The following is a 134,642-nucleotide window of genomic DNA, read 5'->3' on the forward strand; positions in this document are numbered from 1 at the left end:
ATATTGAGAAAGTTTTGCAGAGATTCAAAATGGAAAATGCAAAAGCTGCATCAACTCCTCTGTCCCAGAGTTTTAAGCTTTCAAAGGAGCAGGCCCCTAAAACTAAGCAAGAGGCTGATGAGATGGAGGCTATCCCTTATGCCAGTGTGGTTGGAAGTGTTATGTACACTATGATTTGTACAAGACCAGATTTGGCACATGCTATCTCAGTGACTAGCAGATACATGGCTGACCCGGGGAAGGAGCATTGGAATGCTCTTAAGTGGATATTGAGGTACATGAAGTCAACTAAGGACTGGGGGATTGTGTTCAATGGCTGGGAAGGTGAATCTGAGGAGGTTGTGCAGGGCTATTGTGATGCAGACTATGCTGCAAACCTGGACAACAGAAAGTCCCAAACAGGTTATCTTTTCACCATGTTTGGAACTGTAATCAGCTGGAAGTCAGGGTTGCAAAGTGTTGTTGCTCTCTCAACAACAGAATCAGAGTATATAGCTCTCACTGCAGCTGTACAGGAGAGTTTTTGGATTCAGGGAGTGATTTCTGACTTTGGTTTTGACCAAAAGACAATGGTGATTCATTGTGACAGCAGCTCAGCTATGTGTTTGGCTAAACATCCGGGTTTTCATGAAAGGAGCAAGCACATAGACATAAAGTTGCATTTCATTAGAGATGAGATTGAAAAGGGGAGAGTGAAGGTAATTAAGATTAACACCTTGCACAATCCGGCTGACATGCTAACTAAGTCTCTAGGTAGAGACAAGTTTGATCATTGCAAGAAATTGATCAATGTTTGTGCAAGAACTGAGATGAGCCCTCAGGTGGAGAATTGTAATAATGGAGTGCTCATTTCAGTTGGAAGAAGCTCGGCTAGAAAGGAGTTCGGTAAGCTCGGCTTACCGAGCTGGAACTAGCCTGGAACTAGCCGAGAAGAAGAAGGCAGAAGTCGGTAAGCTCAGCGGTAAGGAAGCTCGGTAAGGAAGCTCGGTAAGGAAGCTCGGCGTTGAGCTGGAATGAGCCGAGAAGGAAGAGTTCGGTCTTGAGCCGAGGAAGGAGTTCGGTCTTGAACCGAGAAGGAAGAAGCAACCTAGCCGAACTAGCCGTTGGAGCAGCAGTTAGTTAGCTGAGATGTAGCGGTTATTCTTCTTGCTTTCTTGATTCTTCTTGTAGTTAGTTAGTAGCAGTTGCTACTTGATTGTAGAGCTTTAAATAGCTCACCGTGTATGTAGTTTAGTGTAGAGTTTAATCAATAAAGAGTTTTCCAGTTTCTCTCCAAGATTATCATCTTCAATACTCAAAGTGTGAGTGTGTGTGTTTCTGCAGTGTGTGATCTCATACAACAGTGAGTGTGTGTGTGATCTTCTTGAGTGTGTGAAAGCCTTGTGTGCGTAAATCCCAACAAATTACATTAAAAAAAAAGTACATTACTTAAAAAAAATCACTCGGTGGCTCCCTCGATTCCGTCGTCGCCGTCGCCGTCGCCACCGTCACCGCCGTCTCCGTCGCCACCGCCTCCGCCGCCTCCGTCGCCACTGTCACCGCTGCCTCCGCTGCCGCCTCCACCCAGATCGTCATTCATGCTCTTGAGCAATGTGAAGAGAAATCTCTTCTCCTGGGGGTCCGTCGCCGCTCGCCATTCGGCTAACGTCTTCACCATCATCTGGCGCGTTTGTTGACGCGCGAAGTACTTGAGATCCTCTGTAGACTGGCGGTCAAAGGGGGATGCCGACTGGACCTCCTGGGAACCCCCGACGACCCCCCTCACCGCCCGTTGCCCCCGCTTTTGCCCAACGGGGCTAGGTCGGCGGCCGAACGAACGAGGGTTGGGGAGCACCTGGTCCGTCTCGGGGAGGTCGTGGGAACCACCGCTGCTGCCGCTGAAATCCCCGGTATAGTTCAATCGTTGCCGTTTCAGCCAGCCAGCATCGACACCTACTCGGAATTTCTCAGAGTCGTTCAGCATAAGATAGCAGTTCCAGTAGGTGAAGTCCTTATACAACCCGGGCTGGGGGAAGGCTTTCTCCGCTATCCTCCTGCAGTCGTCCTCCGTTTGGCCACTACTCTGTATGCGGAGGGCGTTGGCGTACAAACCCGAAAATCGGGAGACGGCAACCCTGATTCGGTTCCACGCCTTCCGGCAATCCTCCCCGTTGTGTGGCCTCCCCTCCGGGCAATATCGCTGGTAGGCTGCTGCTACCTTGCCCCACATGTTGACGATCCTCTGGTTATTAGAAACAAGAGGATCGTCGCAAACACTCACCCACGCCCTTGACAGGGCAACGTTCTCCTCGTCCGTCCACCTTCCCCGTGCCGTGGGGTCATCCCCACCCGGCTGCGACGACTCCCCGACCTTCTTTCCCTTGCCCTTCTTCTTTGGGGTGCCACTACCCTGCACTGCTCCCCCCGTTTGAACGGGAGTTTCCGGAACTCCGAGACTATCAAACCCCAAATCCGCCAACGAAAATTCATCAAAACCGCTCGGCGTGAACTGCGCATCCGTTGGGGTCGATGTGTGCGACGAAGCAGTGCTGAAATCAAAACTGGGGCTATAGACGTTCCCCCGCGTCACCTGCGTCGCCGGTACTCCCCCCGGCGTCCCCTGCGTCGCAGGTACTCCCCCCAGCGTCCCCTGCGTCGCCGAACCTCCCCCGGGCATCATCTGCATATTGGGTGCCCACCCCGGCATCATCTGCATATTGGGTCCCCAACCCGGCATCGCCGGGAACCCCCCCGGCGGACTCCCTCCGGTCGGCATCCCGGGTAGCATCTGCTGCCACGGGTACATGTTGTAGTACCCGGGCATCTGATTCCATCCGCCTCCAACGGGGATTGGGGGAGTTTGAGAACCACTCGTCCCTGAACTAGGCTCGTTGTTTAGATCCATTTCTCGGTGTTGATCTTGTATAGAAATTAAGATAGAGAGAGTACTCGTTAATACAAGTGGTGCGAATGAAAATGAAGTGCAAATCGCGTATATATAGTGTCTCGAAAATTTTAAAAAAAAACAAAAAAACCGCTGGGCGATGCGTTGGGCGATCCCGACGCTGCAATGGCGCCGAGCGGATCGCCCAGAGCCCGTCGACCGCCTAGCGCTAGGCGATTTTTAATTCCGAAAAACCGCTCGGCGGTTTTCGGAAGCTGCAATGGTTCGCCTAGCAACCGCCTAGCGCCGGCGCTCGGCTAGGCGGTGCGCTAGGCGCCATTGTGGATAGCCTAAGGGATATTCTCTATGTAACTAATTAAAGACAAGAGAGAGAGAGTACCTTTTTAGTTAGAGAAATGTTGACATAATGGACCAATTTGTCTTCTTGGGCCTGCAACAGAAAGATATAGTCGTATACATTTTTAGTTGAAGAAAATATTTACACATAATGGGTCAATTTGATTTCTTTGCCCAGGAACAGAATGAACTCGTATGAAAAAGTATAGCCCATTGAAGACTTTCATGTATTACTTCCTTCGTCCTATAATAAGACTTCTATATTACCATTTTAGTTCACTCCATAATAAGAGTCATATTTCACATTTATCATAAATGGTAAGTAGACCTCACATTCCACTAACTTATCTTTACCATTCCACTAAATGGTAAGTAGAACTCACTTTTCTTTACATTTCTTAAAATCAGTGTCATACTTAAATAGGACTCCTATTCCGGGACGGAGGGAGTAATATTTAAATAAATGAAGAAAAAAATTGTTTATGAGAAGATACATCATAAGATAAAATGTTTCAATTGGTCTAGGAAGGAAATTATGTGTCACAAATATGAATACATGAAAAAATATTTTATAAATTCAGTATATGTGTTAGTATATATCTTGAATCTGTATTGTTTGTTGCTAGCCAAATGGGGGCACATAATTGTTATATTGGCCCTAGCCCGTCGTCTGGTGTCTATTTATATAGAAGTAGGGCACATAACTCTATAATCTGAAAATAATGTGAATACAATTTGTTCTTCTTTCCTGCTCGTGAATGTAGCCAAGACAAAATTGGTGAACCACGTAAATCAGTATCTCTTTACGTTTCTGTTTGTCTCGATTACACAATTACTCTATTTTGTTACAATAATATGCAATAGGCATGCACAAGGGTCAAAAACCGCCGGTTCAGGGTCATGAACCGGCGGTTCAAGGGTCGGGGAATGTATGAACCTGAACCAGCCCGCCTAGCTCCCGGCGGTTCCGGTTCCGGTTCAAAAAACCGGCGGGTTACGGGGCGGTTCAAAACCGCCGGTTTTAGGCTTGAACCGCCGGTTCCGGGCCGGTTCGACGGTCCGACGATTTTTTTTTTTTTTTTTTGCATTTTTCAACTTTTCAATTTTAATCAACTTACATTACACTTTTCAAGTTTGTTTTTTGTATGAAATGTGAGTAAATAAAATTGAAAAAAATACGGATAAAGTTGCAATTTTATTGAAATTGCATGTTTACAAATTACATGTTACAAGTTATCCAAGCCCCTTTGCCTAGCGGTAAAGGGTGCTGGATACCGCGTCCATCCTAGAGGTCTCGAGTTCGAACCCTAGGTGGCGTAATTTGTCTTTCCTCCTTGTTATAGGAGTTGATTTGTAATTTCCTCCTTCATATATATGATATAAATATATAAAGTTAATTTTTTTAAAAAAAAAATTACACGTTACAAGTTACAACAATTACAAATTGAAAACATATGGTGGTCTTGAAGTCTTAAACAAAATTTAAATACAAATGAGACTACTAGTGAAGAACTAATTACAAATGACAAGAAACGATGTTGAAGTTCTCAAACGTATAAGTGTAGTATATATATACTCTTAACCGGCGAAGAAGATCTTTCTACATAACTAAATTAAGGACACCTTTAGCAATTCAACTTTAAATGTTGAGTTTCGTCTAACAATCAACAAATATAGTAGAATTGTCAAAAGTTTCCCTCATTTAGCTGTATAGAGAAATATACTTCATCGACTAGAGTATATACAAATACAATTATGTAATTGTTTTTGCATATACAAAAACATATGGCGGTTCAACCCTAAACCGGCGGGTTGTCCACGGTTTCCGTCAGAAAACCGCCGGTTTCTGACCGGTTTTGCAGGCCTACACACTGACCCTACGGCCTAGCCTCTGAAAAGTTGCCGGAACCGTCAGAAACCGGCTCCCGAACCGGCGGTTTACCCCTCAAACCGGCGGTTTACCCCGCGAACCGCCGGTTCCAACGGCTATACTAAACCCCTACGCGAACCCTACGAACCCCTAACCTACGAAACACTATTTAACCCTTTGAACCGGCGGTTCGAACCGCCGGTTCAGGTTCAATATATTGCCGAACCTGAACCGGCCCTTCCGACCCTTCAACCCTTCTGCCGGTTCAACCCGCCGGTTCCGGGCCCGGTTCCGGTTCATGAACCGGCGGGCCCGAACCGGCGGTTAACCGCCGGGCCGGGTCGGTTTGTGTATGCCTAATATGCAACTAACCCTAATATATTGTTCGGATAGTAAAAATCATTTATGTTATTACTGCCAAATCAGAATAAATAGTTACTCCCACCGTCCTTGAAAATTTGTCACATTTCATTTTCTGCACTCATTTTTTAAAAAAATTATAATAAATAGCTAAAGCGGAGATAAAGTAAAGTAAGAGAGATAGTAACGTAGATGAGAGTCTTCTCCACATTATTCTCTCTCTTACTTTACTTTATCTCCGCTTTAGTTATTTATTATCATTTTTTAAAAATGAGTTCAGAAAATGAAATGTGACAAATTTTCAGGGAATGAGAATAAAATTTAGTATTTCATTTTTATTTTTATTTTAATCAATATTTTGTTTTATTAATAAAATGTGGCAGTGGTGTAATATTATAACCTCCATTTATATATGCATAGAGGTGACAAAAATGCTGGCCTGCTCCTGCTGTATTTATTGAATTTTTTGACCAATTCCGGTCATTTACTGCCTATAAATTTGATTGCCTTGCCACATACAACTTAAAGACAAAATAAAGACAGCTATAAGGCCACCCTCAACGCATCCCTTAGCCGTTCCTTATCTCGTCCCGGAGGGACAAAACGGATAAGGGACAGCGTTGCAGCCTTCCGTCTTCATCCCGTCACGGAGAAATGCCCGTCTTAGAGGGACAGCTCACGAGACGTCTCGCCAAGCGCGTTGGCGACGTGGCGAGCTCCGGTTCGTCCGTGACGCCCACTCGCCAGCCCGCGAGTGGGCGTCGTTTTTATCCGAAAAATGTTTTATTTTTTTTAAAATAAAATTCAGGAAGAATTCAAAAATTTTAAAATAAATCCCAAAAAGTATACTAGCCGTTTATAGGCATTTTTGCAAATTTTTAATTTTTTAAAATTTTTTTCAAGCCTCCAATCACTTCTATAAATATCAAATCATTCCCACAAATTAATCCACCATTAAAAAATATAATTTTTTTATTTAAATTATGTATTTTTAATTTTTTAGGATTTTCTTAATGAGGTTTTTAATTTTTTTAGAATTTTATGTTGTAATGTTATTTTATTTAATGAAGTGTGTTTTTACTAATTGAATTTGTTGGAAATCAAAAAATGAAATTGAATGAATAGTAATTTAAGAGACGGTTAAGGGATGAATAAGAGATGGAGGGTTGCAGGTTTCGTCCCTTAGTTAAGAGATGGAGTAAAAAAGTACAATGGAGCTCATGAATAATAATTTAAGAGACGGTTAAGGGACGGATAAGAGAGAGCATTGCAAATGGCCTTAAAATTGTAGGGATTCATTATGTGGAGTGTTTTGATTAGCTGTCACCTTTCTCAGAGCATCCGCAATGGTCTAGGACCTCCCATAGCCCTCACATAGCCTTCTCACTGCCACATCATCAGCACTAAAATTCTCCTGCCACATCATCTTGTCACATCAACTGGACATCAAATAGCCCTCACATAGCCTTCCCACTAGATATCCACATCACTAATAACAATTATATAATTTAATTTACAATCGTAGCAACATACGGAATTTAATTTACGAGACAAATACGGGAAATTCGAATAATACTATTAAAAATTAAATAAGTACAATAATTAAAAAAAGTACAAAAATTAAAAAGTACAATAAAAAAATACATAAAAATTTAATCTTGAGGGGTAATTACACTTCTAAAAGAGGAGAACCGGAGGAGTGCTTTGTTGAAAGAGACAACCTAGAATGATTTTTGTCCCATATCGAATGTGAACATAAAACATTCAAGGATGTCTCTATAAAAGAGAGACAACCTAGAATGGTTTTTGTCCCACATCGAATGTGAAACATAAAACATTCAAGGATGTCTCTATAAAAGAGAGACAACCTAGAATGATTTTTGTCCCACATCGAATGTGAAACATAAAACATTCAAAGATGTCTCTATAAAAGAGAGACAACATAAAATGATTTTTGTCCCACATCGAATGTGAAACATAAAACATTCAAGGATGTCTCTATAAAAGAGAGACAACCTAGAATGGTTTTTGTCCCAAATCGAATGTGAAACATAAAATATTCAAGGATGTCTCTATAAAAGACAGACAACCTAGAATGGTTTTCATAAATTCGCAAGCCTATTAAATATATATGGGCTATTACGAATTTCTTGTATAAATTTATTTGTAAAAATTGTTTTTAAATATAAAAACAATTTTCATAAATAAATAGTATTTTTTTAAATTTTGATTTTTTTTAAAATTCGAATTAAAAAAAATAAATTTGACACCGATCCGGGCATACAATGGCGCCCCGCGGATCGGTGTGGGAATCGGCGTCAGGCCAAGAATCGGCGTAGGCACGCCGATTTTGTCGCCGATTTCGCTGACGCCAGCTGCAATGGTTCGGCGTCAGCCCCGGCGTTAGCGAAAAATCGTCGTGCCTACGCTGACGCCGCCATAGCGGATGCTCTCATGAATATTGTACTATATTTCTGTTTCTTAAATACGAGATTGAAAAACAAATCCAGATAATAGTGACTAGATTAATTAATGATCAGGATGATGTGAGACACATAAAATACTGAATTTAATTTACTATATACATAGATATATTTTTTAAAATCTAATCACAACTTCAAAGTCTTCGTTATTAAAAAAAATATTCTTATTTTAGAGTATACTATTAAAGAGGAATGATATGCTACATACCTTATATAAGCTCCTTATGTGAGCACCGGTCTCATTTGATACACGTTTAACATTGTTCATTTCGATTTATATATTTAGTTTAATTCTAATACATTAAAAACTGTTATTGACATTTTTAATTTTACAAAATTCATAAAAATCAAAGCTTGATTTGTTATTTTATTAATTTATTCAGAATTATAGAGAAAACGAGCAAATTAAGTTTTGATTTTTTTAATTTTTGTGAAATTAAAAATTTCAATAACACTTTTTTAATGTATTAGAATCAAACTAAATATATAAATCGAAACGAACATCGCTAAACATGTATTAAACGGGAGTGGTGCTCACATAAGACATGTAGTATATCATTTCTCTACTATTAAATACTCCGTACTATAAAATACTTCTCACCAATTGTAATTAACATAGTAATAAATTAAATATGTTTTGATCAGTTCAACCTTTCTGGCAAAGTCATTTGAATTATTAATGGGATGGTCAATCACGCATGCATATCGGTTATTGTTTTTCTATTTTATGTTTCGTCTTTTTTTTTTCTTTTTTTTGGACATATGTGTTTGTAAAACTCCCTTCACATCAGAAACCACATAATTATAAGTTTGGAAAGATGATGGGAAACAGTAGATGTGGGATTTAGGGAAAAGAATACTACTCCTATTTTTCATCCATTAAATCTTTGTTAATTACTAAAAGAAATCTAAATATAATACTTTGATGTTCTACTATATCATGATCATTTTGTGTACATTTTCAATCTCTTAGTTTTGGCTTGGTGGGTGGAATTCCACCTATATCTACAATAATGCCATGATATGGATCAATATTCTCAATAGTATTTTTTATCATTTCATTCAATAATATCACGAACTAAGTCAGACATGCAAGTTGCAACCATGTTCTCAAAATTGGTAAGTGTACAAGTTTTAATAAAATAGTGATGTGGGGTTGAATCACAATGCACTATTTAACCCATCATTTTTTTTTTTTTTTTTTAAATTAACTTCATATATTTATATCATATATATGAAGGAGGAAATTACAAATCAACTCCTATAACAAGGAGGAAAGACAAATTACGCCACCCAAGGTTCGAACTCGAGACCTCCAGGATGGACGCGGTATCCAGCACCCTTTACCGCTAGGCCAAGGGGCTTGGATCTATTTAACCCATCATTTAAGGTGGGCGAGTTTCATTTTTAGTTTTTAGCATTGCCAAATGGAAACTTTATTATAAAAAAAGTCCTCACTATTTTTAATTCCGACATTGTGAAAGTGACGTATACCACCTCTTAACTAATCCCACTTAATCAAATCACTTTTTATTGGGCGATAAAAAGAGAAGATTTGATTGCACAAAGAAAACATTTAATTAATAAAAAATAATTAATTATGATTCTCATTCCTAAAATATTTAGATTTGAAAATGTTTTTAAATATTTTAAAATATACAATAATACTAGTATACTATAAAAATGAATGAAAATATTAAAAATAAGAAAATGAAATTGACTCAATCCTGCATTTAATGTGCTGTGTTTATCATTTATGTATAACATCTGCTGCTGTTATTTTTAAGATCCAACCCCAAATCTACAATTATGGGTTATCAGAGTTTGTAGCTAAGAAGAAATAACGGATTCTTTATAGTTATAAACGTTACTGTCTATACATACTAAATAAATAACGTTAATAATCATGAATATGAAACTATTATGTAAATCACATAGTAGGATAAATAAATAAAGCATAATAAAAATTCATATTCATATTCATATTCGAACTTCTTTAAATAAAATTAATTGAAATAAAATAAAATAGAATGAGAAAGGAGTAGTCCAACTGATTAAGTCAAAAAGACAAAATGTTAACCCACTCCATTGTCAAATTCATAAATATCTCTCTATCTCTAAACACTTTACACACACATATTGTCATTTTCCATTTTCTAACTTCAATTTTCCTTTGGATTTTCCCATAAATCTTAGGACTGAATAAAAATGGATGTGAACGTCTGTAGTGGAATCATCTCGTTTTAGGAATAAAACTATATTTTGAATTTGGGTCAAAAATCCAGTTGAGGCCAGGTCTGATCGCTTTTCGATTTGTTGTATTCATCCCATCTCCATTTTTTGGTTTCTTCCCCCTTTATTCATTCCCTCTCACCATTGCATTTGACTTTGTTCAACACAAATCTCGTTTCCCCATCGCCTCTCCCAGCTTTTATGTTATCAAAGGTGCAATCTTTATACATTTCACTTCAATTGCTGTCTTACTTCAATATTTGATGATGGGATTTGGGTTTTCAATTTGGGCTTTTTTGCTATTGAATCTCGTTTGCTGTTCAAGGGGATTCACACCCGTTGATCAATTCTATGTCAACTGTGGATCGTCGAGCGACGCCGTTGTGGGTAATATTACTTTCATTGCTGATAAATCTGCTGCGAAATATCTCTTAACCCCTCAAGAGATTTTAGCTGATAGCAATTTGAATTCGATAACTAGGGCTGATGATTCCCCTTTGTTTAGAACTGCTAGGATCTTCAATGGTCCTTCTAAGTATACGTTTCCGATTAGGCAAAGCGGTAGGCATTGGATCCGCCTCCATTTTTACCCTTTTACTTATCAAAATTATGATATGAAAACCGCTAGTTTCTCTGTTTTCTCTCAGACGACTACACTGCTTAGTAATTTCACCCCTAAGGGTGCTGTTGTTAGGGAATACTCTGTTAATGTGGAGAAGGGGGATCTCGTCATCGCCTTTTCGCCTTCTAGCAATTCGAACGCCTATGTTAATGCTATCGAGGTTGCATCCGTGCCCGATGAACTCATCGCGGATGCTGCGCAGCTCTATAGCTCTTCGGGGCAGTTTACTGGGCTGTCGGCTCAGTCCCTGCAGACGGTTGCCAGGTTGAATATGGGTGGCCCGTTCGTGTCATTGGTGAATGACACATTGGGGCGTAACTGGGAACCGGATGGTCCGTATTTGAAACAGCCAAATCTTGCTACTAGTAAATCTAATATCCCAGCTGTCCAGTACCCTAATGGTGGTGCATCGGCAGACACTGCTCCACCGACTGTTTATGGGACTTGCACGAAGATGAACTCTGATGGTGATCCGACGAGTAACTTCAATGTCACCTGGGACATCCCGGTGGATCCTGGTTTTCAGTACCTGATTCGGTTGCACTTCTGTGACATTGTGAGTGCATCACCTACCGATTCTGTGTTTGATGTTTACATTGACACATATATCGTTTATCAGGATCTAGAACTATCTACGAAACTTTATGGGAAGTTAGCCACTGCTTTCTATGCGGATTTTGTTACCCCGGTGCTTGATAGACCTAACGTTAGTGTAAGCATTGGTCCATCTCCTAGGAGTTCTTATCCTGATGCGTTTCTAAACGGTTTGGAGGTTATGAAAATAAGAAATAGCGAGGACAGCCTTGCTGGGGCATCTATTTTTCCGTCGTTTCCTAAATCGAAGAAGAATTTAGGAATTATCGTGGGTCTGAGCGTTGGAGTACCGGTAGCATTGATTTTGGTCGGAATTCTGTTTTGCATGCACAGAAGAAGGAAACGTCAACAACTGAAACTCTCAAAAACATGGGTTCCTATATCAGTTAATGGTGGAGCTTCTCACACCATGGGAAGCAAATATTCGACTGGCACAACCGTTAGTGTTGGTTCGAACATGAGCTATCGCATCCCTTTTGTAGCAGTGCAAGATGCAACAAACAACTTTGACGAGAGCTGGGTGATTGGAGTTGGTGGGTTTGGCAAGGTTTACAAGGGAGAATTACACGATGGTACGAAGGTAGCTGTTAAGAGAGGCAATCCCCGGTCCCAGCAAGGTTTAGCAGAATTCAGAACTGAAATCGAGATGCTTTCCCAGTTCCGCCATCGCCATTTGGTTTCCTTGATTGGTTATTGTGATGAGAAGAATGAGATGATTCTGGTGTACGAGTACATGGAAAATGGGACTGTCAAAAGCCATCTCTACGGTTCAGATCTTCCAAGTTTAGGCTGGAAAGAGAGGCTCGAGATATGCATTGGAGCTGCAAGAGGGTTGCACTATCTCCACACTGGCGATGCCAAAGCAGTTATTCATCGTGATGTGAAGTCGGCAAACATATTGGTGGACGAGAACTTGATGGCTAAGGTTGCTGACTTTGGACTCTCTAAGACAGGGCCAGAGCTTGATCAAACTCATGTAAGCACAGCTGTGAAAGGGAGCTTTGGTTACCTCGATCCTGAGTATTTCAGAAGGCAGCAGCTGACAGAGAAATCGGATGTTTACTCATTTGGCGTCGTCTTGTTTGAAGTTCTATGCGCCAGGCCTGTGATAGATCCATCTCTACCCCGAGAAAAGGTTAACTTAGCTGAATGGGCAATGAAGTGTCAGAAGAAGGGCCAACTTGATCAAATCATTGACCCGAATCTTGTGGGGAAGATAAAACCCGATTCACTCAGAAAGTTTGGAGAAACAGCAGAGAAATGCTTGGCGGATTATGGAGTGGACCGGCCTTCAATGGGCGATGTTCTTTGGAATCTTGAGTACGCCCTTCAGCTTCAAGAGGCAGTGATCCAGAATGATCCCGATGAGAACAGCACAAATGCTATCGGGCAGCTGTCTCCGCAAGTTGGTGAGTTCAACCACGTCGAGACTACCACTTCCGTTGCCCAGTTTGAGACCTCGAGTGTTGATGATCTTTCGGGTGTTTCGATGAGTAGAGTTTTCTCGCAGCTGGTGAAGTCTGAGGGCAGGTGATTTAAATGCTTGTAGATGATGTTTATGTTTGAGATTCCATTTGTCATTGTTCATGTATCGTTTTCAAGCAACATTCACATGTGTTTAATTGTTTGCGTTTCTTGCCTTCATATGGTATGGAAATTGAAACCGGAGTTGTATTAGATTTTGGAGGGCCTCTGCTCTATGTAATGAAATTTAGGTATCATTGGTTTTATTGCATTTTGTAATTTGTAATTTGTAATTTGTAATTTGTTATAATCAAGATTAGCAGATTTGATACGTAGATACACACTGGTAAATTGTACTATTAGTATTTTTTTATTTGGATATGGCATTTGACATTATGTTATGATTGAATTGGTGAGCTGTTTCCCCCTTATATATATGCCCATCTTAATATTTTGTTTTATATAGATCTACCTACCGTAAAGGTTGTATTCTATGAAAGATAAACATATCAATACTTAATTCTTGTTTTCGATAATTTTAGAGAAAAGGTTCCTAAATGGGAACTTTTTTGTATTCTATAAAGGATATACCTAACTGTCAAAAATTTGTTTAAAGAGAAAGTGTATTCTATATATATCCGGAAAACTGAAAAAATCGAACAAAAACCGAACCAAACTGATATTGTGTAACAAATATCCAAAATATAAACTTTCAGATTGGGCTCCAACTATTTTGTGTGCTACATGTATTTCAACGGTAAAAATGACGCAATTAAATTGTTTAACACTTTGTTAAGTTTTCTAATCAAATAGTTCACATAATTTTAGAGAAAGAAACATCGATAGATAATGATATTATTAAAAATGAAAACTACTAATAACTCAAGAGGGATTCACAAAAGGCAAAGTTGATGGCTTCTTAAACTCCACATGAGATAATAATTGTATCGTAGATCATAAAATTTGTAACTATTTGCTAGAAAGGACTAACATATAGTACTATAATATACGTGATGAATTGCAACCTTTTCCGGCGAGTGGGGAAAAATTACCCCAAAAAAAAAAAGTGAAATAAGATTATAGTGGCGACGAATCCAACGAAGTCGTGTATTGTAAGTTCCATAATTACAAGCATGTTTTTGAACTTTATGATAATGTATGGTTTTATGGTCGGCCCATTTCTTTCTCTTTTGGCCTACTCCTCCTTCTAATCATGCTTCCCACTCCATACCTTCTTATACTATTTATTACTACTATCATTTGGTCTCTTTGAAATTTTTGTTTTGTTATATCATAACTAATTGCATTGCTGGCCTAACTATATAAATCGGATTCTATAAAAATAAAAAATTATTTTCATTTTAGTTTGTCCTATGTAAATGGTTCACTTTCATTTTTTTTATCAATAATCATCGGCGGATCCAGGTGGGGTCGCACGGGGTCAGCCGACTCCACCGGCGGTCCACCGAACACTGCCGGAAAACATCATCTTCGACCTTTGACCTGGTGCAGTTCCGTCTCCGACCCCACGGCCAGCTTCAACTCTACCCGAAGCCTTCCGCCTTTTCCAAAAACTAAGAGGAGAAAGGAACAATACTAATAAGAATAGAGTAGAGATAGATAAGGGGAGGGGTTGCAGAAGATGCTGATGTATTCTCAACGAAGAAGATGAACAGAGAGGTTAATATTGATTTTTGGGCTGAGGAGTGGTTAATACTCCTATTGATTGTTGGGTTAGAAAATCTATAAGTAAAAAATCTAATTGATTGCCTCTGGTCACTCGCCGTTAATACTGCTTTTTCATTTAATTCGCCTGCCAATAATTTTCTAAGCCATGTAGTATTAACTTTTTTTCTCCTTAATTTTCCCACAAATTTACATAAATTCCTAATTTATTTAAGTTTATTAGTTAAAAAATTAGTCAATACTGTCCTTTTTAAATAATTTTATCTTTATTACAAGAGTTACAACTTTCTTTATAAATAAAAATTCTATATTTCTACCCAATTATTATTTTGATTAAATAGAAAGTTATAGTAGGAGACTAAGATTAAGATTTTTGAGGGGCATAGGCTTTGCACAAAAAAAATTGGTGCGTTATTGATATTCTTTTAATCATGTTTTATTATTTTTTTACTTTTATTTTGTTTATTTGACCTAATTTTTATGAATATAATAATTATATACTTATGTTTTTTTATTATTGATTTTAATTACCATCCATATTAAATTAATGGATAAATTTATTTTAAAAATATCTTGAGTTTGTATCTGTTCTCATGAGTTTTATCTGTTCTTCTGGTGCTAATGTTGAACACAATCAACGACTGGAAGATATGTTTGCAATTATTTCCAATGATAAAATTTCGGCCAGCTTCAAAATATGAGTATTCGTAAAAGTTAAAAATATAAACTCGTAAAAGTCAACTATCGTGATAAAACAAAGATAATTTTATTTGTAATGTATTTTTATAATATATATAATATTATTATATTAATTATCTCGTCCGACCCCACGATTTTTAAATCCAGGATCCGCCCATGTCTATAATGAGATGAGTCATATTCTCCACTAACATATTCTAATAACTTTTTTTCTATTTCTCTCATCCTTTATCAATTACACATTAAAATGTCACAAATCTATATTTTTGTGGGAGTAGGAGTATAATTTTCTCGATTTAGTTTCAATTTAAATGAATACAATATGAAAAAATCGATATGTTACTCCTAAATTTTGAGAATCTTTTGTTGGTATTGCTATAACGCTAATATTCTGTTTATGCTAGTATTTTCCTATATTATTTTTTTATTCTTATTCATTAATAGTAGTAATTGTTAGTATTAGGATTATCAACTTTATATATTATTATGTAAAACCTGGAAACCATTAAAATGAGGAAGTGAATAAATTGAGATTTGATTTTTAAATGAAAATATGAACTAATAAAATAAAAAACAATAAATAAATGGTAATATCATGAGCATGTAAAACTTGTGGAATGTCGGACAAGTTTTTATTCAAACAGCCAAACTTAGCCTGCGTATTAACACACCTTTTCCATATCTAAGCACTTCAAATTATTGTTCCAATATGATTGAAACAATATTCTTGTTATCTTAAATTAGTTAAATTACATTTTAATTAGTCACTTTCAAGTTTCAGTACACTAAAATTCCCTTTGCAGTGTCCTTTTACTCTACGGCGAAATCCGATTTTTTTAATGATGTAATCCCAATAAATAAAGAGCTAAATGAGATTATAGTCACGAAATGTGATCAATTATTTCACGAATATTATAAGAATAATTTCAATCATTTTACCAATTAAAATGACGCTCAAATTTGGTTTTAAAAATATCTATCTGTTTTCATGTTCGATGAAATTTCAATAAACTATAAAAGACTTATCTCTTTTGAAGGTTGCAATAAAAATAACAGTTGTATTCTAATAGTAAAATCTCTTAGTAATCAAGGATTCAAGATGGTTATCCAGAACAAAAGTACAATAATAAACAATGTTGAAAATTTTCAAAATAACAAACTAAAAGATTAACGAAAATATCCCGGCCCTTACAAATAACTGAGTCAATGCACATTATTTTTATTTGTATATGCATTTGTGAATATAAATACAATGATTGGTGGAGCTTAACTACTAACACTACGCTACTTTTTAAGTTAATTAAGAATTAGAGAAGAAATCCCACCATCAACATAATATTCTAATCCTCTTTTCTTATTTCAAAATTAAAGATTCCTTCGAAGGTTTTGATTTTGAACATAAATCAAATAATCATTGAGCAATAAATGTGTTTTAAATTTGTACTACTCCACAATTTAGTCAATGACGAAAGCTTAAAAGCTAAAAGGTCAAGTTTAAACCGCTATTTAATTCATAAAATCGTTAGTCTTTCAGTATTAGTAATACTTTTCCCCCTAATTAAACGAATAAAATATTAATAATGCAGCTTATTAAATGCATATTAATCCTGATATGAATAAATAACCATTGAGTCATATCTTAGGAGTAATTTACATAACCAAAATCAACTATAAGCTGAAGATCAAATAATTAGAAACCAATAATAATGTTATTTATTTATTTGCCTTTATTACGGAGAAAATTACTACCTCCACTTTTAAATAAGTTTCACACTTTAAAATTTGATAATTTAACCACGACATTCTTCTCATTTACCTTTTTGAAATTTCATAATTTTATATGTATTTATTATGATACTAGTATTAAGTAGTAATAAGATCTAGCGTAAATTTTTTATATTTTTTAATGTGTAGTTTGACGATTGGAGACACTTGTTAAAAAAGTGAGGGAGCATATGATACTAAATCTCTTTTATTAGTACTCCCTCGGTCCTTGCTAAGATAAAACATTTCTTGACTGACACGGGATTTTAGAAGTTATTGGTTAAAGTGTTAATTGGAGAGAGAAAATGTGGGTGTAGGTATTAAAATAGAGTGAGAAAGATGAATATTTTAATATGATTAAGAAAAACTGGTTGAGTGTATTAATTGGAGAGAGAAAATTTTCAAAAAAGTAAATGTGTCATCTTAGTTGGGACAAACTAAAAAGGAAAACGTGTCATCTTAAGCGGGACGAAGGGAGTATATTTTATTTTGAAGAAGGGAAATTCGATTAGATGAATCCTCAACACACACAAAAAGTTGTTATATCTGTTTTATTGATATAAAAAGATTGATGTGAGTCTACAAGTGCAACTGAATTCTAGTGGTGGACAATTTTAAATTCATACGAAGAAATTAAAAAATATAAAAAACCTTTTTATGAGGCAGACAAGTGATAACACTTTAGTGGAGGAGTAGGCTAAATTGAGGTTATATGAATCTGAAAATCGTCCATGGCTGTAAAATTGAGTGGTGGATAATTACGTGGAAAATGAAAAAGTATAATTGAAAATTACATTGGCCGACCCTTCCAAGCACTTCATGTGTTTTCTATTTGTATATAACAAAACAAAGTCATTCACGTAAATAGTAGATAAAGGCATATGTGATATGTTTCTTGCTTTTTGCATCTTTATCATTCTAGAAACTCTTTTGTAAAGTAGAGTATATCAATTTATCGATTAATGCCATATTTTAGTTCTGATCGATATCATATGACTATTTATTTATTTTTTTGCTTTAGAATTTAGATGATGCGTGCATGTTTTTGCATTCATAATTACATTATATGTATTTGACACGTTTTATTTTGAATCACTGATTTTTACATGTCATTATATGTAGTGTTCTTCCGAGATTACGCATTCCACATTTGTCCTCATGAGTCATCATCTTGCCTTAACTTTTTAACACTCGGTTGCGCCTTAACGTAACCTACATTAATTATATATTTTACGTCGTCGTGTTCAATTGTTATGACTCATTATCATATAATTATCCATCTAGAATTAACTTGTGAAATTTAATCTCATGAACTAAATATAAACTAATACACATTTAATCATGAAAATATAATCCGAATAACCCCTAATACACATCTTTAAACATTTATTTAGAATGCTGCTAATTGAATCTTTCAAATAATCAACAACGTTCATGAATCATTTATTAAAAAACGTTCATATTTCCTATGCATAATCCCTAAAATTATTTTCAAAACAAGACAAGATATCAATATACAAAACAAAACCAAATTATAAGAAATTATCCACCCATTATATATCCCATCAAAATAAGATTAAATTCTATGAAAAATAAGCATATATTTAATATATACTCACATTAAAAACAAAACTAAAAAAAACAAGAAAGCAAGAAATTTAGAAGAAAAAGAAAAAGATTACACAATGCATTAGTAGTACTTAATTAGCAACATCAATCTCTGTGGTGCAAGAGAGCAGCCGCCGGAAAATATAGGTCAAGGCGGAGCAGGACGCCGACTTGGCCTTCTTCAGCCCTTCCACCGGCTTCTTCTTCCGGTCATCATCTCGGTGGCCGGAGTTGTTTTTCTTTGCGCTGTCTTTGCCTCTGCCGAGGCACTTGACCTTTGCCTTCTCCTCTTTGTAGTCTTCCTCCCTCGAAAACGTGTAGCTTCTCAAATACATTTGCCTGCACGAGATGCTGTCCACCACTCTGGGGCGGCCGTGGCTGGAGTTGTGGGATTTGGAGCTCATCGACCTAACGAACTCGAAGTCGGATTCCGGCCATTTGTAGAGGTTCACGTAGGTCGCTCTCACCGGGACGCGGGCGTCGTCCACGCAGCTCGATATGCACACCGACGCCATCGTCCCCAGGTTTTTTTGATCGATTTTCTTTATTTTATGTAACAAGAAGACTCGCTCCGCCGGATGGAGAGAGAAGAAAGTAGAGAGGGAATGTTTGGCTGAGGTTTTGAGAAATAGAGAATAAACGTTTATAAGATTATAGTGGTGACCTATTAGGAGTACTCGATTTATTAAAATATAAATTGGGTTTTTAAACATAACCACACACGCACACATATTAATATACTCCCTATTTAAATATTATGATTTTTGAATTATAGAATAAATAGGAGTCCTGACTCTATTAGAATATGATATTCATATTCTAGTGCGATTTATTAAAGTTTAATTCAATTAAAAATATGTATATTGGAGAATGGGGCTGATTTGTCCTGATGTGATTGGTTGGAGAGGAATTGTAGTGGTCTTGATTTTGAGGATTTTTAGAGAAGATAGGGATAATTGGCTATAGCCATCGGGATTCATTGACTTTGACCTTTATTCGTGAATATCTTTTATGATTCTTATTTCTTTTCTATTTTTAAACTAGTCTATATATTACTCTCCATATATCGCCTGCACCGAAGCTATTAAATATATTCCTCGATTTTTTTTTATTTAAGGGGTATGATCTTGCCATAAATTACACTACTACTACTATTTTTAAACAAAATGTTAGATCTATTAAAAAAAAGTAGTATTGATTTTCCAACAATTCGGTTCCGCTTTGATTTTAAAATTTTTGATTTTTTTCGATTCAATTTAACGAAAACTTGCTAATCATATCGATTCAATTTCATTTCAGTATGTATTTAATCAGTCGAAATGCAAAATATTCTCAACCCTACCCTTAACCTCACTATTTACACAAGTTTGACGGCTGAGATGTATATAATAATAGAGACGATTTAATTAAATTTATAAAACAAATGCAAACAATTAATCTGTTACTATTATAACGTATTTGAAAGTCAAAATTTTAAACAGCGGCACAATTACTGAAAGTCAAAATTTGTACTACGATTCTTCATAGCTACTTGTAAAATTTGACCAAATATATATGGAATGGTCATAACATAATTTAATTAGTAAAAGGATTTTGATTTTATTATGGACATGGAGTATAATCTAATTATCAATAACAACAGCCAATAATTTAAATGATAAATCCACCATATGCAATAATAATGCGTAAAAATAATCTATTTATTTAGCTCATCAACGATGGATTAATCTATTTTAATAATTACGACATACCATAAATGGTTTGGAACCATAACCTCCACAAAATTTATAACCTCCTCAAAATTAATGCAATCAAGCACTACTTTAATAATATTTTGACACCCTATATCCATCGTGAAAAGATATACTACTATATGTGACTTGATTACTAAGCAAGTGCAGTAGCTAGATTCATATTACTAATAATTTGAGGTGAGCAATCATTTTTCTCAAATACTCCACTATATAAGATGATATCATAATTAAGTAGTTAATTCTAGACGAAATTCATGGAGTAATTAATAACTCAAAGATCGCAAATATTACTATTAGTTATCATGTTGATTGTGTTGAATAATTAGATGGATGATGATGAACGAGAATAAGCCCTTAATTGTGAAGTATAATCCATCAAGCTAATTACTTACTAATTAAATTACTAGTAGTATATATATTAATTCGGTCAGGTGCATGCATGGTAATTCATATGTGTGCATCATGTTTCATCTATACAATGAATGTAGTAAAATATAAGATCAATATAGAAGAGTAATTTAGTTTTCTAATTCTCTTCATACTTTTGCTTTATTATTTAATTAGTAATATTAATGTTTCCAAACTTCCTCTTATTACATTTTCCCTTTATGAGGTCATCTAATTAATTAAGGCTGCGAATTCTCCAGAGAAGACAATGATGAACTACCAACCCACTCCAAGAAATAAATTAGAGATTTTCCATCATTGCTAAAGCATTCTTCTTCTCTTCTCTTTTGATATGGAAACATCATTCATAATTGTTGATTGCAAACAAAAAATGGAGTACATATTTTGTCACAATATATGTTAACCTATTTTTTTCTGAAAGCATCTCCAATGGCGGACGTCCGGTCTGACATCCGCGACGGGCGACCGGGACGTCCGCCATTGTGGCATGGCAACTCGGATACGGACGTCCCGTAAGGACGTCGGATGTCCTCGGACGTGCGGGCGACGGGCGGGCAGACGTCCGCCATTGTGGCGTGGGTCGGACGTCCGGGTCGGACGTCCGGTATTTATTTTGTTTTATTACTATGTAATTTTTTTTTCGAATCATGTATGTTTTTTTTAATGAAATTGTTAATTTTTCCCATTCGTATGCGTGTTGAAATTTTATTTCCGTAAACGTAAATTGCTTTATTTGTGATTTTGTGATTTTTTTTATTGCGAGAAGTCCTAGTAGGAAGGGGCGATGGGAAGGGTGGATTGTGCAGGGGAAGTCCTAGTGACGTGGCAGTGGGATGAGAAGTCCTAGTGACGTGGCAGGAGGTGTTTTTAGGAAGTCCTAGTGGATGTCCGAGTGGGACATCCGTGCATTGGAGATGCTCTAATAAGTATTTCATGATTCCTATGTAAATGTATCGATCTCTTTGCTTGTAAATCATAGTACTGACGCCAGAAGGAAATGAGGAAAAAGTAAGAGGCTGTTCTTTATATCTCATGTTTGCAAACTAACACAATAATTTCAGATTTGGAGAAATTGGAAAATTGAACCTTATATAAATAAGGTTTGGGAAGCATATACTACTAGACTAGGTTGTTGGAAGCATAGAGGAAAAAGTTACAACATGGGCCGATAATTCTTTTGTGGTAAGCCCGTACAGTTTAATGGGCTTGGGCCTAGACTACAGACTAGGTTATTTTTTGCAATCCAAATTCTAATTTATATGCGCTAATCCAAAATCCTAATACTAGGGCGAGGGCGAGGTGGCTAATTCTAAAGAATCTAGTCATATAATCGTCGTTTTACTCTCTTTCATTACATCCATCAAATCCTAATACTAGGTAGCTACGGCGCGTGACACCCAGGTTTTTAGGCTTTTAAGTTTTTCTTTATGAACAATCATACATAACCACTAATTCTAGTGTAATGCAGCTTCTCCACAAATCTTCACCTCTTATTTTCTTCAAATAATGATTCGTGTTTACGAATTAATCCATCTTTGTTTCATTCAATTTGTGGATGTCCGTTTTTTCTTCCCAAGAAGAGAAGGATATACTCCCCTCCATTCCACAAGTTTCTTTTATCTTTTTCCTCCATTTTTAATTTCTATATTTTTTTTCAAGCTTTTTTAGTAGTACTACTATCAAAAGGGGTGAGGTGACTCTGCTCTACTCCTAATTATTGAGAAATAGAAGTTGGCCAGAAATTGAAAGAATTTTTAAGTTAAATTAAATTAGAAGAAAATTTAAAAATTAAAATAATTTTTTTTATTGAGATTAAAATAGTAAATGACTATTTAAATTTATTAAATTAATAAAAAAAATTACACATAATATGTTATTATTGACCAAAGACATTGATTTGGTTAAAGCTGAGTGTCTGTGCTAATGATTTTGTAACGCCAAGTCAAAAGTATTAAACACGATATTAGAGGTTCCCTCCCTCTCTAACAAAGCACCATTAGCACTAATACATGGTATAGATGGTTAGATAATGTCTCTTTCATCAATAATGTGGAATCAATAAAAAAGTTTTCTTTACAAGTCGAAGAACCTTGCGAATGCAATATTAACATTATCATAAAACCAACTTTACATCAACAATGAAATGAAAATAATTAAAATAGTTGTTTTATGACTTTAATAATTCTTGATGAAAATAATAGTTAAAGAAATCAACAATAAGATCAATTTATCAAAATGAAGATATTAACGCAAGATCAGATTTGTTGAGTGCATCAAGTATAGTAATCCAGCTTTGATAATCGTCCTCGTCTTCCTCTTGAAATGGACATTGAGTTGCTTTCTCTATCACATCATTTCTCGCAAATCTTCCCCTCACTCGCGGCCGACTGTCTGCCAAAGTCTTCCTACATTCATACTGTTTCAACCAAAAATCCAAATGTTTAATTACTTGCAAATAAAAATTTCACCATAACACATCTTAATTAGATCGATTGTTTATCTTTAAACTCGATGAGAACTTATAGATTCCATAAAAGCATAGTTAGGCAGTGAAACCTACTTAAGTGTGACAAGTGCCATCAATTAATTAGGAGTAATATTTTTTAAAGGTCAATTATAGAGTAAATACTATACGGATGTTTTATGCAAGTTATAGATTAAATACTACTCCACCCATCCCACGAGAGTGTACACTCTTGATTGGGCACGAGTTTTAGTGCACAATTAATAAAATTATTGTTAGTGGAGAATGTGTCACACCTTATTAGACAGAAAAGACTTTTTAAAATTAGAAAGTGCATACTCTTGTGAGACGGACTAAAAATAAAAGAGTGCATACTCTAATGGGACGGAGGGAGTATAACTACTTAGGTCATTATACGTGTTGCATGGAAGGATGTATAAAATAATGTAAATAATACTAATATGCTTTTATTAAAATAATTCAAGCTTTTATTAAATAATTCAAACAATGATTAGTAGTGGCCCCCCAAATAAGTAAAAAGTAAAAACGAACCTTGATTTTCTTGTTGAAGTTCCTGAGATTTCTCTTGCTTCTATATCTCTCAATTCTCTCTTTTTTCTCCTCTGGGCTGTAGGGAATGGCTCTATTCATGCTCTCAAATAAGCTATTCTCACTTGCAAATGAGCTATTTGACCACTTATAGCACTGTGGCATTTCCTATTAATTAGCCAATAAAACACAATTTAAGTTATTACTATGGTCTATAGTAATGAGATTGCAATAATAAAACAAAGTCTTGGATGATATGATACCTGGGAGCTGTCATGGCTATTTTCTGATTCAATGTTGTAATAGGCTTCCACATTTGTATCAATGAGATATTGGCAATTGATGAGAGTAGGACTGTGTGCTCCATAAGTAGTACTATTCGAGTTCGGGGAATCCACGTGGCTGCTGCTACCACTGCTGTTGTGCCCAATGGAATCGTAGTAGTCGCCACCGCCTAAGAGGGCCGGAGTGGGTAGGGGCGGATACACGAGCTCAGCTGCCGGTGCGTGGTGGAGTGAAAATTGGCCCCAATATGGTCCGGACATAATTTTTCTTGCTAGTGTTTAATGTTATGATTTTTGTGGGATAATATTATATGGAGTATATAAAAGGAATTAAATTAGGTAAGATTTTGATCAAAGGCCTTATCAATGGATGACGTCATGTCCGATTGGGCGTTGACTTGCCAATCTTGTCACTTGGCCTACCACATGACTAGGGATGGGGTGGTGGAAGTGGGGAAGGAAGATATTTAACAACTTATACAAATGGTAAATTTAAAATTCCTTAACAGAGGAAATATTTACTCATTGGGCTCAAAATCTGAATATTTAAGCTTATCTATCCCGATCAAATTCCTGCTACATCTAATTAGACACACTCAATTAACACGAAAACTCGAGCAGAGTTGACCCGAAAATCGATAGACTGATCCGCTTGACATTCCTAGTATTTTTTTTCTCTAATATTTCTTTTTTGGGTTTATTTTTTTGTAACGAATTGAGTTCTTTTAATATAAGAATATCTTTCTAAATGAATCTGTAAATTGCATAAATTTAGTGTTTAATACACTGGTGTTTCAATTTGTGTATGTGTTTCTCAAAATAGCAATTTTAGATGGTGAAATAGCACGTGTAACATAATAATGAATATAGGAGTATAAAAAATGCCCCCACCACTTACTTCAGTTACAAAATATGCTCTTTATATAGACTAGAGGTAGAGCCATGTGGGTAGCACACACCCTTCTTTACTCCAAAGTCTAAACTATATGCTATATATATAATCTAGCTTAGGCTTTCTAATTAATTTCTACTTTCATTTATTTCTTTATTTTGTTTTCGTTTTTGGATGTTAATGCCCTCATGTTGAATTGGGATCAAATTAGATATCATGTTGACCTAATATTTTGTTTATAATTACTCTTAGATACATGGAAAGGGTGGAATATGGATATGAAATAAATAACCAATCGATCCACTATGTTTTTTTCAAAATCTTCTATCGTTCGTATAATCGATGTTAAGATTTCATCAACGTATAATTTTATCAGAAGATGAATAACAGGATTAAAAAAATCTTTTTAATAGTACAATATTTTTTAAAAAAAATATGTATATTGAAGATATGTCTATGTCATGCTAGCCTTTTCTAAGACTAAATTGTTGCCACTACCATATTACTCATTTGATATTGATCAATTTGCAGAGTGCTTCCTGCCTTTTCTCTCCCCATTTAAAAAAAACAGTTGACAATATTCCTATGTAAAAAAACAAACATATAGTAACAAATTGCAACTTCAACTTGGAAGAGAATTCAAATATTGATCATTAGCCCTAGCTTGTATATATTCTAGCATGTGCTACTAGAAATTAAACATTTGATGTTTGATTGAGAAATGAAAATCATTTTGGGCCGTTTCATCACCAAGATATATATCTACGGCAGAAGCATCCACTTTAATGATAATATAAAAGCATCTCCTCAGTCCTCATTGTATAAATGCAACTATGTTAGTATATCTATATTGTAGACACCAACCTCTTTCTCTAGATTCTAGCAAGTGGATTGTGGAAGGCATTAACTCTTTGGAGAATCGTTTTGAACCAAAGTGGCCCAAAAATTAATTATTCAGTGCTTTTAGCAGCACTACTTAAAAGATAAATGGATTGTGATGTAGTTCGAAATAAGCCTATACTCTATGATAATAATTCATGATGCAACTACGATTAATACAGTTCACTAGTTTGAAAATTCGTAAAATATTGATAAGATTAGTATTATAGAATAAGCTTGATGGAAATGAACTTATTTAGTTTTATTAATTTTATTGATAAAACAATAGCACATGCATTAATTTTCATAAAATAGGACAAATTATAATATGATGAGGAGTAGAAGATGCATGGTAAACCCAAAGCAGAACAGCTGCCTTTCTCCGCATACAAAGAGCCCTTAGCTTTTCTGATTTTGACCTAAGCTTCTCCTTAATCACTAACTCTTTAATCAAACATTGCTGCCTCATATTATTATGTGGAATAAAAAAATTATTTGTACAGTACGTACCAGGTTCGGTAAATGTCAATTTTTGAAATCAGTGTGTAATTTTGACTTAATCTTCTGCACAGTATTGCAGAAATGATCATGTTTTTATAATAATATTAAGTGTTTAACAAAGTTGAAAATTGATTAGGCCTTTAATGGGTCCAAAGCCGAAAGTGAAAATTAAAAGTGGTTCAAATCACGCCTTTAGTGGTCACCGGAATCAAAAAAGTGGGCCGTGAGGCCCGTTACATAATTAGACACGAAAAAAACATGATTATAGTAAAATAAAAAAAAACATCTTGGATTATTCTGAGGTTCATTAGATTTCCTCAGTAAAAGACAGATTTAGCAATAATCACTTTCTATTTTTCAAGATTAATGAAACCCTTTCTATATATATATATAGTAGGAGTAGTATACAAATATGTTTCCAATTTATTTTATGTTACTAATAATAATAAGTTGAGTGATAGTATTAATTAGTTTTGACACAAAACACACAATGTGAAGCATTGAGTGCAGGAGTGGAGATTTCTACATCAGGTGAGAGGGGAGTGTTTTGAGTTGAAATAGAAGGAAGAAGAAAGAAGTGATATGCATGAATGATGAATCCAATTAGTCCAAGTCCAAGATAAGGCTAAAACAGCACTATAGTCGCTTTCGCATCTCCATTTTAATGCCAAAAGAGGAAAAATAGGAGAAAAAGGCGCAGCTATAAGGAATAGGCTTTTTGGTTAAAAGACAGCAACTATCTCAATCTATCAAAAACTATGGTGCTAATTAAGTCAACACTTGTAGTTGGTTAGGTTCCTGGTTATTATTATTATTATGCTCATTCTTGCAAGTTAGAAACTACTACTACTATAATAGACAATCACTTTCATTTTGAAAAATTTTGTAACTAATTATTTACTCCAACACATGAACATGCATGAGAGTTTGACACTATATCATTCTCTCTAGTCTAAGATTAGGGCTTCATCCTAAATTGTTTGTCTTAGCTCTTGCGTAGATGGTAGTATAAATTACTCATAATGGGAGGAGAGAGAGTTTTTGTATGTCGGCCCAGATTGAAGCTGAGCCCAATACTCAACGCATAGCAATTATGGGCTTTATCTTGGAAAAGGCTGAATTGAATCGTATATAGTTGTTAAAGATTTTGTACATGTAAGTCCGATAATATTCCAGTTTGTAGCAGGTAATCAGCAAGAGTTTAACGCCTCGACATCAAAATTGTCTTGATATGATAAATCTTTGTGTAGTCCAACAAATAAACATCATTTTTAAATGAATTTAAATGCTGTAGCAAAATACTCTTACGATATTGTATTTTACCGATAAAACAGTTTATGTTTAAAGAATCTATTCAGATAATCAAGCCTCATCGGTAATTGAAAAACATTGTGGGTGGATGCAACAAATTTTTTATATCAATAGATTTTTTTTTATAAAAAAAAGTACCACTAGCTTGTATGTAAATGACAAACAGTGTGAAGAGTATTACAAAAAATTGCGATTGCATTTTTAGTTGACCTCCGAAAAATTTGCAACCTCCGTAACTAAATTTGCTTGGCAAAAAGAAAGATCAATTCATAACTACCCAACATATATAGTATCAATGTTTTAATACTTTAATGTGTTAATTAATTGGAATAGGTTGAAGCAATGTGTATTTGGTATATATGGGTTACTAATTAAGTTTTGGGCCACCCAATCGTGAAAGTCAAAATTATTCGTAAAATCTCAAATCGCAAAAGAAAAAAAAGAATAATAAAATTTAGTAGTATCAATTGAAACGTAGATTTATTAGAAGAAAATGAGACATTAAACTTGCAGTGTTCAGTAATGAACTCTTTATTCACAGATCACACCTGATTTCTGGGACCATCTCCACCGTATTTCCCCCTTTCAACCAACGCAACCTTTCCAAATACATATATATATACCTCTCAACACACACACACACACACACAAACATGTGTTATGTATATATACATTAGTACTATGATTTGCTACACTTTACGCCATGTTATTGATTGGACCCCTTGCCCCCTTTTTGTGTCACGGGCAGTTGTGTTCATAGTCATATACTATTAGTTTATTTTTTATCGTATCATTTTCTTTGCCGCTTTTGTATTTATTGAAATACCTCGTTTAATATATGCTACCAGTACTCTTCTTCATGTAGTATTGTTTAAATATTATTGGGCTTGCTAGCCGGAATTGATGTTGCAAAAAAAAAAAGAACATTTGACATTTATTTTATTTACATAGTTTAAATTTCACATATGTTAGAGTTGAATATAAATTAGATTATATGTAGTAATAAATAAAGATAAATATTGGGGTGGGTCTAAATACGGATATGGCAAGGATTTTGACTGACACGTGCTTGTGATATCCTTAGAGCATCTGCAGCAGCGGGTGTCACGGCGGACGTCGGACCGGCGTAGCGGACGTCCGCCATTAGGCGTAAACCCGGCGGACGCGGATGTCGCTTGCGGACACCGGAGTTCCGCGGCTTTTCGACGACGTCCGTCGGGACGTCTGTCATTGCGGTGCCATGACGGACGTCCCGGTGGACGTCCCGATTTTTAATTTTTTTTAAAAAAAAACTCTATATACGGCTCGTTGAACTTCATTTCATTTCTTTTGAAGATATATGGAGCATCATAATAGTGATTCCCCCGCCACAAGCAAGTCACAAACGCCGACTTTTCCTGTTAGAGTTGGGGGATATGCCGGCGGAAGTACACCGATATCCGGGTTGATGCCCGGAATGGCGCCGATGATGCCCCAACCCCAAATGGCGGGGATGATGCCCGCAGGGACGGAACCAGAAATACAAATTAGCCGGTGCTGGAATTTAATAAAATTATAATAATATTTAAATAATTAAAATAATAATAATATTGAAGAATTATAATATAATAAAAAAGAGAGATGTAGTCAATTTATTTAATATGAGTAGTTGTTCTTTTAAAAATTAAATAAAACAAAAAAATATGATATCAAATTTAAAAATTAAAATTGTTTGAAATCTGAAAATAAGCATGATGTAGGGAAATAAAACATTAAGTTAAATGAAGTATTAGCTCGAAATACTTTTGTAAAAAGAGGTATTAGAATCAAAACTAATCTAAATTGTTATAATTTTGTTATTTCTCATTTAATTTGATTTTATGTATTTCAAGTAAGTTATTTATATACATATAATATATTATAATTCTTTTGTTTAAAGTATATCATACTATAATTTAATTGAATCCAATTAAATCTGTATTTAATGGAGTCGTTTAATTACGTGATACGTTTATTTAAATAAAATAAATTAATTAGTATATCTCAGTGACCAAACTTGTTTATTAACTCTTTAAATAGTAATGGGTTAATAAACTAAATCAATTTAAATTGGGGTAAAACCCATTTAAAAAGGCCCAATTGATCTAAACCTAATAAACACGCGCCGCCGTATCATCTTCTTCCTCCTTGTGAAAATCTACTCCGGTCTGCAATTGTTTTTCTTCTTCTTTCTTCTTTGTCGATGCAATTTACTCATTCTCTCTTCTCAAAATACAACAAAAATTAAGTCTTTCATGGATATTAAATTTATCAATATAACAGACACAACATCTGAACATGGTAGTCATGGCTGGGTAATGAGTTCGGCTCCGGCCAAGCCCCCGCTCGAGCGGTGGCTTGGCCAACGCTATCTCCGTCCCTGGATGCCCGTGTACTACAATACGTACCTCCCTTAGTGTGCAGGGATGGGTGGGATGATAGCTCAAATGCCTGGGATGAGTGTCGCGATGACGGGGATGATGCCCAAAATGCTCGGGATGAGTGCTGTGATGACGTGGATTATGCCCCAAATGCCCGGGATGATGATGCCCGGGATGATGCAAGGCATGCCTGCCGCTGCGGGGGGAGCAGGCAAGGGGTCCCCCAATCACCTGGGGACAATGTGTATCGCCCCTATATGGATTTATTGTCTAGTGATTCCCCCCAGAGTACTCATCTGGAGACTCAGTTCACCGACATTGAGACTTTCTCTTTTGAGGAGTTGGGGCTATCTCTGGTCAGGGAGTCTCCCACTGAGATGCCACTGGCGGCAGGGAGGATGCGGAAGCAAGGGAGAGGGAAGGGCAAGGGCAAGGGCACTACCTCGTCCTCGCGTGCGGGGAACGAGGGTGGGGCGGGGGCCGAGGAGGAGGGGGAGGAAGCCGGCGGGAGAAAGAGGACCATCTGGAGCATAAGGGAGTGCGTCGCGCTGGCGAAGGCCTGGATAAGTGTAGTCGATGATCTCTACGTCAGGGCTAACCAGCATATCGATAGAATGTGGTGGCGCATTAGCCAAAGATACCTCCAATTCAAACCGCCAGGTGAGAAGCCTCACGATGGAGAGCAATGCCGGAAACAGTGGGAGCGGCTGAGGAGGCAGCTCAGCCAATTTGTCGGCATCTACCAAAACAACCTCCGCACGGCAACCAGCGGCATGTCTGCCGATGATGTGAAGCTTTTGTCTCACCATCAGTTCCCCGACAGTGAATTAGGTTTCGGGGAATTCAAATATTGGGAGGTCTATCTTGTGGTGTAGACTTCCGCCAAGTTTAGTTCGGGTGTTGAAGCTGGCTGGCCGAAGCGGATGAAGATCAACGCCTCCGGGGAGTACAACAGCAGTGCCGGTTCCCACGAACTCCCTGACACCGAGGCATAGTTCCCGACCCCTCAATCGTCTTCCCGCTGCCGTCGTCCGGTTGGGAAAAGACCGCGATGATGGCTAGGGGAAGCACTAGCGGGTCCCCCGAGGTCCCAAGCATACAACAGCATGAGACCCTGATACATACCATGGATAAGTGGTATGCAGCGACTGACCCCTTATACAAGTTGATGTTGAAGGATGTCATCGACAGTATGCGGCGCGATTTGAGGATGCCATCCCTGCCCGTGAGTGACGCCTGGACCGGCCACGGGCACGACGGGACTGGCGGCGGGGACGACGAGGAGTGAGACGGGGGGCGCATTTGTCGAAACTTGAGGTTGTTTTTTTTTTAACTATGTATTTTTTTAATAATTATGTATGTTTTTTATTTTAAATAAAGAGGTTGCATTTTCTCTGTATTCGTGTCGAAATTTTAATTCTGTAAATTGTTTAATTTGGTGAATTTGTGAATTTTTATTATTGTAGATGTCCTTGGAGATGTCCGTCATTGTGCAGTGGGATGTTCTTATGACGTGACAGGAGGTGTTTTTGGGAAGTCCGCCGGGACTCCGTCTCACAGTGGATGCTCTTAGGTCAGATTAAGTATATCATATTTAGAGATAAACCCTTCTTTAACTTTTTTACTTTTTAGTTGGCCTTATGAAAAAAATGAGCAGAATGGATAGAAAGCATATGTAATGTTGTAGAGAATATTATAAACATATGTATGAGTTGCAACTGCACAACTAAAGCTGTCAGAGCATATATACATATACAATTGGAAGTACATGTACAATTGGAAGGATGTCAAATGTCACTCCTAAATTATACTACTACTATCATAAATGAATGTCTTATAGTAATATTAATATTAGTGAAAGGTTGAATGTTAAATAAAATAAATTATCAAAATGAATATATATGGGTTGGAGGACAGCAACCTTCCTCCCTACAACTCTTAAGTTTTGCATCTAAACTGCTTGACAAAACATTTCCTGTTTAAGAATTAAGAAAACTCCCCCTCATATAATTTTAAAAAATTTAAATCTTTAAATGGTGTTGGAAGTTCAAATAAAATAAAATATAGGAGTACTTATTTAGGAGGCAATATGATGATGTGAGGGGTCATATCACATGGGGGCACATTCCACACCACATATACAATCTATCTCTATCTCATTTGCTTGTGATGTTTTACCTTACATCTCAATTTCTTAGCCACAATGCCTTGTTAGGTTCTACTATATTACTAATATTTGGTGCAATTTCACCACACTGTTCACACCAAACCAAGGACTCCACTATCATGCTTCAATTTTTCGGTTTCATACCAAATTAAAATTCAATTACTAATTATCACTCCAAGTACAATGCTTTTATGTGGAATATATGTCATATATACTTGACAGAGATGGATAAACACTTGTTGAATGTTTGGGGTGACTAATCGATTTTATTTTTATTTTTTTTATAGAGGAAACAAGACCCTAGTCAGCTAGTCTGTCTAATTAAGATGATGTTCGTGCACTAAATTTTAAGTTAAAAGACAAAATTTTCCCAAAAAATGTGACATTGTTGGACTTGGACTATCTGAGCACTCATTATCTTGTCCCCATATACTGGGAATTTCGTCAGTCTGATAAACAAATCGTAAAGAAAAGGTAAAGCAATAGGCCTTTTTTATATTTTTTTTAAAATTTCAATCCTAATTGCATATTTGTATGGATCAAAATATCATTAGTACTGCATGCGTCAGTGTGTCACGCACACACTTTAGGCCATTCACGACGCTGTTTCTCCACCGTTCCTTAAACTACTATTTGCAGGCTCACCATACTTTTTTACTCTATTCTTTAACTAAGGAACGTAACTTGCAACCCTCCGTTTCCTATCTGTTCCTTAAATTACTATTCATTCAATTTCATTTTTTATTTTTATTTCCAACCCAATTCAATTAAAACAAACACACTTCATTAAATAAAATAAACATACAACATAAAATTCGTAAAAAAAACATCATTTAATAATTTCCTAAAAAATAAAAGTACACAATTTAATAATTTCCTAAAAAATAAAAGTACACAATTTAATAATTTCATCCGCCAAAGTTTGCTCAAATGTGCTCAATTAGATCCTCTTGGAGTTGGGTGTGGGCGCTAGAGTCGCGTGTCCTTGCACGAATAGATAACCGTTCTTGTATAGACGGATGCGCTCCACTTCGAGGCGGACTACTTGCGGTTGAGCTTCCGGGGGATTCGGGGTCGAACCAATTTCCCGCCTCGGATCCTTCGTCTTGGACAATCATGTTGTGCAAGATTATGCACGTATACATGAAGTCGACCATGTTCTCCATGAACCACGTACGGGCCGGGGCTTTGATGATGTTGAAGCGCGCTTGGAGAACCCCGAACGCCCTCTCCACATCCTTGCGAGCAGCCTCCTGCTTCTGCGCAAAAAGAACCTGCTTTGATTTGAGATGAAAATTGGGGTGCGAATAGAGAGGATTTGAGAGGAATAAATGTGTGTTTGTGAGTGAAATGAGTATGAAATAGGAGTATTTATAGAGTAAAAAAATTTAAAAAAATATATAAAACGGATAAAAAAAACGGTAACATTATCGTTGCAAAAAATAAAAAAAATTAATTAAATTTGAATTTTAAAAAAAAAAATGAATTATTGCGTCATCGTCACGAAACCCACTCGCGGGGCAGCGAGTGGGCGTCACGCATGCGCTGGGAGCTCGCCACGTCGCCTCGGCGCGTGGCGAGACGTGTCGTGCCGCGTCTCGCAGCTACGACACACGGCACGCCATAGGCACGGAATGGGCGGTTGCAACGCGTATTTCCGCGGTTTCGTTCCTCCGGAACGAAACGCGGCACCGCGAAGGCACGCGTTGCGGGTGCCCTTATCCATTGGGAGCATGTTGCTGTTGGGGCGTGCTTCCCTTCAACAATTTATTTTCCGTTTTGAAACATATCGAAAAAACAACATGTAATGACCAATTCACCATGCATTGTTGACGATAATTGATACCTTTAATGCTTAAATTTGAATTTTGCAAAAAACAAAATTAGGATTAACTATTATGCATTTGAATTTTTGTCCAATCCAATTTAATAATTCAAAAGTTCATGAAACAATGAACCTAATCCGATCCAAAAAATCCAATTACGTAAAAATATATATAAAAATTTGAAAATCAAAACCAAAATTTAATTAAAAAACTATTAGAATTTTTCAATACAAAAAGGTTTTATATGTATAAGAGATTTAAAATATTTGATCGGACCATCTTAAAATCATTAAAAACTAATCCAAACCAAAAATTTGAAAATAAATTTGGATTTGAATCAAATCGAATATTTGAATTTGGAATATTTTACTCATCAGCAGAAGGAAAAAGTCAAATTAATTTTTAGATGAAGTTGATTTCGTATTCGTTTTCAATTTCAAATATCTCGTGACTCGTGACTCGTAACGGCCATAGTTTTTTGAAGCTTCTACTCTTTCTCTCACTAGATTCTCTGTCTACTCTCTCTAATCTCTACTCTGCTTTAATTTTAAGATAATCGACAATTCTGAGACGGCCCCTGTTCAGCTCTTGTCTCTATAGCGTTGCCATTTGTACGTAATCACATTCTGCTTCTGCATTCCCAGATTGCCGCCCTCATCTCAACTCATCTCTAGGTACTATACTCCCCTCATCTTCTACACTTTTTCTTTTTTTTTTAATTAATTCCGATCTTCAAGGTGCTCTGTCATTTTACTAGATTCGATCACCCTTCCTTCATTTGCTCTACCTTGTTCCCTCCTTTCTATTTCTAAACTGTTTTGCTCAATCAAAAGTCAGAGATTTTCCGCGTTATATGCGGATTTTGCAATTTATGGTTTGAATTTTGAGATTTGAAAAAATGTGGGCTTCAGTTGACTGAGTTGAGATCGTCTCACTTGCAGTTCAGTGCAGGAGGAAAAGTAGGATTGATCCGTGAGATTTGGAGGGTTGAATTGCGATGGAAGCTACACAGAGAAGAGGAGGCGGTGGCGGTGGCGGAGGAGGAATGGTGCCGATTTCCCCATCGCAGACGCCGCGCTCGAGTGATAAGGCGGGGAGAGATCTGCGATCCGGGGAGGGGAGTTTCAATGGGAGGCCCGACAAAGAGAAAGGCGTCAATGTGCAGGTCATTGTTCGATGCAGGTTGGTGGCCTTTCGATTTTCTTAGCATTTTGATCTTTTCTTCCAATATATGAATATCTTTTTTATTTGTGTTGTATAGGCCGTTGAGCGAGGATGAGGCTAGAATACATACGCCTGTGGTGATTTCTTGCAATGATAACAAAAGAGAAGTCTGTGCTGTTCAGACTATTGCTAATAAGCAGATAGATAGGACTTTCCTTTTTGACAAGGTGTGTTTCTTCAGAATGCTACTTTGATTCATTATCTAAAAGGAGCAAACTTACTCTTAAAATTCCATCGAACTTCTGCTTTTGCGTTGTCTCATTTTATGTGTCATTGTAAAAATTGGATTTATGTGCTTCTGTTTAGGTCTTTGGTCCATCATCCCAGCAAAAGGATTTATATGAACAAGCAGTCTGCCCTATTGTGTTTGAGGTGCTAGAGGGGTATAACTGCACCATCTTTGCCTATGGGCAAACGGGAACTGGGAAGACGTATACTATGGAGGGTGGATCGAGGAAAAAGGTATTTGTCTGCTGCAACTAATGGACAATGTTGTATCTCATGTTTTTGCACTTTCATTCTTGTAACTTTAACTCTTCTTTCTGTTTAGAATGGTGAATATCCAAGCGATGCAGGAGTTATTCCAAGAGCTGTTCGACAAATTTTTGACATTTTAGAGGCTCAGCATGCTGAGTATAGCATGAAAGTCACATTCTTAGAACTATATAACGAGGAAATATCAGATCTTTTAGCACCAGAAGAAACTTCAAAATTTCCCGAGGACAAATCGAAGAAACCTATTGCGCTTATGGAGGATGGAAAAGGTGGAGTTTTTGTTCGGGGACTGGAGGAAGAGATTGTGACTACTGCGAATGAGATTTATAAGATCTTAGAGAAAGGTTCTGCTAAAAGGAAGACGGCGGAGACTCTTCTCAACAAACAGAGCAGTCGCTCTCACTCTATCTTTTCTATCACTATTCACATCAAGGAGTGTACCCCAGAAGGAGAGGAAATGATCAAATGTGGGAAGCTGAATCTCGTTGACCTTGCTGGTTCAGAGAATATTTCTCGCTCTGGCGCTAGAGAGGTGAGGAATGATTCATTATCCGAAGACTAGCCACCTCTTCCATTTATGTAATGCTCAGTGAAAGAAACAACGGAATATGCATAGTTGAACTTGTCGATACCATATAGCTGATAAAATAGTTGCTCTTGAAACGCATTTCTGCTGCATCATAGTCTGATAGATCCTCTATGATTTTTGAAAAGCTTTAATTACTTTTATAGGGCAGAGCAAGGGAAGCTGGTGAGATTAACAAGAGCTTGTTGACACTTGGTCGAGTTATAAATGCTTTGGTTGAGCATTCTGGTCATGTACCATATAGGTATAAAGATCTCACCTTGCTGGTCTGTGGTCAGGCATCTTTCAAATATATTACATAATGTTACCTTAAATTGCAGGGATAGCAAGTTAACAAGGTTGCTGAGAGATTCTCTGGGAGGAAAAACGAAAACATGTATAATTGCCACGGTATCCCCGTCCATACTTTGTTTGGAAGAGACACTCAGCACACTAGACTATGCACACCGAGCCAAAAATATAAAGAACAAACCTGAGGTTAGTACTCCTGGAATAGTTTCTTTTTTTGGCAGCTTTGCTACTCTTTATGTCAACTAATATGACTTATTTATTGGTTAAAATGATTACAGATCAACCAGAAGATGATGAAATCTGCTGTGATCAAGGATTTATATTTTGAAATTGATCGACTAAAGCAAGGTAACTCTTGTTCCTCCCCCTTCCTTTAGTACATCGTGTAATAAAATGTCAAACTTGGGTTCTTAATCATTTATGTATACTTTTTTTCTTGAAAACCATACGTTCTCAGAGGTTTATGCTGCAAGAGAGAAGAATGGAATATACATACCAAGAGATCGTTATCTCCAAGAGGAGGCAGAGAAAAAGGTTCCTTTTTTTCCTAACAAGTGCTTTTGATGTAATAACCAGGGAAGAATTTTCAAACTGATTCATATATATCGCAATCTTCCACTTGTTAGGCCATGTCAGAAAGGATAGAGCGTATGGAACTTGATCTAGATTCCAGGGACAAGGTATATTTAACAAAAAAATCTCACTGCATTGTTGGTTGTTCTCAGATGATATATAACTCATTATTAACTTGAAATTTATGAACAGCAACTAGCAGAACTCCAGGATTTGTACAACTCTCAGCAGCAGTCGACTGCTGAACTGAGTGATAAGCTTGAAAAGACTGAGGTAATATTCAATTAGTGCCCGTTCAAACTTAAAACATTTACTACTAATGTTACTGTCATGCAATAACTAGGCTTTGGGTCATAATACAGAAAAGGCTTCAGGAAACTGAGCATGTGTTGCTTGATCTTGAAGAAAGGCATATGCAGGCAAATGCAACAATAAAAGAAAAGGAGTTTTTGATTTCCAATCTTCTGAAGTCTGGTAGGTGGCATCATCTTCTTTACTTACTTTTGTATCTGTATTTTGTGTCCTTATAAAATGAAAATTAAATTTCCTCTTCCGGAGTGTCTTAGATATTCCATTGTCAAAACTCCAATTATGTTACTACCCAGCCACTACCTTTTCGGCACATTTTCCTCTAACCAATTGTCACATTGTAATCTGAATGTTTTCCACCAGAGAAAGCACTCATAGAGCGGGCACTAGAGCTTCGGTCAGAACTGGAGGATGCTGCATCAGATATCACTAATCTGTTCACCAAGATTGGTCTGTCCTTACTTTGATAACGGTATTAGATTTTATAAGATAAAGATCCTATCCTAATCTCGGCATACTAATATTTCAGAACGCAAGGACAAAATTGAAGATGGCAACAGAAATCTTATACAGAGGTTCCAATCCCAATTAACTCAGGAGCTAGGTGTCTTGCACAAAGCTGTGGCATCATCAACCACACAGCAAGAACAACAGCTAAAAGAGATGGAAGAAGACATGCATTCATTTGTATCTACAAAAACTGAGGTCTAAATTTTATCTATATTTAGATGCATGTGGTACCTTCACTTCTAGGTGCCTTTGAGAAACTTCGTTGTGCCTTTTGCAGGCAACTGAAGAGCTTCAAAGTCATATAGAAAAACTGAAAACCATGTATGGATCTGGGATCAAGGCTTTAGATGATTTAGCTGGTGAACTTAATTCTAACTCTCAATCAACTTTTGGGCAATTGAACTCTGAAGTTTCTAAACACTCCTCAGCATTTGAAGAGGTTTGTGTTGCATTCAGAATTACTTGAGACTGTTACTTTAGCATTTTCTGATTGTTATATCATGTGATGCAGCTGTTCAAGGGAATTACTTCAGAGGCTGACGCTTTACTTCATGATCTTCAACATAGCCTGCAGAGTCAGGAGAAAAAGCTAACTGCTTATGCAGAACAACAGCGAGAGGTTGTTTTTTAGCAACTAATAGATGGTTATATTTTCAATGCCTTTACTATCTCTGGTTTAATTTCGCGCAGAATAATAACTGACTGTGTTTGACATGATATACAGGCTCATAACAGAGCTGTTGAAACTACAAGATCAATTTCTCAGATTACTGTAAACTTCTTTAGGACATTAGACGGGCATGCTTCAATGCTGGGACAAATATTCGAAGAGGCACAGACAAATAACGACCAGAAATTATCTGAACTTGAAAAGAAGTTTGAGGTATCAAAGCTCTTCGCAATACACACTTAGATAAGCTTTTTCTGACCAGATGACTGATTTCACTGTAGGAGTGTGCTGCCCATGAAGAAAAACAACTACTAGCAAAAGTGGCCGAGCTGCTTGCTGGTTCAAATGCTCGGAAAAAGAAACTGGTTTGCACCTCCAAAATTAATCTTCCCCTCCTTCCAATATAATTACTTTGATTGACATTGTGATATACTGATTAGTTTTGTAGAGTAAGCAGAAGAAAAAAATGGTTTTACCCATCTTTGCTTGCATTGAAACATTAAATTGTCACATCTAAGTTTATATTTTGATAGTCATCTAGAACAATCAGAATAACCCGACCTCTTTATATGGAATCATCCTTTATATTCGTATAAGTCCACCTTCATCAATTTTTTCTTGATTTAATTTGTATTGCGTTAGGTCAAATGTGCAATTGTAGAACTTCGAGAGAGCACTGCCAGCAGAACCAGCAAATTACAGCAAGAGATGTCAACTATGCAAGAAACTACCGGCTCTATCAAAGCTGAATGGACAAGTTACACACAAAGTGCCGAATCTCATTTTCTTGAGGATACTGCTTCAGTCCAAATCGGGAAAGGAGATATGGAAGACGTCCTTCATAAATGGTTAGCATTCATTACATACTTTTTTCTGCACTGCTGGACTTGACTGATGCTAAACTTGTTAAACATACATAATATGCAGCATGGAACAAGCAAAGTTGGGTGCACAGCAATGGAAAAGTGCTCAGGAGTCCCTGCTTCATCTTGAGAAGACCAATGTTGCTTCAGTAGATGAAATAGTTAGGTTAGTAACAAATCCAGGGCTCCACTTCAAGTCTTCTTTTGTTCTTCCATTTTGCGATCTTACGTGAATATACTTTCTCTGTAGAGGAGGGATGGATACTATTGACATCTTACGGGGACGTTTCTCTTCTGCTGTGAGTTCTGCATTGGAAGACACAGATACTGGAAGCCAGAATCTTCTCTCCTCCATTGACCGTAAGCTTTCCCATTTTTAGGAAATGGTCTGAGTAACAGGAAATTTATATTGTTGAAACATGTTTAATGAACTGAAAACCAACTGTAGGTTCGTTACAACTTGACCACGAGGCATGTGGCAATCTTGATTCCATGATCGTCCCTTGTTGTGGAGACTTAAGGGATTTGAACAGTGGACATTATCACAAGATTGTCGAAATTACAGAAAATGCAGGGAAATGCCTCCTAGAAGAGTACACGGTAGGCCTATCTATGAGATATATCATACTCCAATGTTCTTAAATTCATCAATTCGGGTTCATTTATGCTCAGGTCGATCAACCATCATGTTCGACACCAAAGAAAAGACCAATCAACCCGTCAAGCGTCACCTCCATCGAGGAACTGAGAACTCCATCGTTTGAGGAACTGCTAAGTGTGTTTTGGGATGCAAAATCATCAAAGCAAGCAAATGGCGATGCGAAGCATATTTTAGAAGCTGCCGTAGCCATGAGAGACTCCCGAGTTCCCCTCACTGCCCTCAATTAAGGGAGTTGATTGCTTGAAAAGTATATGCATATATAGTCGAGGCCGGCTTATCTATCATGCCCCAAATGTGTTCAACCTCTTCATGAACTACACATATAGTATATTTCTACTATATATACATATATGAGTGTGGGTTTGTGTTAAAATGACAACACCTTTTAAAGTGACACTGTGACACCACGTATCCAACAATATTATAAACGCTACACAGCAATAGTATAAACGCTAGACAACAATCTATAGATTGCTCTCTAGCGTATTGGATATTGCTGGCCGAGAAAAATTGTTGTATAGTGTATTGGATATTGCTGGCCGAGAAATTTACCCTTCAGCATTTTTTATGATTGCCACATGGCAGCTGATTATTCGTCCACATGTACAAATGATTGGCTAGGAATGGTGGTATGGTGTTACTTTAAGAGGTGTTGTCATTTTAACGCACCTCTATAAGTGTGTATATATAAATTCTTTTTGTAAAATTGCCTATGAAAGCAAATTATAATGATGATACTCGTTTTAGCCTTGAGGTTTGTATCATATTTGAATCTTGCCTACACTTACTTTCTCCCTTTATTTTTGTAGACTTCAACTTCTATTTTCATTTAATTATTCTTTAATTTATTTTATTTTATACATCCTAATCATGAAAATACTAGTTAAGATCTAGTACTAACCCATTCTTTTACGTGTGAAATCATTGCTAATTATTTTTGTTTAATATCATATGCACGTTCCCCAGTGATGCGTAATTTTCAGCAACTACGTGCATCCTACTAAAAAAGTTGTACGAATGTCCCAAAAAATTTAATTATGTTTATTAAAAAATGACTCTGTAGCTCTTATTGTAACACTACATTATACGTACAAAAACAAAGTCAACTTTTAGGGTGAAATCATGATATTGACTTTGAAGACTATGTACAATAACTAATATAACTAACTTTCCATTTCATTTTATCTGTGTCTATTCCTCAAATATCTATTCTTCCTTTTAATTCTCCCTCTCTCCCAGAATCCAACCAAAATTTTGAAACATTTCATGCTCACATTCATCTTATTGCATCCCAGAATTATTGATCTCATTGAACAATATGGCATCTGAAAAGTCAGGAGGGCAGGAAGATGATTCAGAAAAATGGATTCTTGAGAATATACACATTGATGGCAAGGATGATGTTACGGAAGATGTAAAAAAACCAACTCCTTCGTCTATGTCTTTCAATGAGAGATCCAGCAGTTTGAGGAAGAGGAATGTGGTTACGAGCTCCGGCCCTAAGATGGGAAGGACAGAATCGGGTGCAAAGAGGGGCCTGATGAGCCTCCGGTTTCTTGATAGGGCCAAGACGGGGAAGGAGGAGGACGGGTGGAAGGCCATTGAAAAGCGTTTCTGCGTGAATTCCGTTGATGACAGGCTGTTTAAGGACAAGTTTGGGGCCTGCATTGGTATCTTCCTTCAATTCTTGAAGATAGACCTGTTTTGGGGGTGTGTTTTTGGCTTTGGATTTGACCTTATTTCTTGTGGAAGGGATGGGAGACAGCAAGGAATTCGCAGGGGAGCTGTTCGAGGCGCTGGCAAGGCGTCGAAACATCGCCACTGAGAATGGGATAGACTTGCTACAACTAAGGAAATTTTGGGAAGACATGACAAATCAAGACTTGGATGCAAGGCTTCATATATTCTTTGACATGTAATAGCATTTATAGTTTTGAAATAGGATGCTGAAGTTGTAGCTCGACTATTTATTTCGGCTTATGATACGAGTATTTTTTTTTTAACTTCACAGGTGTGACAAGAATGGAGATGGGAAGCTATCAGAGGATGAGGTGAAAGAGGTGAGCATCAAGTTCATTACTTCAAATTTTCTATTTTCATGTATATACTCATTTTCTGTCAAGTTAAGGTTCTAGTTATGAGTGCATCCGCGAACAAACTGTCAAAATTCAAGCAAGAAGCCTCGACATATGCTGCATTGATCATGGAGGAGCTAGATCCTGATAATCATGGATATGTAGAGGTACTACCATTTTTTATCTCATCATTTTTCATTTTCTTGAAAATTAAACTAGCACCCCATCTCTTTTACAAATTCAAACAGATGTGGCAACTCGAAGCACTTCTTAGAGGGATGGTTGGATCAGAAGAAAGCCAAAGATCAGACAAGAAAGCAGACACACTAGCAAAAACCATGATCCCCAAAGAATACAGTACTCCAGTCAGCCGGTTCCTGTCCAAGACCAAGGAGAGATTCTTCGACAACTGGAAAAAGATATGGATCATCATGCTATGGCAGGGCACAAATATCTCCCTCTTCACTTGGAAGCTGAATGCCTATCAGCGGGTACCTGCTTTCCAAGTGCTTGGATTCTGCCTCTGCTTCGCCAAGGCTGCAGCTGAGACAGTCAAGTTCAACATGGCCCTCATCCTCGTGCCCGTGTGCAGAAGAACTCTCACAAGGCTACGAGAGACATTCCTTGGCCAAGTAATCCCTTTTGATGAAAACATCAACTTCCACAAGCTGATCTCAGTGGAGGTTATGTTGGGCACCATGGTTCATATAATAATGCACATGAGCTGCAATTTTGTCAGGATATCCAGCTGCCCTAAAGATCAGTTTGATACTATTCTTGGACCAATCTTCAATTACAAGCAGCCGACTTATATGGATTTGTTGTTAAGTATTGAAGGGATTACCGGCATTATAATGATACTTTTGATGCTTTACACCTTCACATTGGCAACTCACTCGTTTAGGCGGAATGTGGTTAAGTTTCCGGGGCCTTTCCATGGCTTGGCAGGGTTCAATGCCTTCTGGTATGCTCATCATCTGCTGGTTGTGGTTTATATCCTCTTGCTTGTCCATGGCTGGTTCCTTTTCCTCACCCCAGAATGGTATAAGAAGACGGTATGTCATGTTCGGACACATGTTTCTTTTTCTTGCTGCTCTAGAATCTCCGTTGAGATGTGGATTGGTTTTACAGACATGGATGTATGTGTCAGTACCAATGCTCGTCTACACCACTGAAAGAATCCTCACACTCCATGACAGAAACTACAGAGTTGACATCAATAGGGTAACAAGTGTGTGTGTGTTTTTACACGCGTGCAGCAGCAAGCCCACCTCGTTTTTCTTGTTTTCGAAGTGCAGGCTGTCATATATACAGGAAATGTATTAGCCCTGTACATGAGCAAGCCTCCTGGATTCAGATACAAGAGTGGGATGTACCTATTTGTCAAGTGTCCTGATATATCTAACTTTGAATGGTAAAATATAATCAAATCTTACAGTAGTAGTATTTTTGTTACTACTTCTTGTCTATATTTCACTCTATAAACCTTTCTTCCAGGCATCCATTCTCCATCACTTCTGCACCAGACGACGACTATCTGAGCGTCCATGTACGGACATTGGGAGACTGGACAACGGAGATCAAGAATCGCTTTGAAAAGGTTGCTTTCTAGTTGCTATACTGCACATACGACTGTGACTGTGAGGTTTCTTTTGACAGTAATTGTTCATTCTACACAGGCGTGTGAGCCTCAATCCGAGAAACAAAGTAGGGGAGATCTGGTGAGAATGGAAACTAAGGCATACACAGAAACTCCACAAGAGTGAGAAATTCAATTAATATTTCAATAGCTTAACATAGCACATATCTCACTCATCTTTTTCCACAGATTCCCAAGAATTGTCGTTAAAGGTCCTTACGGTGCACCTGCGCAGGATTACAGGAAATTCGACATTCTTCTACTTGTTGGTTTAGGTATTGGAGCTACTCCATTCATCAGCATTATCAAGGACATAGTGAACAATGAATCACGCTCGGTAAATGCAAAGAAATCCACCAATTTGTATACAAAATCAAGTGACAATGTTACTAAACAGATTTCATAACTTCCTGAATCAGGAACTACTAGATGAGTTCCCTGCAGACAAGCGTGGTCCAGAGAGAGCATACTTTTATTGGGTGACGAGGGAGCAAGGGTCGTTTGACTGGTTCAAAGGCGTTATGGATGACATTGCAGAATATGACCATAATGTAAGCCTAATACTACGTCAAACTCATCAAGCTAAGACACTTATCTTTTTCTATCTAACAAAACTTGTTGCTACTTGCAGCAAATCGTAGAAATGCACAACTACCTGACAAGCATGTATGAGGAAGGTGATGCTCGATCAGCGCTAATAGCGATGGTGCAGTCGCTGCAACATGCCAAGAATGGAAAGGACGTCGTTTCAGATAGCAGGGTAATAAGCACATTCACAGTTATAACAATTCACAACAGGAGGATATGCATTTATTCTTGAACTAGTCTGCTGATTTTGAGGTTGCTGTTGGAACAGATACGGACTCATTTTGCACGTCCCAACTGGAGAAAAGTCTTCACTAATTTATCCAGTTTACATCCTTCGAGTAGGATAGGTAAAGCCATGTATTCTAACATTGAAATTTTCCTGCAAAACACAAACATCTTCAAAGCTTTAAATCGAAATCTTGCATGTGTTTCAGGAGTGTTCTACTGTGGAAGTCCAATGCTAACAAAGACACTCAAGGGGCTCTGCCAAGAATTCACCATGAATTCATCTACTCGGTTCAATTTCCACAAGGAGAACTTCTAGAACTCTACGCGATAAGTTGTCAAGATTTTGATAGAAAAGCTTGCATGTTTGTGATCAGCCCCAGCATTCATCCTCTGTGTGCAACTCTTCATCGATACGTCGTTGAATCTTTCGATTTTCATTGTGAAAAAATAGTCTGATTGATGAATGCCTTTCATGTCTATACCTTATCAGATATGCATTCTCATTTTCGATCATAAACGCGCTCACAACTTGATTTGATGATCGATATGCTTTCTGTTTAGAATCTGTTATAGAAAGTTTCTTCAAATTTTACTAAATGATGTTTCATTACCATGAAATCATGAATTCTTAAATCGGGAATAGGAGCATGTAAAACAACCTTATTATTGCACAACTTAACAATGTACAAAGCAAGACAAACTCACGCTACAACATGTGACAAAGAATTGAGATACAACAAACAAACTATTTCACAGCTTCCAAAGATCGAAAGAAAAAAGGATAAAAAGATTATAGAATTCAAGTCTACAACAAAAGAAAAAAGGAATTGAGAGGTGAGATCAGCATTATCAGGATCATCAGATTCAGCCACCACAATTGCATTAACCTTGGCAAGGAGTGCATAACTACCTCTTAGAACACATTCTTCTGCAGATCATCGAGCCCGGGATCAACCGTTTCTTTCTCCTCAAACAGTGGGGCATCAAGTGTAGGAGGACTCTGAAGGATTCAAAAATCATTTTAGTCCATTTATATAATGTATGAAGCAAGGAAACAAGTCTGATTTCCGAAGCACATATGCAAGAAAGAAACGTAGCTTTACATAAAATGAATCATGTCGAGACAGATACTAGAAAGGGAGAGTTTCTGCAATTACCATGCAACGAACTAGAGCCCAATTTATCCCGCGGAAAAATGGATGCTGCTTAACTTCATTAGCCCCTTCGCGTGATCCTAGTCTGTTTTTCGGATCTCTATGCAGCAGTCGATACATCAACTGCTTTCCTTGAAGACTCACCTGCACCAGGCCAAAGTAATAGTTTACTGCATTATAGTACTAATGAGAGATATATTAGAGTTGTTTTTGAATTATTATTAGTTTTAGGATTTCATGCAAATGAAAGAATCTGAAATTTCTAAAAAAAGGCTACCTCTTTGCTTCTTGGAAACTTTAAGTCCTTATGAAGAATGTTGGCAAATGTCTTCTGCCTCGTCTTTCCCCTGAATGGGGTGTATCCATACAGCATCTCGTATAAAAGAATCCCTACGAAGCATCAAGAAGAAATCAGTAACATTGTGATAGTCACTATGTAAAAAAAATAAATATGTCTGATCTCAGAGAAAGAAGGAAGTAGTATCATTACCAAGTGCCCACCAGTCTACTGCGCTGGTATGGCCAGCGCCGGTGATGATTTCCTGTTGGGACAAATGAATCAAGTGAGTCAGTAGGCGAAGATTCTAAACTGCGGAGAAAAATAACAGTAGAGATAATACTAACCGGAGCTATGTATTCTTCAGTACCAACGAAAGAATTCGATGCTCTCATTGGTTCAGCCATGAAGATGGGAGGCTGTTGGCCTTTCTGACTCCTTTTCTTTTCATTTATCTCTGGGATCAGAAGCTGCATTGTACATTAACTCAATCTGTTAAAGCTATTCATCATCAAAAGTAGGTAGATTTTAGAACAGATGAAAACATACTTGTGGCTTGCAAGATGTCAAGCATGACAAATCAAAGTCCGTGAGAGCAACATGCCCGTTATCTTGAAGTAAGACATTCTCCGGCTTTAAGTCCCTGTAGATTATGCCTGCAGCAAGAAAATAAAGATGGTGATATATGTGCAGAAAATTCAGTTTTTTTCTGCTTGATCGTTGATATTTAAAACGCGGTTGTATATACCTTGACAGTGAAGATACTCCAGTGCCACTATGACTTCAGCAGCATAGAATCTGCAAGAAATAACAATCATAAGGGTGCATTAGAATCATTTTCTACAACTGCAAGTGAATTTTGTCGCGTGTAATAACCAAGGTTGTGTTTACCTTGCAGCATCTTCTTTCAGCACTTTCGTAGGCTGCCTGTCGAGTACAAGAAAGAGCTCTCCACCGGGGCAGTAATCAGTAATCAAACAGATATGAGTTTTAGTCTGTAAATAAGTTTATAGGAACGATTAGCCAAAGTTCAAACATCATCTATTTCTTATATAATCTAATCTTATTCATTCAAATGCCAATTATATAACCTGAAATGAAGCATAGAGAGCAGGAAGAAAAGGGTGGTCTAACATGTCTAGGATTTCCCTTTCCGCACAAGCTCTGTGCACCTGCAGGTTCAGAGAAGCGCCGTGAGGAGTGATCACTCAGACGTGCAACATGAAAAAAAAAAGGACAGAATTTAGCTTCGTGCCTTGTTTCTATTAAGCATCATGCCCTTGTCCATTGCTTTCATTGCAAAGTATTGCCCCGTTCCACATAGCTCTACGAGATGCACGCTGAAAGGGCATAATTTATTAGCTGCGTCAGCTGATATCAAATTTGTTCATAACATGATATCATGGAAAACAGACATACCTTCCAGTATCACCGGCTCCTAGTGGTTTCACGGGCTTAAAATGTTTCAATCCTATCTCTTCCCCGCTGTCTAGAATCTGTAGACACGCGTATATCAGATTCATATGTTCAAGAAGGTAGCAGATATGCATATATGATCATATAATCTTCGAATATTAATATATGTATTAGCTAAAATACTACTAATATTCAGAAAATAGAAGATTCTTAGTTAAACATGACACTGCACCTTCTGAATAGCTTGCCAGGAAGGGCTGTCCTTCCTATGAGGCTTTGGATGAACAACTTTCGAATGATTCTTCCACAAGTCCTCGGGTTTCTGTTGGTTGAGTTAGATAAGACAAACGCCTCAAAAGGGAGGAACATAAGAAAAAATTTCAATGCTCCTCCTATAAGAAAATCGGAAATATAACTGACCGCATTGGCATCTGGAAGCTCTCTGACTGCATCATCAACATTTGCAGCAGTTTCTTTCACCTGAGAAAAAAAAATCAGATCTTTCATCCGAACTCAAATTATATTTAGAAAAAATTCACTTCAACCATCAAATGCCATCTCAAAAATATAGAGAAATAGGAAAATTAATCACCAGTACTGCACTTTCTGTTGCTGTGGCCTCAGGAATACAATTATGAAGCGGCTCGACATGTTGACTTCCGTCTAGCTGCACTCCTATGAAATATTGCACCTCTCCCTATTCCAGAACAAGTACATGTTTAAAAATGGACGCCTTCTACATCAAACACACAAGCGGATACTACTAATATTTCACAACGATCAACGCGCCTACCTTTTGATCACGCATAGGCTGCAGATGAAACAAGTTCCAGAACTTTTTGCCTGTGATTGAATTCATTAGAAAAGTAGACATAACACTACTCCATATGCAGTAAGGCCTAATCTTATTACATACATACATACCACTTTTAGTGTAGTTGATGAGCTGGACTGTGACCTCCCTCTGGTTATCGATGGCGTCTCTTATCTTCCTAACTGTCGACGGGTCAGTTTCGGGCCCTTGAAGGAATCTACAAAAGAACAAGTTTCAGTTTAATTATGTTTTTGGCCTTGAAATATACTAGTATATTGGAAATTTCAATAGTAAAGTTACCTGCAGTTTCTACCCAAGATTTCTTCTCTGCTATACTCTGTCAACTCCAAGAAACTATCAGAAGCAAAAATCTACATACAAAAATTGTTACTATTAGATTTATCAAATATAAAAAGAAGGGCTAATTAATTTACTTACAATAGGATTATCAGGAAGCCTTGGATCAGTGATGACGAAGTTTTTCTCTATACGTTCAAGAGTGGTGGCCAAATCGATACCCTTTCTCATCTCCTTCTTCCTCACTTTATCATCCACGCTATCCGGCCTCCCCTCGTCCTCACTCTCCGAGGAGTAACCGTTTTCTTTCTCCTCCTCGTCATTGAACACCGGCTCAAGGTCTTCAGTGCTCGAGCGCCGCCCCTTCTTCAGAATCCTGCATGAAAGAATGAGTGTTTGCATCAAGAAATATATACTCTCCCTCCGTCCAGGAAAGTTTGGCACATATTTTCATTTTCGTCCGTCCCACAAAGTGTGTCACATCTTACTTTTACCATTTTTTGCATTAAACCTCATATTCCACTGACTCATTCTCACTCACATTTTATTATTCTTATAAAACTATTACTACCATATAAAAGTAGGACGTGTATTCCCGTAATTGTTTCAAGCCATTTTACATTACATTTCTTAAGACTTATGCCATGTCAAAATGTTACAAACTTTGTGGGACCGAGGGAGTGTGATTTTTTTGAGGGGACAGGAAATATTTAAGTACCCCATGAACGATCTGCGGGAGTTTTTCTTCTGAGGCTTTTCGGGAAGCTCGTTGATCTTTTGCATGGAGGTTCGAGTGCCAGCATGCGAGTGGCGGCGGACAGGCGGCGGCTTGTCGTCGGAGCTCCGGCGGGTTGGGGCGTCGAAGATTTCGTGGTCTCCGGATTTGCGGATGAAGGGGCGGTTGGTGGACTCGCTGAGAGCTCTTGGTCGAGGCCTCTTCACTGCTTCAACTAGCTCTGTGACTGAACTCGTCGCCATCTCTTTCTGTCGAGCTATTCAAGCCAAAATAAAAAGACTCAAAACACTTTAATATAAAAGTATTACTATGATCAAAATTTACTACTACTATCTAATTCGTATATTATATTTTAAGTATTTCTTTATATTTTATTTTTGGGGTGTGGAGTCTCGTTTTTTCATTTCGGTTCATCTGCGACTAGGATTCCGGTTTCATTTTTTACTATAAATGGTAATATGTTGGATATTTTAGTGTAATTGGATTAACTTCATTGATCAACGTGTTCATAATGAGACATCAAATAAGTTGAAAGTGCGTAATGTACACTTATTTGAATTCATTATGATTAGACGATGGTTCGGGGGCAGCGCCCCTGGCTGGGGTCAGCTTGGAAATTTTTTATTTCCATTAAAGTTGTTGTACAGAAAATTCATCCGGAAACGTAATTTCCGAAAGTTGAAGGACTATTTTGCAATTTTCTATTCCTGCCAAAAACTGTTAAAGACGGTTGTGAAATGAAGAGACGTGACTCTTCGTTTTTTAGCCTCTTCTTATGATCAATTTCTGGGTTCAAAGTTGGATAGAATCAACAGACGAATATCTTCGAAACCTGAATTGTATCCAACCAAATATTGGTAGAACCGCCAAATTAATTTGATCTGAAAGTGTTTCACGCCTTTCAGGACATCCGATTTGTTCACGTTTTGTTTAAACTCTCTAACATAATAGGCCCACATTACATCAACTTATTCCACTTATATATCAGTTAAAACTAATGGAGTATATACAAGTGAGACTTATACTTTATTAACCTTTTACACTTTTTTTTATAAATATTTCTTAAAATTCATGCCATAAAGAAATAAAACTCCTAATAAGACGAAAAGGGAACCTTTTAAATTGGTAAAAAAATATCTCTTCTAATTGAGTTCTCGTGATCACCAAATAAATTATTCTCTTCGTCCCACCAAAGATGACTCACTTTCCTTTTTAGTTTGTCTCAACCAAGATGACTCATTACTAAAAATAGAAATACCTTTTATCTCTACTTTATTCTCTTTCTCTTACTTTACTCTCTCCTCTTAACACACAAAATAAAGTTGGATAAATTTTCGTGTCTCCCAAGGAAGGGGTTATCTTCCTTGGGATGGAAGGAGTAATAAATATAGAATCACAATAGATATTTATAAAATAATAGTACTTGTGATTTTTAAAAAGGTGGATTACCATCGTAACGGATCAATGATTCGGGAAGCCCATTGGGCCGGGTCGTTTTCTCCCTGATTCCTTCTGTGTGCTTGCTCACTTCCACTTGCATTCTGCACCAATAAACCAAAATATCACATCTTAATCAATCCACTTTTCAAATTCAATCTCTATCTAAATTCCACATCTTAATAACTGCCATAGTGTTGTAACATATACTACATTACAGAAAATCGTCTTAATCAAATAGCAATTGCGATTATCACATGATAAAAGACGTACATATTGGGATACTGGGCTACATCTTAATAATAGCAATCTGATTCAGAAAATCGTCTCAATCAAATCCCACATCTTAAAAACTTTGCCCATAATATTGATACATGACTCGTAATTCTTATATACTCCTACATCAGAGACGTGCATATTCTCATACTGGACTGCTAAAGTGGTCCGCAAATTTATACCCTAATTATTACAACATATTTCAGCAGGACCACGTTATGATCTAATTAATTCAACAAATTTACAAACCCTAAACCCTAAACATAAAAATTAACTCATATAATTAAAACATTTATCTAATACGCATATAACATAAACATACAAAAAAAATAAAAAAAAACTCAATCATAGTTATATTTTATTTAGATATTTTTAATAAAATAAAGTAGGAGTACTAACGTATTGGCTATTGAAAATTGCCACCCTGTTAATCTTGTATTAATGGTATTAAAATCTCACCACTGGCAAAGGAAGAAGACATGCAAAATTGGGCCCAGGAAAAGGTAGAATATGTTTAATTGGAGTTGGGAAGTCTATCACTATTCAACCTCCATGTTCCGTTTATTAATTTCAAGTTCGAAAAAAGGCATAGAGAATTTATCGATTAGAAACTTGAACTCATATTCTTGGTCACCTTAATTATATCGATTATTATAAACATGACAAGAACACACATATTAAGTCATTCTCAGTCATATAATTTTAAGATAGATGAGTTATCAAACTGTAATATTACCCGATATATTTGAGGACTTTTCCGGTTTCATCTTTGATTGGTGTGATAGTGAGAAGATTCCAAAAGGGAGTGCCATCCTTCTTGTAGTTGAGCAACCTCCCGCAGTAGCTCGTCCCCGTCTCTAAGGCCTCCCTAATCTTCGCAACATCCTCCGGGTCCGTCTCCTTCCCCTGCAAAAACCGACTGCATCGCACCCAAATTATAAGAGGCCATTTGATAATGAAGACAAGATAAGTCGATAAGAATAGATAACGTTGCCAATTTAATAAATTGTAAATAAATAATTAATTACCAATTCCGGCCTACAACTTCCTTAGAAGTGTAGCCGGTCATCTTGAAAAACCCGGCGCTCGCATACATGATGGGGGCGTCGGGTTTGGTCGCATCCGACACCACGAACGTCTGTTGAAACGTGGACAATGCATCTTTCAGATCTTCAGAAACTCGCGGAAAACCCCTCTCTTTCCCTCCCCCATCATCGGACTGGTCGCCGGAGCTTCGGATAGAATTATTGGAATCCCTCCGCGTGTTCCCCTTCTCGTCGCCGGAGTTTCTCACCTTCACTCCCTGCGGCTTCCCGGTCTCCTCATCCGTCTTCAGCACCAATCCCCACTCCGCAGCCCTCTGCGCCGCCGCTCCGACGGCGGCCCCCTTCTCCGCATGCTCATTCAATATCTTGCCTAACGCCTTCGGCGGCGGTGGCGGCGCAGCCGTGTCCTTGAGCGCCATCCATGAGGTGACGCCGTCGGGATTCGACGCGAAGCTTGGCTTCTCCGACTCGGGCTCCGGGTTGCTGGACCAGCTCTTCCACGACGGAGCCTGACGGAAAACGGGATTTGACGGCGGTGGCGCGGCGGGGGAGGGATTAAAGACTTCGAGGGAGCCGCGGGGGTCTCTTGGGAGCGGTGGGATTAAGGGCTTGTTGCCTTCCATTACAGCTGCCAGATTCAGATAATCAACATCGGATTAATCACTTACTACTGAGGGATTGGGGAAAGATGATTGATTAGAGTTGAATTTCATGCATGTTTGGTTTGTTATATACTGTGTGATATTTTCTTGTCATGAAAATGGCAAGACTTGAGAGAGATGTTTTGTCACTATTGCTTCACATGTGACCGCTTCACTATATACTGCTTTCATCCCATTAATTAATCAATTAATTAGATAAGTCCCCAGCTAATTAAATGTAGGGGTAGAAATGAGACACTTATATATTTTGGGGAAAATTTCATTTTCAAATATTGGAGGAAGAATGTTGTATTTTGGGATTTATTTATATGATACCGGGGCAGATGTCAGGGGTATAAGTGGAATTTCATTCCTTCGGGCAGACAAATGTGTGTGTCGTTTTCGAACCCGCACTGAGAATTGAGAACCTCACAATTTAGGAGGGCAGAATGGTCAGAACATTTCATATCCAATTTCATGAATGGTAGATCAAAAGAAGCAAAGTCAAGAGTTTATAAGAGGAGAGGCAACATAAAATGGTGGATAATAAAAGCATTGAATGAAAATCAAAATTGTAGGTAGGTGATGATGTTAAAGAAAGTAGTGTAGTGTGAATGAAAATGACCATACATAAACTGTACTCACAGGAATCCGTATAGTAGTAGATTATTGATTATAAAACTATACTAATTACGTACCCACAATTTCAATAAGATCAAACATGTGAATCCATGCCCAAATGTACACGAAACAGAAAGATACATATATATGAATACGAAGTAGTATAAAATTAACAAAGCATTACCTTAAAGGAGGAATTCCTCAACTTGATTCAACTTGCAAGATTTTTTTTTTGTAATTGCAAAATGTGAGAATATGATTTTTGGACTGAAAATTAGCAGTTTTTAAAACTGGGTGATCAGTTTGAGGTATAACAATTTGGAGAATAATTGTCGAAAAGGTTTGGCATCCCATGCCTGTACACCTAAAATTCACATGCCTCCATCACTGAATTCTATAAAAAAATTATAAATTTTCGAACACAAAAATATGGCAGAGCTTGATGAAATTTGAAGAGTATATTATTAAAAATTAAAAAAATTGGTAGGAGAGTATAAAATGTTGGTTTTGTGGTGATTTGTTACAAAATTTTGGCGACAAAAAAACACAGGATACATATAGTAGATATGTAGTAGTACAAGAGAAAATGGAGGGGATATGGACTGCACTTGTTTTTTTTTTATCGTTTCTTCAATTTAAAATCAATAGGGGGAAACAAAATGAATTGAAGTGACATGATTTGAGTAGATTACATAAGAATGTCACAAAATTTGCTACTACATCTTTAAGTCGCGTAGCAAAATATATATCCACGTAGAGATGCATCTGTAAACTTTTGTCACACGTAAAAGTTTAATTATATTTGTAATATTGCGTAATTAATATCACAATTCAAGAAATAGAAGTATTACGTAATTAATTATTTCTTCTCTCAACAAAACCCTTATTCAGTTATTCTCTCCCTCACAGCTCTATATATGGTTCCGAAAATTGTGTCAATATTACGTCAACAACAAGTTGAATGATTAAACTTATAAGTACTACTATATTTCAATAAATTTTTACAAATGATCTCAATAAGTAGAAATATCAAATAATGGCCGGGAGGAATTAGTATGTTTTTTTGATGAGCTCAAATAATTAGATTTAATCGTAATAAAATCGTATTTCCCATTTAATTAATTAACCTCAATTAAATAGGAACCGCGCTTCTGGATTTATTTTCAAATTTTCTCCTCTGTGTTTGACTGTTTGGGAGCCTTAACTTTAAATGGGTATTTCTAAATTAATAATTATTTTAAATAGTACGAGATTTTATGTAAACTGCGACAGGTCTCGCATGAATAGGAAATCAAACCAAACTACTAAAACTTTTAACTTCATGTTAAGATTTTTTTAAAAAAATTGAATAATATAAACGTAACTTACTAGCTATACGACGACCGAGGACATATTTAACATTCTAACAATGCATATAAAATAAAAATAATTAAATTGATCTCATAATCCTCCTACTCCATGTATTATTTTAAAAAACACCACTAATGTGTACAAAAAAATTAACCCCTCCCCCCAAAAAAGGTTTGTAAATATTGTAGCCACCTTGTGGTGATTAATTGCCAAAAAATGAGATACAATATGATTATTAGTATATTATATTACTCCTAGTATTTTTTTTGGAACGGGTTGGATTATTAGATTTAATGATCATAGAATTGAATGTGAAATCCCCTGCTAATACCTAGAATGATTTATGATTATGTCGTTTTATGCGGGCCTTCAATAATAATAGTATTAGATTAATAATTTTGGGAGATGACGTTGGGAATGTACATGTTTCATAAAGTTGAGCATACAAAGGTGAAAAGTTGTAATTTTAGCTACTTTCGTATTAGGTCATGTGGTATGTTTGGATTTTAGTATCCAATTTTCGATTAGGATTTTCTCTTATAAGAAAAATGGAAAGAATATGCAATCATAACTGATGGTCTGGTACTCTTTTAAACTGAACTTTTAGCATTGCATCCGTCTCTTTTGACATGATGGTGTTAGAGAATACACTACACTATATAAAAGTGCTTGGTGTGTAAAATTTGATGGAAACTCATTTAACATTACAATATTTTTCGATTTAAATTATTTTAATCCCAACCACTTTTGAAATTAAATATCAATTTTTCACTGGGAGAATATAATGAAAAAATAGAATAGCACACTTAAGGAGTAATTAAAAACCGCCACATAGGGAAAAAAATTGGAATATCCTAATCCTATTGAAAGAAAAGATAGCACCAATATCTCTATGTAATTAAGGTTCAAGATTCTAGTAAAATGCACTACAAAAAAATCGCTAATTAGCTGCGGAAATATCCGCCACTAAATCTCATAGTTCCTTCAGTAAAGGAGTTAGTGGCGGAAAAGAACCGGACAATATATTCGCCGCTAAAATATTAGTGGCGGAATATTTTCCGCCACAAACACGTAGTGGCGGAATACCCACAGAAAATTGTCCGCCATAAAAATTTAAAATAGTGGCGGATTCTGCGGCGCCATTATTAGTGGCGGAACATAAATGTCATTTAGTGGCAGAATGCATCCGTCACAAATTTTTATACAAATTTTGATTATATTTTGTTTTATTATTTATCCAACCTATTACGATAATTTTCAACAAGTCAATACATTTTTCATAGTAAAATAACAATAGATACACGAATACTCATTTATTACTCATAACACCAACATTCAATAATATTGAGCATTACAACAAATTTTAAAACTTAGAGCATCCACAACCGTGCTCTTGCCAGCGGCACGGTTGTGGGCCCGGGCGGTACTATTCATGCCTGCTCTCTGGCAAGAGCACAATACCCACAACTGTGCTCTTCCGCAAGGACGAGCACAATTAATATAAAATTCAATTAAACAAAAACATTTCCATAATATTAAAATTCATTTAAAAACCACAATAAATATTACAAATTACAAATAAAATTAAAAATTACATAATTAAAATCCTAAAAATAAAAAATTACATAATTAAAATCCTAAAAATTAAAAATTACATAATTAAACTCATAAAAATTGAGATTTAGAGAGTTGTTTAGTATAGTGTCATTTTTTGTGTTTGAAATAAGAGTATTTATAGATGAAAGTATGAATTTTGGGGTAAAAATAATGAAAAAAAAATAAATTAAAAGTGTGGAAAAAATGGATATATTTTATTAGGAAGTGAAAAAATATTTTTTTTATTAATTTTGAATTTTTCAGATTTTTTCGATTTTATTAAAAAAATAATAATAATAAATGATAAATCAACGGGCCAATCAGAAGCTGCCACGTCGCCACCTCGTGCATCAACGGACGAGCTTCGTCCTTGCCAGCGGCAAGGACGGCGGTGAGCATGCTGCTCACCGCTGCGGATGCTCTTAGTTAAATAACAAAATAGCGATTCATGTTCCTTCTCAGTCTCATGTCTGGTGGGACCGTTGGCAAATTTATCATTTACAATTATATTGTTCCTTCCTAGTCTCATGAACTTTGTCTCCTTCCTTTCAAAATCTTGGATCAAAGTTAACTGTTCATCTTTGAGCCACCTCCTGAAGCAACACATATATATATTAGCATTAAAACTAATGTTTTCCAATGATATTAAAGAGTAATTAAAAGAACCTAATAGACAAGGCTGATTCCAAAAATCTAACATATTAGTCAACCAAATCGTTCTGTATATGTTGGCTAATAAATCACCAAATTTAGAATTCTCTAATTACTACTTCCAGTCCAAGTAAAACTTCAACCATCTGTTATCAGACAAATCCAATAACTAAAAATCCTACAACGGAAACAAACTCAGTTAAATTTCAACAAACGCAGGCCAAAATGCACTACATTTTAGAGTAGTCATATAAAGAATGAACAAGAAAAATGGCCATAGATATGCAGAAATATAAATAACTCAAGTAGGATTAAATGCAAATCTAATGAAATCGGTAATCCCCTCTAAAAAGCAGGATTAAATTCACCGTTGGAAAGAAGCTGCCTATACATCCATTCACAATTTGCACTCATTGTTATAAATCCTAATTAATAATTCACGAATCATGATAATAGTTAGTCATCTAGATAGCCATATTAAGTAATCTACTAACGAACTAAAATATTTCAAACACAATTTAGCATGCTTAAGAGATAATTAAATCATAATATAACATCAACAAAATAACATCACCTCACTTCTCAGCACATATGGTCGCCAGAGCCGGCAAGGCTCCACTCCAAGCCTAGCCACCAACTAAACAATATATATATAGCATGCTACTATAAACTAAATCATAAAAATTGATGCTCCCAAACACCACTCTTTTCACAACCTTTATGCCATCCACATGCCTCCCTTTTCTATCTCTCTATGTCTGAATACCATAGTTGGTGAGGTGAGTTAGCTGTCTCTAATCTTGATTCAGTTAAGGTTCACTGGACTACTAAGGCTACTGACATGTTACTCCACAAAGAGTATTTATTTTATGAAATAAGGTTAGAGCTAGATTAATTACACAAACAATACTTTTTGCCTTGCTATCATAATACGAATATGTATGTAGAAGATTGAAAAAGAACTTACATTTATTGAAGACTGATAGTGGTCCTAAGGCTCTAATATAGCAATTGTAGCTTCATAAGAAACATAAGATAGTAAGAAACATAGATAGCAAAATATATCACATGCATACATAATTTATATGCATATTAAGAGGAAGCAATTCAAGCACCTTGGCCAAAACGAATTTAACATCTAAAACATGTATTATGTAGCATGAGTTGAATAAATTGTTCCATGTCATTTCTGTTTCAATTCAAACAACCACAAAAAATTCACACAGTGAAACTGCACATGTACATTTCATTTACAAAATAGAGTATGAAAATGAACCTCAATTTTCATAAATATATTTTTATTAATTTTATATTAAACTCACACAAATGTCATGACATTAGTTTCTTTTTTTCTCACACTCCATTTTTTCACTGCCGAAGCTAATTTCAGAATGTTTGTACTGATTTTGCAAATCTTACTTGCTTTTATTCTCAATTAGTGTTTTTCTTCTATATGGACTACCACTTATTGCATCACACAACACATTAGAATCTGCCATAACATCAAAAGCAGTTGCAAATCCACCAAATCCCGCAATCAACTATGTGAATAGAAACAATATATCATGGAAAATAAATCTACTCTTGGAAAAGGGAGAGAAACAAGTGACTTACAGATCTCTGAGGTGAAAGATTCAATCACCAATCTCTGATGCCATGCAGCAAAAAAGATGAATAAACTACCTCTAATCTTGCTCCTGTTTAAGCAATCAATGAATAATTTAATCAATTCATAGTTGAAACAAAACAAATAAACAGAAATTCATTGGAATCGTGGTCAGAAATCGAATTAACCTAAGTGGCGGTGAATAATTGGTAGTAGTTGATTGAAGCTGTGATGTTGTCCTGGATCGGCGACGGTGATTCAAATATCACAGAAATCGAACACACACACACACACACATTTCATCTCCTCATCGAATTAAACTTACAAGGCATCGGTGATGTTGTCCTGGAGCGGCGACGACGGGCTGGAGTGGCGACGGCAACGGCGGAGAGGACTTAGGTAGCGGCGAAGAGGAAGAGGGAACACACACACACACACACACACTTCATCTCCTCATCGAATTAAACTTACACGGCATCAGTGATGCTGTCCTGGAGCGGCGACGACGGCGACGGCGACGGAGCTGGAGCGGCGACGACGGCGACGGCGACGGAGCTGGAGCGGCAACGACGGCGACGGCGACGGAGCTGGAGCGGCGACGACGGCGACGGGCTGGAGCGGCGACGGAGCTGGAGCGGCGACGGCGACGGCGACGGCAACGAGGATTTCGGTAGCGCGAAGAGGAAGCGTGATTACATAAAATTGTGCCCTAATTTAATTCAGTTTTGTAAAGCAGGCGGAAAATTTCCGCCACTATTTTTAATATTTTTTAATATTTATATTGTTTATTTGAAAAATAATTTGTAGTGACGGAATTAATCCGCCACTGATATGGACAAATTAAAATCCGCCACTAAGTTTTCTAGCGGATTATCCGCAACTATTCTGCCAGTAATACTGACGGACTATTTCCGCCACTAATATCCGCCACTAATGTAGACATTTTTTTGTAGTGATGATATTATATTTTTAACAGTTTGAAAACTTATATTAGACCTCAATTTATTTTAAACATATACTATATTGCTTGAAAAGTTACACTATATGGTGTTGTTGCACTGGTTTCGGTTAACCATCTTATTACTTTAAATATTAACATCTAGTCTTGTTATTGACGCAAGTGTGGGTGTAACTAAATTTGCTGCACGCCTGCACCCAAAGATGTAACGAATTTTGTCACATTTTCACTTAGTATCTCTAAAATGGTGTCACTTCTTGTTAACTTTAGTGATTTAGTAAAAAGAAAAGGCCATTTATTACATTATCGAGATTTGACTCACTTTTAGTTATTATTATAAAATTGAAGTTCGAATATGGAATCTTGTAGAATCAATTAAAACTAGTTTAAATTCTTGATTATATTATTTGAGCAAACTCCAAGGTCACTGGTAACCATATGATTATCGCATAGTACGTATGTCTACTTCAGATTTATTGTTTATTATTTACTCATACTTTAATAGATCGAAAAGATGTGGTAGCAATGCAATACTTATCGGTATCGAGAATATACTTGGTAAATAAATTATTCTTGAACGAAATCTTTTATTTTTCAATATAATGGATTTGGATAGAAAGAATCTGCAGTGCGTGATTAAATTACATCCTGTTTGCACGTGCTCGTTGCCGAACAGATTCGTGCTAAAATAATTTTTTTTTTAAAAAATAAAAAGTTTACCTACCTAAGAACAAATATATATCACTTGTAAAATTGTAATGTAATCAATATGTCTATAACACATAAAATTGTAATGTAATCAATATGTAACACATGCTCCCTCCGTCTCCAAGAATATGCACTTTGGATTCGGCACGAATTTTAATGTAAAATTAGAAAAGTAAGAGAGATATAGAAAAAAAAGTAATTAAAGTATTGTTAGTGGAGAATGAGCTCCATCCCATTATAGTGAAAAGAGTTTTTAAAATTGGAAAGTACACATTCTTGTGAGACGAATTAAAAAAGAAAGGGTGCATATTCTTGTGGGATGGAAGAAGTATTAATATTAAAAATATGGAATTACTTCGAAATCTGATAGTACTGTATATTTATAAAAACAAGTGTAGATAATATTGTATGCAGTGTAGAGCAACATCAAAGATTAAAAAAACCAACAATTTGTAGGTCCAAACCACGTGAACAACCTTTTGAATTGTCTCTCTATATGCTTGTCACATCAACAGATGCTGCCTAATTTAAATTGAGCAATCAAAATTGCATTATAATGTTAAAATTACACTCTCATATTTTTAATTACAGTACTATTTAAGTAAAGCCACATATTAGGCAGAATTTATTTAATTTAAAAGCTTTTCTCCCATATACAAATACAAAAAACATACTACTACTACTACTAATAATAATAATAATAGGAGTAATTAAGATTATAAGCATGCTACTCTATGCACCGACACAAGAGTACCTGAAATAAAATTATACTCCATTAAGTTTTAAGAAATACTCCTATTTATTTTCCCATAATCAAGTTTTGCTCTATTTTTCTTTATTTTAAGAGTATATTAAATTATGAACTATAGTATTATAAAATGTATGGATCAGACTCGTGCCATCTGTAGGCTCTGCCATTATTTGGTAGTAACAAATAACAACGTGGCCCATTAATTAGTAGTATATGTTTTGTTGTTTCGAAATAAGAATTTTATGATTATATTCTAGTACTAGTAATTAAAATTATTTAGGATGATATGGTAAATTAATCCAAAATATTCCATGGATTTCTAAACATAGTTTTATTTGATCAGGTCACACATCTAATGAAAGAAGCTAGAGATTTCATTTAACCATGGTCAAAATCACTCTCTTACTTTAATCTCAAGAGAAACATTACTTTCTTATACTCATTTCTGAGATGATTGAGGAGTCCTACACATACAAAAAGGAAGAAAAAAAAAGAGAAAAGGGGGAAAAAGAGGAAAAGCAAATGATTCCTTCACCCTTGCTACTGCTGCAAGCCAACTCTACAAGGGATGCAGAGAAGGATAAGCAAACTCTAACTCGACCTAGAGTTTACTCGTCTTCCGATTTGGTGATGATCTCAGCTTTATGTTCGTATTTGTTCCTTCTCGTATAAGGGCTGGAATTGTGTTGATCGTAATGCTGTGAAGCAAGATACTTGAGCGCCTTCACGATGTCTCCAATGTTCGGCCTTATGTTAGGCTGCTCTTGGATGCACATTGCAGCGATCGCCAGGGCTTGGTACAACCCCCTCACCGGATAGTGCCCCTCCAGAGCCGGATCTGCCATCTCGTGGAACCTCTTCCTGTCTTTGAACAGCGGCCGTGCCTGTTTGTTACATGCAGACGTCAACAACGAATTATTCAAGAATCACAAGCAATGGCAACGGTGAAATATGTTCGGATAGAGATTTTTACTAAATACTAACCCAATCAACTAGATTTTGCTCGGGACCAGATTTTGTATAGTCGACAGCTCTCCTTCCTGTCAAGATCTCCAAAAGAACTACACCAAAGCTATAGATATCCGACTTGAAGTTGAGTTGGCCAGTCATAGCATAATCAGGAGCACAGTATCCATACGTGCCCATCACTCTTGTGGAAACATGAGTTTTGTCTCCACTCGGCCCCTCCTTCGCTAAACCAAAGTCCGATAGTTTGGAATTATATCCCTTCCCGAGCAATATGTTGGAACACTTCAAATCACGGTATATTATTGGTGGCGACATCTTTGTATGCAAATACTCCAACCCTTCTGCTGCCCCCGCTGCTATCTTCATCCTGCTATTCCAGTCAAGGACCTCACTGCCGGGGTAGATGTCTATAGATACCAAGAAAAGCAAGTCAATCCCAAATCTCATAAAAAATGAAGGCGTAAAAGAAAAAGAAGTGAGCTTGATTACCATGTAAAAGGTCCTGCAAACAACCTAGGGGCATATATTCATAGACTAACAACCTTTGATCTCCCTCGGCACAATAGCCTATTAGTTTGACAAGATTAGAGTGCTCTGCATTGCTTAGTGTTAAAACTTCGGCCACAAATTCCCTAATTCCTTGAGAGCCGTTGCGATCTAGTTGCTTAATGGCCACAATCTGCATTCACAATACAACAGACATAATAAATTTGCAAGCAAATAAGATTAAGATGTATACTGCATTGTTGAATCACTTGATGTACCTCGCCATTGGGTAAACGACCTTTATAGACTGGTCCAAATCCTCCCTCACCAAGAAAATTTCCATCCTTGAAATTCTCTGTTGCAGCAACTAAGTCAGCGAGGGCAAAGTTCCTCGCTTCGAAGATATTGCTCCCCGCATCAGAGCTAGGACTCAAGCTGCCATTTGAGGATTGAGACACTAGTTTAGGATCTTTAATAGATCTATACAGGCTCGCCTTTGAGTGGTCTAAACAACACAAGACAAAGATGAACAAAGAAGATCAAAAACCAAGTTACAAGATCAACGGCCCAATTTGATCAATAATAGTAGTAACTAGGAGTAATAAATATTCACAATACATATAATGCAAAGACGAAAAGTGCAATTCCAAACAACAATCTAGCATAATTTTCATCAATAACTGCCATTCAAGACTACCACAAATCTCTAGAACATAAAAGCAAGCAACAGTTTCAGATAACAATCAATTGGCAGTTTTGCATTACAAAGACATTAGGCTTTTTCTAGAATAATTTTTCCTTTAATGTCATATCATCACCTTTTTCCCCATCACCCCTGGCATATAATAAAAAAAATCTCATTATCAAATTTTCTACATGGACATTGTAGACAGTTGAAAGAGGATTTTACACAATAACAAACACAGAAAAGCAAGCACGATCAAATGCAGGAATTCAGTCTCTCCAAATCAATCAATTCGCAATCGACAGAAGGTAATACTAACAAAGGTAAAACAGGTATACATAAACAGGAATAATATTACAATCTACAATGTAGAATGACAAAGCCTAACCCTAACATGCAATGTAGAAAACGATTCCGATCGAGAAAAAATCGGATCTTTTAATCAATCATTTGTGAAGAAGCCTTGATCAGAGAAGGAAAAATGGATATTGTGTTAGTTTTAACTACATTTACCCGATGGGGTTCTGTCGTCGATGGCCAATTTTTTCTTTTTATATTGCTTCTTGTGAGAGGATCTTGCGCACGAGAAACACCCCATGCCTAGTTCCTCCTCCCTCCCTCTCCCCTCTCTCTCTCTCTATAAATATTTATTCTAATATATGTGGTTTCTTTTTTATTTCTCAGCTGCAAATACCGGAGAACAGGGAAAGAAATGAATTAGTAATAAGCAGAAGACGGTTTTTCAGACGAGAGGGAAGGAGAAACTGCAACCCAAACACAATTTCCTCTGTTTTATTCAGTTTTCGAATTCAGATATAAACATCTCTGTTCTTTGGGATGGCTATTCTACTTCTCGCGCAGGAATGTCTAGAAATTCTTCCAATGGTAGACTGCCACGTGGGAACATTAACGGTTACTTCTATTCACGGTCGTTGCATGCAATATTTATTTATATTAAATTTCTATAATAATTCTTTGGCAATTGCATTAAATTAGTAGTTGTGCTGTGTAGCGTATCCAATTTTTATTTTGTTTTATTTTTTAGCCAACTTTAATTTTCTATCCTTAATGAAGGTTGTTATGAGAGAATTTTTGGTTGCACAAATTAGAAAATAAGCCCATATTAATTATTTTAGGTGTCTCGGATTTACTAGTTTGAAGAAATTAAAACTGAAACACATCTTGATCTTTTTAGGTGACTCTGGTCCGGTAGTTATAACGAAAGAAATTCTATATAAAAATATTGAATATACATCAAGTTAATAAGAAAGATGATAAGTTTTATAGAGGATTATTAAAATAGGCAACATTCAATTTCTTAATTACATTTTCTCACACTCATTATCTATTATATGAATGAGTAATATGTATGGGCTTTTTTCGCAAATGGTAAGGTCATCCACAACGCTGTCACTAAATCGTCCCTTAAATTACTATTTGCGGGCCCCACTGTACTTTTTTACTTCATCCCTTAACTAAGGAACGGAACCTGCAACCCTCCGCCCTTAAATTACTATTCATTCAATTTTATTTTTATTTTTTTTCCAACCAAATTCAATTAAAAAAAACACACTTCATTAAAAATAAAATAAAATTACAACATAAAATAAAATACAACTTAAAATTTAAAAAAAATAAAAAAGACATAATTAAAATCCTAAAAAAATAAAAATGACATAATTTAAAATATAATTTTATAGAAAATAAAAAAACTACTCCATCGGCGAATCATCCCCCGAAGGCGGTGGAGGTGCACTGAAACCGTGAGGAGGCGGAATGCCAAGTTGTGCTGCCATAAACGTAATTCCGTTAAGCCAGGCTTGGTATTGCCCGGGCGTCATGCGGGAAGTGTCTGCCATTGTGGCGGTCATGTACATGGCCATAAGGGAGTTGGGGGGTCCCCCCGAGCCCGAGCCCGCCTGGCTTGATTCGGCTCGGCCCCTCCTCCCTCTAGCCGCCTTCACCGCATTTCTCCCTTGCGGCCGACGGCGCCCACGGGAGGACTCCCGGCATCGTCTGTCGGGGTCTCAACCTCCTGCGAGGCAAACTCTTGTCGCCCCCTGCCCGAACCGCCCTCACCAGACAAGTATTGGCCACTCGTCGTGTGCTTCGTGCGCTTCGAGGTCGAGCCCGTGCTGGACCGCACACCGCCGGCCCACCTTTCCTCGTCCTTGACGACCTCCCAAACATCAACATATTTGAATTGTTTGCCGGTGTCGTCGAAGTAGACCCGCAAAGCCGACCTCAGAATGTCGGCTCCCGTGGCTCCGTTTTGGTAATGAGCCGCTTCATTCTTGTGGATGGCGCAGAATCGTTTGACCTCTCTGTCGACTCGGTCAAAGTGAGCGCAAAGCATCTTATATGTGCGGCGGCGGGACCCCTTTGGCTTAATCTGGTGGTAGGCCTCGGTGACCTTTTCCCAGAAGCACTTCCGAGGTTGTTGATTCCCGACGATGGGATCGTACGAGACTCTGATCCAGGCGTTGTACACCGCCATCGTTTCTTTGGGGCCGTACGGATGTCGGCCTAGATTCTCCTCCTCCTCGTCCGCCTCCGCCTCCGCCCTGGAGCTTCCACCGCCTCGGCCTCCTCCCCCGCCTCGGCCTCCTCCCCCGCTTCGGCTTTCTTCCGGAGTGGGTTCAACGGAATAATCCTCCCAAATCTGGGATAATCCCTGCGAATACCGCGGGGCGGAGGGACGGGCGTATGCATCCACGTCAAAATTAGGTGGTTGGTACCCCCCCCTCGGCGTCAACGAACCCTGGGTGCCCGGCGTCGACGAACCGGAACCACCCAATGTGTTGTACATGCTCCCCCAGTCGCCGAATGCGTTGAGATCCCACCCGCCGGAGCCACCATCGCCGAAGTTTCCGTCGCCGGACATTTTGTGATGAGATGTTAGATGAAAATTGGAGAGGAAATGGAGATGATTTGGGAAGAATAGATGTGTAGTTGTGTGTGAAATGATGATGAATTAGGAATATTTATAGAGTAAAAAATAAAAAAAAAATGGAAAACGGCTATAAACGGTAATATTACCGTTTTTAATTTTAATTTTTTTTAATTTTTTTTATTTAATTCAAATTTTTTAAAAAAATGAATTATTGCGTCAGCGTGATGGTGCCCACTCGCGGGCCGGCGAGTGGGCGTCCGCATGGCGTCGGGGCGCGCCACGTCGCCTCGGCACGTGGCGAGACGTCTCGCCAACCGTCACGGCATGACGGAACGCGGAACGGGCTGAGGACGAGACGAGGCGGCGCAACGCGCCACGCCGCCGTCTCGTTCCTTCGTGACGGAATACGGGCCACCCGCGTCGCATTGCGGGTGGCCTAACACGTTCAATTTTAATAGTATAAGATTCAATCCCATCATCTCTAAAAACTTAAACAATATATATGGGGCTGCAATTAAAATTAGAACTTATAAGGAGATTTTTATGTCAATTAGTTGTTAGTTTCTTTTCCATAAATTTCTCTCACTCGGTAATTTTTAATACATTTTGGTTAATTAGGGGATATAGCTTAAATAGTAGGGCATTCAAATTGCGATAATGGAGTATAAGCAACTAATTAGGTTCGATTTCTATCGCCTCCATCAATTCCCCCAGGCCCCATCTAAACTATGGTCAAATTTGATCGTGTTTAAACTTTTGTTTAAAATATTACCGCACTGGTATATATTACTGATAGTTTGTTTGTGCAATTTTTCTGAACTTATATATATTAGTGTCTGATGAATCCGCGAATTTCTGATGTTAGTGAATGCAGGAAAATACAGATCACGACACAAAGAATTTACGTGGTTCGATTTACTGAAGTAAATCTACGTCCACGGGAAGAAAAGAGGGCAGAGTTGTATTGCTTGATCTGTTTTCTACAGCTTACAAATACAAACTTGCTATATGGTGTTTTATCTCTAGAGAGCTTAACCCTTTTCTATCTGATCTAAGTTCTATTTATACATTGAACTAAGATCGTGGCTTGCATCACCACTAATGATGGTTGTGGATGTCGTGGAGGTCCTGCATGTAGCGTAGGTCATGGCCTACGATCGTGGCCTGAGCAGACACCACGTGGTAGTGGGTGTGTTGGAAGTTGTGGAAATCCTGTATGGGTCCACTAACTCCTTGTTCGGTCGAATACTGAGACCGAACTGCTTTGGTTGCCGATCTGAGAGTAGAGCTTGATGCCGACCTGAGAGCAGAGCTTGATTGGTTGGCTTTTGCCGAGCTGTAGGCTGAGGCCGAACTCTTACTGAGACCGAACTGCTTTGGTTGCCGATCTGGGAGCTTGATGCCGACTTGAGAGCAGAGCTTGATTGGTTGGCTTTTACCGAGCTGTAGGCTGAGGCCGAACTCTTTGGTAATGCCGAACTCATACTCTTCCTTGGGCTTTGGGCTGATGGGCCGTTGGTGCTGTTGGGCTTGTTTAGTCCGTACCCCATCACTACCCCCCCCGAAAGACGAAGTGAATCACTTCGGCGAAGCGAGTCACTTCGGCATTCTGGATAAAGGTACGGGGGAGGCTGACGTCAGGGGACGTGCCTTGCACGTGACTGCATTAAATGCGACAGTAAAATCCGGCCGTTGAATCCCGAAAAGGTGGGATTCGAAACGGTGCGACGATTTTGAAATCTTCGCCGAATCTGATAAATACCTCCTTTCTTCATCATTGAAGCACTTTTGCGACTGCTTCTTCTGCACTCTATCTCCTTTGCGTAAAAATTTCCTTCCGCTTTCAAGAATTTCTTCAGAATTTCTTCAGATTTTGCAAAGAGTAAGAACCATGTCTTCTTCTTCTTCTTCCGAGTTAGGTAGCGGTAGGAAAGGGGGCAAGGGGTCTTCTAGCCGGAAAGAGTCCGGAGAGAAGACTGTAGAATACTTTCACAGCGTCTTGAGTAAGGACACCGTGATATCTCTACACGAAAAATATCTTCTTCCCGGGGGGAAGGCGGTGGTTCCCGACGATGATCATAGGGCTAACGACCCGCCGGAGGGTTATGCCACCGTTTACGAAGCCTGCTTAGAATGCGGGCTTCGTTTCCCTCTTCCCCCACCTTTTGTAGAGCTTCTTGATTTTTTTCAACTCCCTTTAGGTCAGGTGACTCCGAATTCTTGGAGGCACTTGTCGGCTTTTGCTGCCGAACTCCGTAGGCTAGATAAGGATCTGTCTCTGCGGGCAATCCTTAATTTTTTCCAATTTAAAAGGAAGGGATCTTGGTTTTACTTGATCCCCTTACAGCCTTTTAGGGCATTCTGCAAAACCAAGTGGCCGAAATGGCAAAACCGCTTCTTTTTTTATAATAGGACAGCGGCTCCGGGCTTCCCCTGGAGAGGGCCGAAGTCCGTGATTCCTCATCCTCGGTTAGAACCGTTGGCCGAGCTCGAGGGCGAGCTCAATAAGATTCCTATGATTAGGAAACAATACTCGGAAACTGAGCTCGTCAAGGGCGACCTCGTGTTCAATATCTCGTCTTCGGACGAAGAAACTGAGGGTGAGGATTTCTTTTTTATGCTTTACTGCTTTAGCAGCGAAAACTAACCTTGTTTCCTTGCTTTTTGGCAGTGTACATGCTGAATAAGGCTAGCCGCAAATCTTCGGAGTCCAAGGAGCCGGAGAGGCCGAAAACCACCAGCTCGGCGTCTGATGCCGAGAGGACTCCGAAAAGGCAAAAAACCTCTTCGGATCCGAAGAAGCCGGAGTCGACTTCGGCAAAGGGGAAGGGGAAGGCCCAGAAGCCCCCGAGAGCGCCAGAGAAAGACGTGGTCTTGGCGCCTCCTTCGGAACATATCTGTGAGCCGTTTTTATGGCCCACGGACTTCGCCGAGGTGAATTCTATTCTTGATTTTCTGACCTTGCTTTTTTCCTGTATTTTTTGTGGCCCCTTTGTTGACTTTTTTCTTTATCCATTTTCAGAGGAACGATATGCTCTCCAAGCTCGTCGCCATCGAACTCTCCAAAGCGTCCAATGACTATGCTGAGATGCAGAGGAAGTTGGCGGCTGCTTGTCATCGGGCCGAACAGGCTGAGGCTAACTTTGAGAAGGCCAGAGCTGCTAGGATTTCGGCCCAGGATGAAGCTCAGTTTGCCAAAAACCAGCTCGTCATCCAGCGAGAGCAGACGAAACGGAGGGATGCTGCCGCCGTGGCTGCCCAGGGGGAGGCTCTCCGTGTTTACACGGAGAAACTCTTTTTGAGCAGCCAGTTCTCGGCTTTTGTCGGTAGTCTGGTAAGGCTAATTACCGATAAGGGCGAGCAGGGGGCCGACGTCGTGCTGCCTCTGTACAGCCGAGAGATAGCAGCTCGGCTTCAGAATCTGCCGCTCCTTGAGGAGCTCGCTTCATCCTCGGTCCTGCTTTCTGCAGACCGAGTCCGGAGTTGTCGAGCTGATCGGGACGAGAACCTGGAGGCTATCTTTGCCTCCGTGGGACCCGTTTCACCCGCTTCGACTTACAACGGAGAGGGTGAGGCCGAGCCGCTGGAGCCGGAGGCCGAAGTCGAGCGGGCCGGGCATCCGGAGAAGGAAGCCGATCAGGAGGCGGAGGCGAGGCCGGCAGGATGCGAGGCCGAGGCTGAGGTAGCTCAGGAAAAAGGAGCTGAACCAGACCGAGGAGCCGGAGACGAAGCTGGCGGAGTATGATTTCGTCTCCCTTCTCTTAGTCTAGTTTTCTTCCTTGTAAAATGGCCTTGAAGCCCTCCTAGTGTAAAAAAATTTTCCATGTGGATGAAAAATTCTCTACACTTGTCTTCGTATAGCTTTTCGTACTCGCCTTTATTCCTGTTGTATTTTACTATCTGCTCGGTATAGCTGCCGAACTAACATAGCTGCTTTGCACTCAAGGAGATGGAGATACTTCACTGGAAACGGCTGTACTCTTCGGCTTTAGACGAAGCTGAGAAAAGAGCTATAGCCGATCAGACGAAGAATGACGAGCTTCTGGCTCGTTTAGTGGAGCTGGAGGCCGATAATAAGGACTTAGAGTCCGATAAGAATGATCTGGAGGCCGAGCTGAATACGACCATTGCTGAGAGGACTGCGTACGAGGATTACATCCGTGTGCGCGGGGGAATGACCATATCAGATGTTCAGAGTCGAGTTGACGAACTGTGGGAGGAATATCATGTACTCCGGAGGAACAATGCGCTGGAGAGCTCGGCTTGCCAACAAGTCGTGAAATCATTGCGGCGCTGGGCTTCTCGGTACGACATAGTTCTTTCCCGGCGTCCCTCAATTGAGAGATTCCTCAGGCATTTCCCGCCAACAGATGCTAGTACTCCAGCTCAAACCTCTGATTCACTTGCTCAAAACCCTACTCCAAGTCAGCAACGAACTCAGGGACAACCGGAGACGTCAAGTCGAGGACGGACTGAAGTTCGCAGAGGAGTTGTGGTTATGAGTGAGCAAGATCGGCAAATGCTTCGTGAAGAGACTCTTCGCCGCCGAGGTGCTAGGACTTCCCGGGCTCAGAGAAGAGGTGGCAGGTCGATTAGAGCATCTCGTCGACCTGCTTATTCTGCGGCTGCCTGGAGCGCCCGAACTCAGCTTCACGAGGATTTTGTGAATAGATGGCTCAACTTTAGCAACCCTGGACAGTAGAATAGTCCTTTGTAATAGCGTAACGCCATCTCGTAGGGTAGCGGAGTTGTGTGCCGAACAAGATTTGAAAAATGAAATTTTGTTTTCGCTTCTAACACTCTGTATTTACAGCTTAGCGAAAAAATTTCATCGTACTTGTCCTCGGTCTTATGAAGTAAACTTCTTTGACCGGACTTGGTCCTTGGTCTTATGAAGTAAACTTCTTTGACCGGACTTGGTCCTTGGTCTGATGAAATAAACATCTTTGACCGGACTCGTCTTTGGTCTGATGAAATAAACATCTTTGACCGGACTCGTCTTTGGTCTGATGAAATAAACATCTTTGACCGGACTCGTCTTTGGTCTGATGAAATAAACATCTTTGACCGGACTCGTCTTTGGTCTGATGAAATAAACATCTTTGACCGGACTCGTCTTTGGTCTGATGAAATAAACATCTTTGACCGGACTCGTCTTTGGTCTGATGAAATAAACATCTTTGACCGGACTCGTCTTTGGTCTGATGAAATAAACATCTCTGACCGGACTTGGTTTGCGTTCTAATTTGGCGATTTTTGTCGCCGGGATCGAACTTTCCCTTGTCCTAATTCGGCGAGTTTTATCGCGTGGATCGGACTTTCCCAGTTAACCGAAGTGGTCTTATGCAGTAAACCTCTTTGACTAGACATGGTCGTCCTCGGTCTTATGAGGTAAACTTCTTTGACCGAACTTGGTCGTCCTAATTCGGCGAGGTTTATCGCGTGGATCGGACTTTCCCTTATTGCAGTTCGTTTCAGACGAAGTGCTTATTTCTTAAGCCGAATTGTGGTCTTGTATCTTCCTGAGAAGCTTGGACTCTCAATCGTTGGCTTATTGCAGTTCGTTTCAGACGAACTGCTTGTTTAAGCTGAATTGTGGTCTTGTATCCTCTTTAGAAGCTTTGACTTCACAATCGTTGGCTTATTGCAGTTCGTTTCAGACGAACTGCTTGTTTAAGCTGAATTGTGGTCTTGTATCCTCTTTAGAAGCTTTGACTCACAATCGTTGGCTTATTGCAGTTCGTTTCAGACGAACTGCTTGTTTAAGCTGAATTGTAGTCTTGTATCCTCTTTAGAAGCTTTGACTTCACAATCGTTGGCTTATTGCAGTTCGTTTCAGACGAACTGCTTGTTTAAGCTGAATTGTGGTCTTGTATCCTCTTTAGAAGCTTTGACTCACAATCGTTGGCTTATTGCAGTTCGTTTCAGACGAACTGCTTGTTTAAGCTGAATTGTGGTCTTGTATCCTCTTTAGAAGCTTTGACTCACAATCGTTGGCTTGTATATGTTCTAAGAAGGGGATCAGCCTTCGAAGAACAAGATACCTCAGTAACATTTGTAAGAGACGACACGCACAGAGACAGACAAAACACACAGACAAAACGCACAGAGACAAACAAAGACCAAGCAAACCAAAGAAAGCACATTGACCGAACAGGACTCAAGACTGACTGGACTGTCTCTTACAAATGGAACTTTTTGAGGTTGGAAACGTACCATGTTCGGGGTACTTGTGCTCCTGACACGTGAGTCAATTTGTAAGACCCTTTGCCGAGGACTTCTGACACCCGATATGGACCTTCCCATGTGGGTTCGAGTTCGCCCAGCTTTTCTGCTCGGCTTACTTCGTTGTTTCTCAAGACGAGATCTCCCACTTGAAATTGCAGCTTTTTCACCCTTTGGTTATAATACCGGGCTACTTGCTCCTTGTACTTGGCTGCTTTTATGCAGGCCAATTCTCTTCTTTCTTCGGCAAGATCTAGTTCGGCTCCCAGTCCGTCACCATTCACTTCTGAGGAGAAATGGAGGTCGGGGACTGGGTATGCCGATCTCAACCGGAATCACGGCTTCAGTGCCGTACACCATCGAGTTCGGCTCTGGTGTGACTTCGGTCATTTCGCCTGCCTCTGACTCCGGTTGCTGTGATCGCTATGCTTGATGGTGCCGAGCTGATTGCTCGGCACTTTTAAGCGCAATCTGCAAACTCTTGCTCTTTTTTGATCACCTCGGATGACCGCTATCCCTCCTTTAGTGGGGAAGGAGTTCGGCGAGGAAGCCTCTGATCGCTATGATCGGGCTTCTTTTCGTCTCCTCTAGATGAGCTGTCTAAAGACCGTTTTCGACGGTCTGCCTCATCGGCTCGGGAGAACTGGTCCGCAATGTCCCACACCTCTTGAGCTGTTTGCGGACTGCATTCCACGAGCTTTCTGTAGAGAGCTCCGGGCAGGATTCCATTTTGGAATGCCGAAATGACAAGTAGATCATTGAGATTATCTACTTGTAGGCATTCCTTATGGAATCTCGTCAGGAAGTCGCTGATCTTTTCGTCGCGACCTTGACGTATAGAAAGCAGCTGAGCCGAAGTGATCCGGGCTTCCGCTTTCTGAAAGAACCACCTTCTGGCGTTCCCGATGAGCAGCTCGGGGAACAGCTTGCACACATGGACCTCATTGAGACCTTGGTTCGCCATATTATACTGATAGCGTCCCAGGAAGTCATGAGGATCCACGAACCCGTCATAAGTCATCGACGGAGTTCGGTAGTTCTGTGGCAAGGAAGTTCGGGTGATATCGGCCGAGAACGGAGTCTTCAATGCTCCGTACATGGCGAACCCGACACCTCTTCGGTATGGAGGAGATGGAGTTCTCCTGTGATTCCGGTACCGAGGAGGAACAGGAACATGTCGGGGTTGAGGATTCTTCTTCCTGGAAGACACGGCACTACTGCGGTAGCGACTTTCATGTCTGGATGAGGAAGGAGAATCCACCGTTTTCGTCTTCGGCTCTTGGCTCTTTTGCAGGAAGGCTAAGAACTCATCCTGCTTCTCAGCCAAGAACAGCTTGACAGCCTCATTCAAATCAGGCTGCTGGGAAGACTCGGTGTGTGGACCTTTTGAGCGGCTTGTTCCTTCATCGTGAAAACTGGAAGTAGCTGTATCCCGAGGCTGTTTTCCGGACCTGCGGGCTGGACTAGCTTCCTCATGGTTTTCACGAACGGTATTACGGGTAGTGTGTGATCTGGTATGCATTTTTTTGGGGTGGAAAAAGGGTCAAAAATTCGCTTATCACAAATTTGGTTCTTCGTTTCCCACAGACGGCGCCAGTGATGAATCCGCGAATTTCTGATGTTAGTGAATGCAGGAAAATACAGATCACGACACAAAGAATTTACGTGGTTCGATTTACTGAAGTAAATCTACGTCCACGGGAAGAAAAGAGGGCAGAGTTGTATTGCTTGATCTGTTTTCTACAGCTTACAAATACAAACTTGCTATATGGTGTTTTATCTCTAGAGAGCTTAACCCTTTTCTATCTGATCTAAGTTCTATTTATACATTGAACTAAGATCGTGGCTTGCATCACCACTAATGATGGTTGTGGATGTCGTGGAGGTCCTGCATGTAGCGTAGGTCATGGCCTACGATCGTGGCCTGAGCAGACACCACGTGGTAGTGGGTGTGTTGGAAGTTGTGGAAATCCTGTATGGGTCCACTAACTCCTTGTTCGGTCGAATACTGAGACCGAACTGCTTTGGTTGCCGATCTGAGAGTAGAGCTTGATGCCGACCTGAGAGCAGAGCTTGATTGGTTGGCTTTTGCCGAGCTGTAGGCTGAGGCCGAACTCTTACTGAGACCGAACTGCTTTGGTTGCCGATCTGGGAGCTTGATGCCGACTTGAGAGCAGAGCTTGATTGGTTGGCTTTTACCGAGCTGTAGGCTGAGGCCGAACTCTTTGGTAATGCCGAACTCATACTCTTCCTTGGGCTTTGGGCTGATGGGCCGTTGGTGCTGTTGGGCTTGTTTAGTCCGTACCCCATCAGTGTCTGACAAAATAATTTGAGTCATATTACGAACTCGAAGGTGAGTTTTTATCAGTTGTAGCAATTGTATTAGGTGATCCCTACCGGTCCGCTTTAATTCAGTTTATTTATTGGACAGAATATAGAAAATTCACACTAGAAATTTAATATGATCGACAAAATTATAGGACAGCGGGTTCTAAGTTGATGGCTCAGTTTGGATGAGGTCTAAGCTACTTTCATAGTATTTCACATCACAAATTCATCACATTACCTGTCAATATGATATCTTTTTGAGATACAGTATCTATTGATATGTCTAATAACAACGACATGAATGAATACGCAAAAGTAGTGAATCAAAGAGGGATATACTGATAGGCCTTGGATCCTATCGAAACGATTAGAGCACACGAAATTAAGAAGAATACGATAAAGAAACCTAGTTGCTATCAACTAGGGTTTCGAAACTTGGGTTTCAAGAAAAGATTTTTATTTCTTTGTTCTTGAATTGGTTTTTTGACTCTTTAATGGACTCTTTATATAGAGTCCGGACCCTGCTTGATTCGACTCTACGATTCAGGAAAGAATCAAGAAGAAAACCCAAAAAGATATAATAAAATCTACCTAAAGGTATTGTTCAATAAAAATAATAAAGCAAAGACGTAATTAAGGAAAATAACTATTCTAACTAATATAATGAGCAGTCACTATTGCTGGTGGCCATTCTCTGGTGTCGGACTCGTCCAGTTGAGTAGGTTGTTGCTGATCGTCGAGGTCCCTATCATATACATATCAGTTTTTATATAGCACTATTAAGATTATCATATGTGAACACAACTATTTGTTTTTATAATACCAAAGATTAGTCAAACCACGAGGTGAGAGGTGGTCCCAATCTAATTCCTAAATTAATATACCAGCCCAAAAGAATGTGAACAATAGTAACGATAGAAAATACGCCTATAATTTAATTATTCTGATAATCATATTTACTCAATTTGATGTTTTCCTATGTGTTGAAAAATAGAATCACTACTCAGTAAATGAATATTTCAATTGATCAATAAATAAATTGCCATGTAGACGAAATTACTGGTGTGCATACATATACTACGATATGATAACATTGTACGTACAACGAATTTAAATTCAGACTCTTGTAATGTCTCGACTTTGTCCAATGAGATAGTGACACGTGTTTAAACATATTTTAACGAAATTTAAATTAGAATAATTTATAAAATAATATGTGACCCGGCCAGGTGCATAAAATATTTGACCAGATTTTTTTACTCTATTTAAAGCGGGTAAATTAGAACATCTTATTTAATAATAAGTGGTGATTTTTTTATCCTTGACTAATAGGTGCATGGTGCTTTTTTTATTATTTAAAGTGGGTATATTCGAACAAATTATTCAATAATATTTGGCCTGGCCAGAGGCAAAAAATATATACTCCGTATTTACTTATTGGATTGTCGAAAGAGGGAATAATACTCTTTATGGTAAGGGGAAAACGTCAGACATTAACGTCATTAGACAACGTCATCGCATGCAATGCATGTAGACATCGTGAATACAGTTCATTACAGTTTTTTTAATTAATCCTTTTTGAATTCTAACAAGTAAATATTGGGTTGAAAAAGGGTTAGTGGATTTTAATACTCCTACATATCTTACCCATTAATATAATCATTTGATGTGTCCCTCGACGAAGTAAATAAATAGTCGCCCCAAATATCAACGTGTTTTGGTAGAGTCCATCATAATAAATTATAAAATTGCCAATTGCTTTTGTTTGTCTTCTATAAAAATTTAGGATTGCCATTTGTAACGCTTAATGTTGTTTATATTCAAACTCCTAAATTTTATAATTGCCTTTTTGGCTTTTTGATTATAGAGCACTAGCACTAAAAAACTAACCTTTTAAGAACATAAAAATAGAGACACGACTAATTAAGTTGAAAAATTTTATAAATTAAACATAACATAGGATGTAAAAGAAAGTGTTCCTAAGTTACAAGAAAAATTATCTTAATTTTTTATTTTACTATAACACTTTCATTAATTGTCTCTTAATATTAATTGAAACATAAAAAATCAGATCGTTTTTTAAAGCGTTGATGGTATCGTTAGAAATTAGAATCACAAATTAGAATATTTATTTACATTAAAATATGTTTTTAGCCATTTTTTTTATCTTGTAGTGTAGTATTTAAAAAGTCACTTTATTTAATATTTTTTTAACATTTATTCATTTTATTGACTTTGACTTGAGTGGTGTATTTGTCTGTGGTTCTTGTTTGGACACGGAATTTAAGTCCACTAAGTCCATAAAATCTCCATGGTGTGGTAAGCCAATTTGGCAACTTCATTCTAGATCTCTATAGCAAATCCAATTGGTTGACAAATTAATGCACGAACTTTAATCACAAAAGTAGTTTTATGTTTAGTGACTTTATTTTCTAAAGATAATATGTTCTGTGATAAAATATTGATGTTTTGAAAGGTAACCTTCTAGATAAACACATCACTATTAAAGGAGTGCAGAGAAAATTCAGTGAATTAGAATTTAGACTAACGAGAGCACTATTTCTTATTTATTCGCATCTTTATCGATCTCACATTTTATAGCATATCTTTTGTAGATTGAACGAATAGTAAGTAGGCCATGATGTCGCATTCTTACAGAAAAATTAGACGCGGAATTCACTTGAATTGAATCAATGGATTTATGTAACTGAAACATCACGAAAATGAAGTCCGTGTTATATACACGTATTAATATTAATTACTACTACTATTAAACTAATTTCATTGTTTTAGAAATAGACAAATAGTCTTACAATAATAAACTAAAAAACTAAGAGTATCCTCAATGCTGTTAGATGCATTGAGCGGTACCATCCTGTTGGGACGAAATTGCATCGGAACACCATTGGAGGTGGCTCGCTGGAACCAGTGGCGAAGTCACAAGTTTTACAACGGGGGGCCCAAATCAATGTTAATAGTTATAAGATTTTTTTGATGTTCATGACGTCCGAAGTTAAATTATTTATATTTTCAATTTTAACGTAAATATAATGAATGGAAACGATTTTTTTATAATGTTTAAATGTCACTATAAAAAAATCAATGAAAATATAAATTATGGAGTAGGTAGGATACAATAATTATTTTTAATTTTTTTATTATGAGTATAATATGGAAGAAAACAATTATGAAATGACAAAGAATTAAAAGTAACATAATTAGTTGTATAAAAAGAGAACAAATAGAAATTATGTTTCAAAAAATTAAAAGCAAAGAAAGATAAAATATACTCATTATAATGCATAGCAGAAAAAGAATAAAATAAAATGTTGCATAAATAAGTATAAATACAAAGCAGAGAATAAAAAACAAGACGAACGTTGCCAAAGAGGGTTGAACTCGTGACAGTTAAACATAAGACACGGTTTCACACCAACTGCACCCCTATCTTCATAAGTATACCTTTTATTACATATATAATATATAAGATGAATATTGATGGGGCCAGGGGGAGGCTTAGCCACTGGGCCTGGAACGGATACACCGCATGCTCCAGCATCGCTCGATGCAGCGGTACCACGCGCCTTGGCTAGGGCTGGGGAAAAATACCGAAATACCGGCCTTATCGTACCGAAAAAATATCGAAAATACCTAATTTTTGGTATACCGTGACTTTCGGTACGGTATGATACCTTACCGAAAAATTTCGGTAAGGTAACGGTATGGATTTTCAAATACCGCAGCATACCGAAATTTGGTATATACCGTAAATTAAGGTATATACCACAAAAATATAAACACAATTATATATAAAATATATTTTATATATTTTTAAATTATAAAATCTATTGTGAAATATAAATAAAAATATGAATAAATTATACTCCCTCCGTCCTTTAAAAATAGAACACTTTGTAAACGGCACGGGTTTTAATGTAGAATTGGTAAAGTAAGAGAGAAGGGAAAAAAATAAGAGAGAAGGAGAAAAAGTAAGAGAGAAGTAGTGTTAGTGGAATGTGGGGTCCATATTATTAGTAGTGTTTAATTGTGTTAGGTAACACAAGTATATTTAATTAGGAACTAGGATCAATGACTATAATTAAATTCAACAAATTAACTTCAAATTTTCATTTTTGGAAATGGAAAATTGTATCCAGGGTTGGAAAACTGCTTTAACGGTTGGGAAATTGCACTAATGGTTGGAAATTTGCATAAAGTAGTTTCTTATGGAAAATTGAAGATGGTTTGAAATTTTCATTTCATTTTGGAAATTGACGTAATTAATAGATTTGGATTTAATGTTTGAAATGAGTATGAGAAATTGTTCTTAAATTGTTTACACAAACCAAATCAATAAAGTACGAAATTGATTGCAGTAAGTCAATATGGAACATTGTTTATGCATTAATTGGTACGGAAAATTGTTTCTGTATTATTTATGGTGATTAATGCATCAAATAGTGCATTGAATTAATTTGTAAATCAATAATGATTATTGCATTAAATTGTAAGCCAATTCAACACATTTATTACCGCCTACAATGAAAAGAAAAGAGGGAAAATTTGAAATCAGCTAAATTTGACGGAGGGAAAATTTCCCTCCAGAATTAAAGTTTGTTGCATTAACTAGTCATTTAAATACATAAGGCCAGTCATTCATTAGCATTCATTACAGAGAACTGTCATTTCAAAACAAAAAACTACACATTCCATACTCCCAAGATGGTAAAACAGAAAGACACCCTTGATACCACCGTGGACCAAAAAAATTTAATCGCCCAGTTTCTTCTACAATGTACCATTGAGGGAAATCTTCCTTTTGGATCAAAGAAGAAGGCAGCAACAACATTTGGAGTCAGCTACATGACAGTTCGTCGCATTTGGGCAGCAGCAATGGAGCAGGTTGCAAAAGGAGAGCCAATACAATTCAAGTCAAATAAGAAAGGCAAACAACATGCAGATTTACTATTGATTGATGAAGCTAAATTCAGGTCTCTGTCAGTGTTAGAAAGAACAACCATAAGAAAGATGGCTTCAAAGCTTGAGGTCAGTAAATCACTTGTAGGTGTATGGATTAAACAGGGAAAACTAAGGCCACACACAAATGCAATTAAATCTCAACTTTCAGAAGCAATTAAGATTGCTAGGATGAAATGGAGTTTGAGTCAGCTGAGGTTAGACAATAATTTGGATAAGATGTTTTACAACAGCATGCAAAACGTAGTTCATATTGACGAGAAGTGGTTTTACATGACCAAAGCATCAGATAGATACTACCTTCTCCCCGATGAAATTGAGCCCTATAGGTCCATCCAATCAAAAAGGTTCATCAATAAAGTTATGTTCATGTGTGCCGTAAGCAGGCCACACTTTGATAGTAATGGTGAATTGCTATTTGATGGGAAGTATGGAATTTTTCCATTTACTACTCAAGTGGCAGCACAACGAAACTCCAAGAATAGAGTTAGGGGTACATTAGAGACTAAGCCAATCAATTCAGTGAACAAAGAAATCATGAAAGACTGCATCATTAATCAGGTATGTATAGGAGTATAAGTTTATTCAATTTTTCAGTATTAATACATTTATCATTTATTTATCAGATTGTTCCAGCCATAAAAGCAAAATGACCAGCTAGCTCATGCAAGGATATTATCATCCAACAAGATAATGCGAAACCACATATAATGCCAAATGATCAAGAATTCAAGGAAGCAGCAAATACGGATGGTTTCAATATTAAGATAGTTTGTCAGCCACCTAACTCTCCAGACACAAATGTTAATGACTTAGGTTTCTTTAGGGCCATCCAGTCATTACAAGATGACAAATCAGCCAAGAATGTGGATGACCTTTTGAAGAATGTGGTGGCTTCATTTGATGAACTGTCACCACACACTCTTGATAGTGTCTTCCTCACCTTACAAAGTTGCTTGACAGAGATATTGAGAGTAAAAGGTGGGAATAACTACAAGATTCCACATATGAACAAGCAACGGTTGAGAAATCTAGGGCTTCTACCAATGTTTCTTGAAGTGGACAAGGATTTGATTCGGGACAGCTTGAACTACCTACTGCTGCCTGAAAATGATGCTGGTGCCGATATTGATCTGTCATTTCTGAATGACTATTTCCAGATATAGTTAGCATTAGAAGTGTAGGCTTTTTGTGCATTTTGGTAAGGTTGTCAAGTTAAAGTTTTTTGTACATTTTGGTAAGCATGTAATGTCTCAGCTTTTTGTACATGTTTGTCAACTAGTGTGATGCTTATTTGCAAGCCTCCAAACATATGGAATGAAATGTAATTCCACAGGGTGACTTCTAAATTAGACAACACAAGATATTCATACAGAATTGCATCATTGACATTCAAATTCAGATTCTGCCCCAACACAATGATCCAACAAATGCAAAACATTCATCCAACAAATGTAACACATTCATAGGACAGTCACATTCAGACGCAACACATTAAATACAACCAGCATTGCACACCAAGGACAATATATCGACAGATATAGCAAGATAGTCACCTGATTAGAGATCAAGTGTCAAAACTGCCGGACAAAATATCGCCAGAAGTTCGAGGAAAACTTTATCCGACTTAGGGCGCACTGTTCTCGGCCGAGAATCAAGGATTACAGTCTCGGATGTGGAGGATAATCTCAGATTCGTCAAACGACACCACCAACTCCGGCACCACCATGTCAGAGTCGTCAAGCAGATGACTCATCTCCGGCACCACCGCGTTCAATTCGTCGCACGGAAGGACCGTTTCCTGCACCACCGTTTCCAACTCGTCTCCGGCACCACCACCGTTTGGATCTGACTCGAAACGTTCACGAGCGTGACTAGGGTTTACAGCAGGTCTTCGAAACAAACTTCGATTTACATTTCGATGGAATCGTTGCTGAGGGCTACGGCTGCGCTGCCGACTAGGGGGTGTATCCGGAACGACGGTTTCCATTTCGGACTCCATTGAGAAGATGGATCGAGCAGAAGAGGGAGGATGAGAGCGACGTGAAGGATGAAGATGTAGATGAAGACGAAGATGAAGATGTTTCAATCTCAATTTTAGATAGGGCACGATTAATTTAGGTTTAGGAATTGGGTGGGTTGGGGTAATTAATTAGTTGGGGTAATTAGTTTACGAGTCAGAAATTATGAGGCTAAATAGAAAATTAAGTTTTAATTCTAATGGCATAAGTGGTAAATAAAATGATGTGTGGGGTTATAGTGTAGTTGAAAACTTTCCATTTTTGATTGTGTTCTAATTTTGGTGGACGTCCAAAAAAGGAAACTGTGTTCTATTTTTTGTGGACGGAGGGAGTATTTTATTTATTTTTAAAATTATAAAATATAAATAATATTCTAAAAACTCTAATTTTCTATTTTAATTGATGTTGAAAGTCAGGTATACCGAACTTCGGTATGGTATACCGAAAATGAGGTACGATATCGGTATGGAAATTCGTCATACCAAAAATAAGGTATACCGAAGTTCGGTATACCGAAAACTTTGGTAAGGTAAAGGTATGATTTTTTCACATACCGTATTTACGGTAAGGTATACGGTATGGTGGTTTCGGTAAGGTATACCGTACCTACCCACCCCTAGCCTTGGCGACGTGGTGTGCGGTGACGCCCACTTGCCCGCATGCGAGTGAGCGTCAATTTTGATCGTTTGATATTTATCTTTTTTTGTAAAATTTCAATAAATCAGATTAAATAATTAAATCTCACTTTATCAAATATAACGTTTATTATCATTTTTTTCACTTTTTATTTTCTTTCATTTTTTAACTCCAAGTTCATCACTGTGCTCCTCTACCTCATTATTCAACAAAAATAATATGTCAGTTATATGGGTCATACTGCCGCAATAGTTGTCAGTTTTAGGATTTAAATCAATTCATTTTAAATTTTTAGGATATAACTTTGTAAGTTTTAATTTTTTAGGAATTTGTAATATAACTTTTGAGTTCTTTAATGAAGTTTTATTATTGATGAAATGTTTTTATTAATTATATTGTTAAATTGAATAGTGAGATCCATGAATAATTAAGGAATTGAATGAATTGTAGGAGGTGTTGTTTATAAGTTAAGAAAGGAAATAAAAAATAGATATAAATAGTGTGGGTACCCGAATAGTTAAGAAATGTAGTGCATCACTGTGGATGCGCAATAGACACCAAAGAACAATAAAAAAAAAGAAACAAACAGGGATGAATGGAATGAGAAGTTTAAGATTTACAAACACTGAAATACTATTTTTATTTATATTTACAAGAAGAGTGAAATTGAAATTCCAATAGGTACAATAGTCACAAATATTCTACATAAATGAGTAAATCGATAGCAAATATGTACGTAAGAATATATAAATAGCATGAGATTTGAGGCGGGAACTGATTAACCGTCTGCGCCGTGGCATGGACTGGCGGCGGAGGAAACGGAGGTGGTGGAGGAGCTATCGGTTGTGCTGCCGCCGTCGCCGCCACGGCGGATCTTGAGTGATTCGACGGCTTTGGAGGCGACGGCGGATACGGTTCCAGCGAAGCTCTCGAAGATCTGCGCCTTGATGCGGCCCCTCTTCGGCGGAACGGTGGCGCCGGCATGTTTATGCGGGGAAGTTTCCATAGAACAAGTTTAGCAGAGTAAAACAGAGAGAGAAACAGAGCAAAGGGTGAGATTAATTGTTTATTTATAGGTGGCGTTCGGTTGCCATGACTAATATCATGAGACTATTCATCTATGATTAAGGTGTGGGATTATTTTAGTTGGAGGGGAGGCTATGACTATTATCATGAGACTATCCATCTAGGATTAAATTGGAGGGTTTAATCTTATGAAACAAACATGATACATATTTAATCATGAGATTTAATCTTATCAAATGAACACCCCATATAGTACTATTATCATCACTCGCTTAGGTCATAATCAGATAGTATTAATAAATAAGTTTTCGAGCGTAATATGGAGTATATACAGTACTATATTTCATACATCGACATTATTTGTTTTTATGCAGAAAGTAATATTTAAATGTCGGTGGAACTGAACTAATAACCATACACATAGATGGTCATAATAATTTGACGTTTGCGTGGTCTTAATGGCTTGGTTAGTAGGGACGTGCAATAGGTGTTTGTCGTTTTTATTATTATTATTATTATTATTATTATTATTATTATTATTATTATTATTATTATTATTATTATTATTAGGGTAACTGGAAAACAAAGCATCAAAGTTTGATCGAATTATGTGTCTATTCTATAATTTTTAAAAACAGTTAATTACATTATAATTTTGATAATTTTCTCAATTATTCCATAACAAAAGTTAAATCATACTACTACATTTCGGAATTTATTAACATAATGCATACACATATAAATGTTAAAGATATAATAGACTAAATGTATTAAATGACATTATTTAAATAGTAGAATGTTTTATTAGCATGATATTTTCATTCGAGCGTACATCATTTTTCCCAAAAATCATAGACTACTAGACAATTAAAAAAATGTTAAGATTATGATATAATTGACCATTTTTTTAAAATTGTAGAATTGATCATAATATTTTTTACCAAACTTTATGTTTTTTTCACATTTACCCTTATTATTATTAGGTAAAATATCATCAACTATTACTAAATCAAGACAATAATGTCTGGAATTCATGTTTGGTGTTTCGAACGTTTGACAATAAAATTTAAATTGCCTTGTTTCATGTTATTTTGTACGCCATTTGGAAAATTGGAAATAAAATAAAGATTAGTAAACTAGAGATTAACGACCACATTTTCCGTTCTTGGTGTTTTGTCTTTAGCCATTGGTTTGTCAAATAAGAAACCTATCGGTATCAGTTTACTATTAATATAGTACAATAATGGACAATAAACGAATTTTAATATAAAATTCATAAAATAATAATAATAATAATAATAATAATAATAATAATAATAATAATAATAATAATATAGTACTCCCGCCTTCTTTGAAAAATAAATTTGTAAATGACATGAATTTTAATGTGCAATTGATAAAGTAAGAAATATGTAAGAAATAGTAAGAGATAGAGGGGGGAAAGATAGTGGAATGAGTGTTAGTGGATTGTAGGGTTTATATTAAAAATGATGTGTATAATTATTATTTGTTGAAAGCTTTCTATATTTAGACTTAATTTAATTTTGAGGGACGACCAAAAATGGTAAACTAGTCTATTTTTTGGAGAGAGAGATTTGTATTTAAAAACTGATGAATATACAAGAAAAGAAAAAAATTGATAAGTGGAGTAGTCTTTATCGCTCACAGCTTGAATGCTCTACTATATCTATTTAGATACACTCTGAATAATGACGATAGACTATAGTTGACCCCATAAATTGTTGTTAATACTAAAGTCGCTTATCTTGCCAACCATGGCATATTGTAATTGTTCCGTGTGACATATGATCAGTCAATAATACTACAATCATAAATAAATATTTCATTCTGTTTCGAAACACAGTCTTCTTTTGTCATTTTAATTAATCCCTTAAAATTAATACTATATTTTTATTTTTGATTTTTTATTACACATTACACTAATAATAATAATAATATTAAACACATTATTTCATAATATTACTTCTAATTTTTATTTTATTACGTTAAAATTTATATAATTCTTATACTCTATATTTTGAGAAAAGAGCATTTTTAATGTAAAAATCTGGGAATAGAGTTCCTTCGCTTGGTTATCAGTAGTTGGGCTTCGAGCAGATGTAAAATGTCGGCCCATTGGCCCATTCCTATGGAGGGAAACGGAATAAGAAAAAAGGAGTATATATTTAACCGGAAACAAATTTCCCGATCGAGAGAGGTTCTTCGGAAATGGCGAACAAGCTAATCAGCGAGATGGGGCTCCCCAAATCGATAGCTAACGTATTTTCTGCTCGGAATATCCTCACCGCCAAGGCATTGCTTTGTATCTACTACCTCAACCATTTTCCGTCTCAGAGTTTGCGCCCCGTCCCTGGCTACAATTGAGTCGAATCGAGTTTGCTATATTTCTCTATATGTTATACAATTGCTAATCGAGTGGCTCTTCACTGTTTTTAATGCATTTTCTACTAGTATTAGACTTCATAGCTGAACTTCAAATGCGATGATTCTTAATTTGTTTTCTGTAGGATGCATCGTCACTAAGTGAGTTTGAGTTAATGGAGTTGATGGATGTTGGATTGGAAGAGGTTATGGCGGCAGTCTTACGCATTAGTGAAATTTCATGTCCACCTTATCAAACTGTAAGTTTATGGGTGAAGAGTATAGGATTTTGGTTTCTATAATTTGTTCGGGCAGCTTATGATGTGCTCGGGAAATGTGGTACATATGCTCTTGATGATTGTTTGGGACTACGAGGCTAGGCTTTGTCGTTGCTGGAGCAGCGAAACCACAATGAGTACCTAGCAGGTCATCTCCCCACTGGCTTAATAGGTCTTGATGAAGCTCTGTGTGGTGGAATACCATTTGGCGTTGTGACTGAGTTTGTTGGTCCTTCAGGGATAGGGAAAACACGAGTATTTTTTAAATAAATGTGATGATTCCATGTGGAGATCGTACTTAAAATATTTTTTGCTCATTCCAGTATGCTGATATTTCTGTCAAGTTGTCTTGGGCTTCAATTGTTGTGCTGGTATTGGCATATCTTCTTGAAGTTCTGCCTGAAGCTTGCTTTGCTTGCATCACTGCCTACTTCTCATGGAGGGTTAGGTGGCCGAGTAATATATATTGATGTGGAATCCAAATTTAGTTCAAGAAGGTATGAAACCTCATGCTAAATCACCACATATTGGCTGAATTTCACTTGTTTCTGCACCTATCTTCAGGATTATAGAAATGGGGCTTAATAGTTTCCCAGAAATATTTAACATGGAAGGCATGGCTCAACAGGTATGCAATTTCCAATGAGTTGTGCTATGTGTCATTGGTTTCAAATTTGTGATGTATTTGATATATCTGAGATATATCATGAATCTTAACCATGTGTTTCAAATCTGTGATGTGTTTAAAATATGGACCTCGTATGATAAGAACTATGTTCTTGATTTGACCGATAAACTTCATGGAACTGGGAGTTATGTTTTTCTCTTGAGTGTAAGGATTCTTGTTGTTGCTTGACTCTATCTATCAATTACCGTTTATAAGACTTTTATATGGCAGATGGCTGGAAGTGTTATTATGCCTTGAATTTGTCTTCTAATTGGGATAGGCATAGGATTATGTTTCCTAATTGGGATAGGCTTATTTTCCTAATTATGATAGGATCTCATGTGTGCCTATTTATATGTGAGTAGAGCACATAATTCTGTGATCGTGATCTTAAATCTGTAACAACAGTCATAATATAATTTGTTTTCCGTTCTTGCCCGTGGACGTAGCCAATTGGCGAACCACGTAAATTCTGTGTCTCTTTACGTTCTTTTCTTTTGTCGATTACATAATTACTCTATTTTGTCACAACAGGAAGAATTCTGGTTCTGCAGCCAGCATCATTATCTGAATTCACCGAAAGGTACAAAAGGTCCATCTATTTGTTAATATCATCTGTACTCTATATTAACTTTATTCACATGGTTTGTGAGAACTATAATTTTCTGAATCACGGATATAAATGAGTAAAAAAGTTCATATAATTAATAAATGAATTTGCCTGAGGGTCCTGACTTATTTTATGTTGACACTAATCTGTTAAATTTTTTTGGTGTTTCTGTCATTCAGTGCAATGCAATGTAATACTTTATCCAAGAAACACTTAAAATTGCCAATCTCCAGAATGGCTGTTCTGAAGGATTATTAAAACTTGTAACTTTATCTTAATCTAAAATTGTAAATTCATGTGCATATTCATGAATGAATCTATGCCCTTACCTCCACTGAATCTGAGTATATATGTCGTTTTCTAGTATGCTCTGAAACTTCTTTGTACCTCAGTATCCACATTTCACTCTGTAGTTAGTTATTTGAATTGTCTGCTATGGGCCAGATAGCATTCTCAGACTTATTCTTCTTGAGGCATCAGAAATTATTTAAATTGCTTATTGGCAAATTTGTTGCAAGTGATTGTGAAGACCTAATTTTGTATGTGGTCTTAGATGCTCTCGGTTATTTAAACCTTTGTTCTTACTTGTGTTTCTCTCAATCGAACTTAAAATGATGATTTACCAGCTTCGAAACTATCCTTTTATTGTACTGTGTTGTCTTTTGTTGACAGCTTGCAGAAATTAAAGGTTTCTCTCCTCCAGCATGATGTAAAGCTGCTTATCATTGACAGCATGACAGCACTCCCTTCTGGGTGATTAATCTTGCTAGGTTATGAGTATTTTTCTTTTAGTTGTCAGTGAACTAAGAGGTTTTGGTTAGACTCTTGTATCATGATGCATATATGCATCACATCACGATTGTGTTGTTAGAAATATAAAAAAAAATCTCATGATTCACTTATCTTTTAAATCATTTTCCTTTTTTGCAGGGAATATGGCCAGGGACCCCCTAAACTAGGTTGGCACATCTCTTTTATCAAGTAGGACTTCTTATATGTGAATTTGATTAATTTAAATCTTTTCTTCGTATTGATACACCACCTTATATTTTGTCATATGCAGGTCCTTAGCAGAATGTTGTCGGATTCCTGTGGTGGTGACCAATCAAGTAAGATCTCAAGTTCGTGATGAAGCCTCCCGATATGTATTCCAAGGTACTACTTTGTGATCTGTAAGCTTCACCAATTATTGGATTCCTTTCATAATCATTATTTTGAAATGCTTTATGAATGAGTTGAGAAGTCATTTGAATTCAGAATAAGTGGATATGTTCATACGAGGGAGCACCACAGTTTCACCAAGTGAGCTCACAGTTTGGTTCAATTTATATTCGTAGATAATGTGTAGGTTTCATTTTATCTATAATGGAAATTAAGGGGTCCATTTTATCTATAATGGAAATTAAGGAGTTTTCTAAAGTAACAGATTGAAATTAGATTAAGCTTTGGGAGTACTTGAATCGTTTTGCAATAGTAATTTCAGTAAGTAAACAAAGCAAATACCTTTTCAAACTGAAACACAGAAGTGCTAGAGGTAAATGAAACGAAAAATAGTCTAATCCTATAAACAATGTATTTGTATAGTTCTTTGTTCATTCTCTTCTTTATAATGAATATTGATATCCTGGTGCAGGGCACGTCAGAGCCGACACTTTAGAAGACACTTCAAAAGTTGAATATCATCTTGTTGCTGCTCTGGGAATTCACTGGGCTCATGCAGTTAGCATACATTTAGTTCTAGAATCTAGATCAGGTATGTTTCATCCTACTGCTAAAATCAGATAAACATACATCTCAGTATATGCTAGTTATTTGGAATCTGGAAATAATGTTTCTCAAAAAGAAGATGGATTCTATGATAGGGTAGTTCACGATCAATCCGATGATGAAATTTCGAAGAGCCCCTACTTTAAACAAGAAGAAGACAATACATTAATTTGGGGAAGGAAAAAGTTAGCAGTGTTTAGTTCAAATTCTAATTGTGTTCTGTCTAACAACATAGTCATGGTCTATGTTTTCAGCAATAATTTGGTCAGAAAGACCTGCTTCCTTTGTGCTTCCCAATGTCTATAGAAACCCCCCAAAAGTCCTGGTCTGATGTGATATCTTATCCATGCTCCAGTTTTAGATCTTAAACCTAAGCTTCTATTCATCCGAAAAAACTAATAGCTATAAGCGAGTGATGTGATATGCATGATGGTCTTATGAAGAGAGGATCATTGTGCTAATAAGGGTCAGTGAACTTTTTCCTGTAACCACTTCCCTCTATACAATGCAAAATGTGACTTCTGGTTTTCTTTTTTCTGTGGTGAAATTGCTCATGTTTCTTTGCCTTTTTTCTTACAGGAAAAAGGCTTATAAAGATAGCAAAATCTTCTATATCTCCATCTCTGGGGTTTTTCTTCAGAATAGATGCATCTGGGATCTCGTTTCTTAACAATGAAGGAGAGGAAATGACTGGTCCGGAAGCAAACTCTATTCATTGCCAAGGTTGATATGAACTTTTCTTCCTCCCTGTATAATCTTGAGGTTGGGGGACACTATTAAAATAAACAAAGTGTCTGATGGGGTTCTGAATTATGTTTTTTTGTGTAATTATGGTGATGGTTCAATGAACACACAATATCTACTAGTTTTTACTAAGCATTGTTTATTTTCTCATTTTCTGAAGAAATCAATCAGATATGTCTCACTAACCTAAGCATGGTGTTTATGTTCTGAATGCAGGCCAGAGTGGTATAATCAACTATGGTCATGAAGCACTGCAATAAGAAACCTAGTATTATAGATGATAAGAGCGAGGTGCAGTCAACTATTTGGCCTCAGTATTGCTTGTAATTTTTTATATCTCTTAAACTCAATAATCTTTTGTTTTCCGTTTGGTTTTTGTGTGATTGAGATGAACTTTCTTATAATGCATCTTGCTATTCCTTTCCACTCTCCCTTAAGTGGAAATATGGCAAGAGTGATGAGAGGATATTACTCGATATTTCAGTGTGTGCATGATAGAGAAGATACAACTTGAATGTTCAAGGAACAATCAAGTTCTCCACAGATACATATTAAAATGGGAAAATAAAACAAGAATGTGTGCAAGTATGAGAGCAGCTTCTTTTTGGCTGTGTGAGATTCTTAGTTTTTATTTCTATTTTTTTTTTGTTTTTATGAAGCATGTGATTTGAAACTGGACATACTCTTTGATATTACTGGTTTAGCTAAATTTCTATCTATGCATGATAGAAATTCCAAAATCCTTATCTAGGAACCTGTCACCTCCTACTCTAGGGTCCATTATGTTGCAGCTATTTCACACTTCTAATTGGAAATTTGATGTGCTTTCGACTTTTTAATCCAAAGTTATTGGAGTTGTGAGATGCTCGTAAGATATATCCAGTATCCACACAAAAATGCAATGTTTGAAGCTGTTTTTATCATTAATTGCCTCTTCATATCCAACAGGTGATCCCATAATTGTTGCTTCTGTCTCTCCTCATGGATATCATTATGCAAGAAGAGACCAGCCATACGATGTGGATGACTTAATGCTGAAATGCATGATTCTCCTCGTGCAAAGTATTGACCAACTCTAGAACAGACATGTTGAAGGCAATATGATGCACATCTGACTCGTAGAAGTTTTCAAGTGTAACTTAGAATTTACATTTGTTTGAGTTGCAAAATATGTGATGTAGACAAACCATTCTAATATAATCTGTACTCTGAATGATTCAGATCTCTAAACACTGTTAGCATTCTGCATATTGGCTGTTTTGGTCTCAATCAGGGCCTCAAGTAAAGAGAGGTCTTCCGTATTGCTAGTTATCCTTGCTGAAGCGTCACTTTTGATCTTTAGGGGTGAAGGTACCATATTTTCTTACAACTAGAAGAAACTATAATACTGTTTTTTTATAAACTCTCAGTTACATGTATTTTCTCACTATATGTCTACTACATCATATGTACTATTCTTTATCAGGTAATGCATTTAGGAGATATTTCTGTTTGCATATTAATCAACCTTTTATGCTTGGAGCACAGTAAGTTGTGAGACAGGAGAGATCTTTATTTAACTCGAAGTGGCATGAGTGTGAAGTGAAATTAGAATCCACTAAGCTGGTGGATCATGATATTTTTGTGTAAGCTTGCTGATTTATCCTTCCATTTTCCAAGTGCACCACTACAGGTAATGAATTGTCCTGTCTATGACCTATTAGCATCTAAATATAATTCATTACTCTTATCTTCATATGCTGCTTAGTTTACTCAAAATTTTTCCATTACTTATGTTCGACTGCAATTGCTATCTATACATAGGTTGTTGAATATTGATCTTCCAAATGCAAAAATATGTTAAAATTTTACGCTATCTTAATTGTCACATGGTATTAGCGTTTAGTAATGAATTAGTGTTGCCTAAAGAAACTATAAATGATGCGACATATATGTGTACTTACAGAGTAATAGGCCCGGATAGTTTGAAGAAAATAATATTCTGGGACTTAGTATAATGTTAGTTACGTACTTAGTTGTTAGAATCTAGTTAATACATGATAGATCTTGTATAGAGAACTAAACCTTTCGTGCTTGTTCAAGGCCAAAAGAGGTAATAAATGCCTCTCGATATTTACTATGTTACCGAGGTTTGTTAAACACAGCCAGAAAATTGTAAACATGCATACATATTATATATGAGGGCTCACATACACACACTGATATGAACGTGCAACTTGTGTTGTTTAGTACACACTGAGCCACTTGTTGGCATTTCCTATGAGCTTTTATCATTTGGAAATTGTTGATAACTGTGTATTATGGTATGTCTAAATCTGTCTTAGGATTTCTTTGGCTTTCTATAAAAAGATATGATATAAGATGCTGTAAAGGAGAACAAAGATGGATTAAATTATTAGTGGTCCATGTCTTGATTCAGACCGATGCATCAGGCATCGATTTGTTGATACCTTATTTGACATCTTAATCTCCTCGAAGTTTCGATATGTTGCCATATTTTAAGTTTCTGTGATAAAAAAAATAAGTAATGTGCAACTGACACTTTAGGCTTTGTTTAGATGCATTATTGTTGGATACGTTTGTTTCCTAGTGGAATGTGGATTTCCTGCAGTGGCAAGTTGTGATATCTTGTTTTCATCAGATTTGGCATTTTTTTAGGATCATATGTCCTTTTAGAGATATTGCAAGATATTAGGATTACTTATTTTGATATCTTGTCTGTTTTCTTTTCCACTTTCATTGTTTAGAGAATTTATGAACAATGCTAATTCTTAGTGCCAACTAACCATTGAAAAATGTATTAAAAATTGTAGAATTTGGTACAGTTTATATTTAAAGTCATGATTTTCACTTCAAAATTCTGATATTTTAAAGTCCACATTGGTAAAAGACTAATTTTGTTTTTTCAAAGCTGAAAATATTTTATTGGTAAAAGGTGGCTCACAAATTTTTTGTTTGGTCGTATGTTCTATTTAATTAATATTTCATTCGTCTTTTAAATTGTCACACTTGCATCGAGCACAAATTTTAAGAAATGTAATGGAAAGTGAGTTGAAAAAAGTTAGTGGACTACTTTTATATATTAATTTTATAATAAAATGTGAGTTGGAATGCGTTAGTGAAATATGGGGTCCACTATAAAAAATGGTAAAAAATGACATGTGACAAGTTTTGTGGGACAGACGGAAATGGAAAAATGTGACAAATTTGAAAGTTTTCTAAATATGACGTGTTTAGATTTGACTTTATGAGTTTGAGTTGATATCAAATTGATTCGATAATAACTCAATTCGCATAAATTAATAGCCGTAATCACAAGAACATCAAATGAATTTGGCGCTTGAATCACCTCAATAGTACTAGTACTACTTTGATAGATAAAAATTGTATGGTATAAATGGAGAGGATGAAAGAAGTAGATAAGATATAAATAGTGTAGTTTCCATGAATGGCGAAGCACCATCCACGTGTCCTTGCCTAGGCTAGGTCTATACCTCGTACTTAGACACCCCCCCCCCCCCAATACCCCCTACCCCCTAACCTACTTCCTGCCGACAACACCCCAACCCCAAACTAAAAATGAAGAAATTATAAGATTGCTTCATTGGGTTGTACTTTCCTTAAAAATGCATTTTTTCAAACCTAATAGGGTATATACACACAGGGTGCCGAAACGTGGATTTTTTTTGCATTATTGATGGATAATAACTTCTCATCCAACCACCATTATAATAGGTCTTTGGCTCCACAAAATATATTGCGATACCTATTTTGTATTTATAGATTATTTCATTAACTTATAGGAGTAGTATTTTATGTATAATTATGGTATTAGAATTAGTTATTCGGATGTAAGCACGTAGTACATTGTACAATGAATTATAATGAAATTCTCCTATCATTTGTGACAGAAGAATGATGTTAAATTAATTAGTGCAAATACAATGTTTAGAGTCGGCACAAATTATGGTGTTGTAGAAAAGCTGATGATTTATATTTTCTTGTTCTTGTAATTAATAGCAATGACATCTACTTGCGTTATCTAAAAATAATAAACCAAGCTCAAAAATACATCAAGAGATATTTGGGTACAAATTCTAACAAACCTCAACAATTGCAGAATATATAGGAACGAATTTATGTCCTATGAATTACCTTTCCGTTTGGAAAGGTAATTAAACATTAACAAAATTAAGGAAATTGTAAGAATGACCTTAGTTAATTGGTGAAAAATCAAGTGCGTTGGATGCTGGCAATTAAGCTGAACCGTAGATGTGGGGAAATTTAGTGGAGTACATGTGGCAGGTGAAGACTGGTTGAGGGGAAATCGGCAAAATATACGGTAGTTGTGTAGGGCAATCAAAGTGGCCTGAAATACATGTGTAATGTGTTGCCAGATTTGGAAAGTAATATTGGTTAGAAAAAGATGTTTAGGTTGGAGAATTACCTTATCAGGAAGGCATCTCCTTCATTTTATTCACATAGGCTATGCACTTTTTTTCATAATTATTTGTCTTTAACAAGGATTGGGCTTATTTATCTTTATTCTTTGTAAAGAGTTTTGAATTAATATTTGAGGGAAACATTCTTTGACCTTTAACTTTATGCAACTTTGATATAGCAAAAACATCATGCCGAGTGAATTGTATATTCCCCTAAAAAATTTTAATTCCTCTGTTTTTTTAAAATAGAAATCATTTTCATTTCGGTCCATTCTATAGAAATGGAAACGTTCTATTTGAGGAAACTTTTTTTTTTCTCTCTAATGAGGTGAGCCACATTCTTCGCTAATAATACGTTGATCACTTTTTCCTCTCACCTCTCTCATCCTTTAGTGCATTAAAACATGTGTCGTTTCAAAAGTTTCTATTTTAAAAGGAGGGAGTAGTATTATAGTGGAATAGTTGAATATAGTCAATGACCATACACGTCAAAATGATTTGTTGTTGGTGTTTTTTCGTATGTTCAAGAGGACAAATTTAATTAGTTGGACATGATTAAATTATTGTTGCTAATATTTGTAAGTACGAGTTTACATGGATGTCTTATTTTCCTCTTTGGATGCAAAATCTAGTGTTGAATGATAAATGAATTATACTAATTGGTGCTATGTGATGTGTTTTTTTAATAACTGCATTAACATGGCCATTGTAAATCACCGTATTCATTTTGAGTGTGGACGAGAGACCAATGCACGAATCTCAAACAAAAAGAGCACTGTCACATTGGCCTAATCTTCTTTTGTATGCTATCTTTCTCATGAATTCGAATATCATTCAAAATTATGTGTTCAAACTCTCTCATGTGTAACGTGTGTGCAATGATTATGCATCTGTTTCTTTTTGTGATTGCAATTACGTGTCTCCCATGCGTTTAGAGATTAAAAAAATTAAAAATTCCAAGTTTATAATGTCTAAATCTAGAGTTCAATTAAATTTGGACACAAATAAGAGGAAGGCTTAAAGAACCAATGTCATACATCTTGGACATGGGGTGGGGCCCTCAAAAAAGTGCCGAATAAAATCGGATGATCTATAAAATCCCAATTCGCATGTTCTAGGAATCATTCAATAAGTAGTCACATTATTATGTAAAATAATTAAATCTGATAAAATTTTGTGTGTATGGACACGATAAAGGTAACAAGAAATAAAAGACTAATTGGGGTTGAGTTGAAGACTAGGATGGTTGGGATGAAATGTTGCGCCAGAATAATTGATAATTAGTCACAATTATTGGTGAGTATAATCTACTTCACTTTATAAAATGAGCACAAGATTTTATTGGTCATGAAATCCAAGGAGGAGTCAAGATATGCGACTCTGGCAACGTGGGCAGCTCAAGTCCGAGGATTTTTAATTTAAAATAATACTATATAATATACTTTCTGTAATAATTATAAGATAGCAGACAAAGAGAGCTCTTAGGTTTGAAATTAAACTCGTGCTTAATTTCACCCAATCCCAGAAAAAAAGCATATGGGCCCACCAGTAACATCTACACTATTCCGTAATTATTAATTTGGTTAGGGGACATTTTATTCATATGTATAAGTAAGTTGTCGGCTGCATTATTTCTAGTACTACTACATTAAAATATAAAGAGTGATGCTAAATGACCATAATGTGGCCGGCCATAAAGAGTTAATTTAGTCTATTTACATGTATAAAAAAATTAGAATTACCGATATAAACTTATATGTGTGTGAATGAACTTGTGAGTTGATACTTATGTTTGAATTCCATTACGTAAAACACATTAATACCACGAATTACTGTATACGTTGAGCAACAATCAAGAAATGACAGTAGTAACAAGTTGAGCAAAAATTACGAAAGAGCAACACTAACATGTTGAACAATATATAATGAAGATAATATAAAAGTAAAATCAAGTAGTATTAAACTAAAAATTTGAAAAAAAATTAATTTTTTTGTTATTTAATTAATTTATGGCTGGCCATAATGTGACCGCATAGCTTTATTCAAATATAAAATAGATATAAACTGGTATATATTGATCTAGTGATAGTGTGGCTATTTGGCTGATGCTTTAAAATTAAAATTTTCAGATTTGAAATCATCTTAATGTGATACCCCTATTTAAGATTGTTTTTTTAATAATAGAAAATTAAAATTTAGATTTGAAATCTTAAATTATTAAAATAAAATAATGACAGTATTTGAGCATTAGTTACGTTAAAGTTGTCAATTTATGTATAGTCTACTACTTAAAAGTTTTGTTTTGAGATTGTTAAAGACATCTAAATTAGTGGTTATTGATTAATACTCCATAACCAAGATAATCTAGAAAGTATAAATGTAGTAAGTATACTGTATTTATGTCCCACCCATAATGACGCGGACAATCTACATATCAAACTATGCCCAATAATTGAAGACCAATCCCAAAGAGGAAACTCCCAATTATTCTTGATTTTTATTTAAGTAGTGATAGATGTGTATAAATTATGCGTGTATAATTGAATTTTTAGGTATTTTATTAAAAATAATTCATGGATATTATTAATTTAATATAAATAAATGGAGTACTTATTACACACTATCCTTCTACAATATAAATTTTAAAAAGATGAACTTTTCAAATTAAATGTTTACAAATTTAAGAGAAGGTTAACCATTTTATTAGATATTGTATACTAAGTCTTTCATCTCTTTTTATTGCTATAAAATAATACTATAATAAACAATAAAATTATGGATTGTACTATTATATACTACTCCTTATAATAAAGATGCAAGTAGAAACTTTGTATATGTATGAAGTAAGCTATGTTGCTATACTTATATTCACAAATCCTCGCCAAAACAAACAAAAAAAATCATTATTAAGTTCTCCAAATAGACAAATGGTTTAAGCATTTTAACACTTATAATCATGAATTACTATATGTTTACATATAAAATTATTGTATTGGAGTAAAATTACTAGACCACCTCTTATATATAGTCATAAACTTAAAATTGTTCGTGCCAGCTGTTTCAGATTAAGAAGTAATCAACTAAAAAAGAACTAATTGCATCAGAATTAAGTAGGTCTTATAATTTAATTAGCGACAATAGTTAGCTTTTATCATATCAAACTCAAACCACGGATCGGCAGCAATGATAACATATTAATATTTTAATTTAATCCAAACACTTTATCATTATAATAAGTACTTAATCTTTATGGTACTCCTAATTTGTACATTAATGGTAGGTTTATAGTCGAATGCCCAAACTCATTACGTGATCTGCCCTTTTTATACGTAATTTATACAATGGTTTACCTAATTAAAGTTCATTCACGAATATGAATATAAAAAAAAAGTTATATTGGGCGAAAACTTGAAATTCGAGAGATAAACAGTTTTGGTGGAAAAAAAAATGGGAAACGACCAAAACCAAAAGTTTCAGTTATAAGATTCTATAATTTCGATTCGATCATTGTGATAAGGATATGCTGATAATGTTTTTTAAGGTTCTTATAGAATCTTTCATTGACTTTTCTGTGCACAAGAATTCATATTAATTTGTACTTTGATGGTTTGGCGAATTTTTGATGGTGATGAATGCAGGAAAATACAGATCTCGACTCAGAGATTTACGTGGTTCGATTTACTGAGGTAAATCTACGTCCACGGGAAGAAAAGAGGGCAGAGTTGTATTGCTTGATCTGTTTTCTACAGCTTACAATACAGACTTGCTATATGATCTTTTATGTCTAGAGAGCTCCTTTAGAACTTAACCTTTTTCTATCTGATCTAAGTTCTATTTATACATTGAACTAAGATCGTGGCTTGCATCACCACTAATGATGGTTGTGGATGTCGTGGAGGTCATGGAGATCCTGCATGGGTCCACTATCTTGCATGAGATCCTGCATGAGTCCACTATCTCTGTACTTGGTCCACTATCCTGCATGTGATCCTGCATGAGTTGACTATCTTCCAGTTCGGTCGAATACTGAGACCGAACTGCTGAACTATTGCCGAGCAGCTTTAGCCGATCTGAGAGTAGAGCTTGACTGGTCGGCTTTTACCGAGCTGTAGGCTGGGGCCGAACTCTTTGGTAATGCCGAACTGATACTCTTCCTTGGGCTGATGGGCCGTCACTGCTATTGGGCTTGTTTAGTCCGTACCCCATCACTACCCCCCCCCGAAAAGCGAAGTGAATCACTTCGGCGAAGCGAGTCACTTCGTCATTCTGGATAAAGGTACGGGGGAGGCTGACGTCAGGGGACGTGCCTTGCGCGTGACTGCATTAAATGCGACAGTAAAATCCGGCCGTTGAATCCTGAAAAGGTGGGATTCGAAACGGTGCGATGATTTTGAAATCTTCTCCGAATCTGATAAATACGTCCTTTCTTCATCAGTTGAACACTTTTGCTATAGCTTCTTCTGCACTCTATCTCCTTCGCGTAAAAATTTCCTTCCGCTTTCAAGAATTTCTTCAGAATTTCTTCAGATTTTGCAAAGAGTAAGAACCATGTCTTCTTCTTCTTCTTCTGAGTTAGGTAGCGGTAGGAAAGGGGGCAAGGGGTCTTCTAGCCGGAAAGAGTCCGGGGAGAAGACTGTAGAATACTTTCACGGTGTCTTGAGTAAGGACACCGTGATATCTCTACACGAAAAATATCTTCTTCCCGGGGGGAAGGCGGTGGTTCCAGACGATGATCATAGGGCTAACGACCCGCCGGAGGGTTATGCCACCGTTTACGAAGCCTGCTTAGAATGTGGGCTTCGTTTCCCTCTTCCCCCACCTTTTGTAGAGCTTCTTGATTTCTTTCAACTCCCTTTAGGTCAGGTGACTCCGAATTCTTGGAGGCACTTATCGGCCTTTGCTGCCGAACTGCGTAGGCTAGATAAGGATCTGTCTCTGAGGGCAATCCTTAATTTTTTCCAGTTTAAGAGGAAGGGATCTTGGTTTTACCTGATCCCTTTACAGCCTTTTAGGGCCTTCTGCAAAACCAAATGGCCGAAATGGCAAAACCGCTTCTTTTTTTATAATAGGACAGCGGCTCCGGGCTTTCCCTGGAGAGGGCCGAAGTCCGTGATTCCTCATCCTCGGTTAGAACCGTTGGCCGAGCTCGAGGGCGAGCTCAATAAGATTCCTATGATTAGGAAACAGTACTCGGAAACTGAGCTCGTCAAGGGCGACCTCGTGTTCAATATCTCGTCTTCGGACGAAGAAACTGAGGGTGAGGATTTCTTTTTTATGCTTTACTGCTTTAGCGGCGAAAACTAACCTTGCTTTCTTGCTTTTTGGCAGTGTACATGCTGAATAAGATGAGCCGCAAATCCTCCGAGCTTAAGGAGCCGGAGAAAGAGAAGGCTACCAGCTCGGCGCCTGATGCCGAGAAGAATCCGAAGAGGCAAAAGACCTCTTCGGATCCAAAGAAGCCGGAGTCGACTTCGGCAAGTAGGAAGGGGAAGACCCAGAAGCCCCCGAGAGCGCCAGAGAAAGACGTGGTCTTGGCGCCTCCTTCGGAACATATCTGTGAGCCCTTTTTATGGCCCACGAACTTCGCCGAGGTGAATTCTCTTCTTGATTTTCTGGCCTTGCTTTTTTCCTGTATTTTTTGTGGCCCCTCTGTTGACTTTTTGTTTTTTCCATTTTCAGAGGAACGATATGCTCTCCAAGCTCGTCGCCGTCGAACTCTCCAAAGCGTCCAACGACTATGCTGAGATGCAGAGGAAGTTGGCGGCTGCTTGTCACCGGGCCGAGCAGGCTGAGGCAAACTTTGAGAAAGCCAGAGCTGCTAGGATTTCGGCCCAGGATGAAGCTCAGTTTGCCAAAAACCAGCTCGTCATTCAGCGAGAGCAGACAAAACGGAGGGATGCTGCCGCCGTGGTTGCCCAAGGGGAGGTTCTCCGTGCTTTCGCGGAGAAACTCTTTCTGAGCAACCAATTTTCAGCCTTTGTCGGTGATCTGCTGAAACTGATGACCGATAAAGCCGAGCAGGGTCCCGAAGTCATCCTGCCGCTGTACGGCCGAGAGATAGCAGCTCGGCTTCAGAGTCTGCCGGTGCTTGAGGAGCTTGCTTCGTCCTCGGTCCTGCTTTCTGCAGACCAAGTTCGTAGTTGCCGAGCTGACCGCGATGAGAACATGGAGGCTATCTTTGCCTCCATAGGGTCAGTTTCACCCGCTCCAATTTTCCGTGGAGAGGGTGAGACCGAGCAGCATGAGCGGCAGACCGGCGATGAGCAGGCCGAGCAGGAGGCGCAGCAGATCGGCTACGGTGGCGCCGAACAGGCTGGGGAGAGCAGGGAGGCCGAGGCTGAAGCTGAAGCAGACAAGGAGAAGGAAGCTGAACCTCACCGAGAAGGCGGAGACGAAGCTAGCGGAGTATGATTTCGTCTCCCTTCTCTTAGTTTAGTTTCTTCCTTCTTGTAAAACGGCCTTGAAGCCCTTGTGTAGAAAAAAATTTTTCTTATGAATGAAAAAATTCTTCTTTCTGCTCTTGTGTCTTCGTATAGCCTTTCGTACTCTCTTTTACTCCTGTTGTGGTTTACTACCTGCTCAGTAATCTGAAATGCCGAACTGACATAGCTTCTCTATATTCTGAACTCTTAAGGAGCTGGAGGTACTTCACTGGAAGCGGCTGTATTCTTCGGCTTTAGACGAAGCTGAGAAAAGAGCCATAGCTGACCAGGTGAAGAATGACGAACTCTTGGCTCGTTCAGTGAAGCTGGAGGCCGACAATAAGGACTTAGAGTCCGAAAAGAAAGATCTGGAGGCCGAGCTGAATACCGCCGTCGCTGAGAGGACTGCGTATGAGGATTTCATCTGCAGGCGCGGGGGAATGACCATCTCTGAAGTTCAGGAACAAGTTGACGAACTGTGGGAGGAATATAATGTACTCCGGAGGAACAATGCGCTGGAGAGCTCGGCTTGCCAACAAGTCGTGAAATCATTGCGGCGCTGGGCTTCTCGGTACGACATAGTTCTTTCCCGGCGTCCCTCAATTGAGAGATTCCTTAGGCATTTCCCGCCAACAGATGCTAGTACTCCAGCTCAAACCTCTGATTCACTTGCTCAAAACCCTACTCCAAGTCAGCAACGAACTCAGGGACAACCAGAGACGTCAAGTCGAGGACGGACTGAAGTTCGCAGAGGAGCTGTGGTTATGAGTGAGCAAGATCAACAAATGCTTCGTGAAGAGACTCTTCGCCGCCGAGGTGCTAGGGCTTCCCGGGCTCAGAGAAGAGGTGGCAGGTCGATTAGAGCATCTCGTCGACCTGCTTATTCTGCAGCTGCCTGGAACGCCCGAACTCAGCTTCACGAGGATTTTGTGAATAGGTGGCTCAACTTTAGCAACCCTGGACAGTAGAATAGTCCTTTGTAATAGCGTAACGCCATTTTGTAGGGTAGCGGAGTTGTATGCCGAACAAGATTTAAAAAATGAAATCTTCATTTCGCTTCTAACACTGCGTATTAACAGCTCAGCGAAATAATTTCATCGTACTTGTCCTCGGTCTTATGAAGTAAACTTCTTTGACCGGACATGGTCCTCGGTCTTATGAAATAAACTTCTTTGACCGGACTCGTCTTCGGTCTGATGAAATAAACATCTTTGACCGGACTCGTCTTTGGTCTGATGAAATAAACATCTTTGACCGGACTCGTCTTCGGTCTGATGAAATAAACATCTTTGACCGGACTCGTCTTTGGTCTGATGAAATAAACATCTTTGACCGGACTCGTCTTTGGTCTGATGAAGTAAATTTCTTTGACCGGACTAAGCTTGTGTCCTAATTTGGCGAGTTTTATCGCTTGGATCGGACTTTCCCTTGTCCTAATTCGGCGAGTTTTATCGCGTGGATCGGACTATCCATTTGTTGCAGTTCGTTTCAGACGAATTGCTTGTTTTTTAAGCCGAATTGTGGTCTTGTATCCTCCTTAGAAGCTTGGACTCACAATCGTTGGCTTATTGTTGCAGTTCGTTTCAGACGAACTGCTTGTTTTTTAAGCTGAATTGTGGTCTTGTATCCTCCTTAGAAGCTTGGACTCACAATCGTTGGCTTATATATGTTCTAAAAAGGGGATCAGCCTTTGAAGAACAAGATACCTCAGTAACATTTGTAAGAGACGACACGCACATAGACAGACAAAACGCACATAAATAAACAAAACGCACATAAATAAACATGAAACACAAGTAAAAAACAAAGAAAGCACATACCCCTAGGACCGAACTAGACACAAGACTGACTGACCGGACTGTCTCTTACAAATGGAACTTTTTGAGGTTGGAAACGTACCATGTTCGGGGTACTTGTGCTCCTGACACATGAGTCAATTTGTAAGACCCTTTGCCGAGGACTTCTGACACCCGATATGGACCTTCCCATGTGGGTTCGAGTTCGCCCAGCTTTTCTGCTCGGCTTACTTCGTTGTTTCTCAAGACGAGATCTCCCACTTGAAATTGCAGCTTTTTCACCCTTTGGTTATAATACCGGGCTACTTGCTCCTTGTACTTGGCTGCTTTTATGCAGGCCAATTCTCTTCTTTCTTCGGCCAGAAGTAGTTCGGCTCTCAGTCCGTCATCATTCATTTCTGAGGAGAAATTTAGAGTTCGGGGACTGGGTATGCCGATCTCAACCGAAATCACGGCGGGCGGGCGGCTTCTCAGGATTGAGACGTGGCCCCAATCGGTCTTGCACCGGAGTCCTTTGAATCCTTTCAAAAGGAGTTCGGCGAGGATGTCCCTGATCGCCAAAAGGAGTTCGGCGAGGATGTCCCTGATCGCTATGATCGGGCTCCCTCCTGTCTCCTCGGGATGAGCTGTCTAAAGACCGTTTGCGACGGTCTGCCTCATCGGCACGGGAGAACTGGTCCGCAATGTCCCACATCTCTTGAGCTGTTTGCGGACTGCATTCCACGAGCTTTCGGTAGAGAGCTCCGGGTAGGATTCCATTTTGGAATGCCGAAATGACAAGTAGATCATTGAGATCATCTACTTGTAGGCATTCCTTGTGGAACCTCGTCATAAAGTCGCTGATCTTTTCGTCGCGACCTTGACGTGTAGAAAGCAGCTGAGCCGAAGTGCTTCGGGCTTCCGCTTTCTGAAAGAACCTCCTGTGGAAAGCATCCATTAGATCTCGGTAAGATCTAATGCTGCCTTGGGGGAGGCTATCGAACCACCTTCTCGCGTTCCCGATAAGCAGCTCGGGGAACAGCTTGCACATATGGACCTCATTGAGACCCTGGTTCGCCATATTATACTGATAGCGTCCCAGGAAGTCATGAGGATCCACCAACCCGTCATAAGTCATTGACGGTGTCCGGTAGTTCCGCGGCAAAGGAGTTCGGGTGATATCGTCCGAGAACGGAGTCTTTAATGCTCCGTACATGGCGAACCCGACATCTCTTCGGTACGGAGGAGATGGAGTTCTCCTGTGGTTCCGGTACCGAGGAGGAACAGGAACATGTCGGGGTTGAGGATTCTTTCTCCTGGAAGACACGTCACTACTGCGGTAGTGACTTTCATGTCTGGATGAGGAGGGAGAATCCGCCGTTGTCTTCTCCGGCTGTTGGCTCTTCTGCAGGAAGGTTAAGAACTCCTCCTGCTTCTCGGCCAAGAACAGCTTGACAGCTTCATTTAAATCGGGCTGCTGGGAAGACTCGGTGCGATCTCTCCTGGAGTGGCTTGTTCCTTCTTCGTGAGAACCGGAGGTAGATGTCTCCCGAGGCCGTTTTTCAGACCTGCGAGCTGGACTAGCTTCCTCACGGTTATCACGAACGGTATTACGGGTAGTATGTGATCTGGTATGCATTTTTTTGGGGTGGAAAAAGGGTCAAAAATTCGCTTTATCACAAATTTGGTTCTCTGTTTCCCACAGACGGCGCCAGTGATGGTTTGGCGAATTTTTGATGGTGATGAATGCAGGAAAATACAGATCTCGACTCAGAGATTTACGTGGTTCGATTTACTGAGGTAAATCTACGTCCACGGGAAGAAAAGAGGGCAGAGTTGTATTGCTTGATCTGTTTTCTACAGCTTACAATACAGACTTGCTATATGATCTTTTATGTCTAGAGAGCTCCTTTAGAACTTAACCTTTTTCTATCTGATCTAAGTTCTATTTATACATTGAACTAAGATCGTGGCTTGCATCACCACTAATGATGGTTGTGGATGTCGTGGAGGTCATGGAGATCCTGCATGGGTCTACTATCTTGCATGAGATCCTGCATGAGTCCACTATCTCTGTACTTGGTCCACTATCCTGCATGTGATCCTGCATGAGTTGACTATCTTCCAGTTCGGTCGAATACTGAGACCGAACTGCTGAACTATTGCCGAGCAGCTTTAGCCGATCTGAGAGTAGAGCTTGACTGGTCGGCTTTTACCGAGCTGTAGGCTGGGGCCGAACTCTTTGGTAATGCCGAACTGATACTCTTCCTTGGGCTGATGGGCCGTCACTGCTATTGGGCTTGTTTAGTCCGTACCCCATCACACTTCTAGTATATAAGATCATTATAAGTTAATAAAAGGAATAAAAATTATTAATAATCTGATAAGTACACTGTTGAAATTAAAAAAATAACTGTGGTTCATTTAAGAAAAAATCATCAGATTTTTATGTTAATAATCTATATTTACAACCAACGTTTAAAAATTAGTTTCGCATCTAACCCATTCCTTTAAATAGTTATAATAAATAATTTTTAAATATTTTTTTGGAGTATGGAGAAATACGAGTTTAGTACTGTATTTTACAATTGTAATTATTCACAAATTTCTACTAATTAACTATTTTCGAAACTGCTCATAATTTCACTTTGCAATTTTTTATTATTAAAAAAAATATATTTGCATAATTGAACGAATAAGTATTCATGAATTTTTCTAATGTGTTCAAGAAATATGTTATTAATAGTAGTGATTAAGATTAATACCATTTTCCTAACAATGTTTGCACTTTTGATGTAGATAACAACGATTACAATATGTATCTCTTGTTTCTATTACTTGTTCTTTAATTATTTCTCTCTCATTACTCAAATCGCTATCGCAATTGCCAACCGTTCATATTGCAGCTACTTCAAAGGATGTTTCATTGTTTGGAATGTTTATTTGAAATTGTCACATTGTTTAGGTAATCCTCATTTAGGTACCCAATTACTATTTCGTGAATAAAATGACATGTAAATTTTTTTCAACAATCCGAGTAATGCCGTGGCAGCCAAAATTACAGGTCACTTATCTTTGTGGTGATAGACATGTGATGTGTAATGTTTAATGTGCAGTATAGTATTTTTTACTCAGTTTTATCCATTATTATGTGGTCGAAAGTTATAGCAGGTATAGAAATTCATGAGGTCCATCCTAAAATCAATTTGTGAGACAAGGAATGGCTCATAACATATATATATATATAACTATATATATATATATAGTTGCATTAGTGTGCTAACTAATTTATAGTAATAATTAATAACTTTTAATTCTGTTTATTACACAAAGATATAATTATATCAATACAATATGTAAATTTAAATATCAACACAAAGACATAAGTTTATCAACACAAGAAGATTGATAAATTTATGTCTTTTGTGTTGATATTTTTAACATACAAAATTAATATTTAGTTATTACTATAAAAAGTTAGTATTTGATTATATATATATATATATATAGGGAGATGATCAAAATAAAAATGCATTTAAATCCAGAAATGCAGCCCAAATCTTGGCCCTAGGATTAGATGATCTAATGGTCAATAATTAACCAAAAACACGGAAGGTCATAATTAAGCAATTTTAGGTCATATTATAATATTTGAGTTTAATGTCATGCTAAGATCATTTTAGGTCATGCTTTGATAGCATGACCTAAAAATTAACTAACTATGACCTAAAAGTGTCTTACGTATGATATTGTTCTACGTTTCTGTATTTAAATCTAGTTTTGCATAGATCAAAATCCTATATATATATATATATATATATATATATATGGGAGCATTAGGGCATATCTTTAATTAGAGTGCTAACGTACATCCAATCACGTATACAGAAAAATGCAATATACATTTGTCAAGCTGTAAATGCATTTTCGTAGATTGCATTTTAGTTATAAACAAATTGCATTTTATATTGTTGAGTTTTGCATGTTCGCATAAATTGTCTACGATGCAAAATAAATAATATATAAATGCAATCCGTCTATATATAAAATGCAAATAAACAGTCTATATCTAAAACGCAAAACTTAACAATAAAAAATGCAATCGGCATATAACAAAAATGCAATATGCCGAAATTCATCTATAGCTTCTACAAATGTATATTGCATTTTTTTGTATACAATATTGCATTTTTCGTGCCACGTGGTAGCACATGATTGGATGTACATTAGCACTTTAAAACTAGTTAGCATGTTAGTATATCCCTATATATATATAGGATTGTGATCAAGATAGAACCATTCTTAAACGTAGAACAAATGCCAAACGGAGGTCGTTAGATCTTTTAATCCAATGGTGTTGATTTGCACAACAACTTCCCATTACAACCAAAACTATTATTAATGGGTGAATGCAGATAAGTGAAAAAATAAAGCATGCATGGACTCTTCTTCGTTTCATTAATTCTTCCATCAACATGTGAGTTTTTTCACATGTTGAGTCCGGAATGTCGTGAAAACATAGTATATATATATATGGATGTATTCATTTCCTTTTTGTATCTTTTGTTCTTTGTTCTTTTTAATCTCAGCCCCACGATTTTGTCATCCGACGGTTAGATTGGTGCCACGTGTCATTTAATAATACAGATTTTCAGTTGAATAATGCACACCGACTAATAATGCACCATTATAGTGTAATAATGCAGATCATCTGGACCGTTGATGAATGAGATCTAACGGCTCATATTAAGAAGAATAAATGATCTAAGGAATGAATAGGAGAATAACGTTATATATATAAAATTGAAATTAATATATATATATATATATATATATATATATATATATATAGGGATGTATTCATTTCCTTTTCTCATATTTCCTCCTTTTTCCTTCTTGATCTCAGCCGTTGATTTCCTCCATCCAATGGCCTAAATTATAGGCTTTAACCATTAAATTTAATTCAATTAAAATCTGAAAAGGACATAATTGGTAAATACTATTTTGGTTGTTATGGAAACTTCCTTAATTTCCTCCCTTGAAGATCTACACGTTTTTTTTCTTTTCACAGATTGCTCAATTACTTCACCACATCCGATTCAGATAGCGCACCCCACTCACAATTGATCCGAATATGCCGAAGCCGGAAGTTGGATTAATTAGTCAAACAAAAATGGTGGGATCAGAGAATCCTCATAAAATATTCATGTAGTTAGTGAATTAGTCCGCAATCTTACAAACGTGACGGCATACAATTGGAAATCAGAGGTTGTAAATTATTTTCATATCAGTCGCCGATCCCAAACGTTGTTTAGCAGGAAATTCGTCTGGGGTTGCAGCGATTCAACCACAAGACTCTCGCGCTGAGGAAATCATCGTAGATCGCCTGATTGTCGTCGAGCGATAAAGCGAAGTTGTTAGATTTTTTGCCGGCGGAGAGGTTGGTGTAATCGGAGTCCTCGAGAGAGGTGAGGTAGAGCAAAACGCGGATGTAGAAGAGGTTGCGCTAGTGAGTTGAATGGTTCAACTCGGGGAATTTGAAGTACCGGTGAACGTGAACTCGGTCGTCGATCCACATAATGTACACATAATGTACATATTGTATAGTATAATGCGTAGTTTAGTTTCTATAATGCATTATTTGTGATATGTAATGAACATTTATAATGACGCGTTTAATTTAAGTTGTGTCGTATTTCGATGTTTGGCGCACGTTTCTTGTTTTCCCTAAGGGTTTAATAAGTCTAGGGGCTAGGGTTTAGTATGTTCTATGTCTAAAAAATGTTTTCCAAATACACGAGCTGCAGTAATTCGTCTGGGTTGCACATAATGTATATTTAATATAGTATAATGCATAGTTTAGATTCTATAATGCATTATTTCTGATATGTAATGAACATTTATCCTGACCCGTTTAATTTAAGTTGTGCCGTGTGTCGTTGATTGCCGAACGTTTCTTGTTTGCCCTATGGGTTTGACAAGCCTAGGGGTTAGGGTGTAGTATGTTATAAGTCTAAAAAACGTTGTCCAAATACACGAGATGGAGTAATTCGTCTGGGGTTGCACATGCATAATGCGTAGGTATATTTTAAAACAGATATACATAATGTACATATTGTGTAGTATAATGCGTAGTTTAGTTTCTGTAATGCATTATTTGTGGTATGTAATGAACATTTATCCTTACCCGTTTAATTTAGGTTGTGTTGTGTTTCGATGTTTTACGCACGTTTCTTATTTTCCCTAAGGGTTTAACAAGCCTAGGGGCTAGGGTGTAGTATGTTCTAAGTCTAAAAAACGTTGTCCAAGTACACGAGCTGCAGTAATTCATCTCGGGTTGCACATGCATAGCGCGTAGGTATTTTTTAAAACAGATATACATAATGTACATTTTAGTATAGTATAATGCGTAGTTTAGTTTCTGTAATGCATTATTTGTAATATGGAATGAATATTTATCCTGGCCCGTTTAATTTAAGTTGTGCTGTGTTTCGATGTTTGACGCACGTTTCTTGTTTTCCCCAAGGGTTTAACAAGCCTGGGGGCTAGGATCTAGTATGTACAACTGCAACCACGTGATGCATAAACTAGATAAATAATGCATTCAAATAGCCAAATAATGTACAGAATCACTCAAGTAATGAACATACAAATATTGCATTCATTCTTAGACTCATATACAACAACAATCTAAAGATGCATAAAAATGATAAATAATGCATATAAATAGCTAAATAATGTACAAATATTGCATTCACTCTTAGACTCATGTACAAGTTCCGTGACGGCTTCTTTCTTTCATGGAGTTAAACTCTGTATACAATTCAGAATCTCGGTAGGGGTTCGTCGACAATACAAAATCAAGGACCGCCCCAAATCCTATATCAGTGACGGCCCTTTTTTGTCGGGGATTCCGCCGTTTCAGGCAGTCTATGAATTCGGACGGAGTTCGACGGGAGTATAGTCGATCATGCTTTCGCCCTGTAATTGGTCTAGGCTCATCCTGACAACCAGAAGTCCCAGGAGCTATCTCAGCTAATCTCTGTCTGAGTTTTGTTGCAAGCGCAACTGGAATTATGCCATCTACCGCATCTTCTATGTCTACTCTAAGCAGCTTATCTGAAATGACACAAACAACACATCATGAACAGATTATATAGACTGAGTACTGCATATTTAACAACATATTATGCTTAAGGCATAACAAATAATGACTTAAGTATGTTTCTTAACAACCACAGCAATTACCATTACTAATGGTTAACATGCCAACTATAATGCATACATGATGGTACATAATGCACAATTTAAGTTCAATAATGCACCCAAAACTTTTTCTTGAAGCCAGTGTGTATAACACACGGGATACACTACATACACCTATACAATGCATCATATACTTCAACATATGCAATTTTAATCTACATAATGCACTTTATAGCTAGTAAAACCACACCAGCTGAATAATGAATGAATAAAACCCTACCCATAGCAAACACGGTGCATTAACATAAAATAAATGACTTAAGTGTGTTTCTTAACCACCATGGCTAATACCAATAGCAATGCTGAATATTAATACTATAATGCATAGATCTTGGTATATAATGCACAAGCTAAGTCCAATAATGCATATAACTACATGTCTTAAAAATAAATTGTATAACACACAAACTTGATGCACTAGGAACAAATAATGAATAATCCCCCACCCATAATGTAGAAGATAAAGAAAATAATGAACACTGTTGATGCACGTTTAGTCAATTTATATCAAATCATCAATCAGATTCCTCTGTAAAAATCTGTGGCAACAAACCAATACAACCAATGACCAGTGTTAAAACCAACATAATGCATACATAATGATACATAATGCACTGTCTGGCATAAAAAATGCACACTGAATTCTTACGTAGTGTATTCTGGAGCACACTAGACTACATTATGCACAATGTAACACACACAATGAATCTCCAATCACTTAAATAATGCACTAATCTCCAAACACATACATAATGCTTAATATTAATACAATAATGCTTAATATTTATACTATAATGCATACATCTTGGTAAATACTGCACAGGCTAAGTTCAATAATGCATATAACTATAAGTCTTCAAAATACATTGCATAACACACAATACACTGCACCCACCTCTAAAATGCACCATATACTGAAAGGTATGCTATTATTCTTTTAGATAATGCACTACATATTAAATAAGAGTACATCATGATGCAGTAGGAACAAATAATGCATACAAACCTACCCATAATGCAGAAGATAAAGAAAATAATGAACATTGTGGAGGTATCGTCGGGCCTACCCAAAATGAACAAATAATGAATACAAACCTACCCATAATGCACTGTCTGGCCAAAAAAATGCACACGGAATTCTGACATAATGCACATCAAAATACCCCTAAAATGCTAGTTTTACAGCAAGTAATGAAACTAGACATCTAAATAAGGCTATTCATATTCATAAAAGGTGAAAACACAGTCAAGATTATTTCGAACCAATTGACCTCAAAACAATTACCTAAAATGGTCCAGTAAAATCATTTTTACACTGTATTGTGAGCATCAAAGAAACATGCAATTTACAACAAAAATAATACTGAAAAGCACAACCAACGAGTGCAATTTACCTGCTTCCTGTGATGCTTGCGAGCGTGGACGACCTCTTTTTGGCATATTTGATCTGGAATAAACCGAAAGAAATAAGATACCTGAATCGAGACGTTGTAAACCCAACACAATGCCGAGCACTCATAATCGGAGACAACCCTAGACGATTACCTAGTTAATTCCGATATCCTAAAGCCTAGGCATACGCTCAGTTGAATGTTTTCCCTTTACATACCTGCGAGATTTGTTGAATATGGCGTGCAAACACGTCAACGCCGGTCGATTTTGTGGGAGCTGCAACCGCCGTGGAGTGGAATCGACGCAAATTGGTGGCGGAGGCTGTGGCAAGCGAAATGTGGCGGATGTAATTAGGGTTTAGAGAGGGGAAGGAGTGGGGGGAGTCGAGGAGTCTCCTGGAGCAAATAGGAGAAAACTGAAGAGAGGAAGATTGCAAATCGCGTGACATTCGCAATTCCCAAAAAAATGGCAGTTCCAATTTATCAATTTTACTATATTAACCCCATAATGCACAACGAATGGAGCTATAATGCAACGCGGACATAATTAATAAGGATTAACGTGGTCCGTTGATTGGAAGGATCTAACGGTTATTATTAAGAAGAGAAAAGGATCTTAGAGTGGAAAAGGAGAATAGTGTTCCCCTATATATATATATATATATATATATATATATATTAATTTCAATTTTCTTTTGACAATCAATATAGGATACTTATATGTTATTACTAGTTTTAGTTCCCAATTGTCAACAAATGTCTCAATTTTATCCTCAAATTAATTACTCAATCAATTGACATGCTGCCGAATATATATGATAAAAAGTACTATCTCGAGCAACAAACTAGTTAACATAGTAAACTGTGAGTGTATTATCTGAATATTGTGCAAGATGAAGATTTTGTATGTATGAGTGACATATTATAATTTACTTGCTGTGTATTTTAACTTGAAGGTACATTTATATTATGTGCACTTGAAGCTCCTATAGTCTAAGAGCATCTGTAACGCAAGGGGCAGGGCCGCATCTCGCGAGTCCCGGCCCGTCCCGAGCGTTGCACGGAGGAGAGTCACGGCCCAGGCCCGTCCCGGGGCCGCGTTCCCGGCCTGTCGCGCGTCCCGCGTCCCGGCCTGGGACGGCGTTGCACGGTGACGGGCCGCAACTGTAGAGTCCCGGCCCAGCGTTACACGCTCCTCGGGCCGAGCCGCAACCAATTTTTTTTTTAATTCGAAAATTTTTTCTATAAATACTACTCCATTTTCATACACATTCAACTTCATATTCAACTTCAAATCTCTTCCTAGAATTCGAAAAAATGCCTCCACGTCAAAGAATATTCGAAGATCAAATGTCCCGGCGTTAGCAGAGGCGCTACCGGCAATCCAAGAAGAAATCAACAACGAAGTTGAACGCTACCAAGCTGTTATTCAAGCTTGGAACGAACAACAAACCCGGGTACCACGTACCCGGATGTATATTCACCGAGCCGAGAGGAACAACACACTCGCCTCCAAGCCGATCTAATCGAAGAAATTTGGACTCGCACCAATGTTTTCCAGAATTGACGTTATGTTTTTATGTATTTTATTTTCAGTTTTAAAATTTCTATGTTGTAATTTTGCAGTATTCGATGAAATTAAATTTTCCGTGTTATAAATTTCCAGCGTTTTTTATTTTACGAGTTAAATAGGTTGGAGTTGTGAATAGTGTCATTTATTAGTTGCGGCCCGGGCCGCAACCTGCAGGGTTATAGCAGTTGGGGCATGGGCCGCAACTGTAGAGGAATGATGACGTGGAGGGGACTTGGGGCCGGAAATGGGGACGGGGTTAATGATGCCCTAAGAAATTGAGACCTTGTGAACATTTAACGTTGGGTGTGAGATTCCCAAGATTGTTGACATGTGGCAAAATTGTTTTCTAGTCACTTCTATAAAACTTTTGATTTAATCAAGAATTAAAATGTGTTGCACTATGAAGATGCCAGGTCTCCTCTGTCTCCTATTTTATACTCTTCAACAATTGCATATTTACAAGTTTCCTTTGTACGAATTCAAAAGATTACCAACATCATCTATTTGACAATAATTAGGAGTATAAATTTAGGTTTGTCTAAATTAGCCTGAATATAAAATTTATCCTAATTTTGTATTGAGAAGGTACCCTTAATTAAGTTTATCCTAAGCATATGAATGACTGCAAATTCTTGGAAATCATCCAAATAAATTTGAAATAATAATATAGTTGAATCTATGGGACATGACATGTGATCAAACCTACTAAATATATGTTCTAACTTTATAACCAGGAGTCCTAGTTTTATCTCACATTTACATTACCCAGTGTTAATCGAAATGTAATGTTTTTTTTTGTAATGTTAAAACATAACAGGACACGGGAAAATAGAATGGAACAAGATGTCACCTAATATTTAAAAAAATAAAAATAAAAACGTGATTTTATGTAACGTTGAATAAATATAGGAAACCTTTTCTCTTATTTCCGAACCTAAAATTAGGAATCACTGTTTTATGTTTTTTTCCTATAAAATAAATTTATTGCGAGGCCAAAATTGGAAAACTAACGCTGCAATGAACACTATTGGCTGAAAATTGAAATTCCTATTTAAGGATATGTAAAATATTTCTGTACTATTCTATCCATTATTCCTTTTTTCATTCCAATTTATTTGTCCTTTTCTATAAATAAATTTCATTTAAATATTTCCTTAATGTTTCTTAAAATTCATATTGAAAAGAAATGAGAGACGGATAGAAAGAGTAATTGCATTACTAATAAAATAATCATAATTAGAGTCTGACAAAACCAAGAACAGTGGCAGTTGCCCCACTAAGTAACCATTGAACTCAACCAAACGTTAAAATTCAATCTTTGTAATAAAATTAAATATGTGTCGGAACATGTATATAGTATAGAGTCATGAATCGAATCCTGTATTTTCTTGCTACTAATATTCATGCTTGTAGTATTAGTACTACTCCTATTTATTGATCATTTGACTATTCTATCATCTTCTCAAACACTCACCAGCAAACTGCTCCTCCTTTTCTGTTTTCTAGAGAGAGAGAGTTTGCTGCGCCATGATGTTTGATCTCAATCTGAGCGCCGACTGCAACTGGAAGGCGGATCTTTGCCACTCTCCAGCGACGTCCGTTTCTTCGGTCGTGGACGGAGAGACCGCCTCCAGCAACGACGACTCGTGCTCCACACGCGCCGCCGTCACATTGAACTTCGACATCGTCGTCGATCGCGATTGCGGGCTGGTGACGCGGGAGCTTTTCCCGGCGAGTGGACTCGGCGAACCGGTGACTCGGTCAGAGGTACAACCGCCGCAGCAGCAGGTGCAACCGAGGAAGAGCCGCAGGGGGCCCAGGTCGAGAAGCTCCCAGTACAGAGGGGTTACGTTTTATAGAAGAACTGGCAGATGGGAGTCACATATTTGGTACTCCACGTGGAGTAATTCATTTCAGTAGTTCTATTTTTTTTGTAATTTTATTTTATTGATTTTGGTATTTTGATGCAGGGATTGTGGGAAACAAGTTTATTTGGGTATGAACATACATTCCTTAATAACTTTATTAGGTCAAATGTTGATTTATTTGGTTGATGTTGATTGAATTCGGTAATATGTTTGTGTTTAGGTGGATTTGACACTGCTCTTGCCGCTGCTAGGTAACAAAAATTTGATTATTTGTGTATTTTGATGGTTGAATTTGATGTTGAATTTTGTGTTAATGGCATCAGAGCTTATGATAGAGCTGCAATAAAATTCCGCGGTGTGGAAGCCGACATCAACTTCAAGCTCAGTGATTATGAGGAAGATATGAAACAGGTTGAATTTGATTGAAACAATTACTCCCTACAATGTAGAGTAGTACTACTAGAACAATGTGAATGTAGTGATATTGGTATTATGCAGACGAAGAAGATGTCCAAGGAGGAGTTTGTGCAGATACTGCGTCGACATAGCACCGGATTCTCCAGAGGAACCTCCAAATACAGAGGCGTAACGCTTCACAAATGCGGGCGCTGGGAGGCTCGAATGGGCCAGTTTCTCGGCAAGAAGTAAGCCTCACTCTTCCTTCCATTGTGTATGTAATGTATAATATTCCGTGTTTTAGGTAGGAATAGTTGAAAGAAAGTGGTTTGGGGATTGTGTTTTTCATTGCAATTCGGTGCAGGTATATATATCTTGGGCTATTCGACAATGAAGTAGAGGCAGCAAGGTCCTAATTGTCACGATTTTTACTACCATCAAATGTCTTTAACCCCTCAAATCTCTCTCATTCTTCTCTTTCTTTCAGGGCTTATGATAAGGCGGCTATCAAGTGTAACGGTAGGGAAGCTGTCACTAACTTTGAATCGAGCTCATACCACACCGAGATCATGCCAGAATCAAGTAATCTAACACTCTTTCTTCATGCATTTCTTGAGCTTATTGTGTGTTTCAAGTTGTCTCACTTGGTGGTGCTACCGGAGCAGGCTGTCTTGATTTGAACTTGGGGATTTCGACGTCTTCTCCCAAAGAGATTCAGAGTTTTCAGTTCCAGCCTTACCAAGTTCAAAAGGTAATGGCAAACCACATGTCTCTTAACTGGAATGTCATGTGTTCAACATTGTGCTTGTTTTACAGCTCCATGTTGCTGCTACAAGACCGGAGTTGGATGGATTTCCGGTGACATCCCTACACCCGATTCTGTTGCCGGCTCCAAATTATGAGGTGAGGATCCTAGCCAGTTCGGTTTATCTGTTATTTTTTTGGTGTCTGAGACCGTTTGTATCGCCAGGAAAGGGCGGGTCATGGCATGAGTTATAGTTCAGAGGAAGTAGTGAAGTGGGCGTGGCGAATGCATCATGCGACACCAAGTACTGCAGCATCATCAGGATTCTCGTCACCTGTATTCTCAAATTCGACTCCATCCCTCAACCTCTGCTTCTCGTCAAATCCCACCAACGTCTACTCCTCGTCCCAGACCCCGCCATGTTAAATTTTTCTTGGTCTCACCCTTTTGCTCTCATTCTTTTCTTCATTGGGAAATATTGAATACTTTGGTTTGTCAATGGAGGTTTAGTAGTGTTGTTTCTTGATGTTAGAAGAGCACCTCTACCCCTCCCTCCCCCTTTGTATCAAATATATTTCTTTTTACACGATTTTGTAGATGTGAAATGTATAATTATTATACACAACGTTTCATGATCAAATCACTCATTAATTATAAGCTTGAGTATTTTTTCGAAAGTGTTATGTTGGACACTTCTGAATATGATCTCTTTAAAATAGCATGTTGTTAGCACATTCATACAACTAGTGTAGGAAAAAAAAAAACAAAACAAAAGTGTACAACAATTATATATACATAAATTGCACCAAATGAAATAAATAGCATGCACTCGAGACAATCTTAAATATTTGCGACTTTTCAAGCCCTCACAAATTTGTTTCACAAAAACTAATAAAAAGAGTTCACGCAACCAAGATTTTGAAACTTTTGTTTCTGCAAAGAATGAGTGTTTAAGCAATTACAGCCATAAAACTTCCCTCTGCGCAATCAATTATCAACGCGAGCAGACGATAGTAGTAAAGGCATCGCTAATCCGATATCATTCCATCCAATATTCTCTTAGATTGAATCAACAGCACATTGACAACAAACCTAGGGATGTCATGTACACCGTCGCGTAGCCATCAAAACTCCCAAGCCTTATGCTCAGACTCCCTTCAGCTGCAATAATTTACAAGATCACAAAATATTCACTAAAGAAACAATGAAGCATCATATGGGACAAACCATTCTACATCAAGTCATTAACATATTCACATATATGGGTAATGCAAGGAACATGTAGTAGTTTATATCATCCTACATGATCTCATCTCATGTTCGATTCTCCGATAGTGGATAAGTGAAACTGAAAAATTGAGGCAGAAATTGTACCTGTTGGTTTCCAGATCCACATTTGTGATCAGCTGATCCTTTTACCAACCAGAAAGTAGCTTGACAAACTATGCACAACTCACTCCCATTGGCTTACTTGGGAATATTTCCAAATCTTGGCGCACTCGCTAAAGTGAATACAAAGTTGTTTGGTCTTAATTGCCAATTGGTTCGATCAATTTAGGCAGGTTTATCAAAGTCGAATGAAATAATCCCATCTCATGAATTTTGACAACACCATGCCCAAATATCAAATCCTCAAGTCCAATTGTATAGACTGCCTGAATTCGGCATCCGAATATTAGAATCTTCATAACCACCATAGAATTTATTATGACCCAACCTATCATTCCTAATAAGTTCTGCCACGCCCGAATTGTTTCCAGTATGAAACTTGTTCCAGCCATCCCATTGACCATTAGAAGTTATTCCATTCCTTGATTGAGGGAGACTAAATTGGGATAACGGAGACATAGTATTGGCTAGTGTTTGCTCCATTACCCTAGAGGGAATAGAATAACCATCACCAAGAGAAGAAAAACTTTCCCCCAGACTAGTAAATCTTTGGTTCTGATGTGAAGGAAGAGATCTTTGCAAAAGGGATTGGAATTTTGCTTCTTCATATGCACTCAACTGGGAAGAATAACGTATCCCTACGTCATCCATGCCTGAGTTATTGATGCTACCTGGAAGTAAACCTTTGCCAACTGCCAGTATTGCAGGATCTATAAATTCAATATCTCCATTACTAATGGTATTGCCAACTGAGGGTGTCTGATAATTATTTCTCAACAAAGAGGAAGAATCAGCCAAATGATTTCCTGAGAAATAACAAAAATGAGTTAGATTATGCGGATTAGAGCCCCAAACATATAGGAAAAACCTTGAATTTTCCTAACGAACCAGAGCCATAAACATTATCTGTCCTATCATGAGAAGTAAAGCCTGGGGGTGGTGTCCTACTAGGCACTGAAAATCCTGGCGGTGCTGAAACATTAGGTCTCGAAGCTGTTCAAAGGTAAAGAAAATGATTAGGAAGATGACAAATCAATTAAGTGCAGATATACAAGTTGAAAGCAGTGGTAAATTTCTCTTAATAACAAGAAGATGAAATAGGAACGACCTTAAATACCAAATCAACAGGAAACATAAAATCAAGTGCAGTCATTTAGTAGTATTTAAAAAAGACAAGGTACTAATAGATCTATTATATCAGGATGTAGTTGCTCCAAGATGAGTGCCCTTTTGAGTTTCTGAACACATATAACTGGCAATTTGAGATAAGATTATACAAAGCCCAAAGTGCCATATAAGATTACAACTTGATAGAATTACAATATAAAATCGGCCAGAAAAAATTACCAGAATTCATGTTAGGAGACGTATGTGAAGGATTGGCAGCAAAAGTATGGGACTCTAGACCATTGAAACCAGGGAAAGCATAGCGACTATCTAACTTCTCATGCTGCAAGTTATTGCTGTTGGAGAATTCATGGCCAAAGGAGAGCTGGTTAGAACTTCTAGTAAAGTAATCAACAGATTTTCCAAAACCAGATGCGTGGCTCATAGGCTCCTCCTCCCTTGCAAATGAAAACCTTGATTGATTGCTAGTGTGATTTTTCCATGAACCTGGAACTCCAAAAGAACCTTGTTTATCATTTTCACCCAACAACTTAGCAAGGTTCTGAGGTGAAGTAAGTGACTCATCCCATGGATCAAAATCAAGAGACAAAATATTAGATATTATACTGCTCTCCCCCATATCAGAAGAATGTGTGCATAGTTCATCATCATATCTCCCTAGAACTGATCTTTTCTCCTTAGAAGGAAACAAATTTAAATGCTCAGCATTATTAACCTCAGGAGTCTTGAGAATGGGCTCAGAATGTCCAACGGGATAATTGCAACTTCTATCAACAGCCTGACTACATGCTAAAACATCAGCTTTACTATGCTGAGTAGAATTAACATTTGAATCACTTGAAAGATGAGAGGCATGAGAGAAGTTGCTTCTGTTAGGAGCAACCTCAGGATCCTTGAGCCTTTGATTCTCAAAAGACAAAACACCATCTGCGATATCACACAAATCACTTTTCGTTACTCTACTTGGTGTTTCCAATCTAAACTCGGATCTGACATCCATAGGATACAACTCCTCTGTTGTATTTGCAGTTGTTTCAGGCACCTGAGAAGTCACATTTGCTCTTATAAGCTGAGAGTCCCCATCAAAAATCTGGTTTTCTTGGATATGATTAGGTATAAAATGAGATGATTGTACTTTCTCAATTTTCCCAGTGTCCCTGCTTGAAACAAGTCCACCAGAGACCAATGACGAATTAACATCGTTAGTACTGTTATCTGGAAGCTTGGTAGTACATGGGCCATGGGACGATTTCTTTACAGGTGACATAGCTGGATGTGCAGATGTACTGGGACTCTGAGAAGAAATAGCTTTCCCATCAGCATCTGATTCTTTGACCACTGGTCCTAAAGCTTCTATTTCACTTTTACCTTGAGAAACTTCGCTAGCTTTATCAGTAACTGAAATATTTGTAATGTCAAGCTCCAATGAACACAACTGATTTTGGCTCACAGCTGTAGCAGAACAAGCCACAGGCCTATCGTTCAACTCCTGTTCTTTTAATGCCACTTTGGAACATTGAGTAGTGGTATGTAAAGGAAGATTATTGGCAACGCGAGTTCCCCTGATCATGGAAATTAAAAGGTTAAAAACAAGAAGTATGAAATTAGGAATAATACATGAGTTAGTACCATGAGGCTCCAGCAGGAAGAGCAGTAGATCTTCCAGAACTACTATTTGGAGGAGAAACTCTTGCACCGATTACAGTATTCTGATGAACAAATAACAGAAATCACATAATAAAGAAAAACCAAATCCGGTGATCTTAGTAGCAATCACCTCCAAGTCACAATTGAAATTACCAAAAATACAATAAACACAAAGACAGTGGATTATCAAACTACCAAGTACCAAAACCATATACAGGAGGGGAAGTGATCAATCTATCCTAAACTAATTTATGATACTCGATGGATCATAAGCATTCTGATGAGAAATACAACATGAATAGGCACAAAAAACTAATTACATCAACCTGCCGGAAAAACTAGTAAACATACAAGTTATGGGGTGGGAATGATATGAAATAAGAAAACCTTACATTAGTTTTTACAGCAGTTTTATTTATAGGCTTCCCTGAAGAAGCAGAAGTGTTATTGCAGTACTCATCTGCAGGTGGAGGCAACACATATCCAGAACGTCGTTGTGTACTATTTGTGGAGCCAGTAATTTGTTGAACCCTACTCCTTTCCCAAAAAAGTTAAGTGGATCATATGCTTGAGAAAAAATTGTGTGAAGTCAAAGCATTCCGAGACCAAAGTAAAAAACCAAAGAAATATTAACATTTTCTGAGAAGATGATCACAGGTAATTACCAATTTTAAGCTTAAAAGGCACGAGGTAGCTAGATCAAACTCATGAAAAACCCAACAGTTCAACTTAGCTCATATAAAGGACAATTAAGTTTGCTGTTGCATGATAAGAAAATTGTGGGAAGGGACATATGCTAGGAATTGGAGCCAGCCTTTGCAAAGGGAAAATCAAAGATGGGGCTCCCAATGAACCGGATAAATATACGATGGGCAGGACAGTGTGAAGTAAGAATAGCACTGTGACTTGTTAAGACGGGCCATCTAACAGATGGCCACTCTAGTAGATGAGAGTTAAAAAGAAGTTGGAGTCTGCCTACCCAAGATACAAATAAGCCCAAAAACTCATTCTAACCAAATCAGAAGCAGAAAACTGAGATATGAAATATCATCAACTGAAGGAACAGAGGATATATAACAAAATGTTCATGATAAAGAAATAAAATTGAGAGAAAAGAACTGCAAGCAATCAGACATAGAACTACCTTGTGTATGCAGATACCATTTCATCCTTTGGAAAGCTGTCCTCTTGGGATCCAATCTCATGCAAATATAAACAATCGGGATTGGTACATGGCTGGAACACAGAAGAAATTCAATATCAAGAACCACTACGCATAGACCAATACGAATGCATCTTCTGAGCAAGTAAAGTTCAGCAATCTTATGATATTTCCCATCATTTGATTTCGACAAAGCTATAATAGCTGTACCGCATTTCTCAGCCATGCATGACAGTACTTAGTAGTCCCGAAGCATGCCCTGTAACAATTTATAAATATCATAAGATATAACAAGAGATATTAAGTTTAAAGAATGGAAGATGACCATTACCTCAAAGGTTTACCATCCAAGACAAATCCATGCACTGATTGGATACAACGAACAGCTTCCTCCTCCTTTGAATAAGTGATATATCTATGAAATAAAAGAAATCAATAATAAATACAGAATGGATAAACAAAACAGAGAAAGACAAGTAACAATTAAAATGGATAATTAACAACATTGGAAAGATTTGATAAGGCTCAGACAAGAATGAAGATGCAAACAATGTTGTCAAAGATTCACATTATGCAATCGGTAAACATTCTTCAAGTCATATAAGCATCAAATCCAACAGAACTTATAACTCAGGACTCGGGAAATCTTATTGGTATCATAATTAACAATTTCATCTAAAGAGAATTTTGAACTCACACGCTGCATGTATTATTCGTAAATTGTTGTATAGCACCAGAAGTAGTCCGGGAGATAGACACCTTCAATGCCTTTCCATATTGGCCAAAATACTCTCTGGACTGAAGAATCTGCAAAAAAAAATTAGAAAAGAAAAACAATGTCATAAGCAAAGAAACAGGTGCAAGTGAAATGAATAAGGACAGCAAAGGCACCCACATCCTCATCTGCCAAATTCAGCGGCAAGCCCACAACATAAACTAGATTCCTCTGGATGACTCGCACGCTAGCAAGCTGCTTCCTTACTTCAGATGGTTTGTTCCTCCCCCTAGATGACTTAGGCTTTTTCTCCTCATTCATATCTGAAACCAACCTATTCCAAAGATTGAGAGTATTGGATCAGTGAACATCATAAAATACACAAGAATATCACCAAATGGTCAACACAACATTGCTTTAATCACCTTCCACAACTTGCAGTTGTTCCAACAATCTTTTCCTTGTTGTAAGGAGTTCGACATGCTGGGCAGCGCCCTTCCGTCTCATCTTTCTCAGCCATATCCATTATGTGATTCCAGCACCAAACACAAATCTGGACAAATATAGTAAATAACAAATCTCATCTCAATCAAGCAGAAAATTTTAAATACACATGAAACCACAAAGAGCAAGGCTAGGATAAATAATGACGAGTAAAAGAATCTAATGCTGCAAAAGTATAGGTAGCTAACAAATAAATTCAATCCAATCCACAGATTTTGGTAGTGCGCATTATTTATCCACAAGGGAATAACCGGACAATAAAAATGTACGTCTTCATTTGCCAGTGGATAGTCTTATTTTTTCGATAGACCAACGGGGATCCCTCCCTCTAATACTAACAATCATAGGTCCTTTAGCTACGATAAAAAAAATAATATAAGGATGCAAATTACAATTAAGAAAACAAGGGCGGCCAACTTATCATAACAAGACAATGTCATATTATGCAGGTAACAAGTACAGCCTTTTGAGATAATCAAATGAGAGTTGCATTAATGAGAAAGAGAAGAAAAATAGAATGTGCTACCTCATAGCCACACTTGCATGGCTTCAACTGCTGATCAGTCAAATCCATCTCCTCGGCACAGAGCGGGCAAGTTTTGTCTCCTTCGTCACTCATGATGGCCTTCACAAATAATTAAAATTCAGCTCAAAGAAATACTCTATGATTTTAAGGTGACCGACACTAATAACTGCAACTGGAAGCTTAAATTTAACATGCAACAAAATCAGAAAAGTCAAAATTAATAAAACCACAAGGCATATCAATATAGCCAATATGAAAAATAGAGTGAAACAATGTCCAAACACGAAGAGAAAAAAAACTACTTGCAAATTCAACATCAGTTAAAACTCAACCGACTTACAAGTCAAACACTAAACGGATTAAAATCATGAATGAAACTGATTATCATACCAATTAAAATCAAAACAAGATGAAAGTAGACCATAGCGAACAGAATTGAGTCGAGAGAACGCGTGTCCATATAAAATCCCAATAGATAAATTACTAAACAGTCGATTAAACTCAAGGCAACCCGATGAATCAACAAAATTCATTCTTTTTATAATCGAAATAAAAATTTCAACACGATGAATCAACAAAATCCATTCTTTTTATAATCGAAATATAAAATTTCCTAACTTTCATTGAAATTAGGGATCTAAAACGATAACAAGATCGGGGACAAGGCCATACAGCTGATTGGATCCGGGGCAAAAAATTAAGATCACCAATTGAATACCGAAATATAGATATGGAGATATAGATGCAGATAGAAAGAGAGCCACAACTGAGAATTCAGAGAAAATACAGTGTGAGAAAAGTGAAAGGGTCGGCTCGGGTGATGGGAGCTTATACGAGATTGTTTGTTATGGGTCGGGTTCGGATCTCGGGGCTCCAGATTGGGTGCAATGGCGTGGCAGCAATTGGAGCAATGGAGCTCCGATTGAAAAACGGGTGGGTTTTCAGGTTGGTTGGCGGGTTTTATATTAGGGATTATTTGAAGCCCTAATTTTATGTGGTTGTTACATTTAGCCCATTATTTGTGGGACAGATCTAGAATGAGTGGATTTATTTTAATTTCTTTTTGTTAAAGAAAAGCGGTTGTGATGATGTATCTTGAATGATTCGTTTTATTTTATGATATGTTTTATTTCTATTTAAAATTACTGAATATAAATAATTAAGAAATAAAAGTGTATAATTTTGACTCATTTTAGTTTTACTGTATCATTTTTATTTTATTTTCTGATATGATTTTTTTGTATTATTTATATTAAACAAGGAATAATAGTATCTAAAAATAACTACATTTTGACCAAATATTGTTTTACAAATATATTTACAAATTTTTATTGTAAATTCATCTAATTTTAATATGCAATTTGTTACAAATAAATTTAAAAATTTGTCTAATAAATTCATCCAATATTATTATGCAATCTTGGGAGGTTTACGTAGTTTATACATTTATTTATTTAGAATAGCTATATTGCTAACCATAGTTTACACTTACCGTGCAATCTTTGGTTGGTAGGATGGTTTATAGTACATTTGATTTACTTATGGCTCGATTGGTAGGCTATTTAGCCTATTGATGCCCATTCATTGCAGCAAGATCTGTCTCTCCGTTGTCAACTGCGCTACCCCCTACGGGCAATGTTTCTTTTATCAATTGATGCCCATTCATTATATGGTGTTTGGTTGGACTAAGTTAATTTAGGGTTTATTCACTCTTTTTGAGAAATGTATCTCATGCTCTATTTGGGTGATGAATTAGAAAGTACTCTATATTGAATAAATTGTTTTGGAAGAGTTGCAAAAAAGAATAAAACTATGAAAGAAATCGCTGATAAATAAATTTTATGTTGTCATTATTTATATTATTTGGTGTTGAGTTTCTATTGTTTCGTAAAAATTTATACGTGATGTAGAAGATCAACACGTCGATGTTTATGTATATTAGAAATAATAATTTGGTCTAATAATAGTAATTCATACCGTCAAAAATCTTCAATTAGATGTGGAGACGGTTGTTAATAAAATTAATGGAGTAATATCAATATGTCTATATTGAAACAAATGGAGCATCTTGAGCTCACCATTTTATTAAAAATATTAACCATCTCTACAAAAAAAGTCGCGTTTTACTCACGGAATTAGTGACGCAAGACTATCCATCTTTAATTATTGACAGATTTAGTGAGTTTCAGAAATATTTCATTTTAATGATAGTGAGTTAGTGACGGAAGATTCCGTCAGTATATTATTTTATTTTATTTTTACTTGGTTTTTGTAATTTATTATTAGTTGCAGATAATTTCGTCGTTAATTAGATTCGAATTTTTTTTAATTTTAATTTAGTGACGGATATAAGTCTGACACTAAAATTTATTTTATTTTTAGTTTTTTTTTTATAATTTTTTATTTAGTGGCCAACTATTTCGTCATTAAATATATTTGAAATTTGTTATAATTCAATTTAGCGACGAATATAAGTATGACATTATAATTTATTTGTTTTTAATTTTAATCTGATATATTCCATCCACAGATATGTGTCATTTTTTCTAATTCCATGTTAGTGGCGGACATACGTCCGTCAGGAATGATTTCAGAGTTTATATTATTTTATTTATTCTCTTCCCCAGTGAGAAATTATTATTTACTGTTAATAAATCCATTTAACGCTAAACCCTAGCTTTCACTTTTCACTAAACCCCCTGCCTCCCCAAAATTACCTCAGCTCACATGATCGTCCCAATCTCTCCTCCACCACCCATGACCGCCGCTAAATCCAGCGCCCTTCGCCACCTCTCCCGTCCTGTTCCCTCGCCGACGAATCGTTGTTCCTCGTCATCGTCGACTTATCGAGATCCCCAACCTCGCCGCGTCCTACACCAGCGCCAGCCAGTACTTGCATCTCCGCCTCCGCGACCGGCGCACGGTCCTCGACCTATTGCCGGCTCCACAACGGATATCCCCTGCGAGCTGCGGAGAGGCGATGTTGTCGAATTGAGCCCGCCGGTTGGTAGCGGTTTCTATTTTGAAGGAAATTGAGATTGCAAAGTGAGTGATTTTTCAATTTTTTACTTGTTAAAGTAGAATTCTGCAACTTATTGTGAACATCTGTGATTTAAGATTTATGAATTTATTTTCAGATCTGCACGTTTTAGTCTTTTAAAATATTTTACTGAGATTTCTTCGACATATTCTCACGAATATGTATTCATATTTTTTTAGCAGCATTGCGTTGGTGGAAGCTTTTGTATTTGATAAACATGATTAATCATAATTGGGCTATTTAGCTGTCGAAAGTTATGATGAAGATTCAAGGCATGATAGTTTAAATATGATAGACTAATATTTTGCTTTGACTACATTTTTCATTTTTGTTGATTAAAATGGACGTAGTATGCCTTGAAATCCAAATAATCGTAGTGTGTGTTTCTCACAAGGTTTATATAATTTCATCTAATTTATATCTTATAATTTGTTTTATTGTTTAGGTTGCTTTGCACATAACTAATTTGCATCCAGCAAAGTGTTGGCAAATAGAGAAAGGCACACAGAGAGAGATAGGAATGGATTCAATCAGTGCCCCTCAGATGGCTTCCAACTATGATGAAATCTTCATGCAGTGTAGTTTGCAGAAAGCCTGAAGGTTTTTCCTATTTATTTTTGTTCTGTATGTAATATCTATTTTGTCACATCATTTTGATCGGTTGCTGGTTTCAGAATTTCATCATGCATAGTATGGAACCAGGGTGCATGATGTACCCAAGTTATAATATTTGGTAAGCCAATTTTATTTCATTTTGTTGTTTTGTTTATGTTTATACAATATTTTCCAATTGCTTTTATGCTTGTCTTGTAGGGTTCAGCTTATATGGTGCCATTAGGCTATTAAATCCACATATTCCTGGATAAAATTTTCAAAGGGAAGGACACAAAAACTGTAGCTAAGAAGGTACTCCTGATTCTTGTATTCTCTACTTTATTATGTTATTATTTCTGAATCCATCATTCCATTGAATTTCTGGCATTAGTAAGAAATATTTTTGTATGACATTTCTGGTACCTCGAGAAATGAGTAGCCCTAAGTAAATTTAGAAATGAATAATTTTCAGGTGGTGGAGAAACTTACAATTTCACCTTGGAACAACCAGTAGGTGTTTATGATCTACTATGGCTTAGTTATCGAGGGTGAGTTTACATGGCAACTTCTCTAAACTTGCAAATTATGTTGCACATGCATGTTATCAGTAATAGTATAAAAGTTCTCTCACTTTTGAGTACAATTCTATGGTGTTATTCATCTTTAGAAGCTAGGAATAAACATACAACAGGGTAGCAAATACTTCCTGTGTTCTAACTTCTAAGGCACAATGCATACTTATGTAGGCAATATATAATTTACTAATTTGTATCATGTATAACATTTTATTGACTTGTATAGTATATGCTTTGCACAGGGAGACCTTGGATGCATAAAAAATGAAGAAGGAATATCCAATTGTCTTGTATGCGTCGTGAACAGTAAGTGATGTTAAACAATTTGGTTTTAATTTTTGCTATTAATGGTCTATTGGAAAAAAGTTTTTATATTTAAAATACGTGAGTGTGGCTGTAGCAATAGTGAAACCTTTCATCAACTACAGTTGGCAGTGGCGGATCCAGGGGGCAGGTGGGGGCGGTCGCCCCTACCCGACCGTCCGGAAAGCCTAAATTTTTCATTGAATCAAGCCGAAAATAGAATATCCGCCCCCTCCGTAGAGTGTAGAAATATTTTTGTTTTCAATAAATGTCATATAAAATGTAGTAGTTCAATGGTTTGGTTGTTGGATTTTTAACTAAGATGTCTAGGGTTCAATCCTCAACAAAAACATATTTTTTTTCATTTTTTATTTTATCCATTCATATTTCTTCTTATTATCAAAATAATACCTTTAAATACTTTATGTAATCTAAACTTTTACTAAGTTGCATATATTATGTTGTTATATTTATTCTTTAGTTAAAATCATTTTTAATCTTGTGTTAAAGTCTTTTTTATCCTATTGTACTTATAATTTGATCCATGCATCTTAATTATTCTCTATGTAACAAAATAAATATTTTAAATATTTTTGAAATATAAATATTTAGTGCTCTACTTATATCACTTTTGTATATAATATTTACAGTGATTTAAAATGTACATATATTTACAATAATTTTATATTTTAAAATGAATAATACATATTTGCAAGCTAAAGCATGTTTATATTTATATATTTTTTTATTTTAAAATGAATAATACATATTTGCAAGCTGAAGCATGTTTATATTTTATTAATGAAGCTAGTGCTACTTAAATATTAATATAATATTTATTTATTTTATTATTAAAAATAATATTAAATTAAATATTTAATATTTAAATATAAGTTCTGCCCCCGCCATTTTCGGGTCCTAGATCCGCTACTGACAGTTGGGGTCCCTTGCTTAAGAGTAAGGGATGTGTTGCATATTTTAAGTATATCATTAATTTATGAAGGATTATTTGTTCAAGATAAGACGTTGGAGAGAATGGAAAAAATAAACCAAAATAGAATACCAATTTTCTCAGTATGCATGTGTTGTATATACAGATCTGTACGTAATGAAGGTTGATTTGTTTGTCATGAATTTGGCAAATCCAGAGAGATTTAGATTTGCAAGGGAAACATCATTTCAGAGGAGGCACTTGAGCTACTGGACCAAAATGCCACTTCTTTTGTGGAACGTAAGTGATGTTAATTTTCAATATAACAAATTAATAATTAACTAATTCATATTATACTATGTGGATACTGCTTGTAGTTTGACAATGTTCAGTCCCTTGATTTGATATTACAAAAACTTAACAGCAATCATTAAAATTCATATTTATGGTTCTTTTTTTCGTGGATAATGTGCAGGCTGAAAACCAGTTTGGGTGTCTATTGCAGGCTCTGGACATGTGTGCCCCCCTCTCATGGTACGCAATGTAATTTCTCGAACTAAATATTGGTTACAATGCCTATATGAAAAAGATAGTAAAGTAGATGGAGACTTAGCTTGTGAGATTTCAACTTGTTTTATTTGATGTGGTATTAGGATTTCAGCTTGCAGTTCTATGTTTTTCAGTCCATTCAGCTATATAATTGTCCATACTCAAAGATGTCTTTGAAAACTATGTCTGTATTTGGATTTGTTTATTATGAGTTCTATCTATATGAATGTTGCATTGTCTTGTTTTACATCTACACGAGTTCTTTCCACAGGAGGAATTGGTTTCGGGTTGGATGGACTGCTGATGCTATTGGGTGGGGCTAGTACGATCAGGGAACTCATAGGGTTCCCCATGACAACTGCCTGCCGTTGTTACTCGTGCACTGTCGATTTCTCCCTCATTTGTAAGTAGAATTATTTGGTGATGCTCATTGATTTTGCTCACCATTTTCTGATGTATTGCCCAAATAAACGCAGGCCTAATTTTAGTGGAATTTAATATCCAATTTGTTGATTGATGCTCATTAATTTTAATAGTATTATTTTTTTGTCACTGGATGGGCATTAATAATATTTTTTTTACATTTTTTAAAAATTACCGACGGACAAAATCCGTCACTAATGTTTGCATAAGTCAACGTTCAGACAAGAGATTAATGGCGGTTTTTACTATCAGTACTCTGTCAGTAAAGTTTACTGACGGTCATCATTCGTCATAATATTTTTACTGTCAATGTTTATACCGACAGTGATCATTGATCACTAATCTCGTCACTAATCGTGATTAGTGACGGATTTGTCTGGATTACTGACGGAATTTTCCGTCACTAAAACCCGTTTTTTTTGTAGTGCATTGCCTTAATTTTGAAAGTTATACTACTCCCTCCGTCCCTAAAAGTTTATCTCATTTTTCCATTTTCGTCCGTCCCACAAAATTTGTCTCATTTCACTTTTTACCATTATTAACAGTGAAACTAATATTCCACTAACTAATTCTTATTTATATTTTATTATAAAACTAATATATAAAAGTAGGACCTGCATTTTATTAATTTTTTCAATTAACTTTTCATTACATTTTTTAAAATATATGCCGGGTCAAAGTGGGACAGAGGGAGTGGATTACTATTTTGTATGCATCTCATGCAGGAAACAAGCAACTAATAATATATGTTGGCCGTCCAGTGTTTTTTAATTGTTCCTTTTTTTTTTATAATAAACTTCGTGAATTTTGTGTTTTCTAATTGTTCTGTCGCCACATTCGATGTATTTCTCACTTCATAGTTTCCAATTTCCATTACAAAATTATCTTAGGCACCTTCCAAGTCGGCTATGCATGTAGAATTAATGGGTGCGAATGCAATTACTGGGAACTATTTTTTGTATTGAGCAAGAATTAAATTCTGTTGAGATCTACATTTACTGACTATTTCTTGTTGGCTGTATTATAGCAGGAGAAAGGAAATTTAGAGAGAATAAAATAATAGAGATGAAAAGGTAAAAGTGAAAAAATGAGTTACTTTTTATTAAAAAAAAAAGAAAATGAAATGACTCTACTATTATGGAATACTCAAAATAAAAAAAATAATCTATTACTATAAAATGAAAAAAAAAATACTCTGTGAAATGGATGAAGTATATATTGCACGTATTTTGAATTTGATTCTGACGAACTAATAATTTCTTAACTTGGCTGGGAGACATTGTCATTTTTATTCTATGTAGTGATATCATTATTTTGCTTTCAAAAACAATATTTAATTATATGCCCAATTCCACTCAAAATGAATTAATACGAGACATATTTTCAATTATTCCATAACGAACAACAGTATCTTATCCATTTTGGGTTAGAAACATTGAAATAATGAGCTTAACGGATAATCCAAAATCAAGTTGGCCCATCTTAATATTTTCGGTGGCCCAACGCATTTACTCGTATTATTTCAGAAATGAAGAAATATTATTCTACATTGGGAAATTTGCAATACCTTTCATTAGGGCAACAACTTAAAAATAACAATATTCTGATAAAATCCGACATCTTAATCCCAAGATTAACGGTGCATTTATATCTTTGGTGCAAAGTTTCACTTGTATGTAAATTGAGGTACAGCTACATTGACTATATTTGTACTATTGCTAATAATTTTAAGGGCATTTCAGAAAACTTATTATTGATATTTATAATTTATCTATTGAAGATAATTGTTGTCTTTAGCCCTCTCAACCTCAATCATACTACTATATAGTTTGGGCCCTCAACACTACAGGGTATACTTTGGAATTTGGTAGAGTCGGTTTAGCCTTGGATTTATGTGTCCATGGTTTTGTTTGAAAAACAAAATACTACTCAACACATAGGTTAATACTATCAAATTTGCAATTTGCAAATATATCATCGAATGGATTTTTTGAGTACTTGAAAAATTAAGCCGCGATTCGTCATATTAACGATTTAATTGACAATAGTTGATAGTTCAATATATATTTTCTAAAAAAATTGAAAGTTTGTGAGAAGCTACATTTTTTGAAAATATATATGTTAACAAGAAACTTAACACATTTTTTGAAGTTTGTGAGAAGCTACATTTGTAACTTTTGGTACAAAATCTTACACTACGAATAATAAATCTCAAAGTGATCTGAAATTAAATGTCTCAAACTCTCAAAATACTCATCAAGCAATCATCAAAGATTTAAATCAAATGGGCTATATTAACCACTATTTTTGTATAGTCCATTGGTAGTAGGAATTGGTGTTATGGATTTTTTAATTTGATTTGTTTGTTATTTTATTAATTAGTAAGTTATTTAGGTTTGTCTTATTGTCAACATTTATACATGAACGCCTATTAAAGGATTTGGATGTTACAAAAAGAAATTATCGAAATTTATATATCTCTCAATAACTTAACCCAGCATTCTCTTATTTTTTGCCTAACGTCGCTTGTTACATATTATCGGTCATCGGCTTCAATTTGTAGAGTTTGAAAGCAATCGAAGTTTCCCTTATCATATGTTTGTGATTGCATTCGTGTCACCAATGTAAAGCTCTATGGTGACATACTAACATATGTTATTAACAATTTAGGAGTATATTATTTTCAAAATGAACACAATAAAATATTACTCTAAGATAGCAAAAAAATACTACTTCCTTCATTTCATGGAAATATGTCATATTTTCATTTTCATCCGTCTCATAGAAATATGTCATATTCACATTTTCGTCAATCCCATAGAAATAGTCCATATCCATTTATAACAATTTTTTTCTCCTTCTTTTTACTTTATCATATGTGGTTCCACCATCTACTACATAATTTCAATAATTTTTTTCTTTTTTTTCTCTTATTTTACTAATTATGCATTAAAATTTGTGACAAATTTTAAAGGGACTATTTTTATGGGAGAGAGAGAATAATTAAGAAAATTAAACTAGAGTGAAAAGAATATAATCGGTCTCCATCAATCTTTTACTATTAGACACAGTACTGCTTTTCAAAATAGTCGTGCAATATTCATTCTGAATGGTGCTTACATATATTAGCGATGATCGGCATGCCATATCACTTATCAAATAATATGTTAGTTTAAGTTAAAAGCTCATTTATTAAGTGATGTCTCATTACACTTAAAATTTTAATTTAATTACACTAAAAAATCAATCTCAAATTTACGGCCTAAAATGAAAAGTGCGAGTAACATGAGACGGATGGAGTAGTATTTAAATCAAATATATTAACTAAAAAGGCTAGAGTACCAATAAACATAAAAATTAAAGAACATAATAAAATTTTAAAATCGAATGACAGAGGTGGTATTAGTCAGTTGTAATATTACAAATGCAAAAAATAATTCATCAAACGAGATTCAAATTTTCTTGATATACTAAAAAATTCTATTGATACCTTTTAATTTAAGTATAATTTTTTTATAATAATTTAAATTTTACGTTCTTAAATACTTATTTTTGTAGGATTGATTTTATCGTAATTGAGGTTCAATACTATGCATTTTATTTTTAAGTTATTTTTTGCTGTTCATTTTATTTGTAAGTCAATATGATTATTGAGTTCTTAGTGTTTAGAAAACATAAAATATGTTCCCACTCTAAAATTAACATATTAATTTATTATGGTTTTACAAATAAACTAGTACGTTATTTTTCTAGTGATTTCGCAATAATCAAGATTTCGATTATAACTAGTGGCGGACGCAGAAATAAATTATGGGAGGGGCTTCATAGTAAATTTTTTTATCGATATATTCCCTTCATCCTAATAAAGATGATCTCTTCTTTGAGCGTAATGGAATTTTATAAAGTGTTGTTTTATGTATTTAGTGAAGAAAGATAATGAAGCAGATATAAAAGTACTTCTTTTATACAAGTTTGAATGCAGAACGTAGACTAAACGCAAAAGGTCATTTTTAAATAATACGGAGCTCATGATTAGATTGTTTCTCAGTCTTCTTCCCAGATACACTTTCTCCGTCGGCTGCCATTGTTTTAAGTTTTTCTCTGCAATTTTAAATCTCAGCCCCTCCTTCTCGTTAATCTCTCAACAATTTAGACTTCAAAGGCCTTAAACTGGAGAGGGCTAAAGACACATTCTGAAAAAAAATTTAAATTTTGAAATAGAAATATTAAAAAAAAAAAAAGTTGGGAGGGGCTTAAGCCCCTCATGGGTTGTTACTAGGTCCGCCACTGATTATAACATAGGCTGATTTCGACCTCATAATCTTGATATCATGTTCTTTCGATGTTTTTCTTTCGTTGGTAAGTGATTTTGATAGCTGCATGTTTATAAAAAATTGAACTAAATTTCTTGCATATACTGAATTATCGATTAATAGAATGGATATCTTCCACAAATTATTTGTCACATTCATTTCTAATGATTTATTAACCTTTAAATTCGATCAAAAGTTATTTATTAATTCCTATTTAATCATTCTTGAAGTTTGAGCAACCAAAGTATTGATTAACATGTACCCCTCCATCTCAATTTAATTGGGATGAAGAAAGTAGTAAAATAAATTCGTCAAATGGATTTAGTAAAGTTAATTAACATGTACTCTCTCCGTCTCAATTTAGTTGAGATGAAGAAAGTATATAGTCAAATAAATTCAAAATAAATTCGTCCGTGGGTTTAGTAAAGTTAAAAATTGTAGTACTCCAGTCTCCATATACTACTCTTATTATCAGAAATAATAACCTAAGTATTTTGTTATTTCAAATTATTCTTAATTTAAATTCTTACTTATTAAATAATTACATTAATATTTTTATTATAAATTATATAAATAGTATATTCCCAACCTTTTCCAATTTCCACCAACCTTCGTTCACATATTTTATTAAAATTGGCCACTTTATTCACATTTAAGAGAAAAATTGGCCACAAATGAAAACTGGTAATAAATCTTTAATCGTGGACTAATAAGATATCATTATCTTTATAAAGATTCGTGCCTGTACGTGTATGGAAATATATAATTAATAATTTGTTCCATAATTCGCCCACTTTCCACTTTACATCGTATAAATCACATTAATGCAGCACAAAGTGGGGACAGCGGGCCCTACCCTCATTTTCCTATGATCTCGCATTTTCCCACCGGAATCTTATTGCGTTCACACCGTGCTCCGATGTATTTTAAATGAACTGCCTACTTTGCCCTTCTCCACACTGCATAGCATTATTGGATCGATGTTTTCTCTATTTCTATAAGTGGGGGGATTAGAATTTGGTAGTAATAGTATGCCACAATCTCCATTTTCAAATTATCTAGTAGTAATAAACAATTAACCAAGTTGGATTACTGATTCATCGAAGTTGAGATCTTCAATTGAGTTGGAAAAGTTGATTGCATTCTATCGTAGCAAACATGATATACTAAATTATTAAAGAGATGGAA

At 36.9% G+C, this 134,642-nt stretch overlaps 11 protein-coding genes and 2 long non-coding RNA genes across 18 annotated transcripts; 7 read left to right on the forward strand and 6 right to left on the reverse strand.

Moving 5' to 3' along the window:
• The first annotated feature begins 10,161 nt into the window (after positions 1-10,161).
• LOC121744866 (receptor-like protein kinase HERK 1) lies at positions 10,162-13,254 on the forward strand. Its single transcript, XM_042138543.1, has one exon. It carries the CDS (start codon positions 10,429-10,431, stop codon positions 12,913-12,915), a length of 2,487 nt encoding a protein of 828 aa, XP_041994477.1. The 5' UTR covers positions 10,162-10,428; the 3' UTR covers positions 12,916-13,254.
• Positions 13,255-18,575: 5,321 nt separating this feature from the next.
• LOC121743758 lies at positions 18,576-19,291 on the reverse strand. The gene has a single exon (XM_042137124.1). It carries the CDS (start codon positions 19,115-19,117, stop codon positions 18,695-18,697), a length of 423 nt encoding a protein of 140 aa, XP_041993058.1. The 5' UTR covers positions 19,118-19,291; the 3' UTR covers positions 18,576-18,694.
• Positions 19,292-22,783: 3,492 nt separating this feature from the next.
• Positions 22,784-24,363, reverse strand: LOC121743821. The gene is made up of 3 exons (XM_042137186.1): positions 24,041-24,363; positions 23,781-23,945; positions 22,784-23,180 (listed from the first exon to the last, which is right to left on the reverse strand). Exons 1-3 carry the CDS (start codon positions 24,320-24,322, stop codon positions 22,995-22,997), a joined length of 633 nt encoding a protein of 210 aa, XP_041993120.1. The 5' UTR covers positions 24,323-24,363; the 3' UTR covers positions 22,784-22,994.
• A 10,140-nt stretch (positions 24,364-34,503) lies between these two features.
• On the forward strand, positions 34,504-41,078 carry LOC121745362 (kinesin-like protein KIN-5D). The gene is made up of 23 exons (XM_042139234.1): positions 34,504-34,710; positions 34,978-35,218; positions 35,298-35,427; positions 35,567-35,722; positions 35,811-36,287; positions 36,488-36,585; positions 36,662-36,818; positions 36,911-36,980; positions 37,090-37,166; positions 37,259-37,312; positions 37,398-37,478; positions 37,568-37,679; positions 37,878-37,964; positions 38,044-38,219; positions 38,302-38,463; positions 38,536-38,643; positions 38,749-38,907; positions 38,976-39,059; positions 39,337-39,542; positions 39,622-39,723; positions 39,808-39,917; positions 40,006-40,157; positions 40,230-41,078. Exons 2-23 carry the CDS (start codon positions 35,034-35,036, stop codon positions 40,443-40,445), a joined length of 3,159 nt encoding a protein of 1,052 aa, XP_041995168.1. The 5' UTR covers positions 34,504-34,710; positions 34,978-35,033; the 3' UTR covers positions 40,446-41,078.
• Positions 41,079-41,498: 420 nt separating this feature from the next.
• Positions 41,499-45,201, forward strand: LOC121743981 (putative respiratory burst oxidase homolog protein H). Its single transcript, XM_042137401.1, has 14 exons — positions 41,499-41,888; positions 41,971-42,133; positions 42,230-42,278; positions 42,347-42,460; positions 42,542-43,348; positions 43,425-43,517; positions 43,592-43,707; positions 43,791-43,893; positions 43,973-44,055; positions 44,122-44,269; positions 44,352-44,483; positions 44,564-44,692; positions 44,789-44,867; positions 44,955-45,201. Exons 1-14 carry the CDS (start codon positions 41,537-41,539, stop codon positions 45,062-45,064), a joined length of 2,478 nt encoding a protein of 825 aa, XP_041993335.1. The 5' UTR covers positions 41,499-41,536; the 3' UTR covers positions 45,065-45,201.
• A 195-nt stretch (positions 45,202-45,396) lies between these two features.
• Positions 45,397-52,982, reverse strand: LOC121745339 (phototropin-1-like). Of its 2 annotated transcripts, XM_042139205.1 has the most exons (22): positions 52,184-52,980; positions 51,892-52,074; positions 50,892-50,983; positions 49,425-49,698; positions 48,848-49,082; positions 48,710-48,780; positions 48,520-48,626; positions 48,389-48,438; positions 48,188-48,292; positions 48,016-48,075; positions 47,828-47,917; positions 47,599-47,675; positions 47,435-47,519; positions 47,271-47,351; positions 47,071-47,174; positions 46,928-46,977; positions 46,729-46,835; positions 46,527-46,649; positions 46,393-46,444; positions 46,180-46,292; positions 45,906-46,046; positions 45,397-45,748 (listed from the first exon to the last, which is right to left on the reverse strand). In XM_042139205.1, the coding sequence occupies exons 1-22, from the start codon at positions 52,822-52,824 to the stop codon at positions 45,662-45,664; spliced, it is 2,928 nt and encodes a 975-aa protein (XP_041995139.1). In that variant the 5' UTR covers positions 52,825-52,980; the 3' UTR covers positions 45,397-45,661. The 2 variants fall into 2 exon arrangements, with proteins under 2 accessions (XP_041995139.1, XP_041995138.1); XM_042139204.1 differs by having other exon boundaries at positions 48,389-48,626; positions 52,184-52,982.
• Positions 52,983-56,688: 3,706 nt separating this feature from the next.
• LOC121745342 lies at positions 56,689-59,400 on the reverse strand. The gene is made up of 3 exons (XR_006038803.1): positions 58,992-59,400; positions 58,855-58,905; positions 56,689-58,757 (listed from the first exon to the last, which is right to left on the reverse strand). It is a non-coding gene; the product is annotated as an uncharacterized LOC121745342 (long non-coding RNA).
• Positions 59,401-61,439: 2,039 nt separating this feature from the next.
• Positions 61,440-63,979, reverse strand: LOC121745340 (probable serine/threonine-protein kinase PBL5). Its single transcript, XM_042139206.1, has 5 exons — positions 63,737-63,979; positions 62,817-63,043; positions 62,542-62,731; positions 62,068-62,459; positions 61,440-61,967 (listed from the first exon to the last, which is right to left on the reverse strand). Exons 1-5 carry the CDS (start codon positions 63,819-63,821, stop codon positions 61,692-61,694), a joined length of 1,170 nt encoding a protein of 389 aa, XP_041995140.1. The 5' UTR covers positions 63,822-63,979; the 3' UTR covers positions 61,440-61,691.
• Positions 63,980-79,391: 15,412 nt separating this feature from the next.
• Positions 79,392-80,299, forward strand: LOC121744701. Its single transcript, XM_042138287.1, has 2 exons — positions 79,392-80,207; positions 80,273-80,299. Exons 1-2 carry the CDS (start codon positions 79,392-79,394, stop codon positions 80,297-80,299), a joined length of 843 nt encoding a protein of 280 aa, XP_041994221.1.
• A 5,259-nt stretch (positions 80,300-85,558) lies between these two features.
• LOC121744702 (DNA repair protein RAD51 homolog 2-like) lies at positions 85,559-91,007 on the forward strand. The gene is made up of 13 exons (XM_042138289.1): positions 85,559-85,642; positions 85,858-85,971; positions 86,092-86,244; positions 86,383-86,486; positions 86,604-86,617; positions 87,191-87,239; positions 87,939-88,019; positions 88,197-88,247; positions 88,330-88,421; positions 88,900-89,019; positions 89,613-89,756; positions 89,994-90,100; positions 90,726-91,007. The coding sequence occupies exons 1-12, from the start codon at positions 85,559-85,561 to the stop codon at positions 90,035-90,037; spliced, it is 1,050 nt and encodes a 349-aa protein (XP_041994223.1). The 3' UTR covers positions 90,038-90,100; positions 90,726-91,007.
• Positions 91,008-113,883: 22,876 nt separating this feature from the next.
• Positions 113,884-116,332, forward strand: LOC121745205 (APETALA2-like protein 1). Of its 2 annotated transcripts, XM_042139012.1 has the most exons (10): positions 113,886-114,535; positions 114,617-114,642; positions 114,735-114,765; positions 114,838-114,925; positions 115,013-115,158; positions 115,275-115,319; positions 115,398-115,492; positions 115,576-115,661; positions 115,727-115,813; positions 115,881-116,332. In XM_042139012.1, the coding sequence occupies exons 1-10, from the start codon at positions 114,174-114,176 to the stop codon at positions 116,079-116,081; spliced, it is 1,167 nt and encodes a 388-aa protein (XP_041994946.1). In that variant the 5' UTR covers positions 113,886-114,173; the 3' UTR covers positions 116,082-116,332. The 2 variants fall into 2 exon arrangements, with proteins under 2 accessions (XP_041994947.1, XP_041994946.1); XM_042139013.1 differs by lacking the exon at positions 115,275-115,319 and having other exon boundaries at positions 113,884-114,535.
• Positions 116,333-116,430: 98 nt separating this feature from the next.
• On the reverse strand, positions 116,431-123,549 carry LOC121745204. 2 transcript variants are annotated; one of them, XM_042139011.1, is made up of 14 exons: positions 123,399-123,549; positions 122,727-122,825; positions 122,122-122,249; positions 121,877-122,030; positions 121,679-121,788; positions 121,313-121,396; positions 121,192-121,240; positions 120,964-121,055; positions 120,212-120,350; positions 119,802-119,881; positions 118,392-119,734; positions 117,933-118,037; positions 117,030-117,850; positions 116,431-116,816 (listed from the first exon to the last, which is right to left on the reverse strand). In XM_042139011.1, exons 2-13 carry the CDS (start codon positions 122,817-122,819, stop codon positions 117,288-117,290), a joined length of 2,940 nt encoding a protein of 979 aa, XP_041994945.1. In that variant the 5' UTR covers positions 122,820-122,825; positions 123,399-123,549; the 3' UTR covers positions 116,431-116,816; positions 117,030-117,287. The 2 variants fall into 2 exon arrangements, with proteins under 2 accessions (XP_041994945.1, XP_041994944.1); XM_042139010.1 differs by having other exon boundaries at positions 120,212-120,356.
• Positions 123,550-125,397: 1,848 nt separating this feature from the next.
• LOC121743660 lies at positions 125,398-129,270 on the forward strand. Of its 3 annotated transcripts, none has more exons than XR_006038310.1 (9): positions 125,398-125,771; positions 126,212-126,366; positions 126,441-126,499; positions 126,580-126,672; positions 126,833-126,908; positions 127,178-127,241; positions 128,336-128,469; positions 128,645-128,703; positions 128,990-129,270. It is a non-coding gene; the product is annotated as an uncharacterized LOC121743660 (long non-coding RNA). The 3 variants fall into 3 exon arrangements; XR_006038311.1 differs by having other exon boundaries at positions 128,387-128,469; positions 128,645-128,712; XR_006038309.1 differs by having other exon boundaries at positions 128,387-128,469.
• Positions 129,271-134,642: the final 5,372 nt, after the last annotated feature.

Source organism: Salvia splendens, chromosome 8, assembly GCF_004379255.2.
Source record: "Salvia splendens isolate huo1 chromosome 8, SspV2, whole genome shotgun sequence".
NCBI lineage: Eukaryota > Viridiplantae > Streptophyta > Magnoliopsida > Lamiales > Lamiaceae > Salvia > Salvia splendens.

Bases quoted from the DNA above. Each gene is read 5' to 3' on its own strand.
- LOC121744701 (XM_042138287.1), top strand. From the start codon at position 79,392: ATGGTAAAACAGAAAGACACCCTTGATACCACCGTGGACCAAAAAAAT. The intron at 80,208-80,272 runs GTATGTATAGGA...TTTATTTATCAG, and splicing joins AAGACTGCATCATTAATCAG to ATTGTTCCAGCCATAAAAGC.
- LOC121745205 (XM_042139012.1), top strand. From the start codon at position 114,174: ATGATGTTTGATCTCAATCTGAGCGCCGACTGCAACTGGAAGGCGGAT. The intron at 114,926-115,012 runs GTTGAATTTGAT...GGTATTATGCAG, and splicing joins ATGAGGAAGATATGAAACAG to ACGAAGAAGATGTCCAAGGA. The intron at 115,159-115,274 runs GTAAGCCTCACT...AATTCGGTGCAG, and splicing joins GGCCAGTTTCTCGGCAAGAA to GTATATATATCTTGGGCTAT.
- LOC121743981 (XM_042137401.1), top strand. From the start codon at position 41,537: ATGGCATCTGAAAAGTCAGGAGGGCAGGAAGATGATTCAGAAAAATGG. The intron at 42,134-42,229 runs GTAATAGCATTT...TTAACTTCACAG, and splicing joins CTTCATATATTCTTTGACAT to GTGTGACAAGAATGGAGATG. The intron at 42,461-42,541 runs GTACTACCATTT...AAATTCAAACAG, and splicing joins ATAATCATGGATATGTAGAG to ATGTGGCAACTCGAAGCACT.
- LOC121743821 (XM_042137186.1), bottom strand. From the start codon at position 24,322: ATGTCCGGACCATATTGGGGCCAATTTTCACTCCACCACGCACCGGCA. The intron at 23,946-24,040 runs GTATCATATCAT...GCTAATTAATAG, and splicing joins ATAGCCATGACAGCTCCCAG to GAAATGCCACAGTGCTATAA. The intron at 23,181-23,780 runs GTTCGTTTTTAC...TGGTTGAAACAG, and splicing joins ACTTCAACAAGAAAATCAAG to TATGAATGTAGGAAGACTTT.
- LOC121743758 (XM_042137124.1), bottom strand. From the start codon at position 19,117: ATGGCGTCGGTGTGCATATCGAGCTGCGTGGACGACGCCCGCGTCCCG.
- LOC121744702 (XM_042138289.1), top strand. From the start codon at position 85,559: ATGGCGAACAAGCTAATCAGCGAGATGGGGCTCCCCAAATCGATAGCT. The intron at 88,020-88,196 runs GTGATTAATCTT...CCTTTTTTGCAG, and splicing joins ATGACAGCACTCCCTTCTGG to GGAATATGGCCAGGGACCCC. The intron at 88,248-88,329 runs GTAGGACTTCTT...TGTCATATGCAG, and splicing joins TGGCACATCTCTTTTATCAA to GTCCTTAGCAGAATGTTGTC.
- LOC121745204 (XM_042139010.1), bottom strand. From the start codon at position 122,819: ATGAGTGACGAAGGAGACAAAACTTGCCCGCTCTGTGCCGAGGAGATG. The intron at 121,789-121,876 runs GTGGGTGCCTTT...TTTTTTTTGCAG, and splicing joins TGAATTTGGCAGATGAGGAT to ATTCTTCAGTCCAGAGAGTA. The intron at 120,357-120,963 runs GTAGTTCTATGT...TTTTTGGGAAAG, and splicing joins ATGGTATCTGCATACACAAG to GAGTAGGGTTCAACAAATTA.
- LOC121745340 (XM_042139206.1), bottom strand. From the start codon at position 63,821: ATGGGGTGTTTCTCGTGCGCAAGATCCTCTCACAAGAAGCAATATAAA. The intron at 62,460-62,541 runs GTAATCAAGCTC...TGGTATCTATAG, and splicing joins TTTGCAGGACCTTTTACATG to ACATCTACCCCGGCAGTGAG. The intron at 61,968-62,067 runs GTTAGTATTTAG...TGTAACAAACAG, and splicing joins AGCAAAATCTAGTTGATTGG to GCACGGCCGCTGTTCAAAGA.
- LOC121745362 (XM_042139234.1), top strand. From the start codon at position 35,034: ATGGAAGCTACACAGAGAAGAGGAGGCGGTGGCGGTGGCGGAGGAGGA. The intron at 37,479-37,567 runs GTAATATTCAAT...GTCATAATACAG, and splicing joins ATAAGCTTGAAAAGACTGAG to AAAAGGCTTCAGGAAACTGA. The intron at 38,644-38,748 runs GTTGTTTTTTAG...CATGATATACAG, and splicing joins ATGCAGAACAACAGCGAGAG to GCTCATAACAGAGCTGTTGA.
- LOC121744866 (XM_042138543.1), top strand. From the start codon at position 10,429: ATGATGGGATTTGGGTTTTCAATTTGGGCTTTTTTGCTATTGAATCTC.
- LOC121745339 (XM_042139204.1), bottom strand. From the start codon at position 52,824: ATGGAAGGCAACAAGCCCTTAATCCCACCGCTCCCAAGAGACCCCCGC. The intron at 48,781-48,847 runs GTAAGTAAATTA...TTTTGTATGTAG, and splicing joins GGCTTCCTGATAATCCTATT to ATTTTTGCTTCTGATAGTTT. The intron at 45,749-45,905 runs GTAATTGCAGAA...TGAATCCTTCAG, and splicing joins GGGCTCTAGTTCGTTGCATG to AGTCCTCCTACACTTGATGC.